General features: G+C 34.5%; 1 protein-coding gene across 4 annotated transcripts; it reads right to left on the reverse strand.

The window, feature by feature from the left end:
* Positions 1 to 23526: 23526 nt before the first annotated feature.
* Positions 23527 to 89768, reverse strand: LOC149558415 (cytochrome P450 family protein). 4 transcript variants are annotated; one of them, XM_089832655.1, is made up of 3 exons: positions 89665 to 89768; positions 89218 to 89292; positions 23527 to 25193 (listed from the first exon to the last, which is right to left on the reverse strand). In XM_089832655.1, the coding sequence occupies exons 2-3, from the start codon at positions 89229 to 89231 to the stop codon at positions 24149 to 24151; spliced, it is 1059 nt and encodes a 352-aa protein (XP_089688781.1). In that variant the 5' UTR covers positions 89232 to 89292; positions 89665 to 89768; the 3' UTR covers positions 23527 to 24148. The 4 variants fall into 4 exon arrangements, with proteins under 4 accessions (XP_089688781.1, XP_089688780.1, XP_089688782.1 ...); XM_089832654.1 differs by having other exon boundaries at positions 23527 to 25347; XM_089832656.1 differs by having other exon boundaries at positions 89490 to 89768.
* Positions 89769 to 144179: the final 54411 nt, after the last annotated feature.

Genomic DNA, 144179 nt, shown 5'->3' on the forward strand with positions numbered 1-144179 from the left:
GCAGTTCAACTCCCAAAAACATCTAGAGAAGGTCAAGCTTCCATTTTTAGAGCTTCTAGAGACTTCTAGATCATCTTACACTTGCATTCTTCTTATCTTATCATTCTTTCATTCTTTTGTGTCATGGAAAGGTTCATGCACCCATTAATAGATATAAACAAGGGTGGAGACCTACTTAGCACCATTTAGAGAGTTAGTTTATTTATAATTAGATTTGTTTTATTAGATTTTAGCATGAGTTTGCATTTTAAGGGCTCTCACTCCTAACACAAAGGGAGGAGATGATTTCTTATAAATACATAGATGTAATATGTACTCCAAGATATTATTTTGATGCAATAATATATGTTATTGGGAGCTCATTCTAAGTGTAGTTATTCTTGTTAGAGTGTGTTATTTTTGTGAATACATGTTCCTAAATAATAATGGAGCTAATGGTTTTATTATGTTGCTATGATTATGCAAACTTTTAGTTCTAGTGTTTGCCTCGTGTTAAAAAATCCTGCTAACATAATGAAATGGAGAAAGGATCATCTTTGTTCTTGCATATCATCTTGTCTCGGATGAGCACACTTTTTGTAGCCTTGCAATTTGATGAAATAAGAAACATCTTTCAGATTACATTTGAGTTCCCATTGACGATTGCATATGTTTGGAAAACTTAGTGAAACTTTAGGTTAATTTATTTTGGGTACCCTAGTGGGGTATTACAAGGGGCTTCAAGTTCATCAATCTCATCACCAGAACTATCACTGTCACTCTTTACGTGTTCACCTTTTCTTTTGCTAAGAACTAATTGTGACTTGAATGTAGATTCAATAGTAGAAGGTGTGTAGTTATCAAAGTTAGACATATCAAAAGTAGTAAGTCTGCCAATTACACCTTCTAAGGTCAAAATGTTACATGGTGTAAATCTCAGTTCTTAGATTACAGAGACTCTAATGGCATAAATAGGGAGTAAAGTCCTCAATACCTTACATATCACTATTTCAATTTTACTTTCTCTATTTGCACCATGAATAGCATTGACAAGCTCTTTGACCGTTGTGTAGTATTGTACTATATTCTCACTTTCCATCATTCTCATGTCATAAAATTTACCTTTTAGTCTTTCTCATTTGGCTCTCAAGACATTGTCATCACCTTCATATATGGTTTTCAATTTCTCCCACATTTTCTTTGCACTATCATAATCTTAAGTCATCAAACTCAGCATAGCTTAGGGTTGAGGCAATCTCCAACATTTCTTAGTTGTATTCTTGCTTCTATTTTAGTTGATCAGTTGTCAGAGGAGAAGTTGTCACCTTCACATACACATTGTCCACAAAGTTGATAGTAGCATCACTGATACTAGATATGCACAACCTCATCAAGATCTACCATGCAGGAAAATTCTCCTTGTTCAGCTTGGGTACACCTCTCTTATGAGTCATGATCTTTAGCTTTAAGTATCTTCAAAATTTTCTCTGTAAGCACTGAGCTCTGATACTAATTATTAGAAATGTTTAGAATAACTAAGAGGGGGGTGAATCAATTACTCAAGGTCCTTATGTACCATCTGAACAATTAAACATAAACACTCACGGTTCAATCTAACTTGTTGTTGATAGGTTTCTACTATAAAAATATTATCTTAAACATAACTTTCTTTTCTTAATGAAAACATCATCAAATGTAAAACATTCAACATAGGTTTGACACTAGGATTTTTACATGGAAACCCAATTTGAGAAAAACCACTAGCAACATGTAACTATTTTTCACTCTTTCGAAGTGAGCTCTATTAGGAGCCAAACCTATTAAAGGTTTACAAACACACTATTAAATGTGATCTTGTTAAACAATTTAATCACCCTGTTTGGAGTGACCTTGTCAGAGGACAATGATCATTCCATTTAGAATGTCACCTAGTTAAAGGATTTACACATACTTCTAAGTCTTTCAAATGACTGTTACGTCAACCTCTATTAAAAGGATTTTAGTACAAACTATTTACAATAATTACAACTCACTTTACAAGTTTAGATCATTGTTCGATCCATGTGATGACTCACTGATAAGTTCTCCATTCTCATTTAGATGTCCTTGATTTTCTTGGAAACCCTTCAAGCAATCAACCTTCTCTTCTCAACAACACTTAAGCCTTTTTCTTAGATTCATTTATCAAAATTAGCATCTTCATAAGCAATCTCCTTTAGCTTCGCATTCACTCTCACACTTGTGTGTTTCTGATCAACCTACTTATATATGTGTCTCTTACATACACTTGCACGCACACTCTACTTTTTATTGTTCAACTGTGTACCTCTTTATACAATAAATTCTTGCTTTACCATTTTCCATCATCACCATAGATCTTTAGGGTTTACGATCAGGTTCGACACAATTCATTGTATCTATCCATCTTCCCGATCATCCTCTAGAAACTTCTCCAGAATCTGTCTGTTAGGTCTTTACCTAATACTCTCCTTGAATTCAATGATCCAACTCATTAATCTTATCTTCAACATGGTCTACATCTCCCAAGAAATCAATTAAATTGGCTAGATCTCATGATTTCCTCAAATTCATTCTCATATTGTTACTCAACAATCTGTAAATTCTAACAATTGGTCATCACTGAATTACTCATTCGCTATAAAACTTCTGGTTTGGCATAAACTATCTTGCTCAATCAATACTAACATTCGGTCAACACTAGATTTTCTCAACACTAACTGTGGCTCGGTTGACACTAGCACCACTCGACATTCCTTTTACTCTATTGCTTGGCTTGGCTTGACTTTCTTGACATAAACAATCACTTTGCTTTATCAAAGTCTATCTAATCAAATGTCCATTTAACTTCCTTTTCATAACTCAACATTTCCCCTCGGTGTTATTGTTATGAGCAATTTCTCAAATCCTCTTCATCAATCAAATAGGTATGACATTTAGATTAGGCAACAATATGTCTTATCAATAGATTTGACATCGATGAGAAAACAACAATTATTCCAATTGTAAGTTTCCAATAGTTAGGTCCACTCAATTAAGAGAATTTGTCTGCTACAATGGTAAGAAAGTAGTAGTAAAATGCTCTACTATGTTTAGTACTACCTACCTTGTTCAAATCTTTGATATGCTCAATTTTTACCTTCTAGTCTCTTTCTAGTTGATTCACACTCTCTCTTTCACCTTGCACTTCTACTTGATCTTTATTCCTTTGTTCTTCTCAGTTCACCTTGTTCTTCTTTCTCCTTTTTCTCCTTTAATAGTTCACACTTTATCAGAAATATTAACAAACAATCATAAACTAAAAATGGTCTCAATCATCTCCTTAAATAGTTGACTTCTACCTTCCAAATTTTGTCACTTAATTATAATCGTAGATCTCAGATTCATTGCATCCAGTCATTCAGCCAATACTAATTCAGCTCAAAGTTTATGCTCAATTTAAAAATAGAAAATCTTCTCCATATAGTCATATTTGAATTATTCCAATCATTCATCTCATAACAATATTCATCCTTATCTTGTATGCTTCTTGAACATTCTCAATTTTCATCATTTGTTGGCCTCAAATTAATATTTTCTTTTGTTCTTCACTCGATGAACATTACAACTTCACTCAAGAAATCCATCACTCGGTTAACACTAGAATTTCTTGGTTAACATTAAACTTTAACTTTGCTTTGCCAGATGCTCGATAGGAACTATAATCACTTAGTTAATATTGTAGTCCTCCTTTCACTGAATCATCAATTATGAACTTAATCACAACATACTATGATTGCAAAATAATCAAACCAACATTATATTGTCATAGTCCAATTCATTCAAGTACACAGTGAATACGAATACTTGTCAACATTGTCATCATTATAGTTTCTTCAAATCCTCTTCATCAATCAAACGATACGGTACTCTACTGGATTGGCATAATGTCTAACGAACTAAGGCTTGTCATGAATGACATATAACAACATATATGACTTTTTTACCTATAATAAAATCATTCTCAATTACAACACTAGTTGGGGTTAACAATTTTCCCCTTTGGCATTGATGGCAACATATAAAAATAAGATTTTACATTACACATAAAGTAATCAAATGTATGCATCGACAACAATACAATTGTTCAACTAACTTTATCATGGTTATCTCCAACATATTTCAATCATCAAGTTCACTTGGTCTATATCTTCTATAACTTCATCTTCTCATTTCCATAGTTTGTCAATTTCTCCCCCTTAGGGTATACTTCATTCTTTAGTAGCATCTTGATGCAGGAGCATCCAGAGGTATAAGCGCAATCATGTGTCACCCAAAAAAATGTACTTAGACTTAGTTTTTGTTTCATGTGTTTTCATTTCTAGATATCCATTTGGGTGAAATAAAGGTTCCAACTCTCACAGTTCCACTATCAGTGTTCTAGGATAGAGTATTTGAACACCTTGGGATACGTGTAAATGTCAAAAAAATAGGAGTATGTAATTGAGCCATCATTTTGGTGAACTAGGAGGTGTAAATTGGCCAAATGAATGTAATTGTAATTTAGAGCATTTCGAAATAAGAATCAGGTCAAAAGGCCCCACGCTTTGAAAGTTATCGCAGTTTTTCGAGTTTTGGAGACCACCTAAGAATGCTTCAAAGTCAAGTTAGGGGCATTAAATGACCTCAAAAAGGGCCAAAAAATGGGGGACAAGAAAATTTGGTCCATAGGGCTCTAGAGCACTTCGAGAGCTTTTCGAAAATGTAAACGGTTCGTCAATCGGAGCTACGGTTCAAAAGTTATGCCTCCCGAAAGTTCGGTTACCATTTTTGGATTCTTCTAGATTTGCACCAACTTCTAACGTGGCTTCTGGAGCCTTCTACTTGGTTGGTGGATTCCTACTAGCAATTTCTAGAATGTATTCCTAGTCCTTAACCCTCCGAGGTCTATTTAAGGACATTTCTGGCATTGTAAAAGGCAGTTCGGAGAGGAAATTGAGAGGAGGTACCAAAGGGAGAAATTATCTCCAGTTTTGTGCTATTGTAAGCCCTTAGGGCATGTTTTCAAGTCAATTTTCTCTGTACTGAATGTACTAGCTTATTTTCACAGTTAATATAATTTCCCTTTTCCTGTTGTGTCCATTTTGTGTGTGGGTTGTGTTCCCATCAAGTGGTATCTGAGTTGGTTTTCCTGAGTGTGTAGATAGAGCGCCGACTGTAAGGCAGTTTGCACCAAGACTGTGTGGTTGTGGGTTTGAGTTAAGAAGATGCCTCCATGAAGAGAGCGTGGTGGAAGGGCTGGAGCTGTTAATCCTGAGGAGGTTAGAGCCCTCCAAAGGAAGGTACAAGCATTGTAGGAGGAGCTCCGTAGAGGAACAAATGTTGCTGCAGGTGACGACAATGAGGATGACAATGAAGAAGAAGAAATTGGACCAGAAGGAGAATTTGATGGGGAAGTTCTGAATCAGGCAGAGGAAAGGCTTTTTAGGGCCATTACTAAATTTGGGAAAAGACCTACAATTGATGTGGGTGTATTTTCAGGAAATCTGAAACTAGATGAGTTGATCGACTGGATCAATGAACTAGAAGAATAGTTTGAGTATGAGGATATCAGGGACCTAGATAGGGTTAAGTTTGCAAAAGCCAAACTGAAAGGCCATGCCAAAATCTGGTGGCAAGAGGTTCAATTGGAAAGAAACAGAAGAGGAAAGGAGAAGATCACAAGGTGGGATCGCATGGTGGACAAATTAAAGAAGCAATTCATTCCTGTGGACTATGAGCTTGATTTGTTTAAGAAGATGCATGGGCTAAAGCAAGCAGGAAGATCAGTCAAAGAATATACAGAGGAGTTTTATCGACTTATGACTAGAGCAAGGCATGCAGAAGCAAATAAGGAGAAGGTTGCTCGTTATATCAGTGGGTTGCGACCTAGCATCCAGGAGGAATTAAGTCTTGTAAGAATGACCAGCGTTGAAGAGGCACACCAGTTTTCCCTACGAGTTGAAGAGAAGCTGAATAAGAGATTTGAAGGGAGACAAAGAGGGCATGGTCAAGGAGGAAGGGGAAGCGGTAGGTCATCTAGAGGTCAAAATGAAACCCAACAGAAAAATGAAGATGTGGGTACTAGCAAGAACCAGAGGAATGAGGGTTTCAACCACTCCCGTGATCAAGACTTTAGAAATCAGAGAGGAAGAGGTAGAGGATGTGGACAAGGAAGAGGAGGCTTCTGTGGTACCTATTTCCATTGCAATGAAGAACGTCATCGTGCCTTCGAATGCCCTTAATGACAAGGAAGGATAGATAGGAGAGCTTGTTGAGATAATGGGTGTTGCACACATTGCATAATATTGTTATATTTTATTATTTTATTTTATTATGTAATGTTGTGCCTAGATGGACGTGCAACATGTAAAGATTCCCATGGAATATTCTTGATGAGTTGTATTGTAACATTGTGAAAATATTTTATGTAATTATTTAATATTGGAAAAAAAGAATTAAATGCCCAATATTAAATGTGGGGTCAGTGGGTTAGGTAGCACATGGTTTTAGCACATGGTTTATGTAATACAACTTGGTGGTTTTGTGGGACTTGCTACTATATAAGCAGCCACAAGGGTAGTTTTTGTAGTGTGAGTGAGAGTGACAAGGAGAAGACAAAGGGCAAGAGTCGAGCGGGACAAGGCTTGACAGGTTAGCCAAGGGAGCATTTGTGAAGGTTGAAAGCATGGCATGGGATGTGTGGATTCATGCTTGTTCACATAGTTTGCTCGGTTCTGGCTATGGCCATGAAGGCTTCCATGGTTGTATGGCAATGGTATTTTTTTTTTAATAATACATGGTGATGGATGCTTTTGGAGGCTAGGTTTTTCCCTCAATGAGGGTTTCCCAGGGTATATCTTGTGTCACAATTTTGTGGGTATGTTGTCTATTCTCTTGCATGTGGATTTTAATTTCATATTTATTTCAGATTTATTATAGGTTATGTGGAAACGGTTATATTCTTTATTGCCAAGTTTCCTTACAAAGCTAAGGGTCAAGCTAGGGTTGCTCATGTGGATGAGGATGCATAGTCATCACATTCAGAGGATTAGAAAGAGGAGAGACCTTGGTAAATGAAAGGGTCCTATTAAGTGGTGAGATTGAACCAGGACAAAGGAGGAGTTTGTTTCATACCAGGTGCAAATGTGAGGAAAAATGTTGTGATGTGATCATTGATGGTGGTAGCACTAACAACTTGGTGTCAGAGGAGATGGTCTCTAAGTTGAAGCTCAAGAGGGAGAAACATCCCCAGCCCTATGGGATTGTTTGGGTGAAAGATGATCATAAGGTCATGGTAAGTGAACAATGTCTCGTGAAATTCAAAATTGGGAGTTACCATGATGAAGTTCTCTATGATGTTATTCCAATGGATGTTTGCCATCTATTGTTGGGTAGACCATGGCAATTTGATAGACATGCAATACATGATGGTCATGCAAACACATATTCTCTAACAAAGGATGGAGTTCGCCACAAACTGAAGCCCACGAAAAAGGAAGGTGAAAAGGTATGTAGGAGTGCTAGGATTTGTCTTGTTGATGGAAGAAAGTTTTTAGATGGAATGAAACATCAGCATATGTGTTATGCTTTGATTCCTAGGAAAGAAAAAGAAGGTAGTAGTGAAATACCACTTGAAGTCTCAGATTTACTAGGTGAGTTTGGAGATATTATCTATGATAATCTTCCAGAAGGATTGCCACCAGTAAGGCAAATCAGTCATCAGATAGATCTAATTCCACGAGCTAGTTTTCCTAACAAGGCTACTCACACAATGATTCCTACTGAAACAGAGGAGCTAAATAGACAAGTTCAGGAGCTATTGAGGAAGGGCTTGATTTGGGAGAGCCTGAGTCCATGTGCAGTACCTGCAGTATTGGCACCAAAGAAGGATGGAGAGTGGAGGATGTGTATAGACTCTCGAGCTATAAATAGGATAACCATCAAATATCGATTTCCTTTGCCAAGAATGGATGATCTTATGGACTATTTGAGTGGAGCTCGGTACTTCACAAAGATAGATCTCAAGAGTGGTTATCACCAGATATGGATTCGAGAAGGAGATGAGTGGAAAACGGCCTTCAAGACCAAGGAGGGTCTTTATGAGTGGTTAGTCATGCCCTTTGGATTGACAAACGCCCCAAGCACCTTCATGTGGCTTATGAATGAGGTACTTAAGAAGTTCTTGGAAAAATTTGTTATTGTCTATTTGGATGATATTTTAATTTTCAACAAGACTTTGGAAGAACATTTATTGCATATTCGCAGTGTCCTTGAAAGGTTAAGGGAAGAGAAACTGTTAATTAATTTGAAGAAGTGTATCTTTGCAAAAAGGGAGTTAGTCTATTTGGGGTTTGTTATATCACCTAAAGATCTCAAAATGGATCCACAGAAGGTAAAAGCCATCTTGGAATGGCCTACTCCAAGGTCTGCTACTGAGGTAAGATCATTTCATGGTCTGGTCAGTTTTTACAGGAAGTTTATTAAGAATTTTAGTGGCATATGTGCACCCCTAACTGACACAATAAGAGGGGATAGAAAAGAGTTCAAATGGACTGCAGCAGCTACGAGAAGTTTTGAATTGCTAAAAAAGAAGGTGACAGAACAACCTGTGTTGGCACTTCCAAATTTTAGAAAGGTGTTCCAGGTGGATTGTGATGCTAGTGGCAGCCCTATTGGGGTTGTATTGAGCCAAGAAGGTAAGCCTATTGCATATTTTAGTGAAAAATTGAATGATGCAAAGAAGAAGTATTATGTTTATGATCAAGAGTTCTATGCAATAGTTCAAGCCTTAAAGAAATGGAGGCATTATTTATTGCCAAAGTAATTTGTTTTGTATACTGATCACCATGCATTACAATACCTAAATAGCCAAGGTAAATTGAATCAGAGGCATATGAAGTGGGTAGAGTTATTGCAGAGGTATACATTTGTGTTGAAACATAGAAGTGGAAAATCTATCAAGGTTGCAGATGCACTAAGCAGGAGACAGTTGTTCCTTACAGTAATGCAGGTTGAAGTAGTTGGGTTTGATGAACTCAAGAATCTGTACCCTGAAGATCCTGATTTTGCCGAAGCGTGGAAAGCTTGTAAAGAGCCTCTTGTTGTAGATAGAACTAGGTGGTTAGACTATCTTATTCAAGATGGTATGTTATTCAAGGGTAGCCAATTGTGCATTCCAAGGAGTTCCATGAGGGAAAATCTGATTAAAGAGAAACACAGTGGAGGGATGGCAGGACATTTTGGTCGAGATAAGACCATTGCCATTCTTAGAGAACGTTATTTTTGGCCTCAAATTTCACAAGATGTGAAGAAGTTTGTACAGAGTTGCTAGGTTTGTCAAGTTGCCAAGGGATTTAGCCACAATACTGGACTATATCAGCCATTGCCCGTTCCATCAAAGTCATGGGAGGACATAAGTATGGATTTTGTTCTTGGATTGCCGAGGACACCAAGGGGTAATGACTCAGTATTTGTGGTGGTGATAGGTTCTCCAAAATGGCACATTTCATTCCATGCCACAAAACTCATGATGTTGTCCATATTGTAGACTTGTTTTTCAGAGAAGTGATAAGACTACATGGTCTTCCAAGAAGTATAGTTTCTAACAGAGACAGTAAATTTGTGGGGTATTTCTGGAGAACATTGTAGAAAAAGTTGAGAACAGACTTGAAATTCAATTCCACACATCACCCATAGATTGACAGCCAAATAGAAGTGGCAAACAGAAGTTTGGGCAATTTGTTGAGATGTATAGTTGGGGATAAGCCCAAGGGGTGGGATTTGATTCTACCACAAGCTGAGTTTGCTTACAATAACTCTATAAATAGGAGTACTGGTAGATCACCATTCCACATTGTATATGGAAGAAGCCCAAGGACTACGCCAGAATTGAGGAAGATAGAGCAAGGGGAAAGGACAAGTGTTGAAGCTAAAGAATTTGCTGAACATATCAAGCGTCTACATGAGGAGGTTCAAGCACATATTACCAAGATGAATCAAGAGTATAAAGCTAGGGCTGATCAAAGGAGAAGACATAAGGAATTCCAAGTAGGGGATCTAGTCATGGTACACTTACGAAAAGAAAGATCTCCAGCCAGTACTTACAACAAGCTGAAAATGAAGAAATTTGGCCCCTGCAAAATTTTGAAGAAACATGACTCAGGAAATGCATATGAGGTGGAGTTGCCAGATGGTATTCATATTTCTCCTATTTTCAACATTGTAGACTTAATAGAGTATCATGATGATGGTGCAAATGAGGAACTGATGTTAGAGCCATGTCCAATTCCTGCTTCTAAGAAGGAGGAGATAGAAGACATTCTAGATCATCATGTGGGTAGGAGCACCAGAAATAGGTAGTATGAAGAGTATTTGGTCAAGTGGAAAGGACGGTCGATAGGGGACTCAACCTGGATTTCAGCAGCTGAGGTTTCCCATTTTGGATTTCCTCTACCATTCATAAAATGACAGGGTCACTTTTCAATCTACCCTGGGTGTCTGATGCAGAAGCATCCAGAGGTATAAGGGCAATCCTGTGTCACCCAAAAAAATGTACTTAGACTTAGTTTCTGTTTCATGTGTTTTCAATTTTGGATACCCATTTGGGTCAAATAAAGGTTCCAACTCTCACAGTTCCACTATCTGTGTTCTAGGATAGAGTATTTGAACACCTTGTGATACGTGTAAATGCCAAAAAATAGGAGTATGTAATTAAGCCATCATTTTGGTGAACTGAGAGGTGTAAATTGGCCAGATGAATGTAATTGTAATTTAGAGCATTTCGGAAAAAGAATCAGGTCAAAAGGCCCCACGCTTTGAAAGTTATCGTAGTTTTTCGATTTTTGGAGACCACCTAAGAATGCTTCAAAGTCAAGTTAGGGGCATTAAATGACCTCAAAAAGGGCAAAAAGAGGGGGACGAGTGAAGCTGGTCCATAGGGCTATAGAGCACTTCGAGAGCTTTTTGAAAATGTAAATGGTTCGTCAATCGGAGCTATGGTTCAAAAGTTATGCCTCCCGGAAGTTCGGTTACCATTTTTGGATTCTTCTAGATTTGCACCAACTTCTAACGCGGCTTTTGCAGCCTTCTACTTGGTCGATGGATGCCTACTAACACTTTATAGAATGTATTCCTAGTCCTTAACCCTCCGAGGTCTATTTAAGGACATTTTTGGCATTGTAAAAGGCAGTTCGGAGTGGAAATTGAGAGGAGGTACCAAAGGGAGAAATTATCTCCAATTTTGTGCTATTGTAAGCCCTTAGGGCATGTTTTGAAGTCTATTTTCTATGTATTGAATATACTAGCTTATTTTCATAGTTAATACAATTTCCCTTTTCTTGTTGTGTCCATTCTGTGTGTGGGTTGTGTTCCCATCACATCCTTACATCTTCTGTTAGGATTAACCATAGATAGAAATAATAGTTACATACAAATATAACCAATATCATAAAATAATAAATCGTATAGAAGCGAACACAAGACACAAAGATTTAACACAGTCCACCTAATCCCTAGGCTACATCCACTAATAGCAAGTCTAATAATATTATTATCTAGTGATTACAATATGCAATACAATATAGCTTAATACTGTCACAAGAAGCTACAATATCACCATACATTATGAAATCCCTAACCCTAAGCTTTTTTATACAAGCTTTTGTCACTTACAAAATTAGGGCTAGAATAAGTTGTCCAATAGGTTCTCTCATTCACTCATCTTTTCCTTTAGTCATCTTGACCCCCTTTGACAACAATGCCAAAGGTAAATATAAGTTTCAATGTGAAAGTTATAAAACCTTGTAATAATACCTTGTACCTTGCATGTACTAATTACATCAGTTTCATTAAAATCACTTACACATCTTCATAAAATATCCCTAAAAAGTGAAATCATGCATCAACTCCATAAAGATATATTTGATCATCCATGAATTGATGTAACATGCATCTTCACTTAGTGAATCTTGGATAGGGGAAGCACCCCTACTTTACCTCTTAAATACTCAAAAGCATCCTTAAGCAATGGCTTTTGTAAATATATATGCAATATGTTCTTAAGATTTCACATATTCAAGCCTCACTTTCTTCTCTAGTGCTTGCTCTCAAGTAGTGATACTTGATAGATATATGCTTAGTGTTTTCATGCATCACTGAATTCTTTGTTATATTTATTGCACTAGTATTATCATAATAAATAGTAACAGCCTTAGTTATCCCATCTTGCATTCCTTCCAACAGTTTCTTAATCCACACAATATTAGAACAATTGATTGTACCAGTGACATACTTAGCCTCAGCATTAGATTGTGAAATGCAACTTTATTTCTTGCCTAACCATGTTATCAATCTTTCTTTTAAGAAGAAAGCTCCATCGCTTGTGTTCTTTTTGTTATCCACATTACTAGCCCAATTTGCATCAATGTAGATTTTAAGTGTAAAGTCACCATCTTGTTTGCACCACAATCCAAAATCTTTGGTTCCTTTCAGATATCTAAATATCATTTTCACAATAGTCATATGAGTTTCCTTGGGATTAGAAGAAAACCTTGTAGCAATTTCAACTACATGAACAATATTAGGTCTACTATGTACAACATATTGTAATTTACCAATCATTTATCTATATTGTGTCCCATTTACCTCAGCAATAGTTTCTTCCTTTGATAATTTGCATCTAGTCACCATAGGTGTATCAACTAGCCTTGACTCACCCATACCAAATATTTTTGAGATTTCTTTCACATACTTAGGTTGGGTCACATATATACCATCTTTTATTTGATGAACTTGTAAACCAGTGAAAACTTTAATCTGACCAAACGTAGACATTTCAAATGCCTTACTCATTTCATTAGCAAATGATTTACATAGAAAATCATTACCACCAAATATAATATCATCCAAAAAAAATTTAGCAATCAACACAATGTTTTCAACTTCACTTTTCAAATATAGATTGTTGTTTTCACTTATTCTAACAAATCCAATCTTAATCAAATATGAACATAACATTTCATATCATGATCTTGGTGCTCGCTTCAGTCTATACAAAGCTCTGTTCAATTTGCAAACCATGTATCTCTAATCAGGTTCAACAAATCCTTCATGTTGTTCTATGTAGACTTCATCTTCAAGTATTACATTCAAAAATGTTGACTCAACATCTATTTGATACACTTTGAATTTCTTTTAAGTAGCATAAGTCAATAGAGTCATTACTCCTTCCAATATTGTAGTGAGGGAAAAAGTCTCATCACAGTCAATTCCTTCTTCTTGGGCATAACCTTTGCAAACTAATCTTGCCTTATTCCTCACAAACTCACCATTTTCATTTAGTTTGTTTCTAAATATCCATTTTGTTCCAATCATGTTCTTATCAATTGTTCTTGGTACTAGTGTCCATGTATTGTTCTTCTCAGTCTTTTCATTCATAGCATTAATCTAGTCCTCATTGCCAAGTACAGATTTCACAATTCTTGGTTCAAATTCAGCAATTAAACATGTACTATCCTTCAACTTACTTCTTGTCATGACTCCAATGATTTATTCAGGTGAATGGTTCTTTCTCACATATTTTTCTAGCACGGGTTTAGTTCTTTGATTACCAACACTCTCCACTCAGTTGGGGCTCTCCATCTTGCTCGAGTTGTATTATTTGTAACTCGGGTACTACAAGCTTATGCTCACTGGCTCCTTGTTGTTTCTCGGGAAATATGTCAAGAATATCTTCATATACATATAAAATTGTATTCTACTCATTTGGCTCCCTTTTGTTTTCCTCATCGTTCTTGTCTGGAAACTCGTCAATTCTTACATTTGCACTTTTAATCATTGTATTACTAGTCTTGTTTAAACATTTGTATGTCTTTCTCTTAAAAGAATATCCAAGAAAAATACATTCATCACCTTTTGAATCAAATTTACCATTCCTTTCATCTTTATGAATGTAGCATCTACTTCCAAATATCTTGAAATAACTTACATTAGGTGTATGACCATACAAGAGTTCATAGGGTGTCTTGTTTGTTCATTTCTTCAATTGAACTTGGTTGAGAGTGTAAACTGCAATGTTGATGGCTTCTCTCCAAAACATTTGAGCAATTTTTTTTCTAATTAGAAGTGTTCTTGCACAATCAACAATTGATCTATTCCTTCTTTTAGCAATCTCATTTTGTTGTGTTGTACTTGGTCTAGATAATTGTCTCTTTATAACATGCTCGTCACAAAAGTTAGTAAATTCAATAGACATAAACTCACCACTTCTATCAAACCTTAAACAATTGAATTGTTTACTAGTCTCTTTTTCAACTCTTGCTTTATACCATTTGAACAAATCAAAATCATATGACTTCAACTTTGTCAACATGAATGTCATTTTCCTAGAATAGTCATCAACAATCAATATGAAATATTTGTCACCATAATAACTTTCTACTCTCATTGGTCCACATAGATCAGTATGCACTTATTCCATAATGTCATTAGAAGTATGAATCTAACTTTAAAATTTTGACTTTATCATCTTTTGAGTTGACATTGTTTGCACATAACATTCTCAGGTTTTTGCAAATTTTGTAAACCTCTAACTCTTTTCTTTCTTCCAAACTTAACCATATTCTCAAAGTTTACATGACATAAGCTTTTGTGTTACAACCATGCATCTTCAAATTTTGCAAACAAGCATTTATCCACTATAGGATCAAGATGAAATAGATCACATTTAATTTGTTCACTAGTACCAATTAGATTTCCACTATCATCATAGATCTTGACTCTTATGTTCTGAAATTCTAGCCTATGACTTGTATTATTCAACTGAGCAACACTCAACAAATTATATTTTAGTCCTTGCACCAAATATGCATCATCAAATTTGATCTTTTCATTCAACATCAATGAACCTTTTTAAATTAGGAAATGACATGGAAATGATTGGGAAATTAGGAATGTCATTTCCTAAATTAGCAGTTACACCATCACATTCTTTGAATTTATCAAACTTGCAAAGATCTCTCTCTAGTCATATGATGTGAGCATCTACTATCACAAATCCATTTATCATTCTTACTAATATGTGAAATAAGATCTTTATCATCCTCATACCTTTCCGCAGTAGGATCTTCTTTAACAACAACATACACCACTTCTACTCTATCTTTCTCAACTTTAGTATCTAACTCGATGTGCACTTCCTTAGTGTAGCATTACTTCTTCCATGTGTCCTTTTAGTTTTTTTTCTTCCTATACTTATGATCCTTCTTATCATTTCTATCTTTCTTTTTTTCCTTGTACTTGTTAGGATATCCTGCAACAAAGTGAGCAACTTCATTACATTTGAAACATATCAGAGGTAATTTACCTTTGAAATTACATTTACCTCTTGGTAACCTCCTTGCTAGCAATGCTTCAATATCATCTACGTCATATTTTGATTTAGAATCACTTTCATCTTTACTACTCTACTCTTTCTGTGAACTACCAATGGTTAGTGAAGTCTTGAAAGCATCCCCAATTGTAGGTACACTATGATCATAATTACTCAACTCAAATGTAGTCAACTAAACAACAATACCATCAAGTGTAAGATTATTACCAAACATAGCTCTAACTTTTTGAATTGTAGAAACTTTGATAGCATAGACAAGAGAGTTCTAAGAACTTTACTTACAACTTCATAATCACTAATAACTCATCCACCAAATTTGATTGCACCCACAACTTCCTTGAACCGGTTTACATATTGTACAACATTTTCACCTTCCTTCATTCTTGTGTCATCATATTTTCCTCTCAGACTTTCTACTCTTGCTCTCAACACATTCTCATCACCACCATATAAAGAGTCAACTTGTCCCACATCTCTTTAGCATTAGTACAGTTCTTGAAATCATCAAACTCAGCATCAATTAGGGGAGATGCAATCTCAATTATCCAACTATTATGCTCTTTCTTCAATGTCATCTCTTCCATAGTCATAGAAGGGGTGAGAGCAACACATGCATTTTCCTGCTAATGTAGAGTATTGTCTCCAATACCAGATACATGTAGCCTCATTCCTTTTTTCCATGAAACTTGTTCAACTTTGGTACCTTTCTCTTATACATCTTTGGATCTTTAGGTCAAGTTCCTTCAAACTTTTTATTCGAGCACTCAAATCTGATACTAATTGTTAGATAACTAAGAGGGGGTGAATTGATTATATCCAATTATCCTACAGGCTTTTCAAATAATTCGGTACCAAATTAAACTTCATACCCTTTCAGAGCAATAACTCAGTAACCACATTCAACATCTCATATCAAACTTATGATCTTTTTACTTCAAATTGCTATCTCATTGTTCTTTACGTTACTAAGTATTAGAATAATAACTTAGGTTATATAGAGTTGCAAGAATATGTAAGTAACATGAAAATCAACTTGCACCACATAAGCAATCACACATTTTAACACAGATATTTAACATGGAAACCCTATAAAGGAAAAATCACCTGGGAATCGGTAACCCACAAATTTCTCTCTTCTGAAGTGAGCTCTACTGGGAGCCAACCTTGTTAAATGTCTACATACACATTTTTAGTGTGACCTAGTTAGAGGATTTTAAAGAAAGATTATCTAGACCTTATCACTCCTTGTCATTACTAAATAGTGGCCTGCTCTAAAAGATTTGCAAACATCACTAATCAATGTTACCATATAAGATTTCACAAACTTGTTAGGTCCACTTGGTTAAGAGATTTGATCTACTACAATGGTAAGAAAGTAGCAATAAAATGATCTACTAGGTTTATCACACCTTGCTTGTTCAGATCTTTGTTATGCTTTGTTTCTACCTTCTGATCTCTTTTTGGTTGATTCACACTATTTCTCTTTCACCTTGCACTTCTTTTGCTTAATCTTTGTTCCTTGGTTCTACTTGGTTCACCTTGTTCTTATTTCTCCTTATTTTTATGCTTCAATAGTTCGCACTTTATCAACAAACAATCAACAACCAAAAATGGTCTCAATCATCTCCTTAAATAGTTAACTTCTTCCTTCTAGATTTTGTCACTTAATTATAATCGTAGATCTCAAATTCATTGCATTAAGTCATTCGGTCAGTACTAGTTCACCTCAAAGTTTGTGCCCAATCTATAAATAACAAATCTTCTCCATATGGTCATCTTTGAATTATTTTAGTTGTTGATCTCATAACAAACTTCATATTTATCTTGTAGGCTTCTCAAACATTCTCAATTTTCATCATTTGTCAGCCTCAAATTATTATTATTTTTTTCTTCACTCAGTGAAAGTTGCAACTTCACTCAGGCAGCACATCACTCGGTTAACACTAGAATTATTCAATTAACATTGAACTTTAACTTTGCTTTGCCAAACATTTAGTGACAACTGCAATATACTTTAGTCCTTCCACCAACTCACTAGTTATGAATTTAATCACAACCTACTATGATTACAAAACAATCAAACCAACATTATACTGTCATAGTCCAATTCATTCAAGTACCTAGTGAATGCAAATGCTTATCAACTTTGTCATAATCATACTTTCTTCAAATCATCTTCATCAATCAAATGATATGGTACTCTGTAAAATTAGCATAATGTCTAACCAAGGCTTGACATTAATGACAACATAACAACTAATATGACTCTTTTACATACAATAATAGCATTCTTAGTTACAACATCGCTTGGGCTAACATACAACTCCATTCCCTCTTCGCACTAGTACCAATGGGAAATCTACACATAGCAGTGGTGCAATATACCAAAGCAACATATAATTACACAATATTTCATTTATTTAATCATTTCTAGTCCTTTGAGCATATATATATTAATAGAAATCAAAGGACATATATCTACAACATAGAGGCACAATAATCTATAATCCAAAAGAACATCTTCCACATGCAAATAATATCCATAATCCCCAAACCTAAGTATAGATGAATCATTTCCCAATTATTCTAAGAATATAATATTTGGACTGCGCAACATATATGGCCTAATACTTAGCAAAACCCAAACAATCATCCTAAAGCAACACCAATAACCTCAAATGTAAAATACACTAGATAACATCATAAAGCACCGTCATACAAATATGGTCAAAATATCACTAACAACATGATCAAACACATGAGTCAACACTACTCTAGGAACCAAAATTAGGTGCAACAATCCAAAGCATCACATACTGCAACCATTGTTCATATCCCAAGGGTACTCACAGAACAACATCATGATACCATATTAATCTAGGTAACCACTGGCACATACCTTAGTGAAACCATCAAATACGTCATAAGTCGGGCATACGGAAAAATCAGTCTACTAATACAACAACATAAATCAAATCTCCCCAAGGGTGTAGACCACTTGTCAATCCCAACATGATCATTTAGATAGCAAGAACATCTGGGTCACATCCATCAGGATGGCATATAGAAACTAAATGGGAGAGGCACTACATACAAGGCCAACATCGATTGGATTTGATAGAGATCATTAGATTTATATGAGGCATTCCATACGGGTCCACTCACTTAGGATATAGCTAGGGGTAATTAAATTATTCCCTAAGGGGGAGACAAAATTTTGATCAAGAATTGGAGGTATTACAATGTTAAACCTCTTATAAAATCTTAGCCAAGTCCCCTACTAAGAGGATCTCAAGGGTTCTAGGGAAGATTATCTCTGCCACTTAAATAAGCTTCATCGTTGGTACATACATTTTAAAGAATCTGATAACCAATTTGGATACTATGCTCTGGGCAAAAGAAGATGGACAAAGGGGTACTAGGGAAGATTATCTATGTCACTTAAATAAGCTTCATCAGAGGTAGATACATTTTAAAGAATCTGATAACCAGTTTGGATGCTATGCTCTGAGCAAGAGAAGATGGACAAAATGCAACTATGATTCTACTTGATTTTGAAAAAGCATACGATAAGATTGAGTTACCATTTGTGATCGGGATGTTAAAAGCCTTTGGCTTCCTTGCAAGTTTTTGTAGATGAGTTGAAACACTTTTTAAGGATTCTTCTATAGTTATTGAGTCAATGGGTGCTCGTTTGAGCCTATTGAATAGCAAATATCCATTCGACAAGGATGTTTCATTGTCCTTGCTCTATTTGTTATTATTGTTGGTGCTTTATTTTATGTGAATAGTCTTTTGTCTTTAATAGATTTTGGCATTATCCCAGTTGAACTAAACAACATTTTCTTCTATGAGAGGTCTTACTCAAGAAGGTTGTTGTGGGGGATGTGTTGTCCATTGTTGGTCTTGCACCTATTGTTTGTTCTATTTATTTTGCCTTTAAATCCATTTCCCACCTTTTGTTTGAGTTATCCTATGTTGTCAAAGTATTGTCTCTTTTTCTTAGGTCCCCCATTATGTGGAACACTCAACCTAGTCTTTCATGGTTTGAAATTGTTGTTAGTTTCATTGATTGATTTGAGGATAAACATAATACTTTCTTGTTTGTACTTTTTTGTGAAATTATTTGGTTTTTGTGGACCAAGAGAAACGAGGATGCCTTTCAAAGCACAAGGAGGATCCTTACTAAGTTTAATCATAGACTCACATTCTACTATACTATGTTGTAAGTATCTACAGTATTGTAGATCCCTAAAAGCCCCTTTATGATACTAGTTCGAGAAGGGATGGTGCTCATATATAAATCTGAAATCAAATTTGCACATTTCATTTATAAAGACATGTCAGATTGGGAAGAACTCTATGCTATAGAACAATTCATGAAAGACAAGAGCATCACAAAAGATGACGTTGACATTAACAAGAAGCCTAAGCTCACAAATGCACCTCGGTAGGATACACCTTATGTTGTTTTTTCCATTGATCCCCCACTATGGAGGTTTGAGGTTGATACAACTGAAGTTAGTAACAATATAATTGGGTCGATGCACTATGACTTATTTTATGATGTAGTTTTCTTTGGTAGTCATAACTGTCGACCTTCATATTTTGTATTGCATGATATAAATTGGTTAGTAGCATAACTTATAGATGATCTTTTGATCTAATTTTTAATAATTACAGTTATAACCATTCGTGGATATCAAGTTCGTATAGAGATGTAGAACTTTTTGTATACTATCTTTAATATACAAAAACTAACGTAAGATATAAATACACAATTCAAATTAGATGTATACTAATTGATTGTGATATATGCTTTTACCAAACACAAATGAAATAATACTACTGTTAAAGCTTTATTTTACAAGTCATTCTTCATGTAAAAGCTTCATTTTAAATGTTGAGATCCATTTATCAAAGCATAACGATATAAATTATCAACAACTCCTATGTTAAAAAGTGTATTCATAGATAACTATATGTACAGAGGATATTTATATCTTAGTAATTCCTCAACATATATGATTTTATGTAATCTCAAAAAAAAAAACATAATAATATCAAACATTTATTTTCAATGTATGCAACATTTTTTCGCTCAATCCATATTAATAATTTATCTAACTATGCTTCACATTATAAAAAATAAATATATAATTTTAATTAGATATATGCTAATTATTTTGAGAAAGTAACCTTCGACAAATTAATGACTCTAAAATTACAATTTAGATCAATACACACAAAAATGCATTGCCAAGACATAGTATCAGTAATATTAGCAATCTAAATAGTTCTCTAGAACAACTTCTTTTATACACTCTATCATTATATTCCTTTAACAAATAAACTTTCCATAAACAATTAATCAAATATTAAAAAATCATGTTTTGAAAAGAGAATCATTTTATAATAATAATAATAATAATAATGCGCCTATCACATCTATGCATCCTAATAATAATACTAATGCGCCTATCACATATATGCATCCTTCTTGCACATTCCTCCTTATCCACAAGTGCTAGTTATAGAGGCCAGACAAATATTTTTATAAAATGGAGTCTTGTTGATTAGGAAAAAATGCATCCACTTCTAGGGTCGGTGTTTTATGAAATAGAGATTATTTACATAGGAAAAGCATCATTTGATTACAACATCATGCATTAAAGCAACCAAAACAAAGAGACTGACCCTTAAAAATAAAACAATGGGAAATCCATTAACAGAAGAAAAAATCATGCACTATGTTATCCGACAAGAGAGGAGTGTGATTCGCTAGCATCCCAAAAAAACAAATAATCAGAAATGAGTGTGTAGACATGTGAATGCATTGCGAAATCTGATTTGCACGCATAACACTAGTTCATGGCCAACTTGGTGCTTCAAGCATCACAATTATAAACATGTTTTCAAAACACGTCTACTGTAACAAAAGTAGAAACATTTTTAGATCATTTATTTTTAAGCCGATAGGCTTATATGTGGGAGCTTTGCTCCTGGATTTTATAAATATTTGCTTGAAAATTGTCAGCCTCTTGCTGTAAAAAATAATTCAAATTTCTTTGAACTATTTTTTGATTATTTTAATTTCCTTTCATTTCTCTTTTATTTCATTTAAATAAATTTATATTCTTATAAATTATAAACTTAAGAGATTTGAAGTTTCTAACCGTATGACCACTTTCTAATTTAATTTTAAAATTGGCATGTTTCTAATTGTAGCAGCAAAATCATGCTTATGTTTTTTAAATGTATAATAATTAATTGAAAAAAAAATTAATAGTATCACAGTCTTTATGGCTATCTTTAAAATAGAAACCAAAAAGAAATGGATGTTAGAAATTTATAATTTTCTCACCTTTCTCGATGTTTGCATTGGATATTGAAGTCTCCTATTTTGAAAAAAATCATTTAAAGATGGAGTGTCTAAATGTATTAATTAATTTGTTTATATCTTTCAATCCTAGCTTCTTTGAAAATGTTGTAGGATAGAGCGCAGGGCCAAGACAAAGACTATATGTCAACTCCATGAATTGCTTGCAATAATTCGCTCTCCATTTCTCATGATATAGTAGCTTGAAGATGTTCTTCATAAAAATAATATTTTATGCATAACTTCACATTTGTATCTATTATGTGACTTTATTTGCTAAACACATTTTGAATTGTAATAGTGAAGATCTAACAAACTTTGTTTTATGTTCAAACTTTGTTTATGTTCTTAACAGTTATCACTCTGAGTGAGAGTAGCTAGTGATTTGTCAACTAACCTATTGATAATGAATTTGTTATATATTTTCATAGTCCTCTACAATCTCACAGAAACTAGGACTCTGTATTGCTTCATATGCTGGAGAAATGCAGTTTATGGTTGTTAATTTTACCAAGATGAATTGACTACATACTAATGCTTTTTTAAAATTACAAATCAATATAATTGGGTACCATTATAGTTCTTAAGGTAATTTTTCCTTCTTAATTTTATTATTTTCATGGGATTCTTAATGTAATCCTTTTTTTTGTAAGAAAGAAATATAACATCTTTTACTTGTCTAAATCTACATGCACTACATCTGTGTAAAAATGTATTTAAATTTACATGCAATACATTTGTAAAAATGTATGTAGCTAAATCCTACAACCCTATTTTGTCCTCTCATTCGAAATCTAATTTTTTGAAATTTGTTGTAATCCTATAAAAGATGTGTTAAATCTTTACTCCCTTTCAATTTTTCGTATAGATGTTATTAGATCATAAAATCTTAGTCATGTGTCTACTGCATAATTATATGAGCTTCACTAAGGCTTCTTAGTTGAATGTCCTTGTCAATACTAATTAGCAACATAATCATCTCATAAGAAATTTCAAAATCCTATCAACTACCTAGCAATCTTTGGATGCTATCACAGAATCCTCATGGTTAATGTTATCATGCACTATGATCCATAATAATCAGGGCCCAAAGATGTGATGGACACAAAAATGTGTACAATACTATGTATACAACTATACAGATTTCTCTAAGGAATACACAAACCATGGCTTGCAAAACTTGTCATATTCAAGAATAAAGTTGCTTGAGAAATTGTTCTTCTATGAAACAATATTTGGTAAGGTCTGACATGAGACAATAGGAAAATTCATATACCCCAATTGAATTTTCCTATATACAAAATCTGATTCAACAATGTGCCCTATACAACTCTCAAAATATTACATTAACAAGCAGAATACAACCCATGGATCCAAATCTGATTCTAGCAACAGAAAATAAAATTCACAAATTTGTGCTTCTTTAATATAGGAAGCCAATATTGGAGGTTAAGCTAACAATAATCCAGACAGACAAATAAGGCAACCAAACAGGATAGGATATTAGTTTAATGGGAAGATACCAAACATAATGATACAAAATCAGGTCTTCCACCTATTGAGTATTCCAAACTTTGTCAAATCTAATCCAATTTATCATAAGATTAAATTAAATTTGATGATGCTCTATACACAATGCACTACTGTCCTACAAAAATAACTTTATATATTTTACTATTTTGTTACTCTACACTTGAATATTGATACACATTTTTATTTTTTTAAATTACAAACATTCCAATTTCTTTTTATCACATTGCTTTTCAATTTCAAAATGGAGTATTACTTACAAATTATCATTATCCTATCATTTCTATCGGCTTCTTGTTGCACGTACAAAAACACACAACTGCTAGTTACTTTTATCACTTTGTACGCATCTTACAATATACAATATAAGACCAAACTCTTGTAAAGAATCCCACGCTCACCCTGGTGACTCTACAATTTAATGTACTTTTAACTTTACAATAGAAATCTTGCCGTTTCCATTAGAAATCTTGGAATGAAATGTCATAATATGACCCAAACAAATTATACTTAAAACGGCAATATCATTGGGAGACCACTATAGAATAAACGATTAACAACAAATTACAAAATCCAGTTCCAACGAGGGTAACTTGTTCACACTCGCCTCCGAATTAGACCAGAAGATCGCCAATTTACAAAATACAGCACAACTTATGACCAGCTTGAAGGCGATTTTTTTTTTTTTTTTCTTAGGCCGTACGAACAGTTCAGGCAAAGATTGTGTAATCAAATATTATGATGTCGTGTTTCTTACCATTTCTTTGTTTCAACAAGGAGTATCGGTTCGAGCTTATACGATTGTTCACTCCGTGAATATAAATTATCAGGCCTCAGGCTGCTTCCGCGGTCTTTCCTTGACCAACAAACCATGCAATTTTCATGAGCTGCATTCCAAGCACTAGCACCCACCATGCCACTAAACCTTTCATTCCTTCCATTAACCAGGAAGGTGCATTTAGATCTATCCCCAACTCCAGGCCTCTACTCAATTGCAGCAGACGGTATGCTTCATACACAATAGGAACAATCAAACAAACTGGTGATTTCCAATTCCATGTCAAGATCTCTGCTAGCATTTGCACCATCAGCAGCATCAGATAAGGTCCCAACATTGTAGCGAATGAAATCAGACAAATTTTAGGCTGGATTATAGCTCTGTACGAAGCAGCCATTGCCAAGGAGGGCACAACAAAACCCACCAGATTCAAAAGAAAATTCCAAAAGATGTAGCTGAAAGGAATTTTGATATGAGAAACCTGGCCCTTCTTACGACGGGCACAGTGATCTGCCACAAGAAGAAAAATTGTTGCTCCCAGATTGAAGGTGCCATCTAATCCTGTCAAAGAAAGGAGACTGGCCATGTTGGATGCTGGAGATATTGTAGAGAAGGGTAGCCATAGGATAGGAATGGCCCCTGTTGCAAGGAGCATAGAGGGTCCAAGTAACCATAAAGGCCATTTCAGTGGCTGCAAGCCATTTTCTTCTGCTCGCTCTGCATTTTCATTTCCTTTATCTGAGATAGTCCCTGCCGCTTCTCTAGCATGCACAATATTAAAGAAACCATCAGCAATATCCCTCTCCCCTCCAACCTCAGCTTCATTCTCAAATTCATCACAGACGTTTTCCCCTAATGCTGCTGATACTCCCTTAAAGTGTTTGCTCTTCCCCGTGAATGTCTGGGTTAACTTGCTGTTATTAACCGGAGATTTGCAGCATAATGATGAACCACTTAATCTGTAATTGTAATGTGAACTGGGTAGAACTAGCCTTCTCTTCCTAACATAGAGTTGAAAAGAGGAGTGAAGCCGTGAGGGAGAAAGTAAGGAAGTTTGATCAAATTTTCTGCAACAAGTCTGCTCCATGAAGCTTTTTAGGCTGTATGAATGAAATGCCATAATGAATCAGATCCAAAAATTCATATAATTCAGATTTGTTTAGGCTTCAAACCCGAGGAAAAATTAGGTCTCAGAATTCAGAGTGGTTAAGGCCATTTCACACGTTCAAAGAAAATAAATTCTCCGAAAATAAACTGCACCATTGAAAGGTTCCAAGTTCCAATTAATGATCAAACTAACACATTATATCTCCTATGTCCGAATTTATTCCTGACTCAGTCCCAAGCTAAAGGACTGTGGAGAAGTAAAACAACAACACAGCCATTTAAATGCTTGCAGTTTCGTATCTCAAGGAAGATCATAAATTATCTTAAATATGTTTCGTAGAAAAGTAAAGTAAAAACGAAAATAATACTGTCATAGATCAACATTTCACCTGCAGATGAATTTTTTCTGAATCATAGAACATGCTTCGACAGTTGTAGCTAGTAATCGTTTGAGAAGCTTGATAGGACAACCTTTGCTGTGGGTATTTTATAGCAGATTGTATTATAATCAAATTTGAAAATTAAGAGCATCTAAACTCAAGGTCAAAAAAGTAGGTAATGTTGACGCCAAGTTTATTAAGTTTTACATCATATGCAAGATCTAATATGATTAGAGGATCGGAATGCATTCTGATTGTTGTCGAATTCGTTCCTCTAGGGTTTCTCCAACCAAAGTTTTAGACAAAATTATAATAGCGCCTCTTTGGACGTGGATCCATGTTTGGGAATTTTTCGGCACTGACAGGGTAATTAGCATGGTTTGTAAACAGACGGACAACTTAAGTAGGATTTAATATCTTACTGCATGAAATGCTTCCAAGATCTAGAAGGAACCTAGGAATTTCACTCAAGACTTCAACCTGGTAGCTAAATTCTGAAATTTCAACACTGACATTGATTCATAGCTTTCATAATTATATCTAGGATTGGCGTACAAACAACCTATGGACTGTAAGTAATGTTTTACTTTCAGACTGCTGCCAAAGGTAATATTGCTGTGAAACTATCAATGTGGCTTTACTCTGAAAATGTCTGTTACAATCTAGACCAATAACTTGAGGTTCATAAATACTCTTAAAAACCTTGTGTCCAAAAGTTTTCATGTGCATAATACTTGATTATGAGGTTGGAATATGTCGTGGTGAACAGCATTTTAATGAAACATGTATGTATATGTGAGAGTTTAGTAGGTGAGTAACAACTAAGAGGTTCTTATTCAAATTCAATGATTAAGGAATTAAAATAAAACCAGGATCCGCACCTTAGTAAAAAGATTCTCAACAGACTTGGCAGCCAAAAACAAATATTAATCTTTTAATCTAGTTCTACCAGATATGAAATTTCCAGGAAGCAAGTCGATGTGTGGTGGGGAGTATTATTGTACATGCCGCTCATACACAAAATTTGAGCTGTTTGTGGCCAAATGGTTAAATGGAAAACAAGATTTTATTCATTAGGATCCAAATTTTTGTAGGTTTTTGAAGACAAATATTTTGGAAAATTTCACCATATGAGTGGGTTGCCAATTGGCAATAATGCTCCAAAAAATGTTCCAAGGACGACACAAACTTCTAGCTCCCTGATACCTTGCCCCACTATCCCTCCCCCTATTGAATAGCCATTGAATGTTTCCTGCTATAAAATGAGTTTTCACACTTTTAGGGGATGATTATGTTTATTGATATTTTCACTTTTAAAACTTTGCAGGGGACCACAGACCATATAGAGGAGCTGTAGTACCCTCCATGTGGACTAGAACTGCTTTATTAGCTGTCTACTATAGTTAAAATAAGGCTGTTGCTTTTTAAAGACAGACTCAATCATGCATTAGAACACAATGTTTCTAATATTTATATATGCATGATTATGATATCTTGATGCTCAACTTCCAGCACAGGGAATATTTGCTTCCTAATTGATTGTGTCAACTTAGAACTGAACATATGGGCATTTACTATTTTATTTCCATTCATTTTATTTGCTTGCAGAGAAAATAATGATCCTTGGAAAATCTCAATGCAATGACAATGCAGATCTAGAGACCATGATGATGCTAGATGTCCCAAGTAGAAAGAAAGCATCAATATAACTGACATAGAGAGATAATAAAGTATCAGCTATTACCTAATCCCATGAAAGAAGGTTATTTACTTCAATTCACATATTGAAAAAGAGAGACCGTGTGAAGCCAAAAACAAGGTAGAGCAATGCATGGACAACAAAAATTGCTAGCCAGATGCAAATGAAGGCACAGTAGCATATCAATTGTACTCATAAAATGATTCCAATCAGGTACTTAAACCAATATACCAATTAACAAAGTGGACTCATTGCAAAGAAGTCGCAAACATAGAAATGCTATAAATAATACAATACTTGAGAGAGGTGAGGTGGTGCATGCCAATGCATTTTAGAATATGAATGAATGACCCAATAATTGAAGCTACTTTTTCAGGAGTTCTATTGTTGATCCATGCTTCTTATAATGAATTTGGAAAGGGCAGAAATAGTGGTACACATGGGGATTGCTAGGAAAAACCTAACAAACACAATTATTGATAGTAGGTTTGTGAATATACTTCTAGAGGATAATTGGTGAGGTTTACATAAGCCACCTAATTGGCCTCCAACTTTCTAGTCAGTAGTAGTATATCAACTAAATATAGAAATGTTTGTATTCCTCAAGGGGCGGACAGTTTGGTACTTGGAAAAAGGTGGGGATGCCTTGTTGGATCAACGTTGGTTGGTGGGAATCAAAGCCAGCCACAAAGAAGGAAAAAAATAGCCTCCATTGACAACAATAGCTCAAAATATGTAATGTATTTGAAATTTTGAAGAATCAAGTAGTCAATGAGGAAGGAACTTCCTCAAATTCATCAAAATTAGACACTAAAGAAAGTGGATGAAAAAGCATGACAAAGTCCCATATAGCCAAACACAAAAGGAATTTTGGAATTGTAGTCATGTCCAGAAGATGAGACAAGATCCCTTTATGGTTTGTTTCACCAACAAATGGAGGTTTGTGAAGCGCTTCCATCAAATTTTTATTTTATCGAGGCCATGGATATTATTGAAGATTAACATAGACTATGGGATGACAAGAAGCAAATTATAGTTGAAGAAACCCAAGAGAATGATTCGTAAAAGTTGAATGATTCATGTGTGTTAGACAACATACATGGTTCCAAGTTGAGAAGATATTCTCAAAGTTTGGAAGCTACTGATTGAATGGGTTGGGGGAATTATTTGAAATAAACTCAGTGGGCAACAATATGAGTAAAAATTTCATAGTTACTGTTGCAATAAATTGCATAGCCTTGTAATTTTGCATATATTTTCTATCAATTTCAGTGTTCATTCCCTTAATATTTGTTTAGGTGGACAACAAAAATTGCTACTCAAATGCAAATGCAAGCACAGTAACATATCAATTGTATCCAAATAAAATGACTCCAAGGAAGTACTTCAAACCAATCTACCAATTAAAGAAGTGGATTCATTGCAAAGAAGCCAAAAACAAAAAAATGCTATGAATAATACTATACTTGAGAGGGGTGAGATAGTGCGTGCCACTGCATTTTAGAATGACAATAACGAAAGACCTAATAATTAAACCTCCTTTTGTAGGAGATTCCATGCTTCAATTTGGAAAGGGTAGAAAAAGAGGTACACATGGAGATCCTTAGGAAAACCTAACAAAAACAATTATTGATAAGAGGTTTGATGTGGATTTATCTATAGAGAATAATTGGCGAAGTTTGCATAAGACATCTAATTGGTCTCCAAATCTCAAGTTGGTAGCAGTAGATGAACAAAAAAATAGCACTTGTATTCCTCAAGAGGTAGATGGTTTGGTACTCATGAAAAGGCAAATGATGCATTGTTGGGTCAATATTGCTTGGTAGGAGCCAAAGCCAACCACAATTAGGAAAAACATAACCTCCATTGAAAACAAAGGTTTAAAATATGTAATTGATTTGAAGATTTACGTAGTCAATCAGGGAGCAACTTCCTCAGATTCATGAAAATCAAACCCTAAAGAAAGGTGGATGAAAAAGCATGATAGGGTCCCATATAGACAAACACCAAAGGAATCTTCGAATGTAGTCATGTTTAGAAGATGAAACAAGACCCCTTTATACTTTCTTCCACTTACAAATGGAGGTTTGAGAAGCACTTCCATCAAATTATTATTTTAATAAGGCCATGGATACAATTGAAGATGAACATAGACTATGGGATGACAAGAAGTAAATTATAGTTGAAGAAACCCAAGAGAATGATTCTTATAAGTTGAATGATTCATGTGTGTTAGACAACATACATGGTTCAAAGCTAAGAAGATGTTCTCAAAGTTTGCAAGTTATTGATTGAATGGGTTGGGAGAATCATTCTAAATGAACTCAATAGGTAACAATATGAGTAAAAAATTTATAGATACTGTTGTGCATTAAATTGCACATCCTTGCAATTTCACCTATATTTTCTATCAGCGTCAGTGTCCATTCCCTTAATATTTGTGTAGGTTTATTTCATACCCTGCATTAGCCTTTTTATCTCTCAAGGTGCTCAAGCTACCCTTTTCACAACCACCCTTTTATGGTATCCCTATGCTTTTCCCATCTCATCTATTTTTTGTGGATAAATTGTCTAAAAAAACCTACATAGTGTTTCCATCGTATGATATTTATTGTTCAAAGATCATTTTTAGTGTTTTGCCACTTGTCACTTTGTCAAGTTAGTGAAACAATTTTAAATGGCTCCTAACTACTTGTCAAACCCCTTCTTTCCCTCATCTTCTCAATTTTAAATCTTTCTTTCATTTGACACAATCGTTGTTAGCTCTCTCTCTCTCTCTCTCTCTCTCTCTCTCTCTCTCTCTCTCACACACACACACACACACACATGCGTGTGTGGCTCTATTGCACTCTCAAGTTTGCACAAAACTTGTTACAGCCATCTACAATGTTCTCATGACATTCTTTCATAAGATATCTCTCTCTCTTGGCTTTCTCAAGCATATCAAGTAATAGATTCTATTTTCTTGCGGCCCTAAGCACATAAGGTATTATCAAATCCTTTATCAAACCATTTCATTTTATCATTGTTCTCATCTACGTTACTGGATTCGTACCTTGGACCCTCAAACCAGGTTTAGGTGCAAATCAAATCCGGTTCATGATCTGATCCGTGTGTAGATCCAACACAGATCAATGATCAAGTATTTAAAGTTTTAATGTTTATCTTTGACATTTGGCATTGATCAATGATCAAGCATCATAGATTCATACTATGAAATGATTTAGTTTTACAATTATGTATATTTCTCTTGCTTTTTGTATATAATATGCATATAAATACACACACACACACGAACCCATACAAACCATAATGAAAAAAAATATTCACGAACCCACAAACCAAGTTCTCATTCCCATACTTTTCCTCGAACCCGAACTGGTAACTTAGGTTCTCATCTCTTAGATGCACTCATTTATCTTTTTATCTATTTATCTTGGTTGTTCTGGAAGTGGAAACACCAAAGTAGTGATTTGACTAAAACAAATCTCCAAACAATATCAAACATTTTTCATTTTCTTTCACAAGTGGGTAGTTGAATGTACTCAACTACACAAAAGTTTTCATGCATTTGTTCAATGTATATCTCTCTCATTTGAATCAATTATATTTTACTATCAAGCTATTTCTCTATTTTTTTATGTCTAAAATATGTTGCCATTGTCTTCTTTTTGGGTTTTCTATATTAGATAAATCATTAAGTTGAGAATTCACTATTCCTGGGTATGTTTCTATTATTGTTTTGTACTAAACTATAGTGCTACATGCTAGCATTTGTGTGATGAACCGATGTTGTTTCTCAAGAGCTCCAGATTTTAACCATAGATTCTTGGTTATCTATGTATTTTTTGTAATGTGTTGAAAGCAACTAGCATATTAACACGAGACATGTCCCCCTCCTTTTTGCTCCACGTCTCAAAGATGGGGACGTACTGGGAACTTGGGGAATCCATCCCCTCATCCCAAGTGACACCACCAAATTCCACCACCTCTGCCAAGGATGAGGAGATGCCTCAGTGTTGACTATTTTCTTATTTGACTATTTATGTTCAATGTTCGATATTCCAATTCAATGGAATGTTCAAGTGTTTACTCTTTTACATCTTTATATCTTATATTGCAATACATTTTTTCATAACTAGCATTTTAAGTACCATATGTATAGTATATGCAACTCCCTATCCCCTGCCACCATCCCTGCCACTGTCCCCCTGTCATCCCCAAATAAAGCCCCTCTGCCCCTCTGCCCCCCCCCGGTCCCAAAAACTTGTCCCCTGTCTCGTCGTCTCAAGGCACATAAACACTCTGCATGACATTGTTTAATATAGGCAAACTATATATGTTTAAAACCACTACTATGCAAACTATATATGTTTAATATATGCAAACTTCATGCCATTCAAAAAGCCCAAATGTAGGATCACATATCATCGCTCTATAAGACAAATCAACAATTATGAAATAATCCTTGGAGAATGTATACGACAAACAAACATATATTATCAACATTGATAGTAGCTACAAATTTGAGATTGATACTCTTTGATTATATCTGTATGACAAAATTTGTTTTTGGAAGAAGGCTTCACAAATTTGGAGCTCTATTTAAAATATCAACATAATATTTTCCAATTCCAGACTAGCTGCCCACCAACCACTGAAACTACGAATATAGAATAGGGAGGGTCTTTCACTTTTGAATCTACAAGTAACCAAACCACCTTTCTTGTCCCAAAAACTTGCCCCCTATCTCATCGTTTCACCATCCCCTAGGGAGGTGTAACCATCGTAATTAGGCACATAAATACTCCTACATGACATTGTTTCCCATATAGAACCCCCTCATTGACACTTACTATTCACCTATGTAAGGCTTTTCATCTCCTCACCATTCCCTTGGTTGCTCCATCTATATGGCTCAATTATTCATACAGCCCTATACTCCCGACTCCGTACAACCAATGTTTACCATACGAATCCTTGGCACCTTTCAGAGGACACTTGATCTCAATCTCCTTGTATGACACTACCTTCATCATACAACTTCACATATATGGTGAGTATGAAGTCACCCCCTTGATAGCACAAGCAATCCTCTTCCATGGTATGACAATTTCATGTATAGTCGAACGACAATCTCACTCTTGCCACCCATATGGCTAAGTCACTTTGTATGGCACTACTCCTGCATGCAAAACAGCAACCATGCTAACTATATATGTTTAATATATGCAAACTTCATGCCAAGCAAAAAGCCCAAATGTAGGATCACATATCATCGCTCTATAAGACATCAACAATTGTGAAATAATCCTTAGAGAAATTATACGCTAAACAAACATATATTATCAACACCGATAGTAGCTACCAATTTGAGATTGATACTCTTGGATTATATATCTATATGACAAAATTTGTGTTTGGAAGAAGGCTTCACAAATTTGGAGCTCGATTTAACATATCAAAATAATATCTCCAATTCCAGACTAGGTGCCCACCAACAAACAAAACTATGAATATAGAATAGGGAGGGTCATTCACTTCTGAATCTGCAAGTAACCAAACCAACTTTAGCCTCTAGCTTCAGGCAATAAAAAGAAGAGTTCAAATAAGTTTTGTGATGGTTTACAATACCAAGTCATCTCCTTATAGAGGCCCCCAAAAAGCACCTAAATGTTAAAATGTGTCATAGCCCAACATTATTTTATTATTTTGGCCACTTTAATTATTAAATTAATTAAATAAGTCCTTGCGACATTATTTAAATTTCAAAACCACCTAATTAATTAACTTAATTAAAACACTTTATAAAAATTGGGGACATTACAATCCTATTGGCCCAAAGATTGTTTGCCCTCAAGCAATCAACAAACTGTTCATTGTCTAACAAGCTCCTGAATCCCAAACCATGAGTGGATGTGAAAAGCCATACCCAATGAGATCTCCATGCTCATCATAATCATGGGTGCACCCTCCTTAAACCTTTGGGATCCAACACTATACAAATCTCCAATAAGCCTTTACTACTCCACTCTGATATAACCAATGCCCAACCCATTGTTGTCAAGCAAATGATCCCTTGAAGTGTCTTTGTCATCTTTAACAAGTATTGGTTTTTGATGTTGAGACTCATATGATGCACACAATTCGTGATTTGCATCCCCAATGTGTTCTTTGCTTCTACAAATGGTAGACCTTTCTCATCAAAGGGTCATAAGTAGAATTGTCGTCTCTATGACATTGATCAACCAATGTTAGCATGGAAAATTCTATATAAGAATCTTCTTCATCCTTGTGATTGTTTTGAAGATTTCAATGTTCTCCCTTTGAAGGGACAAATGTTGATTCATGCTTGTCCATATCTTCTTCTGACTAATGTGAAGTTGTGAGCATGCCTTCAACTTCCTTAAGGAGCATTACGTTAAGGACCTCATTGTTAATCCTCTATCCAAGATTGTTGTTGTAGGTTCTATTACCTTTGAAGAATGGAAACCTCGTCCTCAAATCTATATAGTTCATCAGCCATTCACCAATATAGTTCATCAGCCATTCACCAATAACCCCATCTTGCTTGAATTACTTCAACAACATAGCCAAAATGGGTGTATGTATCTCCAAGTGCTCAATCCTTGGAGGAGGGTTGGCATCGTTGTTACATCCCAATTTTTGACCCAATTTAAAATGTTCATATAGCCATTGAGGTTTCACGTGAAGTCACTTGACAATTAAAATTTGTTATAATCATGTGAAATAGTAAGATGGTTAATCATTATAATTTCATATGAAGATGACATGCTAGCTAACCGTTATGATGATATTTTAAAGCTATTTTGGAGAAGTTAGTTATTTATCATGAATTCATGGGAATTGAAAGGGCGATTAGCCGTTATGATCATTTATGATTAATAACTCGTTGTGGTAATAGGATTTAATTGTGGAGAATTTTTATGTAGGGAGCACGTTAAAGTGGTGGAAGCATTGTCAGAAAATAATGGGGCACAGGGGCACCACCATCACTAGGCAAATAGGTATGAATCTTGAATCACCATGGCTAAAGGTAAGTGACTAGGCAAACAAGAGTGTACGTTGGACAATACCATGAGCTACTTAGTCAAACATATAAAATACACAACTATCAATATCAAAATTCATGTCCATTACCATTACCTTTGTTGAATTATGCACGTATATAGATATGCCTATTTTAATAGGTATGAACTTGGACATAATAATAGTATGATGATATCATTTTGGAAATTTTATATATATATATATATATATATTTCTTCTTTTTAATAACTCTTCTAAGGAGCCCTTTGATATTTGTTTTTAAATTATAAGTCTCTATGAGAGACGTTGAGTACACTTGGCACTATTTCTTTCTTTTTGAATCGGTGAACCAAAAAGCCGATGATCTTGTTTATAACTGCCAACTTGAGCCACGACTTCAGTTTAAGCTTACTCTCTTGCCTAGACATATATTCGACTGCATTCCTTTCTTTTCAGCTTAACATCGATGCTGCTCTCTTTCTCTCATTTTCTTTTGGTTTTCTTACTCCTTCCATTCGGCTCCCGATATTGAATGTGAAACTGAGCTTGCTGTTTTTTTTTATCAAGGACTTCGTGTCGAGCATCCACCTTGGCTATCCAAATCATTGAGATTCATCCAGTTGAGACTATCCGAATTCATTCCATCATTGATCAAGTTATGTGGATACTTCTATTTTCTTATCTGGTATATATGCATCCGAAATCTAGATGCAAGTTGGTTTTGAGTTTGCCAATGTTATTTCCTCAATGCATGACTATGAAATAAAAAGATAAATAATGAATAGTTCATTAGATCAAGCTTACCATGCAATCAGACCCGTTGGAATCTGAAACAAAACAAATATGCAATGTATATGTTCTCATTCTTGAATCAGCTTGTCCTTTATTTCTGAAATATAATCTTCTGAATTTTATGTGAGAGGTCCTCGAGTCACAAGGACGACTTCATGCCAGTAATAAATTATCATCTTTACATCAGCTGAGTTTCAGCAAATGAACTATTAATGGAAGAATTTCATTAATGAATAGACACCAAGGACTCACCCTGGCTGGATGGCCAAGAAAGAAGGTGAAGAGGTAAAAAGGAAGTTCTGCAAAAACAAGGAACAAGAATCTGATTTGATATGATAACTTAAACTTTAAGAACTATCCAATAAGCTCAGGCATGTCCAATTTACTTACCCTATTGTCAAGTTGAGTGGTGGAATTAAGTACCAAGATGCTTAATGGATGGACAAGGTGTTCCATGTCTATTCTGGGTAGGAAGGGTCATTCTTGAATGAGATTATGTGAGCATATTTCAAGGGTCCGCAGTTGGGAGCTTAAGCCCTTGACAATGTTTCCCCTCTCTACAAGATGCCAAGACATGCACCAGACAAAGATGAGTTATGCATTCAAAAATTTGTTGGTTATAGGTATCTTATTTTTATGATGTTTTTGCAAGTAGAAGATATGATGGATTAATTTATATCATTGAATCAGTTAATTCCTTTGATGAAAGCAATTTTTCTCATAGATGTAATGGGTAACCTATTAAATTGGTTGATCTTTCAACTGAACATGAAGTATATCTATATGCAGTAGAGAAAGGTTTATCTGATGGATTGTTATTTCTGTCTTTCATTTATATGAATTACGAAAATGAATGTATCTTCTAATTGTATGTTATTGCCATAGTTAGCAATAGAAAGAAAGGGAATGATACAATAGTATTTGATGCCCTAAATGATATAATGGTATTTGATGCCCTAAATAATACAGTAGTATTTGACACCCTAAATGATACGATAGTATTTGATGCCTAAATGATACTGTGGTATTTGATGCCCTAAACGATACTGTGGTATTTGATGCCCTAAACAATACAGTGGTATTGTGATGTGAATATCAGGATTTAACTGTGTTAAATCCTAGATCCAATGAGTGCTAAGTGTTCCATTTATTCTCATGAGAGATGGATTCATGTTGAATCACTACTCATGAAACATGGGTCATCGAGTTTGACTCAAAATCACATAGTTAAATCCTGATATTCACATCACAATTTGACTAGCTGTGGAAATCATCTCCTACTTATCAATACAATGGTATTTGACCCCCTAAATGATATAATGGTATTTGGTGCCCTAAATGATACAATGGTATTTGTTATTACGATAAAGTGGTATAGTTATTTGTCCCCAAGTGGTATGTATAAACTAACTTGGGTTTTGTAGAAGCATCCCTAGACGGATTTCGGTTTAAATTCTATGGTGTGAAGATTTTATATTCCTTATTAAATTTATTGATGATATCTTCAATTGTTAGTTATGAAATTTCCATTTAACTGATTGCAACCATTAATCTCATTCACACGAACATAACTAATACAAGTGTCTTCTTATGAATATGAAGTAATAACTGTATTTCTTTGATATGCTAGTTGTTAGTTAAGACCCGAAAAAAAGGGATGTTACAATCGTTCATCTTGTATTGTACTATTGTAAAGCTCCCTTTGTCCTAGCTTCTATTAAGCGACTAAGCGTGTCCTCCATCTATTGCCCTCTTGCTAGGGTTTACTAAGTTGTTTTTTACTTCTTGTTAACTCCCTCAACTATATTGTTTTAACCAAATGTGCATTTCCCATTTTATCACTAGGTTCTGTAACAAATGATTTTTCATATCAAAAACAAAGACAATTTATATAAAGATTTTCCAACATTCATTGAGTAGATAACTAAAATCCTTTTCATATGACATTAATTGTTTTAACAATTAACTGAAATAACCATAACCATATCAATGATCATCTGAAAATAACTAGTTTAACGATTAACTAAAAATAATTGTATCCATGATCATCTGAAATAACTCGATTAATGATTAACTGAACATAATTGTATTTATGATCAATTGAAATAACTAGATTAATAATTAATTGAAAATAACTGTATTAATGATCAACTGAAAATAATTGTATCTATGATTAACTGAAATAACTAAGTTATTAATTAACTATCTTTTCTACATACAAGTAAATGTTTATCAAGAAAGGAAGAAAAGAAACATACAAGTATCATCCAGAGGGTCTTTAGCTGGTTGTGCAAGCCTCCACTTTTGGTAAGCGGAGTATTGACATAGGCTTAACCTTCCAACCTTGGACCATACTCATCCCCACACAATCTATTGAATTAGAAAGGCCCTCCCTACCTCGAGATGTTCTTAGTCCAACCACCTGAGCATCCTGGTGTTTAGAATGTCCACACAATTATGAAACAGACATGTCTACATAACTAGCACCACTAACATCAAGTGGTCATTAGATGGCAAACATGTCTTTAAACTACCTTGGCCAAGGATTTCTGATGGGTTCAACAACCCGATCACCACCACTCGACTTGACAACAAGAAACATTTATAGGGACGAGCATGAGCTATTAAGTATGGTTAATTAATTTATTTAATCATATCTGATTCCACTTTTGCGTTCTTGCAGATTCATTCCACCTCTTCACCTTTTCATGGCTATACAGATAGTGAATCCCAGGTGTTTGAAAATTCAAAGCAATATGCTCTATGCATAAATTCTAAAAGGATTTATAAATATTATAAACTTTCAACATTTCACAATCTAGAATTACATGATTATATTTTAAAGAAAAGAAATTTGCAGAAACAATTATCATTCGATTTCAAGGTCTATTGGCAAGAATAATTTATGATTCCATACTATCGACACTTCACTATGACTATTGGTAAGCAACTCCTTAGTTATGAATGAGGATAAACTATAGCTGCAGCTATGACAATCGATTTGTAAAAATATTGGAATAACAATATGTAATGACCCTGCTCAAATCTGATCCCAAAATGTTGATAAAGGTTCAAGAAAACACTTTGCATACAAAGGTCATATGACTGATATAAAATTTCAGTTTGCTTTAATGGCTCTTTCCTTCACTTAGCATAAATAAGAATGCTTGCAAAAAGACTCTAAATTGACTAAACAATGACCTAACATGAATGTGCAACTTATTTTGACAATATTCAATGCATATATGTGACTGACACTACTTGCAATATGCAGCTACAGCAACTAGTAATTTTGACAAAAACTTGGGATGCAACCTGTGATAGCGTTAATGCACTTATAGCCAAGTGGCATTAATACAAACACTTGGTATGCAGAATTATAACATTATTTATGCCAAAAAAAAAACCTACAGCCAATTGACATTTTGTCAAACAATTGGCATGCAAACTAATACGTTGATCATGAATGATGAATACATATTCAATTACACTATATCAGACAAGCAAATTATGTCTCATTTATTGCACATAAAATGTTAACTACAATGCTAGTATGAAATGGCCAAGACTCTTGGCTTACATTCGCAAGAATAATGATTAAATCTGTTACAACTTTCACCTACAACCTTACCTTCTAATATGTATCTAAATGATAAGAATAATGCATGTAATATCGAAAAGAACCTGATTGTAGATGGCTGTAATAATTTTCTCCAATGCTACCTTTCTACCTTGCTTTTTTCGGATCTGCTTTTTCGCTTTGCTTTTTCAAATTGCTTTTTCAAATCTGCTTTTTCGGACTGCTTTTTCAGATCTGCTTTTTCGGACTACTTCCAAAAAATCAAACCCTCAAGTAGTCTGAGTATACAAATTAAGCTCAACTTGAAATGGTTGAATACCACTTCCAAAGTGCAACTCTTTAGAAGGTCTTTCACTTCTTCAATTATGCAATCTCTTGAGAGGTATCGTTCTCAAGGATTATGCTGAATATTTGCAGACCTGGATGGCGCCACAAATGCTCAAAGAGAATGGTAGTATAATCATCAAATCAAGTGTGTTCAAATGAAAGGCCAAGCCCTCTATTTATTCACTTTTCTAAAAAGTTACTAAGAACTTCTAAAAGCATCCATTATAAAATCTCATTATAATGCACTTTTATAATTAAATAACTTTATAAAATAAAAAGTGCAACTCAACTTAGAATTATAACATGTAGGCCCAATATAAAAAGTAATGATAAAATATAAATAATATCTCCAAGAGCATAATAAACCATCCAATCCTCAAATAAATGTCAGAATGAGTCTCTCATCACAACCACCTGTCTATGAGAGTTCGTGATAGACTGATTCGGCACGCAAAACGATGTCAACCAAAACGAGGACGTTACAATCCGCCCTTCCTAAAATTGCTTGTCCCCAAGAAATGGCCGAACAACAAACCAGTCAATCCACCTGGGTCCCAAATGTAGTCATGAACCATACTGCTGTCAGTCAACGTAGGCTCCAACGACAACCTCTGAAATATAACCAAGAGGAATCCATGAATGGATCGTGAACCACTACGCAACTAAACTCCAAATCCACTATTGCCACAGTCAAAAACTCACGAGACACAAACTCTCAAAACATCAAAACCCAAGTAGAGTGAGCAACCCAAACTGCCAACACCATCCACACAACCCATCGTGTTATGCGGAATGCACACTCCAACTCTACTACAATGGTGACCACTCCCGCATGAAATTGCACCAAATACAGAGAATCCACACACTGTACACCTACTGCAATCAGCACAACTCTACAAATCACCAGCCACTGTCTCATAACCATAACTCCCATGCATCAGTGATGGCGAATAGTCATCACATGATAGATAGCAAGAACTAAAACCCAAACCAAATCTGACGGCCATCAAGTCCTCAACACCTAGATCCTATGCAAACTGATGAATATACCTTGCAGTATAATGCTAATTAAAAGAACCAACCTCAGTCGACAGCTCGCCATACATAGGTGATGCAACCCACTGCAACTGATCACTAACCAAGTCGGAACTAACTTCTACTTCTGAAGATATTGCCAAGGGAGTAGTGTCACTAGCAGGAACCAAGCCAATTGTCGGCTCACCAACATCACACATGATCTCTGATACATCACTAGTCTCCTTACCATCTGTAGTAGAGACCACCACCAAGTCAAACATACCACCATGCTCAACAGCAGCACCCAACTCAACTGAACCTGCCTCTAGTGGAAACGAACCAAACATGCCAATACTAGTATCAAGGACAGATATATCCTCATCTCCACTACCTCTATCAACCTTGACCATGGACATCCTCGGATCACCAGACACCAAAGTCTGTGACTATACAGAATCTGGTAAAGACTGAAGTTGCTCTAACTCCATGGTCACCTCAGCCAAATGAAAATGTGACTCCTCAAAAGCCAACTGTGTACTCTCAAGGAACTCAGAAGTCACCTCCAGCTGTTGAGTAAGCTCACTCACCTCATTTTCCTTGACCAATAATGCGTCATATGTTGTACTGCCCCACTCCATAAGATAATCTCTATCGGCTACCAACTACATATAATTCTGTCTCAAAATCGGGATAGCCTCCCATAAAGAGTGGATCTCTATCAAGGAAAGATAACTGCCTCCCCACTCATCACTAGTAGGAGAACCCCATCCATAAACTGCTAACAACTGACCAGTAGCATCAAAACGCTCGCAAACAATAGCAATGTCTTGCTCACTAACTCTCAATTGACTAGACACATGATTGTGCTGGCTGGTCAAACTCCTATACTCTACACCTGGTACACTGTCCAAAGGAGTAACCCCAAAATAGCTATCGTCTGTAATACTGCCATCCAAATTCTGCAGTCCAACTGTTGAACTCGTATCATCAAACGGAGTGACTGAAGCATCAACATAAACCTCCGTATCAAAGGAACCCGCTGAAGAGACTAAGTCCTCCACACTGTCCACAACATCCCCCTGGGTGTCATCTGTAATAATCAAATCCTGGGACTCTTCTGTAAATTCTGTCATATCTGAGAGATCATCAACCCATTCCAACAAGAATGGTCGACTGGACACATGAACAATGCATAACACAAGTGTATAAAAACTAATTCCAGCATCAGACAAGCAGTTGGCATGGATGGGAACTACACCTGGTAAACTACTAATCAAGTCCATGATGGTGCAATAGATACTATTACCAAAAAATGATAGACATCTTCGATCAAAACATTCCCAAGTACTAAGATAAGGATCCCAACAACTAATCCATGAACGGAAATCAACTAGCAACTCAAGTAAACTCCTCACTTGAGTAATGTGAGCAATACCAATTGACGTCACGCACCTGTCTACTATACCCACTACAATCTCTGAATCTGGAGTGTGAATGCTAGACATACTCATATCATCATCAACATGTGACCCGACTGTAAAAGAAAACTGAGTCCCTGCCATATACGCGAACTCCTGAACTGAACTCACCAAGAGACGAAGCTCGTCCACATGTCTCTCAGAATCCTAGAGAGCCGAGTATACATCAATGGATTCCAAGTATCCTCCAACTCATGAGAAAATCAGTCGACCTCCTCTTCCTTCTTCAATGCATCTGAATAGATCCCCACAAGATTAAGGAGATGATCACGATCTGAAAGTAGGTGTATGTAACTTACCTTCATTGCTTCCATGCCTTCCTTGATCTACTGTAAGTCGTCACAAGAAGAACCTGCCGTGACTCCTTTTTGTCTCTCCTGCAGTTGAATCATCTAAATGTGATTCTCGACCAATCCATGCATCCTGTCATAATGAGATAAAGCCGCAACAATATCCTTTTTCTTCATCTTCAGCTGGCTTGCCAAAACACGTGAAGAACTACTAGCCTCTATCTCATGCGAAGAAGTATCCAACTGTGCTTGATACTCATTTTCTGCAAAGTCCTAAATGCTCACTTTCTGATCCACCATACTATCCTCAAACATGACAATATCCTCAACTGTCGTAACTTCATCCAGCCCAAATGTACTGGAATCATTATCTGTGTCAATCACGCAGTCCAGTCTGCCTGTAATATCACCTTCTGATGCAACAGGCTCAACCTGCACAACATCTGTAACCACTTCTGCCTATGAAGATGATGCAAATAAACCTGAAGATGCGCTAATGTCTCCCTGTATCGAATCAGCATGTCTATTAAACTCCTCATACAAGTTTTTGCCTATCATAGGAAAGGTACTTCGATCCTTAGGCCTATCAATCAAGCTCTTTAACCATGTACATGCCATAGGTGACACATTCCTCTTTTTTGTCCAAACCCACCATAAATCTTCTGCCAAAAGTTTAGAAATTTCATCCTCCTCAAACAAGATTGTGAACATGATGGAGTGCATCGATGCTAATACGCTGCTAGGATGAAACTCATCCATAATATTCCAAAATGTGTTAAACATCCTATGAATGTCACCGATACAACCTATTGCCAGCATAATGTTTTCAAATCTACACCTTGTAAATACTTCAAATAATCTTGCCCTTTTTGTGAAATAAGGGTCCCGGATGTTGTCCAACTTTTCGAAGCTTTTTACCATGGCGTGAAGTATCTCTCTCATAATCTGATCGTCATAAGAATTAAGGCCAGCTATTATCCTCATGATTTCACTAATGCAAGAGAGAGCTGCAAGTCTTATCACCTCATCATGATGTCTCAATAAATGGGGCTTAACCTGATGCAGGAGCATCCAGAGGTATAAGGGCAATTCTGTGTCACCCAAAAAAATGTACTTAGACTTAGTTTCTGTTTCATGTGTTTTCATTTCTGGATACCCATTCGGGTCAAATAAAGGTTCCAACTCTCACAGTTCCACTATCAATGTTCTAGGATAGAGTATTTGAGCACCTTGGGATATGTGTAACTATCGAAAAAATAGGAGTATGTAATTGAACCATAATTTTGGTGAATTAGAGGGCGTAAATTGGTCGAATGAATGTAATTGTAATTTAGAGCATTCCAGAAAAAGAACCAAGTTAAAAGGCCCCACGGTTTGAAAGTTATTGCAATTTTTGGATTTTTGGAGACCTAAGAATGCTTCAAAGTCAAGTTAGGGGCATTAAATGACCTAGAACAAGGCCGAAAAATGGAGGACAAGCAAAGTTGTCCATAGGGCTATAGAGCGCTTCGAGAGCTTTTCGAAAATGTAAACGGTTCATCAATCGGAGCTACAATTCAAAAGTTATGCCTCCTGGAAGTTCAGTTACCATTTCTGGATTCTTCTAATTTTGCGCCGACTTCTAACGCGGCTTCTGGAGCCTTCTATTTGGTCGGTGGATGCCAAATAGCACTTTCTAGAATGTATTCCTAATCCTTAACCCTTTGGGGTCTATTTAAGAACATTTCTAGCATTGTAAAAGGCAGTTCGGAGTGGAGTTTGAGAGTAGGTACTGGGAAAAGAATTTATCTCCAGATTTATGCTATTGTAAGCCCATAGGGCATGTTTTGGAGTCTGTTTCTCTGCACTAAGTGTACTGTACTAGCATATTTTCATAGTTAATAAAATTGTCCCTTTTCTGTTGTGTCCATTCTGTGCTTGGGTTTTGTCCCCATCAAGTGGTATCAGAGTTGGTTTTCCCGAGTGTGTAGGCAGAGCGCCGACTGTGAGGCAGTTTGCACCAAGACTGTGTGGTTGTGGGTTTGAGTTAAGAAGATTCCTCCACGAAAAGAGCGTGGTGGAAGGGCCGGAGCTATTAATCTTGAGGAGGTTAGAGCCCTCCAAAGGCAAGTACAAGCATTGCAGGAGGAGCTCCGTAGAGGAACAAATGTTACTGCAGGTGACAAAAGTGAGGACAACAATGAAGAAGAAGAAATTGGACCAGAAGGGGAAGTTTTCTGAATCAGGCAAAGGAGAGGCTTTTTAGGGCCATTACTAAGTTTGGGAAAAGACCTACAATTGATGTGGGTGTATTTTCAAGAAATCTGAAACTAGATGAGTTGATCGACTGGATCAATGAACTGGAAGAGTACTTTGAGTATGAGGATATCAGGGATCCAGATAGGGTTAAGTTTGCAAAGGCCAAACTAAAAGGACATGCCAAAATCTGGTGGCAAGAGGTTCAATTGGAAAGAAATAGAAGAGGAAAGGAGAAGATCACAAGGTGGGATCGCATGGTGGACAAACTAAAGAAGCAGTTCATTCCTGTTGACTACGAGCTTGATTTGTTTAAGAAGATGCATGGGTTAAAGCAAGCAAGAAAATCAATCCATGAATATACAAATTAGTTTTATCGACTTCTGATTAGAGCGGGGCATGTAGAAGCAAATAAGGAGAAGGTTGCTTGTTATTTAGTGGGTTGCAACCTAGCATCCAGGAGGAATTAAGTCTGGTAAGAATGACCAGCTTTGAGGAGGCATACCATTTTGCCCTACGAGCTGAAGAGAAGCTAAATAAAAGGTCAAGGAGGAAGGGGTAGTGGTAGGTCATCTGGAGGCCGAAATGAAACCCAAAAGAAAAATGAAGATGTGGGTACTAGCAGGAACCAAAGGAACGAGGGTTTCAACTGCTCCCGTGATCAAGACTTTGGAAATCCGAGAGGAAGAGGTAGAGGACATGGACAAGGAAGAGGAGGCTTCCGTGGTACCTGTTTCCATTGCAATGAAGAAGGTCATCGTGCCTTTGAATGCCCTCAACGAAAAGGAAGAACAAATAGGAGAGCTGAGGGTCAAGCTAGGGTTGCTCATGTGGATGAGGATGCACAATCATCACATTCAGAGGATGCAAAACGAGGAGAGACTTTAGTAAATAAAAGGGTCCTACTAAGTGGTGAGATTGAACCACGACAAAGCAGGAGTTTATTTCGTACCAGGTGCAAGTGTGAGGATAAATGTTGTGATGTGATCATTGATGGTGGTAGCACTGAGAACTTCGTATCAGAGGAGATGGTCTCTAAGCTGAAGCTCAGGAGGGAGAAACACCCCCAGCCCTATCGGATCGCTTGGGTGAAAGATGATCATAAGGTCCTGGTAAGTGAACAATGTTTAGTGAAGTTCAAAATTGGGAGTTACCATGATGAAGTTCTCTGTGATATTATTCCAATGGATGTCTGTCATCTATTGTTGGGAAGACCATGGCAATTTGATAGGCATGCAGTACATGATGCTCATGCAAACACATACTCTCTAACAAAGGATGGAGTTCGCCACAAACTGAAGCCCATGAAAAAGGAAGGCGAAAAGGTATGTAGCAATGCTAGGATTTGTCTTGTTGATGGAAGGAAGTTTTTAGATGGCATGAAGCATCAGCATATGTGTTATGCTTTCATTCCTAGGAAAGATAAGGACGGTAGTAGTGAAATACCACTTGAAGTTTCAAATTTATTAGGTGAATTTGGAGATATCATCTCTAATAATGTTCCAGAAGGATTGCCACTAGTAAGGCAGATCAACCATCAGATAGATTTAATCCCAGGAGCTAGTTTGCCTAACAAGGTTGTTCACAGGATGACTCCTACTGAAACTGAGGAGCTAAATAGACAGGTTCAGGAGCTATTGAGGAAGGGCTTGATTTGGGAGAGCTTGAGTCCATGTGCAGTACTTGCAGTACTGGCACCAAAGAAGGATGGAGAGTGGAGGATGTGTACAGACTCTCGAGCTATAAATAGGATAACCATCAAGTATCGGTTTCCTTTGCCAAGAATGGATGATCTTATGGACTGCTTGAATGGAGCTCAGTACTTCACAAAGATAGATCTCAAGAGTGGCTATCATCAGATACGGATACGAGAAGGAGATGAGTGGAAAATAGCCTTCAAGACCAAGGAGGGTCTTCATGAGTGGTTAGTCATGCCCTTTGGATTGACAAACGCCCCAAGCACCTTCATGCGGCTTATGAATGAGGTACTTAAGAAGTTCTTCGAAGAATTTGTTATTGTCTATTTGGATGATATTTTAATTTTCAGCAAGACTTTGGAAAAACATTTATTGCATATTCGTAGTGTTCTTGAGAGGTTGAGGGAAGAGAAATTGTTAATTAATCTGAAGAAGTGTATCTTTGCAAAAAGGGAATTAGTCTACTTGGGGTTTGTTATATCACCTGAAGGTCTCAAAATGGATCCAGAGAAGGTAAAAGCCATCTTGGAATGGCCTACTCCAAAGTCTGCTACTGAGGTAAGATCATTTCATGGTCTGGTTAGTTTTTACAAGAAGTTCATTAAGAATTTCAGTGGCTTATGTGCACCCCTAACTGACACAATAAGAAGGGATAGAAAAGAGTTTAAATGGACTGCAGCAGCTGCAAGAAGTTTTGAAATGCTGAAGAAGAAGGTGACAGAACAATCTGTGTTGGCACTTCCAGCTTTTAGAAAGGTGTTCCAGGTGGATTGTGATGCTAGTGGCAGCGCTATTGGGGCTGTATTAAGCCCAGAGGGTAAGCCTATTGCATATTTTAGTGAAAAATTGAATGATGCGAAAAAGAAGTATTCTATTTATGATCAAGAGTTCTATGCAATAGTTCAGGCCTTAAAGAAATGGAGGCATTATTTATTGCCAAAGGAATTTGTTTTATATACTGATCACCAGGCATTACAGTACCTAAATAGCCAAGGTAAATTGAATCAGAGGCATATGAAGTGGGTAGAGTTCTTGCACAGCTATACATTTGTGTTGAAGCATAGAAGTGGAAAATCTAACAGGGTTGCAGATGCACTAAGTAGGAGACAGTTGTTGCTTACAGTAATACAGGTTGAAGTAGTTGGGTTTGATGAACTCAAGAATTTGTACCTTGAGGATCCTGATTTTGCTAAAGCGTGGAAAGCTTGTAAAGAGCCTATTGCTGTAGATAGAACCAAGTGGCTAGACTATTTAATTCAGGATGGTATGTTGTTCAAGGGCAGTCAATTGTGCATTCCAAGGAGTTCCATGAGGGAAAATCTGATTAAGGAGAAACACAGTGGAGGGATGGCAGGAAATTTTGGTCAAGATAAGAACACTGCCATTCTCAAAGAACATTATTGTTGGCCTCAAAAGTCACAAGATGTGAAGAAGTTTGTACAGAATTGTCAGGTTTGTCAAGTGGCCAAGGGATTTAGTCACAATACTCGACTATATCAGCCATTGCCTGTTCCATCAAAGCCATGGGAGGACATAAGTATGGATTTTGTTCTTGGATTGCCGAGAACACAAAGGGGTAATGACTCAGTATTTGTGGTGGTTGATAGATTCTCCAAAATGGCACATTTCATTCCATGCCACAAAACTCATGATGTTGTCCATATTGTAGACTTGTTTTTCAAAGAGGTGGTAAGACTACACGGTTTCCCAAGGAGTATATAGTTTCTGACAGAAATACTAAATTTGTGGGGTATTTCTGGAGAACATTGTGGAAGAAGTTGAGAACAGACTTAAAGTTCAATTCCACACATCACCCGCAGACTGACGGCCAAACAGAAGTGGTAAATAGAAGTCTAGGCAATTTACTGAGATGTTTAGTTGGGGATAAGCCCAAGGCGTGGGATTTGATTCTACCACAAGCAGAGTTTGCTTACAATAACTCTATAAACAGGAGTACTGGTAGATCACCATTCCAAATTGTATATGGAAGTAGCCCAAGGACTGCACCGGAATTGAGGAAGATAGAGAAAAGGGAGAGGACAAGTGTTGAAGCTGAAGAATTTGTTGAACATATCAAGCGTCTACATGAGGAGGTCCAGGAACACATTATCAAGATGAACCAACAGTATAAAGCTAGGGCTGATCAAAGGAGAAGACATAAGGAGTTCCAAGTAGGGGATCTAGTCATGGTACACTTAAGAAAAGAAAGATTTCCAGCTGGTACCTACAAGCTGAAGATGAAAAAATTTGGCCCCTGCAAAATTTTGAAGAAACATGACTCAGGAAATGCATATGAAGTAGAGTTGCCAGATGGAATTCACATTTCTCCTATTTTCAACATTGCAGACTTAATAGAGTATCATGATGATGGTGGAGATGACGAGTTGATGTTAGAGCCATGTCCAATTCCTACTTCTAAGAAGGAGGAGATAGAGGAGATTCTGGATAGTCGTGTGGGTAGGAGTACCAGAAATAAGCAGTATGAAGAGTCTGGTCAAGTGGAAAGGACGGCCGATAGAGGACTCAACTTGGATATCAGCAGCTGAGGTTTTCCATTTGGGATTTCCTCTACCATTCATAAAGTGACAAGGTCACTTTTCAATCTACCCTGGGTGTCTGATGCAAGAGCATTCAGAGGTATAAGGGCAATCCTATGTCACCCAAAAAAATGTACTTAGACTTAGTTTTTGTTTCATGTGTTTTCATTTTTTGATACCCATTTGGGTCAAATAAAGGTTCCAACTCTCACAGTTCCACTATCAGTGTTCTAGGATAGAGTATTTGAGCACCTTGGGATACATGTAAATGCCGAAAAAATAGGAGTGTAATTGAGCCATAATTTTGGTGAATTAGAGGGTGTAAATTGGCCGGATGAATGTAATTGTAATTTAGAGCATTCCGGAAAAAGAACCAGGTCAAAAGGCCCCATGGTTTGAAAGTTATTGCAGTTTTCCGATTTTGGAGACCTCCTAAGAATGCTTCAAAGTCAGGTTAGGGGCATTAAATGACCTCGAACAGGGCTGAAAAATGGGGGACAAGCGAAGCTGTCTATAAGGCTATAGAGCGCTTCGAGAGCTTTCCGCAAATGTAAACGGTTCGTCAATCGGAGCTACAGTTCAAAAGTTATGCCTCCTGGAAGTTCGGTTACCATTTCTGGATTCTTCTAATTTTGCGCCGACTTCTAACGCGGCTTCTGGAGCCTTCTATTTGGTCGGTGGATGCCAAATAGCACTTTCTAGAATGTATTCCTAATCCTTAACCCTTTGGGGTCTATTTAAGAACATTTCTGGCATTGTAAAAAGCAGTTCGGAGTGGAGTTTGAGAGTAGGTGCTGGGAGAAGAATTTATCTCCAGATTTATGCTATTGTAAGCCCATAGGGCATGTTTTGGAGTCTGTTTCTCTGCACTAAGTGTACTAGCATATTTTCACAGTTAATAAAAATTTCTCTTTTCTGTTGTGTCCATTCTGTGCTTGGGTTGTGTCCCCATCATAACCAACGAACCAAATGCTGAAGATAAAGTTGTTTGCATAGCATTGGATTTTGACTGATCAATCTTGCCTAAATAATTTTCCAACTCCTCCAAAGTTTTTAGAAGGTCCTATGTTCGCTGAAATTGGCAATCTAATTTCTTCTTTGCATTGTGCATTCTTTCTTCCAAATCTCTGTCTCCTGTTAACGCCATACTGATAATTGAATTCATTCTAAAATAACCCAATCAGGTTGGTAGAAAACCGCTCTGATACCACTGTAATGACCCTGCTCAAATCTGATCCCAAAATGTTGATAAAGGTTCAAGAAAACACTTTGCATACAAGGGTCATATGACGGATATAAAATTTCAGTTTTCTTTAATGGCTCTTTCCTTCACTTAGCATCAATAAGAATGCTTGCAATCTAAATTGACTAAACAATGACCTAACATGAATGTGCAACTTATTTTGACAATATTCAATGCATATATGTGACTGACACTACTTGCAATATGCAGCTACAGCAACTAGTAATTTTGACAAAAACTTGGGATGCAACCTGTGATGGCGTTAATGCACTTATAGCCAAGCGGCATTAATACAAACACTTGGTATGCAGAATTATAACATTATTTATGCCAAAAAAATAGAACCTACAACCAATTGACATTTTGTCAAACAATTGGCATGCAAACTAATAAACTGATCATGAATGATGAATACATATTCAATTACACTATTATCAGACCAACAAATTATGTCTCATTTATTGCACATAAAATGTTAACTACAATGCTAGTATGAAATGGCCAAGACTCTTGGCTTACATCCGCAAGAATAATGCTTAAATCTGTTACAACTTTCACCTACAGCCTTACCTTCTAATATGTATCTAAATGATAAGAACAATGCAAGTAATATCCAAAGGAACCTGATTGTAGATGGCTGTAATAATTTTCTCCAATGCTGCCTTTCTACCTTGCTTTTTTCGGATCTGCTTTTTCGCTTTGCTTTTTTGAATTGCTTTTTCAAATCTGCTTTTTCGAACTGCTTTTTTGGATCTGCTTTTTCGAACTGCTTTTTCGGATCTGCTTTTTTGGATTGCTTCCAAAAACTCAAACCCTTAGGTAGTCTGAGTATACAAATTAAGCTCAACTTGAAATGGTTGAATACCATTTCCAAAGTGCAACCCTTCAGAAGGTCTTTCACTTCCTCAATTATGCAATCTCTTGAGAGGTATTGTTCTCAAGGATTATGCTGAATATTTGCAGACCTGGATGGTGCCACAAATGCTCAAAGAGAATGGTAGTAGAATCATCAAATCAAGTCTGTTCAAATGAGAGGCCAAGCCCTCTATTTATTCACTTTTCTAAGAAGTCACTAAGAACTTCTAGAAGCATCCGTTATAAAATCCCATTATAATGCACTTCTATAATTAAATAACTTTATAAAATAAAAAGTGCAACTCAACTTAGAATTATAACATGTAGGCCCAATATAAAAAGTAATGATAAAATATAAATAATATCTCCAAGAGCATAATAAACCATCCAATCCTCAAATAAATGCCAGAATGACTCTCTCATCACAACCACCTGTCTACGAGAGTCCGTAATAGAGTGATTCGGCACGCAAAACGATGTCAGCCAAAACGGGGACATTACACTAACTAGAATGATTATCACATGACCTGATATAAATTTGCAATAGTTTGAAGTTTTGCAAATCGAATGGTAATCTGCTCTTCTTCAGTTGTTGTAGATGTAACCAAAGTGCATAAAAACTTAAATCCTCAGCATGAACAGAAGGCAGAGTATTGGAATGGTGCTGCTAAGAAATGGGAAAAGGGTTTTGATGATCTTGTGGATATTCGGCAGATGTGTAGCAGAGTATCGATTAGGAATGGAGCCGTAATAAGAAAGGAAGGATTGCGATTAGAAAGGAATTTGGGAATGAGAGTTCTTGCGTCTTTTGTCTCACCTGACTCAAGATATAAAAAGGTCTTAAAAAGACTCTTTGGCTTCCGTAACTTAAAGATTATTTATCAATTAAAAACACCAAGTGTTCAATCGGTTTCAACAAGAAGAAAAATAAAAAGGATGGAAGAAGAGTTGGAAGGTTATAATTCGAATATTGTTATAATTTATATTTATATACGTACATGTATATATATTAGTGAGGTGACATCATTTTAATATATTATTATAATATAATGGTGCCACTTCATTTTTATATCTATATGTATGTACATATATATTATAATAATATGGTGAAAGATCATTTAAAATCCTTTGAGGTACATATTATATTTTAATTTCATTATTTTATTTTTTTTAATTATTTATTTAATAGCTCATACAGGTCTCACAAATGTATCATGTGTTCAAGTTGTTAGGTCCTTATCAAAGAAGTTTAAGGTCATACCTGTAAATCCTATTGACTGGACTAAGCAAGTATCCCATTCCAATGATCCTGTTTAGCAATGCTTCCCCCCTTCATCTTCTCCTACAATCACCAGTGAAACACTTCCACCATAATAATAGTTCCATAATAATTTTCATATGGACATTTAAAAGACTTTAAATTATTAACCATAATTCTGAAATCAAGCAACTGCTAAACATCATATAGAAAATAATGGTTAACAACCATCTTCATTAACAGTTAATACAACGGATATAAATAACTACCTACTTCACATGATCATGAAAGAAAAATCCATTAACTCTAACGGCTATGAGAAATTTTAAAACTAGGTCAAAATTTGGGATGTAACAAGTTCCATGATTCTCTGAATAGGTTGGCAAGATAATTTGTCTTTCATACCGTTGTAATACACCAACAGTATACGACACCTTTGTAATGTATTGGCTTTGTACCATCACTAAGCACTATAATGTACAAATGATGTACAACACTATAATGCACCGATAGTGTATGACCAAGCACTGTTATGTGTCGACAATGTACAACACCTCTATAATGCACCAGCAGTGCACAACCACTACCTCCCCACCTAGGGAATTGTCAACCCTCCCCATACAAGACTTCTCTCCACGTAAGGACAAAGTTACCCGTATAGCTTGTTCTCTCTCTACCAGCACGATTGTAGGACCAAGTCAATCTCCATATTGTGCATAAGCTACTCCTTATCCATGTGATGACTTCAACTAATGGCTCCCCAGACATATCAGATTTCGATAAATAGATAAGAATTAATAAATATATTATAGCTAATCAATAAAGCTTTAACATAGAGCAAATACTATCAACTAGAATGAATCGTTGAAAAGAGAACTTGTGTTTTCAAATTATAAAGATATATCTCAAGTTACATCAAATTTGTCTTCAACTATAGATTCAACATATTTGGACCAACTAGCAGAACAAGGTGAGGAGTGACTCCCACCAAAATTGCAATCACCAGACTCAAGCAAATCTTCCACCTCTAAAACAACACACAATTCCAACTAGAATCGCAATACACAAGAAATATAGAACTCCACAATGCTTTCCTACAATGCCAACCACAGCCTTATAAAGATCTCCAAGCATTTTCCGGAAAGTTACAAATAGGCTAACATATTTTGATATTTTGCCCCCTTTACTTAATAATTAAATTAAGTAATTAAATAAGTCCTTATATTATATTTTAGGACCACTTAATTCATTGACTTAATGCAATGCTTTATAAAAATTGGGGACATTATAGTTTCATTTTTTCTCCATTTTTAGTTATTTTCATCAATTCAAGCATTTTAGCTGGTTAATTTTATCTAATGCAATTAGTGAAGTTCACTCTCAAAGGAACCTAGAAATCCCTTTGACCAAGTCATATATCCTTCATTGCAGTTGGTAAATTTTCTTTGTAAGGTCCCCTCTTTGTGCTTGATCAGATGGTTAATCCATTAGCCTATTTCTAAGTCCTGATAGGCTAAGTGATCTGGCAGGGACTTTGTGTACTAGTTAAGTTTGTACAAGAGTTTCCAGAGCTTTCCTGCAAGGATTCTATTTTTAACAGGGAGTTATTTTAAGTGCTTACTGTTTATAGTAAGTCAGTGGGCCACCAGTTCTCCAGTAGTGCAAAGCTTCTATCTATATCTTTGGTGAGAGGTTTCAGAGAAATATTTGATATAATGGCCTTACTAGTCTTTTAAATGTTGTCTTTAAGCCTCTCCAAAACGTACCACATGTCCTAGTCAGACAACGTTGTTTTTAAAGGGGACCAATGTATTTCCTTGATGCGAGGCTAACATTTTACCTTTGAAAAGTAGACACCTAAGTTAAAAGGCAAAAATGTTTTTAAAAAATGCAATTTAAAAACAATAAAATCAATAGAAACCTAAAATAAAAGGAAGGTGGATGCCTAGGGAGGGAGATATAAGGAGATTTAAATAAAATCAATAGAAACCTAGAAGGGGTGTTGAGTTTTGGAGGTTAAAATGGTTTCAAACTTGTGTTGCTAGAGTGTTTCTAGGAAGGACAATATGCTGGTTTGAGGACAAATACCCTTAGCTGGGACACCAGTTTTGGTGGTAAAAGACCTACTCAAACTGCTTATCGTTAGTAGATCAGAGTTTTGAAATTTTTGGTGTGAGTTTGGCATGTGAAGATGAAGACTTCAGTATGTATTGATGTGGATTTCAGTCTGCAGTTTGGTGTTCATGGTTTTTAGTGTGTTGGCGATCATCCTTCATTTTGGAGTGAGTTAGGGTGTGTTCAGATTCAATTTCTGCATGCTGGGGTTTACTAACAGATTTCTAGGAATGATTATTTTCAAGGTGGCTGAAGTACATTTTTTATCATAACTTTAGAGAGATTTAAATCCACTTCTGGGTATTGTAGATATGGATTGGTTGCTACTAGGCGATGAGGATTGATATATTGCATGAAGGTTTTGTGAAGCATTGATTTTTGTAGCTCAAAATTGGACCAAGTAGGTAGCACACAGCTTGGTACTGCTGAATCAGCGTTTCTGAGTGTTGGAAAAGGATTGGCATTGGAGTTTGATATTGCTGATTGCAAACAGAGATTTATGTAGTAGAATTGGAGCTGTTGGACACATAAAATCACATCAAAGAAATCACCGTTGTTGTACTTGAACATCTAAGTGGTGCTGGGTCAACTTTCTGAATGTTATCTTTCACACTTCGAAGTCTATAGCAGATCTGCAATATGCTTTAATCTGATTTGTAGCATCTTTGACTGAGTTTACTGATGATTGAATGAAGACTACTTGTTATAAGCTCATTGCTTATGTATTATGTGGCAAACTTATCATGTTTGTGTATGTTCATCATTATGAACAAAATCTAATTGTGTCAAACAGCAAATTACTTTCATTGGTTCCATTAACTTGCAAACATATTTAAAATAAAAAACAGGGGTGGACATTACATTATCTCAAACCAATTCAACATCTGCTAATAAATTTATAGAGGAGCCTACTCATATTGCATAAATCAACAATTATAGAAAATTGGTTAAGTCAAAAATACCAGAATGGTAATAGAAAGCATGTTAACAAAGTCGGAAATGAAATAAAAGATTAACTAATGAAGATGGAAAATAAAGTACAATTTAGTCCCATAATAGGAAAATGAAAGAAATGGTAGACAGAAAACAACTAGGCAATGTGTAGAAAACAACAAGTTGACTCAAATCCACCATACCTTTTTCATTTAGTAGACACAAGCCAACCATATGATCATTTTTTAAATTCACAAGAAACAAGTCAATTGTAAGATTACGTGGTTTTTCCATTTACCTAAAACAAGTACATTGAGTGGTCATTATTTCCAATTACCAAAAAACATGCCCACAATGTGGTCATTTTCCCACATATACTAAACACGTCCACCCTACAGTCAGTTTTTCCACTTACCAAAATCAAGCCCATCGTATGCCCATCCATAAATGTTTGTTCCACTATAGTATATACTATCAAAAAATAATTCTAGGCACCCTAAGCCTACTATGACCTTGCTCTCAAAATATCTCTTCTATCATACACTCTCCTGCACAATTTGGTTTTACATCTTCAGCTGTCTAGTTTTTGTCTGAATAGTGAGGATGTTGGGTATAAGTTTGATTTAGGAATTAGGCCACCTGTCTGCATGGTCCTCCAACCCAAATTATTTAGTTTCATAGTCAATCGTGAGTACATTCTCCATATGGTGCAACATTATTCTAGATTAAGATGATTGTACACTTCAAAGTTTTCTTTTTCAGTTCCAACTAAAGAACCCTTAGACAATTTCAAGCTTATGAAGCCAAATTTTTAGCATTCCAAGGATCTCAGTGAGTTCTTGGCAGTGGAGCGTTGAAGTTTTGATCAAGCTGTCTTGGCTGAACCAGACATCAGCTCAAGGGTCCATCGATGCCACCAAAATTTTGGAAAATTGTCCCAGATATCACATGACTAGTATCCTTGTTTTCCACTTGTCATCTACAAATCCAACTTTTATTTTTTGGGGGGATTATCTGAGATTCTGAATCATAAAAAATAAAATTATGATTTTGTTAAACTGTTCATATTGAATTATCTATTATTTACTTGTCGGCTTATCGGTAGTTGTAAAGAATTAATTGTTAATGGTTGTGTTCTGTTTGGCAGCAATGAAGTACTTTAAAATAGAGAGGCTTCTTGTAGTTAAAGCTGTCTAATTTGGGATCTTATCGCCCCTAGTATAGATTTTAATTTGTACAAGCACTACCCTGAATGAAAGTATTTATTGGTTTTCACCTACAATTACTTTCTATGTACTATCATAGTTTTCTTTACATTGCAATAGGTAGTGTTATTACTTGACAATAAACATATTTGTTAAGCTAAACTGACCAATCATCCTCAATTCCAGTCTAAGTTACAATTTCAAAGGACTACAAAAATTAATTGCCATTTGTTCTGTAACTTCAGTTGAATGCTTGCAAAATACACAGAAAATTGTACCTTTAATGAGGAAATTTTTGGGTTCAAACTATGAATTTAAGTTAAAACAGCACATTTTTATTTGGAAAGTGGTCTTTAAGTTTATTCTGGAACACAGGAAGTTTTTCTCTAGTTCTATAATCTATTTGTTTGATTTGGTCTCTATGGACTAAAGACATTTTTCTCACTACATTGGGGACCATGCAATATTCCTTATGTACTCCATGTGAAAAGAAAAAGAATACAGGTGAAACAGCAAACAAATATGCCTAGTTACCAGATTCACGCATCCGGGCCCCAAACCAGATCCAGGTCTGTACCGGAACCAAATTTGTGAACTGGTTTGTGCCAGATTCGTAAAGGGCCCAGATTTCACCCTGTGGATTGTCCGGACTGCAAATCCAGGCAAATGCACAGTATCAAATCCAGACCCTGCACAAATCCACGCACTGCAAATCTGGACGAATCCACAAGGTCAAATGAAGACCCACACCAATTCAACACTAATCCACACAAATCCGTCACAAATCCCGAAGGACCCATGGGCCAAACTTGGATAAATATATATAATGCATATATATATTTTTATATATAATTCATATATGTGTGTGTGTACTCACGAATCATAATGGGAAGAAAAAATCACAAATCAGATTCTTGAACCCAAATCGGCAACTAAGCAGTTATGTGCAGTTCTAGGGTGTTACACAGTTAATCGGCAAGAAAATCCTCCATGTCATGGAAGATATTCCTCAAGATATCATGATAATGCCAGTCCTTATATAAAAATTAGAAATCCAGTATCTTAATGCATGATTGATATTTTTGGGGGAAAAGCAACTCTATTTTGAGTATTGTGGAGAAAGATAAACTTCCTATCCCCATTGAGAGTCGTAGGACTATAGCTCCCTCTACGCATATTTTGGGAGCTCTATTTGTTGGTCTAATATTATAGTTTATATTATATTAGAAACACAGTATCAAAATGTATGACTGAATTTGTTTAAGAAAAGCAATATATTTATTTTCAGTATGGTGAAAAGCTGAAAGAGCTCCAATCTCCATGGAAACATTGAACTACAGCTCCCTTATATCCTTAGTGGATAGCCTCATGCAAAGTTCTAAAATAAACAGAACCTTCTCCTAAGCAAGAGCAGCCACTTTTTTGGAGGGTAACTTTAAGTGGCTACTCAAGAGAGGGGGCTAGAAGTTTAGATAACCTCTAAGCATTTTTTGGGAGGTTTATTTCTTAGTGTAACATTATACTGCACCTAACATTTTATTAAGTGGATTTGTCTAGTAGGTAACCAATAATGATGCATCATCATTGATAGCAGGTAATCAAGTGCCACCTTTGCCTCATCAATTCTTGGTTGATTAGGATTAGGTGCCACCACAACCTAACCAAATGCCACCATAACTTAACCAATGGAACCATTGTCTCTTCTTGATTGAGTTAACTCCTGTATTGACTGTATTTACTTCATCTTCTCTTGAACATGTATCACCGTGACACATCCATTTAAGAGGCTCTATATAAGTATATTTTAGTTTGAATTGTTAATTAAGTTAAATCAATTGATATAGAATAATTTTGACTATTCAATTGAATCTTTCCTCAGTGTGTTTAATATAACTAATTTCCGTTTTTAGTAAATTTGTTTTACAAATCTAACAGTGCTGTTCTAGAATTAGTTTTTTCTGTAATGAGAGAACTAGGATCTTAATTGCATATATTTATTTTGAACTCGCCATTGTATCTGAAAGCATCAGATTAGCTAGATGAACCTTCATTTTGTTTGAAACTATAGAGGCTTGCTAATGGATCAGTAGGGTTTGAATTGTTTTTTGGAGAAAGCTGCATGGTGAAAAGCAATCAATAGTGCTGTTTCTAGAAGGCATCAATTTGGCGGGATCTATGACATGCACGCCTAAGTTGCACATAGTAATCTGGAGCCCAGAAATTCTTCCTTGCTTCTAGATTGTATGAAGCATTGCACAGATTTAGAGATCAATTACAGGTTTAACGACATGTTTCTAAAAAATGTACAAAGTATTTTTTTCTCAAAACTAAGGTTTCAATACATTTTTAAAGATATGTCCTCCATTCTGAAGAAAAAGTGGGTCTGTAAAAACCCCTAAACTATCACTAAAATATGATGAACTCTTCCACATACACATTATGTAAAACACTTTATATGCTTCCTTAGATTAAGAGTCTTTTTTTGGCAAGTTTGGTATAAATGACATAAATTCATTAATTTAAGACAAGGAACAATCACATAATTTAAACCACAAAAGCAATAATTTGCAATAAATCGCAATCAGACCCAATTAATCATGAATCATGGAGTCAGCCAATTTTTCCCCCAAACAAATTCTCAATTCATGAAAATTTGTTGGCCAATTGACACAGTTTTCAGTGATTATGTGTTTAAATCGTGTCCAAATACCTTAATGGCAAAAAATGCCAAAAAGCATTGCCATTCCCGTAAAACCCTAGAAAAACTCATGAAATTACCAAATGACATAGAAAGAAGGCTGATTCCAAGACCGAATCAAAGTCAGTGCATATCAGTGTGGAAATAGTTTGTTATTATATCTTAATTTTCTTTCAAGCCTCTAGAAAACCCTAAATGAAGTAGTGGAAAGAGCAATGGCAGTTATCAACCAAGTTTGAAAAGGCCTCAATCATCTTAAATTGTGGAGGGTATGTGCGAAGTGCCGAGGCAGCTGATGAATCTGCTCGTGATCGTGGCTTTAATGTGACGCTGCTCTCTACCCACGCAGCCCATGGATTCTGATGTGAACAAGTATATAGTTAATATTATACAATATTTTTTAAATTATAACTATTAAGCATTATATGGATGGTGCTTTGAAAGGGAAGGAGCAAACCCTGTAGCTATTAATTAATATTATGTAGTAGTTTTAAAAATTAAATAAGTATTGACTTATAATATATACTATATAGTGATAATTATATAATAAATTGAACATTAAAAATAATGTAAAATTTATATGCATAATTTAATTTTCAACATATATGAATTTTTAATTAACAACTAATATATTTAATTTTATTATTAACATTTTCCTCCAACTAAAACTAGTTGCAAACTAGGCACTGCCAAACCCAGTGGCTTACTAATCTTTTCCTTCAACTAAACAAATGCCTTTTGTTGACTTCTACTCCATATTGATATAAAGGACCAACTGCCATTATGGAATCATCATAATTGTTGAATATGATTTCATAAAACTTTTCAAATATTTAACTAGCCCTATAAAGCTCATTTGCATCAATCGTAATTAAAGTCTTGGATCATTTCAAAATGGCCTCCACTTTAACCAGATTCCTAATAGCAGCTAGATCACTTTCTGATAAATGTTGATCTCAGTTACTTCGTAGACTAAGCTAATATTTGATCTCAGAATTTGACAACTAATTGGTGACTGCCCTCTTAAAGAGTGTGATAAATGTTCATCTCAGGTACTACATAGACAGCTAATATTGAATCTCAGATATTGACAACTATTTGCAAATACCCTCTTAAAAGATCTGATAAATTTTGATCCCAGTTACTTCATAGACTTAGCTAATATTTGATCTCAGACTTGGAAAAACTATTTGGTGACTGCCCTCTCAAAAAGTTCAACGGAATATATGTCCACATAATCAGCAATATGATTATAAATGACAGAAAGCTCTTTTCTACAATTCATGGGTTAGATTCTATATTATTTTCCCTCTATATCTCTATGCTCTGGAAATGCACTTATGTTTAAAAATAATTGTCCCCTTTTCTATAATTTTTAACCTTTTTTTTTTCAAATCCAGAATTTTGCCAAACCTTTCCCCTGTTTTCCATAAAAACTTATACTTTTGGTCTGCCAATTTTTTCCCCAAATATTTTTTCTGCTATTTTTTAAACAAGGACAGGCTGCCATACAGTATAGAAGGCTGAGAATGATTTTGAAGATAAATCTGATTATAGATGTCTGAATCTGCAGGTCTGTCATGAGTTACAGCGCTTCAAAAATTGCATCATTTACACACAGGGAATTACTGATAAACATAGACTTTGCATATAATTGCAAACCAAATAGAATTCCTGGCACTTAACTAGGACAATTCTAACCTCTTACAAACTAGGGCAAAGCTGAAAGAAAACATCCCCTGATTTTTGCACCTTTGATTATTGCACCTTTAAATTAAATTCTGAACACAAACAGTGACCTCTAAATCTGCACTTCTTCATACATCTAAACCTCCAGCTGACCACTTTAAACTCATGCAATTCCCTGTAATAATTCTGAATCGGAATATTCAATATTATGAAATCTGGAACTGATATACCCATTTGTACCATCAACTAGAAATTCTCTTATTAGCAGTACTATATGTGTTGCACCTAGCAGCGAAATGCCCAGTAACCCATATAATGGAGTAGCTAGGGTTTGGCCTATGACTCGTTTGATAAATAACTGCAACTTGCCTGTAAACATCCAGATGCTTTCACTTCAGGTTTGCAGTTGCACTCCTATCTCAATGTCTGCAATAAGATAACAATGGTGGCAGGCCTGTAGTACTGTGGTGAATACTGTAGCCATACTGTAGCTTGCAAACCCTGTGTATTGTCCCCCAATATGCACATTAAATATTTATTTCTTATATCTACCTGAAACTCACTATTTGCCCTTTTGGAAATATTTCCAAATTTTCTAAAATTATCGCAATCTGACCATTGAAGTGAAACTGTGAATCGTGTTATGAATTCAGCAAGAGTTGAGCTGGGTTTTTATCCAACCAACCAAAATACTTAAGGGGTTTTGTATCAGGGCACCCTGAAGCCAGGGAACAAACTCTCCAAAATTCTTTGAAAGAAATATCAAATCCAAGGTGTCCAAACGACTTGCTCTCATCTCTTTGTAAAGGTTCAGGTGGATCTTCTAGAAAGAGAATTTATCATAGTAACACGGGGACGCGTCCCCCCCCTTTTTGCCCGACGTCTCGGAGACTTCAACGCACCGGAGACTTGGGGACTCCGTCTCCCCGTCCCCAGCGGTGCCACTAGATTCCACCACCTCCACCGAGGATGGGGGACATCCTGCTATTCACTATTTGCAAATTCGACTATTTATGTTTAATGTTCGATGTTCCAATTCAATGCAATGTTTCAAGTATTCACTCTTTTACATCTTTACATCCTATATTGCAATACATATTTTCATAACTAACATTTTTAAATACCATATGCATAGATATATACACCGCTCTTGTCCCCTACCGCCGTCCCCCCGCCGTCCCCAAATTAAGGCCCCTCTGTCCCCCCGTCCCGGAAACTTGTCCCCTCGTTTTGCCGTCCCCCCGTCCCCCAGGGTGGTGTAACTATGGAATTTATATTATAAAATGATTTAATAATATTTAATTCACTTTTCACTAAGTCATTTTAATTTAATTAATTGCAATTAAAGTTATCCTTGGGATTGGATTAATTTTATTAGGACAACTTTAAGTTTTAAATAATTAGCTTAATTATTTCTTCACTTATAATTGCCCAACCTAGCCTATGGGAGTAAAATAGGCTAGAAATCTCCACTGAACTTACTTGGGAAACGGGGACATTGCAGCTTTGAAAACCCTTAAATAGTAAACTATCACCAAAGGATCATGCACTCTTCCTTAAAGCTGACACTTTAGTTAACAAACTAACTTTATAATATTCATTTTATTCATCCACTTAAGTCACTTATATATATATATAAGTGTCTTTATAATATTTAATTTTTTTCTCACTTAAATCACTTGAATTAACATTAATTGAAATAAAGTAAGGATTTATTTTCATTGGAACAACTCTAAATTAATTAACTTATTTAATTTATTCTCTCATCACTGCCCACCCTAGCCTGTGGGCATAAAATTGGCTAGAAATCTCCAATGGATGCTCACTTGGAAAGAGGGGACATTACAATCCTGCCTTTCCTAAAATTGCTTGCCCCCAAGCAATCCATATCTGCGAATAACACCTCCAAATCTCTCCTAGATAGAAGTATGATAATCCTCATCGTGGCATTAGCAAACTCACCATGACATGCTTTTGTACTACCAAATATCCGTTGTATCACAGAGTACCAAAATTGACAATTCTATCTTGTTGCATTACCCTATGAAGTATTCTAGCAATCCTTGGATCCCACACCATAGAATCATCATATATCCTAAAGGTGAAAGGATAACTCGTCAAGTCATTGACACAAATTAACCATCACCAAATAAATGTTGGGAAACAAAATTTGCATTGCACTTCCAAGGAAGAATACAAATCAGCTTGTGCAAGATGAATATCACTATGGGCAGCCATTAATTAGTTGGTTTTGAAACCTGATGTAGCAATATTAGCTGAAATGTGTGCTCTTCAGCTATAACCTTTTGTCAATATTCTCCAAAGACTCCAAGTCTCCAAAAATATAACCTATGTACTGCTAAAATGTGAAACTTACATTTGATATTCTGATTTCAATAACCGAAAATGGTACAGATACAGACACTCTCAAACCTGTTTTAAATAGAAAACGTTATAGGAGTTATAATAACAGGAAATACATTTTTCATGGCTTCAAATTCTTCCACAGAAGTGATCAATGGAAATATTGCTCCAAACTCGAGTATAATTTCCTTCCAATCTTCTCGTGTATGCAATAGGAATCATATGATGGCTGGTAGAAACTAGAGCAGCAACATTAAGATTGAAATTTGGTTTCATAATCCTCTTGGATTCTTCCCATCAAAATCCCCCACCCATCCCTGTTGGTGATCACTTGCATAGTTAATAAAAAATAGCCCTGTCATGCTTATATAGATCTCAGATTTCTGCCACAATCACTTTCATCAATCTATCATACACTCACATGTCGACTAAATGATTCTAAAAACCAAATTTATCTGTTATTGGAAGCACATGTTGAGATGCTATTTTCAAGTGCTTGATTGTTAAAAGAAACTTCTCAATCTGACAAACTCTAAAACAGCAGTTCATCGACACATTATAAGAGAGTTGCATTTGTAATGAATCTTGAGTCCGCAAATACAGTCATCAGCAATATAAAATGGATACAGTGGTCATTAATCAGAACTATGCATGATTTAAAAGCTCAAATATATAATCAAGAGCACAAAGAACTGCATACTCAAAGAACTTTTCAAACTCGGCAACCTTGTGACAAAATACGCTTGTTCATATGCAGCTATAGGAAGTGGATTTTCTTCACGATGCAATGTAGATCTCTTTGTGCCTATCTTTTGTAGTCTCTAAAGCTCTTTTGGTGTACCCCTTTCCCTCGCCATCCTCTTCCCCCCTACACCCTGAATCATAGCTCTCTGGTCTCCCACACCTTCACTCTCTATGAGATCCCCGGCCTGCCCCCGCTTCACCTCATCCCCCCCCCTACCCCACCTTGTTGCCACCTCTTCAACTTCTCCGACATCAATGGGGCAATTAGATACATGAACAATAGCAGGACAGCAGACAAGGAAGGGTTCCAAACAGAACTCTTCAAGCTTGGTTTCACTGATTTGGGCCAGTGCTCTTTAATAGAATTGTTTGTATTGGATTTCTTGACTCCTGCTTGTGACACATTATCCATCTGATACATAAGATCAGCTTCGTTTCAGACCCTAGCAACTATAAGACTATCTTATTTGGCTACAATACCAATGCATCTGGTTTTTGGGTAAATGTAGGTGCCAATGCACTATGATGCGCAGAAGTGTTTGGAGCTTGGACGAATGCAGGCCAAAAGCATATTCCCTGCCTGCCAATGGTTGCAAGATGCTTGGGAAAGCATCTAGAGAGAATTAGGAGAGCATCTAGGCGAATCCTGAGAGCATCCGACTTTTTTATTTTTTCTCCTATTTACTTTAAAACCCTAAAATGGCCCTAAAAGAGGCCATTGATTGCTCGTTCTTCTAATTTTGTTTGCAGTTGGGCTCTCTTCTCATTTGGTCTCCATTGTGGCATTTTGAAAGCAAGGTCATCATTTTTGAAGAGGATCATTCCTAGGGTGTCTATTGAGCTTCCACAAAGGACGATTAAGCATCTAAGGTAAGCATTTGATCCATTTCTTGAGCTTTTTTAGTGATTTTTTTTAGATGTTGACAAATTTTTCAAGTTTTTTCATTTTTTTTAAAGAAATAAAGGAACAAGTTTAGCTATCTTTTTCTATTATTTTTGTATCATATATTTGCACTTGTATGTTTCATGTTCATAGTTTATTTGAACATTTCTAAGTTAACTTTTTTATTTTCTTATTAGATTCATTCATAGTTTCTATTGTGCAAGAATGGTTGCTCCTGGTAGTCCAAGTTCAGCTACATGGCAAAGTGAACGAAGTGATAACTTCAATATTGATGTGGCATCTTCATTATGGAGACACACCACAAGATTATCGCAGGTTTCAGGAGGTGGGACATACATTTGGAAATGCAATGTATGTCGTAATAATAAACCATTCAACAGCTCATATTCTCGGGTCAAAGCTCATTTTATGGGCCCTACTGGTAAAGGAATAGCATTATGCAAGGAAGGCAAAGATGGAAAAAGGACGAGCAATGCACAATTAGCCGAATTTATAAAAGAGCAAGAAGCTGCTGATCATTTAGTGAGCAAACCAAAAACAAGTTTGTATAAACCTTCATCCAAAGAGAGAAGTGAACGTGCCCACCAATCATGTTGCATCCTCCAAACATCCATTCTTAGAAGTGGGAGAGGAAGATGAAGTAGAAGTTATTACCCGCAAAAGACGTATGTTGGATCAAGCATTGAAAATGGAAGCAAAAGAGCTTGTTGATGAAGCAATTGCACGTTGCCTTTATGCCAATGGTCTTGCTTTCAATTTGATAAGATTGCCATATTGGAAGGAAATGGTTGCAACCATCCTTAGAGTGCCAGCTGATTACATTAGCCTTGGGTTTGAAAAGGTGCATACTACTCTTTTGCAAAAATAAAAGATCTAGTTTCAACAACCTAAGCAAGTTGACAATAAGACAGCAAATATAAGGCAATGTTATAAACAAGAAATGCTTTGATAATTGAACATGAATATAAAACTTATTCAAAATAAATAAATAAATTAGACTAAGTAATTACAATTTTAAATTTACCTTCAACAACTCCAACTTGGAGAATGATCTGAATATGGATTGTGGCATTTGGTGGTTTGTCACAAACATTTGTATCTCCTCTCCCTCTTGTATATTTGCTTCACCCAATCTATTTGGGCACCAATTTGTTGCATGACCAAGTTGAGAGAGTGCATGGTGCATGGTGTCCAAAAAATATGGTCATATCGAGACTCAACCAAAGCACCTACACCTCTACAATTCTTGGCATTATATGTGACCACTTGTAGGACATTCTCACTCCCCACCATTTCTATTGCCTCAATGAGAATTCTAGAAATGAATTGTGAATCCTTAACTTGTCCTTCACAATCAATTGGCCTCAAAAACATTGCCCCTTTGGGGGACATTGCAATCACATTAATCAATGGTCGGTTTCTTGCGTCTTTCCATCCATCAGACACAGTAGTTATACCGGAAGTTTCCGAGAACTCCTAATTGGTTGAAGAGCTTTGTCTATACTGTTGCTATGAGATGACTCCTCAAGGTGCGATCAGTTTTGAGCCAAATGGTTATTTGTAACCAATGGTGTGTATGGAAGGCTTCAAATTCAAAGAGAGCCTCGAAGGTCAGCAATATGGTCTTGGATGAGCATTGGTGGGCTCGTGTGCAATTTGTATTGGATTTCACCGAGCCTATCATGAGTATGCTACGCTTTTCTGATACAAATGCACCTTGCCTGAGGGATGTGTATGGTGGCATGGACACCATGGTAGAAAAGGTAAAGCTTTACATACAAGCACATGATACTAACCCCACAAAATGTGAAGCCCTATGCAATATGGTGGAGGTAATCATTCATCATCGTTGGGAGAAGATGACTACACCATTGCATCTCCTTGCATATGCCTTATCTCCAAGGTACTATAGCCAAGAGATACTTGCTATGTTGGATAGAGTTGCACCATATGCAGATGAAGAAATTGCTACTGGGTGCTACACTGCATTTGCAAGACTATTCCTAGATGAAAAAATTCACAAAAAGGTGGGGCTAGAATTTGGCTTATTTGCTTTAGGATCATAACTTACTCCATATGCAATAAAGGACCAAAATGACATGGGAGCTATCACATGGGGGTACATGTATGGTCAACCATTCAAGAATCTACAACCTCTTGCAATCAAGATCCTCTCACAAGTAAGTTTTCATTTATTTTTTATTTAACATTTGTATTTTACAATTTCGTGTTTAACATTCTTTAATTTTCTTTCCATTTGTATGTTTATTTTTATGAACACTATTCAGGTTGCAAGTTCTTGTGCTGCTGAACGGAATTGGAGTACATACTCTTATATCCATTCAATGAAGTGCAACCAATTGGGCTCAAAGAAAGCCGAGGACTTGGTTTATAAACATACCAACTTGCGTCTTCTGTCATGTAAGGAGGATGGATACAAGGAAAGGTCAACCAAGCTTTGGGATGTAGCCCCTAAATGTGCAAACTTGGATGCAACACTTCAGGATCTTATTGTGATGACAAATGATGATGTTGATATCATGGCAAGTGCATCTAGCACAATTGGAACCATGTGTGGTTCAAATGAACTTGCAAGTGTTGCAGCAGAAGGAGATGATGAGAATGTGGATTTTTTTTGAGAATCCTTATGATTGTAATTAACTGAGTTTGATATGTGAATATTGAGCCTAGACTCTTGATTGATCAACATTGAACCATGAACTATGTTTTGATTTTGTAATTCGAATTGCATTGGAATCTTGAACTTGAGTAATTTACTAATTAGACATTATAGTTATTTCAATTTGAATATGCTAATTGCTATGGAATGGTTTATTTTTGTATATTTCTTGTATTTCTTTGCATACATAAATTATAGTATACATTTTTTTTTGGAGATATGTATTTATATATGGATGCACCCAAATGCATCCAAAATCAAAAAAAAAAAAAAAACCGCGCATCAGCACCCTACACCCACATCAGCACAAAATCAGCATCGCTAAATTAGATATTTAGGCATATGTTTGGCAAACTTTATGCCTTAGTGTTGAATACTATTTTATCCAAGGAGCTTGATCGTCTACATTGTCGGGCTAGAGAGCAAGTTGGTTTCCGTACAGATTTTCAGACCATGGACCATATTCTAACTTTGCAAACTATCATCAAGGAGGTTCAACATTGCTTGGTGAGAGTATACTACTACTTTGTTGACTTTGGCAAAGCTTTCAATTATGTTCCTGGAGCAGCTCTCTTCTAGAGACTTAGGGATATTGGGATTTTGGAGACTCTACTACTTGCAATCATGAGGCTTTATGAGAGTGTGGTGGGCAAGTTTAGGACTATCGTATTCAGAGCACCATTGGAGTGAAGGAAGGTCGCCCTCTCTCCCTCGCTCTCTTCGGTATTTACATTGATGAGCTCGAGACTTTCCTCCAGGACTTCTCACTTCTCAAGGACGGTTAATACTTACACCAGGTTTTGATATCCATTTTGCTATTTGCCAATGACGTTCTTTTGGCTTCTTCCCTAGAGGGGCTACAACGAACTCTTGATGGTTTGGCCTCCTTTTGTGATGCGAGGCAGTCAATTGTGAACCTGGGTAAGACGTAGGTGATGGTCTTCAACTACTTGAAGACCTCACATCTCCACTTATATTTGCAGGCTTGTGAGATTTAGATCACCTCCTATACTTACTTGGGAATTAAGTTCTTCAAACCCTGTTTCAATTTGAGACTTGCCATCAATCCTCGAGTCAATAAGGGACTTGGCTCCCTAACTATGCTTAAGAGACAACGCTTCAAACATCACTTCCAAGATACCAGGAGCAAGATGTCCCTCTTGGATTCCTTGGTCGCAGTGACTCTCCTCTACAGTTCTATCGTTCAATGGGGCTCTCTCCTGGAGTCTGATTGGGCTTCGGTTAAGAGAGTCTAAACCATTCTACTTCATTAGTCCATCCCCCATAGTATCATCTTGGCCGAGTTTGGTGCTCGTCCCTTCAAGCTAGGGACCATCTTTGATCTGGTTTGGTTTATCCATCGGCTTTGGGGCTTCGCTAACTCCTCTAAGGGTCTCTACAGATATTTTTACCTAGCCTATTGATCTTTTGAGGCAGTCATGGGGTCCGATCCTACTGGCAAGGCTCGATCTAGTTCGCCTAGGCCTTTACTTGGGATTGTGATTGACCACTTTCACCCTTTTCAATTCTCCCTAGATGCCCCTACTCACCTCATTCCCTCTAGGTAGGAGTTGAATGTGCACGTCAAGGCCGACATTTTTAGACAATACCTTATCATTGGGATTTTATGTTGAGCCAATGATGGCCTTTTATGCTAACACTACATGGATATTCAGGACAAGATTATTGTTCACCCTTGATACCTCACTCATCATTGGACTCCTACCCTCTGCATCACTTTGGATCTTTCAGGGTGGAACTCCCACTGACTACATATTCAAAGATACCATCAAATAGACAGAGGATAAGATTTACTGCCTCTTCTCTCATGGGGAAGTGGAGTCAGAGACACGTTTTGTTTTTCATTGCCCCATTTACTATGTGATCAAGGGGAGATTCTATTGCTTGTTCAAAGGGTGTAAGAGCTAGTCCTCTCTCTTTAGAAACACCAATCAGCAATGTCTTTTAATTTATCTACGAGAGGCCATGCGGCTCCACGATCACACTCTTGAGCCTTGATTTTTGCCGAGATAGACTTCAGACCAGCTCATCACCTCCTTCACTCCTAGACACCCTGCCCGGGGATGAAGGGGTCGCTTAGCTTTTCCTTTGCTTCTTCGAGCCACACTAGATTCGTGAGACCTCATAGAAGGTACCATCGGCAACACCACCCTACTCACAGTACCTCAAGATAGCCCAGGACCATTACACACCTTTGACTCGAATCTTATCCTTTGGTTCTGGAATACTTCTCGCCTATGAGAAGTACTAGGTTTTCCTTGCTCTGTCTCTTTTCTTTTTACTTTCCTATTTTGTTCTCTCCACAAGCACTGTTTAGTGTTCCCATTGCTGCCTGCAACCTTTTTGTAATAATTTTAGTCCCTTAGATCCGTTTGTTGTCTCTTGTTGGACATTAATAAGTTCATCTTATATTATCTTATCTTTATGGTAACTATAGATTAAAATATCTCCAAGAAGTGGCCAATATCTCTACTTGTCGTGAGAACTTTTGCAAGACTAAAGGTTTTCTCGCAAGAAATTCTTGTCGGGAAGACCTTAAATTCTCACCAATAAGTTGGCCACTTCTTTGTGATAAAACTCAGAGTTTCTATGATAACTTAACTAGTCTCGAGCAGCACTGATAAAACCGGGACGCAGAATGACTTGTCCATTCATTTGCCCATTTTTGCCGAGACAGACTTCAAACTAGCTCATCACCTCCTTCTTCACTCTTGGATACCTTTCTTGGGGACAAAGGGGTCGCTTAGCCTTTCCTCTACTTCTTCAAGCCACACCAGATCCATGAGCCCTTGTAGAAGGTACACTCGGCAACACCACCCTACCTCTAGCAGTACCTCTAGACGGCCCAGGACCATTACACACCTTCGCCTCGAATTGTATCCTTCAGTTCTGGAATACTTCTCACCTATGAGAAATACTCATGTTTTCCTTGCTCTATCTCTTTGCTTTTTGCTTTCCTATTTTGTTCTTTCCGCAGACACCGTTTCATGTTCCCATTGCTTCCTGCGGCTTTGTTGTAATATTTTTAGTCCCTTAGATCCGTTTGTTTTCTCTTGTTGGACATTAATAAGTTTATCTTATCATATCTTATCTTTATGCTAACCATAGATTAAAATATCTCCGAGAAGTAGTAGAAATCTCTGCTTCTCGCGAGAACTTTTGCAAGACAAGAAAACTTAAGGTTTTCTTGCACAAAATTCGGGAAGACCTTAAATTCTCACCAATAAGTTGGCCACTTCTTTGTGATATATTGCAAAATTTTCGCGATAACTTAACTACTCTCGGGCGGCACCATTAAAACTAGGATGCCCAGTGACTTGTCCATTCATTGTTTATTTTGCAATTTTGAGTGTTTGGAGGAGAGTAAAGCCTTGTAGATTGATTACAAGTGGATTTGAAATGGATATGAATGTTACATCCCAAATTTTGACCTAATTTTAAATTTATTTATAGCCGTTAGATTAAATGGATTTTTTTTCATTATCATGTGAAGGTGGTTAAATATATCTGTTGTATTCATTATGTTAACTGTTTAATGAAGATGGTCATAATCCATTATTTGTCATGTAATGTTTAGCAATTGCTTGATTTTGGAATTATGGTTAATAATTAAATTCTTTATCTATATTAAATGTTATTATGAAATTATTATGGAACTTGTTATTATCATGGAAAGATTGCACGAGTGATTGCAGGAGAAGATGAAGGAGGGAAGCATTGCTAAATGGGATCAACAGAATGAGACACTAACTTAATCCAATTATCAGGTTGACAGATTGTTGTGAGGTTCTCACACCATCGTCCCAAATTCTTTGGGGACCCCCTTTTTATTGATCGCCTTGGCGAATTTTTGGATGGTCCAACATTTTTTGAGATTTTTGAGCCTTGGACACGTTCACGCCAAATGTGGGAGAGACTTAGCTTATTTTCACCCAGTTTCACTTCATTTTCCAGAACGACCAATTTCATCCTTAGGCCAGACAAAATTCCACAAGCAACATTTGGCAAGATAAATTTGTAAATTTGTACTCATACGTTTCTTTTGAAAATCCAGATATAACTATGTAAATTTGAATAATCTTTCAAAAAGGAAATTTTGTTAGACTTGAGTTTTGGAAAATCTTAAATTTTTCTTTGATGAAAATTTTAATTTTGTAGAAATGAGGCTAAATTGCAAAAATCGATTTTGGCTCTAGAGGCAATTTTATTTTTTTTCAAAAAAAATTCTAAATAGCATAGCAAAATCGATTTGGACAGGAATTGCAAGAAATTGTTTTAATAGATTTCAATTGCCTTGAAAACCTTTTGCCTTTAATGAAATTGGTAATTTAATATTGAAAAATGGCTTTTTGGTTAGCCAAAATCCAATTTTAATGACGTATTAATTACTAAATCCTCATTAAATGGAAATATTTAACCCCCCCCCCCCCAAAGGCATTATTTAATTTCTCTTTGCAATTTAGAGCTAACTGGCAAATTTTAAAGGGCAATTTTCATTTGGCAAAGTTAATTCTCAGCTAAGTATTTAATTGTGGGCCATAATTTTGAATCAATTTTTGTTTTTTTCTCCCCTCTAGGTCCAAGTCGGCCAGTTGGGAAGACATGTCGAGTTGGCTATAAGAGGAAGCCCCTTCCTCTTCATTCCTCACTTCTCATCTCCTCCTCCTTGCTTGTGGGCGATTTTTTTAAGAGCAGATTTCTCCTAAGTTGGGCAAATTTTCTTCTTGGAGCAGGGTTTGGTGTTGGGCAATTTTCCTTGCATGGCAGATTATCCTCCATTTTGAGCGATTTTGTCTTGAGGGCAGATTTCTCTTCCATTAGCGATTTCTTCATTGGGCAAAGTTGGCCCTTCCTTGCTTGGCGATTTTTATTGGAGGGTAGATTTTTCATGATGTTGGCAATTTTAAGCAAATTGTGATTTTTGCAAGGAGCTGCGATTTTGCCCTAGGTTGGGCAATTTTGTTTGGAGGTGAGTTACATAGTAAAATTTTGATTTGCAAAGGATTTGAAGTTCTTGAGGTCTGATCCTAAATTTCGAAAAGTCACTGTCCGGTTATTGGTTAAGGTGAATTTTAATCATTTAGAGTTGAAACGGGTCCTTAAGCTGACATCCTTCTTTCGTTCTAATCTAAGGATTGCTTCCCCTGGTTCTGCTTGCCTTCTGGTCCACCATTCTACCATCCCGTAATAGGGCGACGAGTATGGAGGATGTTAGTGCAAGTAAGAATCCCAAGCGGACAAACACTAAAAAAAGCAAAGAGGATATGATGCCCAAAACACCTTTCTTCTAGAAAATGAAGCGAATAACCGACACCAATCGGTACAGTGGACATGATACGAAACAGACTAAAGGAAGGACAATCCCCTTTGGCAAAGAAGATTTACAAAAGCGGGATTGTAAACGCAGCAGCTTTTCCTCCTACATTGCCGTGTCCAGAATTGATTATGGAATGTGCATCTAGATTTGATCTAAACAGTAAATCCATCATTTTTTATGAAGGGAAGAGAGTGTTGGCCAATATAGGCGAACAAGCAGTCCAAGAAACATTCAACATTCCTCGGTACAAAAGCATGACAGTTGTAATCATGGATCAGGCAACCAAATCATTTCAAGATAACCAAGAGCCCTATTTTACGCACCTAAAGCAAAATTGGATTCATGAGGAAAAGAAGGGAGTTAACCGATCATCAAGGTTCACAATGGCAAATTTCAAACTGGAATATGGTGATCTCGTTCTTCTCAACCGGATCATGTTCCTAGCTCAAGGTATGCAATTCGAAAACTGGATGTACTTCTTCATTGATGAAATTGAAACGGGAAAAGGAAGATTTGATTGGGCTAGGATAATAAGTGAGAACTTGGAATTGCAACTTAGAACCGTACAAAACCAAAGGCAATTCTACATGGGATCTTATCTATTTTACTTGATTGCTAGATTGTATAAAAATCCGGGACTTAAGGCTTTAGGAGAAATTGGTAGTGGGTCAAGGCAATATTTGGTACATGAATGCTATCCGCAACTCCATTTGCACAACAATAAGGATTACAAGCTATTCTGTGATGCCTTCACCATGAAGACAGTAAGGGTATTACAAGGGACACCTGCTAAGAGACTTTCACCGAAAGCAGAAGCAAGAATTAAGAAGTATGGGAGTTGGTTGAGCCAATTTCCACAATTTACATACATTAGAGTAGTAGGGAGTACTGTTTGTCCTAAGAGGCTTCCAAGGTACCCTCCCGACAAGGTAGTTTTAATGGAATTGGCTATGCAACTTGAGCAGTATGATAGAATAATGAGAAACGAAAGAAAAACAAGTGTTACATTCTCAATCATAATTGGCAATGATAGTTGCCCAAATCAGGCCTACTTTGAAGCTGCAAAGAAGAAATTGGAATGGTATCATCTAGGATGATACAGAGCAAGGCAAGGATTTGATCCCAATGGTCTTATCAAGGTATCTCATGGAAATGAATTCAAGCATGTTCCCACTATAGAAGATTTTTGGGCCAATGCCAGGGATGACTTTCATGTGAGAAAGCTAGCTTTCTCAAGGTTGTCTGTGAACATGATGAGAGCTATCAAGTGGAGAAGCCTCAATATTTCAAATCAACTGGAGGATGATGGAAATGTGCTGAGAGAGGATTATGGTACAGTAGAAGGAACAGAATTGAATCCAATGGATTGGGATGACCATTAGGATCCTTCCTTGGAGGCAGTTATAAGGGCAGTAGATTTACATACTGAGTCGTGGTATAATGAAAAACTAGGGAAGCTGCAAAGGCAAAGGATTCCGCTTACCTATGAGATGATGAAGCCAAAGGAGAGACGAACGGAATTGGTTAGACAGAGGAATGAAGTAGCCGGCAACAAGAAATGGTTAGAAACGGCAAGAAGAAAGTTTTGGAGGTAGAGAAGGGCAAAGAACATCTGGAACCTCTGGCCAAGAGACAGCACGCAATGTCGTCAAGAGAGAGTATAATTGAGGCTAGAAGCCAAAAGGTCAATTCAAGTGATAAAGGGGCCGCGGCAGAGGTGAGCTCTAATTCGGAATCAAGTGGCTACAGTGAGAGTACCGAGTACTCCCCTCTCTCGGAGAACCAACAGGGAAATGATATGGCAGAAACTAGTAGAGAAGATGAGCCAATTGACATTGAGGCAACAAGTCAGGCACCCAAAGCCGTTGGCGATGCTTTGTTAGTCGAATCGAATCCAGATTTGGGGAGATGCACTGCACCACTATGGTTAAGGCAAATGCTTATGCCAAGAGGCGACGTGGTAACCGCCCATACAATTGAAGACATCTAGGGATTAATAGAAAAAGGTGATAGTGAGAACCAAAAACAAATGGCAAAGACAGTGGCAAAGGTAATTAGAAACGACAGTGATGGTCACCAAAAGGTTCAGATTGCTATACCAATAGTCAATAAGGTAGTGGGTGAGATTGCGGCCCAGGAATACGGAATAGTAGAACACAACTTGGGAAGAAATAAGGATGATATGGAATGTGAGGAGATCCAGGAAGGTATAGCATCCATCAAAGAAAGGTTGAGGAAGGCAAATGAAAGAATAGTAAAATTGGAGGCTGAAAACAAATATTGGAGAGATTGCCAACTCAACCAACAACTACACCAGGCAGCCCTTCCTCGAGACAGCAGGAGCAATTCAAAAGAGCTATCAACTCAGCTACATGAAGTCAAGGATTGGATCCATGATACAATCCAAGATGGGCGAAATTTCTTGCCTTCCTTCGTCTCAATATTCCATTCATTAGTGACTGTCAGAGACAAGTTCAGATTGGTCGAAGAGGAGTGGAAAGGTTTCCTTCCCATCAAATATTTGGCTATTCCTAGGCTACAAGCATTCATTGGGCTACCAGAAGCATATTTAGAGAGGGCCAAGTTGGTGGATGAGAGAGGATTGAGTACAGCTGAATCTTGGTTTGTTGCATTGACTACCAAATTTAGAACACTTGAAAAAATACATAATGAGATTGCACGGCACAGCCCAAGCGTCAACACTTCCATCTCAACCATGATGAGCGACGTTGGGGTAGCACTTGATTTTGAGGATATCAGAGAAGAGGATATCAACGAGACAAATTTTGGATCGAGGTTGTATGAGTTAGGAAAGGTTGTCATCAAGAAAAAGCATTTTGGGCACCCTTTCCTCTCTCAATGCTTTTATTGGATTTGCGAAAGAATATGAGGACCATGAAAAGATACTACAAGCAGCAAGCAGTGTGGTGAAGTCAGCGAAACTCAAGGCAAAGCACACACCTTGTCCTCCTATAGAAGAAGTTAACAAAAGGCTAGCTAAGTTCATTGCCTTAGCTAAAAGAATGAAAGAAAAAAGGAGATTTATATTAGAAGATCATTTGATGTAAGCCCAAGTGACAATTTCTCTTTCTTCTAGGATAGGACAAGTGTCTATTTCTAATTGGCCATCATTTTGGTGTCTTCTCATTGGTTGCCACTTTTAGACTTTTTTCATTGGTCCATTGACGAGGTGGCAACTTCTCATTGGCCGATGGGGTGGCAACCATAATTAGGGTTTTCAGGATCCAATTTGGATCATTGATCTTGTTTTGATCTCCACCGTCCGTTGTATTTTTGGCCCCTATATAAGGCCATTTGCTCTCATTTGTAAAGTGTTGGAGAAATTGTTGCTAAGATAATACCAAAATCGCTTTCTTTTTCATTGTTGTGACTTGCATGGTGATTAAGAACATTGGGTGTTATTGCATGTTTTCTACTTCCACATAGTTAGATTTCTTTTTAAGTTGTTGAAGCATATTTCATTTCAAGTTGTTTAAGCAAGAGTAAAGTAGATGGATAGTTGCATGGTAGCATTAGTAGATGTTTGATAGGGATCAATTGTAGACCACTAGCATCCTAGCGGCTGGTTGGGAAGCCTTGTGTGGTAAACTAGTTCACTTTCCTTTGAATCCTTGCATCTATGGAGTTGGGGCCACTGGTTAACCTTCATTAGATTCGATCCCCATCCATTTGCTAACCTTCCATTCCTAGGAGTAGGAGTAGAATAGTGAGTAGTTGGGTAGTCGAAGTTTAGAGAAGGGAGTTAGAGAACTAAGTCAAGTATCAGAACACATCCATTCACCTTCAATCACCACCGCTTTCCCACCAACATCATCATTGGCAGACACATCCTACATCATCACCACCATCAACATTATTTGCCACTTGCATATTTCACAAACCGAACCACCATCTCCATCATCCCACCAAAGTCCAAGTCATCCTCAACAATTTGAATAAGGCCTGCTATGTAATTACCAGTGAATCACATCGATAAAACTAAGCGAGTATCCACAAGTGTAAGGAGCATTGGAGTTATTCTCACATTCCATGAGCAATAACTTTTCAAGGGAGGAGTTGTATGTTTGATATCCCATACTGAATATTCAAATCTTAATATGTTATGTAGTGATACAAAACTCGCATCAACACAGGTATGACCTTAAATTGCCTTGGTAAGGACCTAGCGACTTGAACTTCAAGATACAATTGATGGACCCGCATGAGCTATTGAATAAACATTTTAAAACATAAATTAATTTAATTAAAAATAACACGTACCTCAAAAGGCTTTTTGATTGATTTTTCCACCACATCATTATAATGTATACCTATGTACATACACATAGATATAAGAATAAAATGACATCATAATATTATTTTTATAAATAGTATGATGCCACCTCATAAGTATATCTATGTGCAAGTAGATAGATATAAACTATAATTATTCTCGATTTATAACCTTCAAATCATTTTCCATTTTTATTCATTTTCTTGCTAAAACCAAATAAACACTTGGCATATTTATTTGACGTCCAAGAGCCAAGTCTCATCTTTAGGAGTTACGGCTTCTTAGAAGCCAAAGAGACGTATAACCACCTTATATTATGATGTCAAGAGAGGCAGAAGACATGACTTTTATCACCCAACTTCCTTGTTTATCATTCTGACTTCTTTCATAATACCCAACCACACTCTTCATAATATTCGATATCTCTGCAGTATACCACTTAGTAAGGATTGCATTATTTTCCTTGCACGATTTCCCTGTTATACTAATGTTCTGCTCAAATCATGAACAATGATCATACTAAGAAATGCATTCAAGATCTCTTCTGTAAAGAGTGAGGCAAATTGTTAGCATCTAGCAAGACTCCATTCTTTTTCCAAATTATACCAGGTTATGTAGTTATCCAAACCCAAGCATTGCAATATGTTTTCTTTATCAGTTGTTACTGCTTTCCGATTTATACAGCAATAAGCTGCAGTTTATATCATGATGCAAATCATCTTGCTTAATATCATAAGTTAGACCTTCTCTAAGTTAGAGTTGTTTATGGCAAATAAAAGCCAAGTATCCATGATATAAAATCATAATTTATTTATGCCACTGAAAGTCAGAATCAAATGATATTTTTCTGCAAGTCTTTAAGAACACATTCTTCAAATCACAGATGATAAGCTAGAAACATATAATATTCATGAATCAGTTGAGGATCAATGGACAGAGCTGATTGCTCTGAGATTCAAGCACCGAGGACTCACTGGCTCTATAGCCATGGAAAAGGTGAAGAGGTGAGATGGAATTTGCAATGACATGGAAATAAAAGTCAGACATGATACAATAAATCTAAATTAATTGCATTTAATAGCTCATGCTCGTCCATATTATTGTTCCCCTCTTGTCAAGTCAAGCGATGGTGATCGGATCATTGAACCCATCAGAAAACTTTGGCCAAGGTTGTTTTAAGGCATGTTTACCGTCTATGATCACTTGATATCAGTAGAGTCAGTTATTCAGACATGTACGTCCATAATTGTGCAGACATTCTAAACACTGGAATGCTCAAGTGGTTGGACTAAAAGTATCCCAAGCCTAATTCCGGAGTAGGGAGGGTCTTTCTATTCAACAAATTGTGTGGGGATAAATATGGTTCAAGGTTGGGAGGTTAAGCCTAAGTTAATGCTTCTCCTCTTACTGAAAGCCGAGGCTTGCACAACCAATTAAAGACTCGCTAGATACTTCTCATATATTCTTCTTCTTTTTCATGTTATGCATTTACTTTAATTAAATGCATGAAAGGATAGTAAATTGTTATTTCAGTTGAACATTGTTATAGTCATTTCAGTTAATCGTTATTATAGTTATTAGTGACATTACAGATGATCATCATTACAGTTATTTCAGTTGATCATTCTTACAGTTATTTCAATTGATCATTGTTATAGTTATTTCAATTATTTCAGTTGAGCCTTGTATCTCAGATAATCATTGGTAGTTAAAAGCAGTTAATGTCTCATCAAAAGGAATTCAATATATTTGTTCAATAATTAGTTGAGGAAAACTCTTTCTAGTTCGCCTTTATTTTGTTATGAAAATCCATTTGTTACAATGAAGCAGATTCAAAGAGATTTCTCAAGCAAATCCGGATTCACGAGTAAGTTTTCTAAATTATTTTTCTTTTTAATTGGAAGGGATTAGTTTCGTATTGCACTTGACATTTGTATTTGCTTATCTTTTTACAAAGACAATTTGCTAGTTCTTGTTTTCTTTAGAGTTCAAAGTCTCTAAATATGGCTGCTAGTCATCGACATTACACATGAGGATGCAATTTTGTTACATATTGCATTTATATATATCTAAATCAGCTTGTTTGGTTTGTTTTCTCATTTACTAACTCATTAGATGCATATCCATATTGAATTTTGCAAAAAAATGCATTTCTAATTAATTCAAGTCATTTATTAAAATTCCCAAGAAGTTACCAATTCATCTCTGATATTTGCTGAACTTTTTTTGGGCCTCGCTGATAAGTGGCAGAGAACGAGATTTTGAACTATGATGCTAACAATGAACTGTAATAGCCATATAGAAATCATCGAATATATCTGAAGCCATTTCCATAATAGATGCATCTTGCAGCCCACACTTATCCCCAACATTTAGTTGGTGACCATCAAGAAATTCGCATATTCCAAATATCTCATTTGGTGGCCACCTTGGGAGAGTGATATTGAGTATTCTCAAGACAAATCCAACATTATCAAATAAAGAAATATCATAATGAAGCAACTTTCCCAAGGATAACCTCTTCATTTTCAGCATTAACATCCCTTGGTCGCCATAAGTAACTCCTCAATGGGATGTATCCATTGCAAACCCAAAATTCTTATGATTTTCTCTAAATTAGTGATCTAAAAACCTTTACATGTCTTGTATCTCTTCAATATGAGAGTAGGAGGTTGTGTCTTCATGATGCAAGGAGTAGTGAGACTCTTGTGGAATGTTACAATATCAGATTTTTTCTTACTTGGCTCGTATGAGCAATTTATAGATTGTGGACACCTATCTTTCACAATATCATCAGAATGCACAAGGCACCTTAAGCAACTCCTCACAAACTTTATTTCACTCTGATTACTGGAGATGGAAAAATCAAAAGTAACATTACTGCCTCTATCCCCTTCGACCCACGAGAGATTTTTTTATATAAAAATTATCTGGAACCTGAAGAAAATAGTCCACATGCCTTGTACTACACTCTGTGCCTCTTACTCTATCACCATATTTCGCATGCTTTTGAATCTCTCTTGTCAAAGATAAATGATCTCTTCGATCACAATCCAGAATGTATTGGCAGTTTTGGACCAAGGAATTTTATACCCTTCCACATGCGAGATATGATTATGCTTTTCATGATGGTAAAACTGAAAAAGATCTATATCATTGGTCTCATATCTTTAGCAGAAATGATGAGTGTACTTACTTCCTTTAGACTCAGATGCTTTTGAGAGATTCATTCCAAGACACACATCCTTGTGGTTTATAATATCAGCATTAGAATCTACAAAGACATCCTCCTTAAACATGGTAACTTTGCAAATTAATGTCCTGCAATGGCTCACCTTCTAAAAGATTAGGGGATAGTTCATGAATTGGGACATCTGTTTCTGTCTGTTCCAGCAAGACCTTATCACTGTTTGGTCTATGTTTTGACTGTTCTTACTCAATCTCTTGAGTAGTAGATTGAGATGCAGTCTCCTGCAATGGAACACAGTATTCTTCTATTGTCCCCATCAAATTTGCAAAAAGAGGAAAGGATATTTTCTCTTGTATATCTTTAATCCTTTCAATAAGATCGTCGCTTACCAGATTTTTCTGGAAGTATACAGGTGCTGGTCCAATCTGGCCCATATATGGGCCTGTATGCACCCTGTGTTCCGACACCCTGTGGATTCAGTGGGGAGAATTGGTAAGAATTAATGAAGAATTTGCGGATTTAGTGAATAACTAGTGAAGGATTTGAAGAGTTTTGATGATATTTGATCAGTGATGGTTGATTGTTAAAGCTGGCTTGATTAGTTTTGAACTGAAACATTAATATGGTGCTCTATGTTGACATTTTTGCAATTTTTTTGGAATAGAACGTTAATATATGGCAGTCTATTTGGTTATGTAACTTTACTATTAGCATAGTGGTGCATTATGAACATGATTACTGCTGCATATGTGGACATATTTTAAATTTTTTTGTTTTTTGTTTTTTATATGTTATATGGATGAAACCAAATCGAACCCGAATCCCCACTGAAATTTTTGATTGAACCTGCAAACCCAAATACAAACTGAACCAGGACTGACAACTTAGACTCATCATATAGTCATGATGAGAAATCACATAATCTTTTATGATAAAAACTTTCTGACTCTTGCTTTGCCATTTCTTTTATGAAATCTTTCTTGCCTGTTCTTCAATCTTGGAAAGGAAAGAGTAAGTTTCAACTTTTCCAACTGATGCATATATTTCTCATGCCTTTCAGCAGTTTCCCCAACCTGAGATTTATAGTAAACTACCATTACAGTCTCTTTTCCGCCTTTGCCATAAAGATCCACTTCAAGATGTCTGTCAATGGATGTCGTGATTCATATGCTAGCACTATTCCAGCACTAATACCACTGTTAAAACCCTAACCTATTACACAAGGATCATGCACACTTCCTCATACTCATTTTGTCAAACATTTTGCATGCATCCTGAGGTTAACAGGTTTCCTTTTGCAACTTGGGTATAAATGAGATGCATTCATTAATGAAAGGTAAAGTAAAATTGATGAAATCTGCAACTATAAGTCTAAAAACGAAGTTATTTAGTTTTTAAACAATCGAAATCTGACCTTGCTTACTGTGATGAAAGGCTTCCATACAGTATAGAAGTATAAGAATGATTTTGAACATAAATCTGATATAGATGTCTCTGAATCTGCAGATCTGTCATCAGCCAGAGTGCTTCAGAAATTTCATAACTCATACACGGTATTATTGTTGAACTCAGATTTCATAAATATCTTAAAAACCAACTAGAAATCCCGCCATTTAACTGGGACAATGAGTCAAGTAACTAGGGCATAACTAGAGGTAAATCTGCCCTGATTTTTGCACCTTTAAATAGATTTCTAACATAAACAGTGATTGTTCTAAATCTGCACTTCTTCACACATCAATAACTTGTAATAATAATAAGAAATTAGGAAGACCTGAATGTACCTCTTTGCACTATCATCTGTAAATTCTGTTATTAGCAATACCATACATGTTGTGGGGAAACTTGGGGGTGCTTGAGCAATTTTACCAAGGCTGACGCTTGACTTTATCTAAGTGTTGAAAACTTCACTTGTTAGAATTTGAGGTCATCATTGTTTTGCTTGTACTTTCACCAACACCCAATCCACTTTGAATGCTCACTCAAGTCTTCTTTCCTCTCTAAAACTTGAAAATGCTGCCAAAATATAACCACAACTTGCCAACTGCTAACTACTAAAACAAAAAGAGGGTGTCCGCATTTGCAACTGGGCAATGATGTGAAAAGATTACAAAAATTCTTTTGAAAAAGTTAATAATTTTTATGAGTGCCCCTTTGTCCATGGGTACTTAACATGGCCTTGTTGTTGGGGATCATTTATTTTCCTTCCTAAGTTACAACAAAGAGCAGGTGTTGGTGTACAAAGAACATTCTGTTGCACTTTTTATTTTATTCAGTTAGATTAAGTGTATACATTTCTCGCCTGAATAGATAATTAACATTAACATGTCATTCTTGAGTGCCACCTTTGACTAATCAGGTGGGATCATTGTCTCTACCTGGTTTACTCCTCTCATAATTGGAATTAACTCATATCCACTTACATGTGTCACTATGATTCATCCATACAAGAGGATATACGTGTATGTGTCTGTGCGTTCATTTATTTTTTAAACTGTCAATGAAGATAAATCGATCAATATAATTGCTTTTGACTGTTCAATTGAGTCTTCCATCAGAGTTCTTAATATACCTAATTCCTAGATATTTCTGGTTTTAGTTCAAAAAAATCCAAAACTAACATAAATGGCAATTGGCAATGGTCAATTGTGAGAATTTTCTTCAAAATTAGCCTTCAAAAACATCCAAAAATGAATCCTACAGAATAAAATCTTGTATTCCATGGAAGCATTTGGCTGCAAAAGCTCCACATTTTGCTCAGTGGAAGCATGTATACAAGTAATTGTATCACAAAAATATCTAGCTATAAGCTAGTTTGATAAATAATGACAGGCAGGATTATGAGTACTTCTTCTAGGCCATAGCATCAATAAAAGAAAACGTTTAGGCATATAATGCAGACTGTGCTATTTTCAGGCTATAACTCCAAGGTAAAGGAGAACTGTCTGTTACAATGCGATCTCCAGTGACTATATAACAGAAAATATAGACAACTTTCAAGGATGTCAACTGCCATCGCACAGGGCCATGATACTGATAATGTATTTTGCAAAGCATTGTAATCCATAGGGACCTTATTTGTATCAAGCTAATAAGTACTCCTAGGGCTCTGTTGCTTTTTTGGATCTGCTGCAAATGTATTAAGCACTGCTTTATTAGGCATGTGTGTTCCAAATGCAACATCCTCTTTGATTTATATATAGAGAGAATAAGACATGAATAGACATGTCCCGGACATATCTATTCATTAATCAAATAATTAATAATAATAATAAATTTAATCTCATATATATATAACAATGACCTTATATCTCAATATAAAGAACACACACACACACACACACACATTATATCTCATATATAAATATGTATAGCTTTATCCGACTAAAGCTATCAAACATCAACACTCCCTCTTAGCTTAGAAGGATAAACACATAAGAATAAATATTACTTCAACATAATATTACAAAAAAAGAAATCTAAAGATACATCGTTTGATATATCAGAAGATTTACACCATTTGATATCGCATTTGATATTATGAGTATTGGTCTTCCAAAATATCAACATATGATATTCACCAAGTACCCTAATAAGGTTTGATATCACATCTGATATCAAGAGTATTGGCCTCCCAGAATATCAATGATATTCACCAAATACCCAAATAAGGTTTGATATAACATCTGATATCAAGAGTATTGGCCTCCTAGAATATCAATGATATTCACCAAGTACCCAAATAAGATTTGATATCACATATGATATCAAGAGTATTGGCCTACCAGAATATCAGTGACATTCACCAAGTACCCAAATAAGGTTTGATATAACATTTGATATCAAGAGTAATGGCCTCCCAGAATATCAATGATATTCACCAAGTACTCAAAAGGTTTTGATATCACATCTGATATCAAGAGTGTTGCCCTCCCAGAATATCAATGATATTCACCAAGTACTCTTTAAGTAATGGCCTTCCTGTAGTCCCTGACCCTAGTTTACATTTTGTTATTATTGTCGAACTCTTTTAGGCTAGTTTATGCTTGATGATTAGTAGCATTATCTTTCAAATTATCAAATATTGTTTCACACTTAGTTGATTTTAATGAGACTACTTGGTACTATTTACTTCATGTATGTATGATTATACCTTGATGATGATTATTATAGTGAGTTCAGTTATTTGATGATGATTAGTTATATGGATTATTATACGTGTTTTCTTATGGATACTTACCCCATATTGCATGTGTATGGTGTGTGTGTATATTTTCTTTATATATGACGTTTCTGATGTGGTTAAGGAAGGAAGTCATAGCCTACTAGTCGGGATCTACACGATGCACCACTTCCTGCCATTGCCTGTTTAGTTTAGTATATATGTGTTCGTACATGCGTAAATTCTATGTAGTTTGCAGGTACTGGGTATTGACTTCACTAAATTGCCAAGATGAGCGTACCCTATCGCAATATCTCAATGGTAAGGAGGGGAGATAAATTCTTGAGTCCAAATCTTAACCTTTAAACCAATTGTCCTAGAAAATTAAGACAAGTATCTGAGATGATTGCCCTTCCGAATGTGTCGTATCACGTAAATTAACCCTAGAGTTTGATCTTGAATGTGGTATTTTATGATGGGTTTTTGTATTTCGTCTTATAGGTCTTTGGTGATTTTTCTATTAATTAAGTCAAATTAAAAGATTAATTAACAATTTAATTTAATGGAGAATTATTATGATATTTTCAATATTTAATTAATTGAAAATTAATTAAATAAAAAAATTAAATTTAAAGAAAAAATTATAGTCTACTTTGAGAGCGTAATAATATTTATTTAATTTAATAATAATATATTTAAGAGATCATTTTTAAATAAATGCTAAATATTATTATTACTTAAGTTAATAAATATTAATGCTTTGAAAATAAATTAAAGAGTGAAAAAAAATTAATTTATTAAAAATATTTAAAATTGCATAAAGTATGCATGAAGTTTCGAAAAAGATAATAAAGAGTTTGAAAGTTGTGATCAAGGAGTTCCCTCGGGTGACCGCACAATCAGTGCCTCGAATTTAGGAGAGAACTCCTTATCAGCAATTGAGGGTCCATTTTCTAAGGACCCAAAATTTTGGAGAAGAGGAATTTTCAGAGAGAAGGTTTTGAGAGAAGAGATTTCTCTCACAATCTTTGGGTGTCTGTGAATTTAGCATCGGAACTAAGTAGATTCTTGTGTTTTGATCACCCAGTTAATTATTTTATTTAATATTCCTGTCTTCTTTGTGATTGTGAATTGCTTATCCGAATTTCATTGTGATGAATCTTCCAATATTTCATTTTGAAATTACTGGTATGCATGTTGATTTCTTCTGTATACGTGAGGATTTAAAGTATCAGCTATAGATTTAAAAATGGTCAATTGAACTGGGAAGGGTTTTGAAAGAAATGGAAATTTTAGAGTGATAATTTGACTGGTTTGTCATATTTTCCCTATCAGGGTATTACTAAAACTTTTTAATAAAATATATATTTATATATAAAAAAATTGAATGGAGGGGGTTTTGTTTTTAAAAAAAAAGATTGTATTTAAAAAAAAAAAATTAAATTATATATAAAATTTAATGGGGGTGGGGCCACCACACCCCCACCCCCATTCACCCTCTGCCGCGGTGGCCAAAGTGTTGCCAGCGTGCCTTATTACAAGCCGCACGGCAGGCTTGCTACCGTGACACAAAGGACTACTACAACAGTACTCTGCTATCACGAAAGCTGTCTTGGCAGCCTAAAAGCCCACGGGCTTTCTAATAAAGCGGGGTAAGCTATGTATTTATTTTATTTTATTTTTTACATTTAATTTTATTTAAATTTTTATTATTATTTATTAATAATTTTAAATTATTATTTATTAATAAAATTTATTAATAGTTTTCATTAATATTTATTAAATTAATTAATAATTAATAAATACTAAATATTAAATATTAAAGAATTTTAATTAATAATTATTAATTTCGTAATTTAGATTATTATTGAAGTTAATTCGAATTAATGATAAATATCAAATAATAATGTTTGATTATATTTATTGTTATTATTATTTAATAAATTGATTATTAATGGGATTACAAGTATTTGTATTTAATAATCAATAATCCTTATTTTAATAATTTAATAAATAATTACCTTTAAATTATTTTCGAATAAGGGTAATTGTGTTTTTTATTCAAATACAAGAAATGGGTTAAGTAGTAAGGGTTAAAGTGTAAATCTTACGTACTCGAAAAATTTACTTAAAACGAAAATTTGACCTTACTGTTAAACTCAACTATGTGTTTTCAAAATCAAACCAAACTATAAAACTACACTGTTACCTATATGTTGTCTATGTTTTGGGTGTGGGTTGACTAGAGTGTTGACCAATTTTAAGACGTCTACCAAAGGCTTGGGAGTTCTGTGTTTGTGGCATTATGATGATTGCTCTTGATCTTTTAAACTCAACCATGGTAATGTGTTTAGTATGCTCTATGATGAGTTTGGTTATATTGTACGTTATTGCTTTCAGTGACCTTGTGTGATTACGGGATGAATGTTATGGCATAATTGTCTTGACCTTTGAGCCTTCGATCAGTTATTTTTGGGATGCTTTCTAGTTGCTTGTAAAGAACTGACGAGTTATTGTGAATTATCTTTTGATGCTTTCCAGTCACTTGTTTAGGATTGAGGTGAAATACTATGATTCTTTGATTTGTGATTTTATAAGCTTAGGGTAGGTTATCTATATGTAATGTCGGGAAGTGGCTTGCAATGGAAGCTAGGGCCCAAAGTGGTTGCCAGGGTAACCCATTGTAAGTTGTTTAATAAGTGAAAACACTACACTAAATGAGAGTAAAATGAACCTAATAAGAGTCTTTGTATGTTCTCGCCCATGCCTCAAGTGCTAGTACAGACTAGGATGGGAGTAGAGAGAACGCTTGGTTGCGACCATGGATCATTAGTATGCCTTGACAATACAAAAGGATACTAGTGCCATAGAGTCACTAGTGCCTTGTTAGTACGAAAGGATACTAGTGCCACATAGAGTCACTAAAGGGCCAAGGTCAAGTTAGACTGCCAAGGTAACTCTAGCATTGATTCATGTGATGACACTTGCCCGCTTACATAGTAGATTCCCTACATGTCTTTGTTTGCCCCTAGGCCTAGATGTCAATTTATCTTGGAACCTTAACTTTTAGAGTTTCCTTGACATAGATATTACTTTTGATTTTGGGATTGATATCCCGTTTGGGACTTGAGACTATCTCCTCAGCGCGGTGAGAGTGGACCTTATTGGGTTACCACAAGGTCGGGTGGTAGTGCTTTTTACTCTTACCATTGAGATCCGACCGTTGATGCCATGGTTGGAGTTTCTTGTCTGCATTTCCTTTCATATTATCTTTGTGTATTATGATGGATGGTTATATCTTTATGATAGATGATTTCACTCATTGTATTGTACTTTGTTTCATGCATCCGAAAGGGATGAGGTAATCTATTTTTATAAATGTATATTCTTTCAGCCTTGCATACCATGTGACATGTATAGTGGATGATTGCCCATTCTGAATTTTATTGCCAAATGGCATTCGAAACAAATGTATATTATTTAAGTGGAATGGACTTCTAGTTGTACTTTCATATGGATGTGTTATTTATTTTACTTAGTATTATTTAAATTTAAATGTGATTCAACGTCTTGGGATCCTTAGGGAATGTAATCTATTATGTTGCTTATGTATGATTGTATGTTATTGCTTCCGCTACTTTATGATTGATGTGTATGTAATTCTTTTTTTTTTTTTTAATGTTTGGTAAACTTAGTAAAACTTTAGGTTAATTCTTTTGGATCCCTTGGTGGGGCATTACACTTCCAAAATGTTGAGATGTAAGACATTCACCATATACTCAATGTGTTTGATCTCATAACACAAGTTATTGTAAGATTGTCACCTTGCAATAACTTTTGCAAATACAAGTGACATCATTTGGAAGTCGTCACTACCTCATGTTGTACACAGGAGGCAGGCCCATTAAAATCACATAGCCACAAGAAAGTCACAGTCATTAAATAATTGTTCCACATGTGGCAAACCTTGTTGAATTGCAAGCAACACGAGTTTAGTTTAGGTGTGAGTCAAAGAGTTTTAGTTTGAATCAAATTGTTATTGAAGAATTTGTTTGATTTTGAAGAGATCAATGCTTTGAAAATAGGTCATAGAGGAGTAAGCCTTTCTCATAGTTATGCAGCAATCATCCAACTTCGAAACACCATTGGACACACCATCTCCACATGTTTGAGGTGCTAATGGATTGGAGAAACTATACCTTTACAAGGGTTATGAGACACACATGTGACAAACTTTGTTAAGTTGCTTGCAACACAAGTTTAGTTTAGGTGTGAGTCAAAGAGTTTTAGTTTGAATCAAGTTTGTATTGTAGATGTGTTTGAGTTTGATTCATAAGTTTCAATTAGCTGTCAAGTTTATGTGTGTGTTGTCAATTATGAAGTAGTTTGTTGTCAATCTATTTAGCAGTCATTTAGGAATGTCATTGGGTCAAGCTATTGTATAAATTTGTATCTATTTTTCAATAAAATCGTGCTAGAAGTTCCTTCTTTCTCTGTTTTAAACATTGCTGTTCTATTTTTCCAATATAACCAACTATGCATTTATGTTTTTAACTTTTTAAGTAGTGTGTTGTAAAAACCTTTGAGCATATTGGTGCTTAATCGAGGACCCGACTTCCCTTGCCCGTACTCATAAAACATAGAACTCAAATCCGTCGACTTGTTTGTATTACATTGCTCACACAAATAATTAATTTTTGAAATAAATGTAGTGGTTACTTTATATTTGAAAAGAATCAATAATTATCATCTACCTAATGGTGTAAATAAGGCGTGATTGAGAAATATGTTGAACAGATAAACTACACGACACACTGTAACAAAAAGAATGAAGAACAGATTTTCACTCCTACTCTGGAATAGATCTTAGATGTTTCTATTGGTTGTGAGTTAAAGGTGAACAAGATGATGATAAAGATTGCGAGAGAGTGCTTATCATCGGGCATTTATAGGCAATTTTGGCAGATGTAAATAAATAAAAAATCTCCTTGAGCTTAATTGAATATACCATTTTTTATTTCTCATATATAAATAGTAGAGCGTCACCTATTACTACTTAGGACTCGTTCTTGGTTACATAGAAATCAGACATTGCAATATAGTGGAAATTATTATAAGGAATAAATCATATACAGAAGCCCTCCTATCCCCTTATCGAAATATCCACATGATAAGCCCTAATAACTATGGTACCCAAAGGACAATTCAGCCGTTTATAAATCAACAAAACGTGATAATACAAACGACAAAAATATACTCTTACCAGTGAAATCCCATCCGTAATGAACGTCCACTCCTTTAAAACAAGAAAGGGTTTGAATAAGAACAAATCCACAACCTGCAAATAGAAATTAAAATTTTAACGAAAGTTCAAAAAGCCGCAGTCATTACTACTCAACTTGCAACAGTAGTTCACAAAGCACTCAAAAGCTCGTCTGTGACCTTTAAAATTAAGTATAAATTAATTTAGCCATCAAAAAGTTTTATTTTCGTGTCGAATTATGTGTAATAAGATTTTAACCATAAGCTTACAACCTGAAAAGAGTGAATGAAATTCCAGAGCCGAGTACAGTTGAAGAATTTGGCGTAAACTAATATTTAATGCATCAATTTCAGCTTATTTAAATTAATTCTGCGTGAAACAACCAAGCAATATCCAGCAAAGAAGTTTGTAAAATAAAATGATGCAGCTAACATCTAGGACACATACAAATTTTAGCTCCTCCTGCGACGACTTGAAGTTGTGTTCGGACTAGCATACAGTCGGTGGATGACGCGTGAATTTATGGATCGGGTTCGGACACGGGAGTCCCTAAGACTACCATCCGAAAGTCAGGGCGTATATCTAAGGGCCTCGTTTTGTGTTTCACTATATTTGGGTAAAATATTTGGTGAGATCTTATGATTTCTAATTATTATTATTGATGCTGAATAACTATTTAATGAAGTATATTTTAAAAATATTGCATTATGTGTATAATTTTTATTATTAGTTCTGTCAAGGAGGAATACTTATGCATTCATGTCAATCCAAATATGACATTAACACTATTCAATCAAATTCAAAATTTAAAAGATTATATGAGATTTCTAATGTTTATATTTTTTTTAATTTTTGATTATTTTATAAATCACATTTTTCATCCATTCTATAGGTCCATACTACTTTTTGTGGGGGAGAAAATTAATTTTCTTCAACAAAAAATACAAATATTTTCTTGCATTAATGAATGTATTAATTATAACTTTATCTTTTATACATTATAACTTTATCTTTTATACATTTGTGACAAGTTGATAAGATTTTATTTTTTCAAACATTTTATCTTCCACCTCACACAACATGTCTAATCAATATTAATTATCACAATCTATTAAATATTTTTAATTTCTTATTTTAAATATATTTATTATTAGTTTTACATGGATGTTTATTTTTCAATATTTGATATAACTTTTTCCTAAAACTTCATATAATACATAAGTTCAAATTATACTTCTACATATATATAACTAATAAATATGTCTTTTTAATATAATTTCAATATGTTTTTTTTTTTATTTGAATTTCTAATTTTTTTAAAACTTTGCTTTTTTAATAAAAGTAGTTAAATTATTACTATTATTTTACTTTTATAAAAATAAATTAAACAATATTATATTTTATAATAGTGTTTGTAATGTGTATAATTGATAAGTGTTACAATTTTTAAATTACATTATTTATTATTATTAATATTTTTTATTTAAACAATTTATCATTTAGTTTAAATACATTGAAAACTTAAATATATATTTTAATATTAAATTAATAATTATATTTTATATCAAAAAACATATTAAAGAAATAACCACAAAATAGAAATAATTCAATTCTAAAATATATATAAATTATTATTAGGTTTTTATAAATTATATATTAAAATTAAATAGTTATACTTTATTTCTTATTTATTACATCATATTTATTCATCAATATCAAATTTATATGTATTACATCTATTTATTATTTACAAATATACATACTAAATTATATAGATATTATTTCATAATTAAAAATTACTTAATTTTATGAAAAATTGGAAATACAAAACATTAAATTGTAAACCTTCTCTAATTGTGTAAAATTAAACAATTAGTTTTACTTATAAAATATTTTTATATTTCAATACATTTCTTTTTTTCTTATAGAAATGTGAGTTTTAATATAAAAATTAAATTCTTGGTTTCATTAATTAAAATATAATATATTTTAATTTTTTACTATAACAATGATTTTTTTTGACTACTTGTTTTATTAAGAAAAATAATTATATTTAATTCTCTCTTTGTCACACACAAAACTTATGTTGGTATCACTCTATCTTACTGTTTTATCTTTCTTCCTCTTCCTCCTCTATATTATCTATCCTTTTTTCCTCTACATATATGTTTATGTTGTTATTGTTGTATACTACTATTTATCTCTATCAATATCTCTATCCTACAAGTGCATTTCTAGGCAAAAATTAATGCATTCATAATGTTAATTTAGATTCTCACTCATCTACACCTCTACAACCATTATGCGTTAGGCAAGAACTATGACCCATTGCGTTTTTTGTTGTTGTTCTATTTTTTTAATTTGATTAATATAATATAATATTTACTATGTTGTATAATATTAATGAATATTATTAGTAATGTAATACAAATAATATTTCTATAGTATAAATAAGAATTATTATTTAATATTTTAAAGAGAAATTTATTTTTCATATTATTTTTATTCTTATTTTTTATTTATTTTTAATATTGCAATGATAAGAGCAACATTTTCTATTTGATTTTGTGTTCATTTTATGATATTTTCTTAATGTAATTATATTGTAATAAATGTATGTGTTATATTTTAAATTATTGTTAGCACTTGTTTCAAAAGTGGGTGTGGAGGGCACATATCAATAGTTGTCATAGTTAACTTTATCGGCATTCATAGAGTTTAAAATGCACTAGATTTCAATGATTTTTTTGTCTCGACTTACCTACTATAAAATTATTTTATGAATTTTGGATATTAACGAAGCTAAGGGTAAACAAGTGCCCATTTCAAAGTGTCAACCAGTACCTACTTAAAGATGCCCCAATAATTAGGCACTCAAAATGGTGGGTACTTATGTACAAATGTCCTATTAGTTGGTTGTTAGTGCATGTGAAACTTATTAACATCCTTTTAGTTATCATTTATGGGCTCCTTTAAAATTAGTAATTGTTGACATAAATTAATTACTTCACCTAAATTGTAGTCGGCACAGACCAAACTTCTAGAAAGCCATTAAAAACATGTGGAGCCACTCATAGTCATCATAGCCATTTTTTGATGTTGTCCTGCCTCTTTTTCCAACCGTATCTCATTAATATTGTAGCTACTCCATATTGTACATTTATTACATTTTCCATTATAAATAGAATGTTGTTGAGTCTAGGATATCAGTGCTCATTTTTTGAGAAGTGTTCTCTGTTGAGTTATATCTGTTTTGACATATGTTTTTATGCTATCAGAGCCATGAGCAATCAGTAGTCATTTCCATTGCAAACTGAGTAGAGGAAAAAACAATATATTGTTGTCCAGCCCAGTGTGGATAAAATAATCTACTTGTGTTTTATTTATATGTTGAACAGACAAGAGCTAGTATTTGGATTTCTTAACTTGGTGTCAGAATTACAATCAAGAAAGATCATATCAAAACCAAACAACTGATCAAGGGAATCAATATAATCAAAGAAAATGGACTCGAAAAAGAGGTCACCAAAATAGGCAAAGTTATCAAAGACCAAAAAATGAATGAAGAAATAATAATAATAATTTTAAAGGAGAAAGTACAATCAAATGTTTTAAGTGTGGACAAGAAGGGCATAAGAGTGATCAATGTTTTAAGAAATGGCAAAAGAGATTTAATCAAATAAAGTAATCAAATTTTGTTCAAGAAGAGGGTGATCATCATATAATGATAGCTTCTCTAGCTATGCAAGGTGATTCAAGTAATGCATGGTATATTGATTCAGGAGCTAGCAAACATGTGACTTGCATTAAAAACATCTTTAACTCTTCAATAGAAACAAAAGGTGCAAAAATATTTCTTGATGATGATAGTTCACATGGCATAGAAGGAATAGTTATAATTTCAATGAAAGGTAATGATAGTAAAAATTTGGAAATAACTAATGTGAATTGTGTACCTAGGTTGGCCAAAAATCTTCTATCAGTGAGTCAAATGACTCAACATGGTTATAAGTTGGAGTTTTATTCAAATAAGCGTTTAATCAAGAATATTAATGATGGATACAAAATAGTGGCTAAAGGAATTGAAAATGATAGAAAATATAAATTTCTACCAAGTGTTGATAAGAAGGCTTATATCACTACAAGAACATCTTTAAGTGAGTTATGGCATCAAAGATATGGTCATTTAAATTATCAAAGTTTATCTATGCTTTCAAAGATGAATATGGTTGATGGATTGCCTTCGATAAAATTAAACAAAAATGTGTGTGAAGGATGCATGGTTGGTAAACAATATAGAGATACTTTTGAGATGTCTACATGGAGGGAAAGAAAGACTCTAGAACTTGTCCATAGTGATTTGTGTGGTCCTATGAATCCAACATCAAAGGGTCCTATGAGCTAGATATATCTTGACATTTATTGATGATTTTTCAGGGAAATTTTGGGTTTACTTCTTGAAACTAAAGGATGAAGTGTTTAATAAATTTGAAATGTTTAAAGCTCATGTGGAAAATGAAAGTGCAAATAAGATCAAGTAAATTAGATCTGATAATGGAGGAGAATGTGTAAACAATAAATTAAAATCATTTTGTGAGTATAATGGGATAAAGAAAGATATGTCTATTAGATATACTCCTCAAGAAAATGGCATTGTTGAAAGGAAGAATAGGATTTTAGTAGAAATGGCACATTGTATGATACAATCTAAGAATCTTCCTTTTTTCTGTGCTTGAAGCTATTATACTACATGTCATGTTTTGAATAGATCTCCCACAAGTGTTTTGCAAAACATTACTCCTGAAGAAGCTTGGAATATGAAAAAAAAAAAACCCAATGATAAGTATTTTAGGGTGTTTGGATGTGAAGCATATGCTCATGTCCCAGATGAGATTAGAGAAAAGAAATTTCATAAGAAAAGTATCAATTACATCTTTGTGGGGTATGATGACCAAAGGAAAGGATATAGGTTGTATGATCCTAGTGTGGGAGATGTGTTTACAAGTAGGGATGTCAAGTTTAATGAAGGGTTTGATGATGTGTCAAAATCCTCTCCTATTCTACAAGTGGCTATAGAGAATCATGAATCTTACAATGATTTCAAAATTAGTGAAAGTTCTAAGGAATCTTTTGATATGGTTGAAGAATCTACTCATCCTCCAAAGACCAAAATTATTCAAGATATTTATCAAAGGACTTATCAAATTAATTATGCTTTAATGACCACCATAATGAAGACCAATGATTCTCAAACATATGAAGAGGCTAAAGGAAAACATGAATGGGAACAAGCTATGCAAAATGAGTATGACTCTTGATAAAGAATAAAACTTGGGAATTGGTAGAGTTTCCAAAGGGTAAGAGTGTGGTTAATAATAAGTGGGTCTATAAGACTAAGTTTAAGTCAGATGGGAGCATTGAAAAACATAAGGTAAGATTGTTGGTCAAAGGGTATTCACAAAAAGAGGGAATTGATTACACAAAAACCTTTGCACTAGTAGCAAAGGCTAGTACTTTCAAGACTATTTTTGCATTGGCGGCTCATTTCAAGTGATCTCTTCACCAAATGGATGTTAAGAATGAATTTTTGAATGGTGAATTGATAAAGAAATCTCTATGATTCAACCACAAGGATTTGAAATTACAGGACAAGAACATTTGGTTTGTAAATTGAGGAAGTCTCTATATGGTCTAAAACAAGCTCCACAAGCTTGGTATGCTAAAATTCATACATACTTTCAAAATCAAGGCTTCCATAATAGTCCTCGTGATCCAAATTTGTATGTGAAGGAATTTGATGATGGTGGTATCATTATTATTGTGCTTTATGTTCATGATCTTATCATTAGAGGACATAAAATGGATTAAATCAATAACATAAAGTTAAAGGGTAAAAGCACAAACCTGTGTCAGCTTTTATAAAGAAACATGATATCAGAATGTGACAGTTCAACATTAATGACAAAAAAAATGGTATTTGTGTTTAAAATATGAAGATGATGTAAACTGATGAAATGTGTAGAATTGAATGAATTTTATGCCTATAATTTTTATAATTTTTATGACTAAGAATTTATTCATTTTATTTAATTTTGAAGTCCCTTTTTTAACTATAAAAAATATAGGATGTAGTTCTCGTCAAACAAGTATGTGCAAATCATCTTTTTTTGTTTTGATTTGAAAATATTTTATAGATGACATGTATAGCTAGTGAACAAAAAAAGAAATAATTATTTTTGATGTGTATTTTCTTTGTTATAAGTACTCAAGTTCGACCTTGTCAGAATCCAACAATTTTTTCCTCCCGTCAAAACTTCCCTATCAAATCTATACCTTCTTGAAAAAAAATTACATATTCATGAAGAGGATTCTCTCCTCTAGTGATAAATATAATTTTTTTATTTTTTTGATATGATTTACTATTTTTTTTCATTTTTTGAGAGAGCATTTTCTGAAATGTTGAAATATCAACTTATAATATTTTGAGATTATAACATATTATAACTAATCAAAACACTCAAAAATTTATAGAATGATGATATTGAATCTGAGATCTATAAAAGGGTATTTTTAGTTTTTGAAAAAAATTGAGTTTTGATAGAGAAATGAGATTTGACCAAAATAGATTTTTGTATCACAAACAGTGACATAGATTTGTGCTTTTACCCTAAACCTACAAGATATATTTGAGATGATAGATCTTGTTTTCTACACTATTTTCTTGGCATACAAGTATGGAAAACAGATGACGGTATTTACCTTTCTCAAATAAAGTATGCTCAAGATTTGTTAAGAAAGTTTAGAATGGAAGATTGTAAGAGTGTGTCTACTCCAATTTCTTTAGGATTAAAGTTAAGCAAGGACATGGAGGTGAATATGTTGATCCTACCCTATATAGGCACTTGGTTGGTAGTCTTGTGTATTTGACACACACTTGCCCAATTATTTCTTTTGTAGTTAGTGTGGTTTCTAGATTTTTGAGTTCCCCTAAGATCCCACATTGGATAGTAGCTAAGAGAATATTAAGATATGTGCAAGGGACTTTAACAATGGGCATATATTATTCATCTCATCGATATATTTCTCTTACTGGTTATTCAGATTCTGATTGGGTAGGATGTGCAGATGATCGTAAGTCCACTATAGGTTACATTGTCTATCATTGTGTAGTAAAAAGCAGTCTACCATTGCATTATCCACTACATAAGCTAAATATATTGTGGCAAATGAAGCAATGAAATAAATCATTTGGCTATGAGACATCCTATCAGTCCTCAAGCAACATTATGTAGGACCTACTTTACTTCATTGTGACAATCAAAGTGTCATCTCATTGTCTAAGAATCTAATATTTCTTGCTCGTATCAAACATATCGAGGTTTATATATCATCATTATATTTGACATCTCATCAAACAATAGGTGATACATCTACACTATTGCAAAATAGAGGACCAAATTGTTGATCTCTTCAAGAAAGCACTATGTGAAACTAAGTTTGTACATCTTAGATATCTTTTGGGCTTATGAGAAGTGACATGATTGTCTTGTGGTTGTCATTCAGAGGGGATTCTTGTGAATTCCAACCATTTTGTATTTAGGAGATAAATTATTATAAATGGGTACCTAACAAGGCTTTAGGTTAGGACCCATCATATTTAGCTTATGGGGGGGTATTTATATAGATATTTAGCATATTCATCATAATTAACTTAGGGGGGATGTTAACATAAATTAATTACTTCACCTACCCCATGGTGGGCAAAGACTAAAATTCTAGAAAGCCATTAAAAACATGTTCAACCACTCATAGTTGTCCATAGCCAAAAAAAAATGTCGTCCAACCTCTTTTTCCAGCCATATCTCATTAATATTGTATCTACTCCATATTGATATTTTCCATTATAAATAGAATGTTGCTGAGCTTGGGATATCAATGCTCATTTTTTGAGAAGTTTTCTCTATTGATTTATATCTATTTTTGAAATATGTTTTTAGTAACTAGGGGTAGAACATGTCCCAAAGAACAAATTGTAATGTAGGTATGGCTCTGATAAACTTTGCCCAACCAAGGTCCTGGTACAAACTGCCTCACACTTCGGTGATCTGCTTATACACTCAGGATCTCCTGCTCTGATACCACTTGATAGAGGGCCACACCACCCTTACCCACTCACAATCACGAAAGCAACAATATAGAGACCAAGAGAAATAAAAAAAAATGCTTCACAAGAAATTTTATTATACTTGAAGATCCTTACAACACCCACAAGATGATATCAAGCTTCTCCTTGAGCTTCTCCTTCCACAACTTCTACTTCTCAAGCTTCTACTCCTCAAGCTTCTACTCCTCAAGCTTCTACTCCTCAAGCTTCCCCTTGAGCTTGATTTAGAAATGCTCATATGCGTTTCTTAAATAGGCACTTACCACCCCATGCATGACTTATCCACAACCCTCTAGAATTCCTCCACAACCTTCTACAACTTCCACAACCTTCTACAACTTCCAAAACTTTGTACAATATTCATAACTTTCTAGAATTCTACCCACACACCTCGATAAATGGAATGACAACCATTTATTTTTTTAATTTTGTTTTATTATGCTACCTATGCACCTCGAAAATAGAAATCACCTTTTCCTTTCTTTTCTCCTTTTTCCCTTTTTTTTATTTTTTTATTATTTCTCCTCTAATTTTCGTCACTTTCTCTCTCCTCCACAAATTTTTTTTTTCTTTTTTTTTCTTTTTTTTTTTTCCAATTTTTTTTTTCACATTTTTTTTTTTCCATGCAAGATGCTCCTGCATCAAATTGTCTTCACAAATGATAAAGAGATCTCCTGCAACTATTGTATATAAGGGTCCACAATCACATCAACCTGTAAAGATTGATCATGGACAGGAGGGTCAGAGTGAGCCCTCATGACAACTGAAGAAGATTTTGCTTCATCAAAGAGAATATATATATCATCAATGTTGTCTCCCAAATCTACTATGTGTGACTCCACAAACAAACCTGAAATGTTTGTCGAGAAGTCATCCACTGATGCTAGAGCTGGAAGACAAGGTGTACCCTATTATGCTAGATCTATCACTATGGCAATGGATGAAGGTTTTGCCTCAACAAAGAGAAGATGAACATCATCAATGATGTCTCCCACATCTTCAATGTGAGACTCCACAAACAGACCTGCAATATATCGAAGGAAGTGATCCCATGAAGTTGAAGTAGGAAGACATGGTTTTTCCTGCTACACTAAATCTGAAGCATTTGTGGCTGGAACTAGATCAAGAATAGCAATAGGAGCATCTGGAGGTGTGATCTCATCTGGAGAGGATGCAACTGCAACTAGAGGTAAAAGATCTTTTGGGAATGGAGGAATGTATGGATCTCCATAAAGCTCCCAAAGATAGATCCAATAATCATATAAATCAGATGACTTCATGTCATCAATTGAATCCATAACCTCCATATTCATGTAGAGAAAGAGTGTACGAAAAATGAGGGAACTAGTGTCATTATCATATGAAAGTCCTTTCACATATGGCAATGCATTATGCTAACTAAGATAAGTGATAACCAATTGACTCCATTGTTGATAGTTTTGTGGTGTCAAGGTAATTAAATCTTCCTCTTCCATGATGAACTAATCAATGTACCCCCCAAAATGCAAAAAAATAATCAAACCCCCCCTAATGGATGATTCAGGCACTTTATAGCCACTTGTTAATTTAGGACCTATTTCTGAAAGTAGTATTTCTATCCATAGAAGCTTATAATCTAATTGTAGATCTAGAAAGTAGAAAAAAAAAAATATGCACTTTCAAAAAAAATAGAGTTTAAATATGTGTCCAAATGAGTCTGTACTAAGCATTTGAAGAGGCAAAAATTGGGATTTGCAAGTTGCAGAAAAATCCAAGAACAAAGATCTCAAACCACCTACACCAATATGTAGCTCATGAAATTCTACCCCAAAACAAAAAAAAATGCTCGCAAAAAGGAGTCTGTATGAGGGAGATATCATTGTTTGAAAATCAAAACTGTAATTATTTTTCCTGAATTGTCATCATCGCGCCTCCAAAAATCAAATGGCTCTAGAATTTGCCTCAAATGTCAGATTTGGGGGTTTTTTGACCTTCTAAATGTGATGCAAATATCTAATTTGCACCAACAAGCTTCAATATTCACCTACAAAAATCTCTCCTACTGGCTTTATGGCCAATTTTTTTTGGAAAAATAATGCAGATCCAAAAAAAAATTGTGGAGATGCAGATGGAAAAAAAAAAGATTTGAAAATTAAATGTATAGATCTAAAATGATCATACCAATTCCACAAATTGGGCCTTCAGGTGCCAATTTGCAAAAAGATTTTGCCTCAAATTCGACTATTGCCACACATAGGAAAATTTATAGTCAAAATTCATTGTATCGATCCTCAGGACATAATGGTGAGGTTCACTTTGGCTCTAGACACTCCCAATATCTGCAAATACCCTAGATCTGGGTTGAGGTGTTGAAGCAAGAATGGTCTCGAACGGTTATGTGAAGAGAATCTCCCTTAGCTCTAATACCATGTAAGAATTTGGTATAGCTATGATACCAAATAAGAATTTGCCTTGGGGCAAAATCACCCAAGATCAAGGAACTCAAGCACAAGCACAATAGTTGACCAACAAGGTATGATTAGAACAACAATATCCAAAATTAATTTATTTTCATTCAATGTTCTATGTAATGCGTAAAAGTACAGTAGGAGTGCCTATATCTAAAGGCCTCTAGAATGCTTCTAGAATGCATAGGAATCAACATCATGATAAGTCATACAACCAGGCACATGTCCACCAGGTGTGGGTTATCCTCCATTAAACATAGGATTAAATGCGATGATGAGAGGATAAGCCTATAAAGGTGTAGTACACAAATTTATGTTGTAGATACCATGTGCTAAAATAGGAGTGCAAATAATTATGTTGTCTGCATGACAACTTAGTTAATTATGCAAACTCCAGTGTTGTAGACACCATGTTCTGAATTAGAGTTGCTTACTCCAGTGTTGTCAACATGACAACTCATAAAAGTACACAAACTCCTAGGTGTCAAACTAATAAATAATAAAATAATGCATTGACCTAAGTAAACTTAAGTAAAGTGTACATAGTGAATACTTATTTACACCAACACTTGGGAAGCCCAATAGAACAAGTACCCATTTAGGATGGTGCCTAACCCAAAACTTAAGATTTGAGTACCCAAGCCAAAATAGGTACTTGTTTTGCAAAAGTATTTAATTTTAATAAAAACTTGTCAAGATCATTTTCAATTGATATCAATAGGTTGAGATGTACAAAGTGGTGTGTTGCAAGAATATGTACATGTTCATGTTCTTCCCACCCCCTCCAACAACACAAATCTTCATGATAGGTTAGCACAATTCTTTACTAATTACTTTTGTCTATTTTAACAAAAATAAAAGTAGTATAGATTAGGGTTTTGAGAATTTAAAATTTTGAAGGAAAAATAACATTTTTTCGTTGTTAAAAAATAAGTTGTTTTGTTTTCAATTTTTATTTTTATTAAATATTCATAATTTCAAACTATAGATTATAGAACCCTAAAATAGTTGTATAACATTAAACCTTGTAATAGCATAAACCCTTAAAAAACATTGTATTATTACAGAAAATCCTAAAATAGAAACTAGTTTATTATGGTATTATTTTTGGTAATACTTAATTTCATTGTGAACTTGTTTTTAATGGTAAAATTATTGTCTTTAGTTTTTGTTACTTGATTATAAGGTAATATGTATTATAGATTCGTTATTTATTAATTAAAAATATTTATGTTTCTATATATATGTTGATTTTATATATGTATATCTATTATGCACGAGTTTGAAATAACTAAAATTTTAAGTCACACTTTCACATTAAAACTCTAAGCTAGCTCCACCTCCACCTTAAAATCTCCCACCTCCACAACATGTTCATCACGAGGCTTGCTTGCAAGCTTATATTTTTGGAAATGTGAACACAATCTTAGACAATATGAATACCATCCATAATTAACCCTTAATCCCCCATCTTTTTCATTTTACAAATTATATATAGTCCATTGTAAATGAGCTATTAGATCCATCGAAGTTGATCTTGTTAGGTTCAAATAGAGGAGGGATAAGATGCATGTGTACTATGTAGATTACCTCTCTTATACAAAGGTCAATGACACACAAATTACAAAAGTTTGATTATCCCTTACTTTGTTGACCCAAACATTTTAAACAAAAAATTCCTCCAAACATTAAATGAATTTCCATTCTCAGTAGTGTCAAAATCCATATCTAGTTTTGTACTTTTGGGGGAAATGGAAGATGTATTTGACCTTGTTTGCATTGACATGAGATTTAAGGAGATTGTTAGTCTTGTGATGCATTATGAGGTGAATTTAGAAGTAGTGGAGTATTTGGTTGTCATTAATGGAATTACACTTATTTTGTAAGCATGGATTGATCAGTAAGGCAAGGTAGTGATCAATGATTTGGAAAAATGCAAGTGTTATAACTAGTATGCGAGAGAAGCAACTACAAGTGAGATATTTTGGCAATGATTACAATGCATTGTGAATCAATTAGAGTGTTTGTATGTGAAGATTATATATGATTCATACAGACTATATATGTGATTGTGATATATAATGATGAAAGATGCACATGGTTTTCACTATTAGAAGGTGTTGAGGGAGATATAGCTCATGTTCCTAAATTACCAATGATATATCATTGGTTGGTGATTGGTATGATCAATATGGTGATACTAGAAGGCATGATGACATGTCTTAATTTGTTGATAATGTGGTGAGGTGGAAATTGTATGATCAAAGCAAGTGTGAAGAGAAGATTTTAGAAGTTAATAGAGGTCAAACACATTTTGATTACTCTTGGAAATATTGCATGAAAACCCTAATATTTAATGAAGTGGTGATAATAAATGTGTTAGGTACATTGTGATATGCGAATTGTATATGGTATGTGGACAAAAAGTTTGGAATTTGAATGGATGGTGTAGGTTAAGTGGCATTAGGATTGTGTATTTATACGATATTATTTTAAGAGAAAGTGTGTCAAGGATGAGGTGATTGTGACAAATGAATGTCATGAAATTATAGAGCTTTTGATCAAGGTGTAAAATAGAGATTGAGCAGTGAACAATATCAAAGTGGATAGAGAATATTGGATCTGATAGGTAAGTAGTGCTACTTATAGATCATTAAACTTGTTGTTCCATAACAGTTACAACAAGAAAAATCCCTTAATTAGGTGGACTCTAACAAGTCTCTTTTTCTAATCCTCTAATAGGGTGCACTCTCAGAATGGGTTTTGAATCCTCTAGTGAGGTATATCCTAATAGATCTCTATTGTATTGCTAATAGTGTATAAATCACTTCTAACAAAATGAACCCCCAAAAAGGATATTTGTATCTCCTAATAGGGAAAACCTTTTTACTGTAGTAAAGGTCTTGTGAGTGTCATCCATGTTCATTTATGATTTAACAGATTTGCAATTAATATCAAAGAAACAACAAATAACATATTACCTAGGGTTTAGCTACTTCCCATGTTTGGCATATCTTATTTGGTCTTGGACTAACTCAACAAAGCACTTATGCTTTCTACACTTTAGGCTCTGCTAAACCAAGGTGTGTCAACCTAAGGGCTTGGGCTAGAATGGTGCTTGTGCTTCTACTAGCCTTTATGGAAGGTTACCATAAAACTTTAACTTACATCTGAATCTTTGACAAGCATCACATTTATTCACAAGTTCATGTGCATCCTTGAATAAAGTTGGCCACCAAAATCTTTCCCTAATCACCTTATGAGCTATTTTTTTAGCCATAAAATGGCCTCCACACACCCCACTATGCATTTCACTTAGAATCTTGACTAACTATTCTTCATCATCACATTTTAATAATATACCTTCCATATTTCTGCACCACAAATCTCCTCTGGCAATGACTTGTAACTTCAATGCCCTTTTATGATTATCACTTATCTCTAGTGGACTCTTCATGTGTTGCAAATAATAGATTACACCCTTGTATCATTCACAAGTATCCATATCACACAAGTTACTTATGTAATTATCATCAAGTTGACTTATCTAATTTTCTTCCAAATTAGGATCTACGATTAACTTTGCAAGTCCTTGTCATTTGACTAACTTGGTGATTTGAATGTTTATATTAAATTATTGGATACTATTAATCCATCTGCATCTTCTCCTTGACACCTCCTGTTGAGAGAAAATATCTTTTACTATAGCATTTGGGACAAAAGCGATTATAGTAGCCCCCACGAGATAACACCTAAATGCCTTCACAACCTTGACTAATGCATAAGCTTGTTTTTTAATTATCTCATATTTTAGTTCTGCAGCTTGTAGGGATTTGCTAAAGAATCCAATGGGTTGCTCAAATCCTTCTTCATTTTTTTGTAACTAGACTGTTGCAATGGTATGAAATGAAGCAAGTAAAAGTATGTGCATGGGTTTTGAATTATCAGGGGCTCTAAGGATAGGGTCATCTTTGATTGCTTGCTTTATTTTTTGAAAAGAAATAGTGGGTTCATGATCCCTACTTGATTTCAACACCTTTCTTTATCATTTTTGAGATAGGTCTACTTTTTTCTGCAAAGTTTGTGACAAATCTCCTAAAGAATTTTATTTTCCCAAAGAAAGATTGAATACCTTTCATAGTCTTAGGTCTTTGAATCTTTTCAATAGCCTCCAGTATTTTAGGGTCTATTCTTACTCTCGCTTTTCCAACTATACACCCCAAAAAAATTCCTTCAGTGACCCAAAATGCACATTTCTTTGGGTTCAAGGAAATGCCATAATTTAGAGCTCTGGTAACTAATTTCTCAAGAGGCATGCAATGATCACCTTCATTTTTTCAGTATGTTGTTAAACCATCTTGGTATACCACTAAGAATTTTTCTATGATGTGTACAAAAGCTACATCCATGGCCCTCTAAAGAGTAGCCCCAACATTTGTCAAACTAAAAGCCATCCTGCTATACACATATGTTCCCCAAGGTGTTGTGAATGCAATCTTATATTGTTATGATTCCTTGAACATCACCTAGTTATATCCAAAAAAACCATCCATCATGGACATTAATTCAGACCCAGTAACCCTTTGCAACATGGCCTCCATATTAGGTAAACCATAGTTATATTTTAATGAAGATATGTTCAAGTTTCTAAAACCAACACAGAACCTTATATCTCCATTTTTCTTCCTAAAAGGAAAAATATTTGATACCCAAGAAGAATGTCTTATTGTCTTGATAATTCCAACATCCCTTAGCTTTATCAACTCTTCCTACATTTTTTGTGCTAGAATTGGATTAATAGGCCTTTGTTTCTATCTAAAAGGTTTGACTCCCTCTTTTAATGGGATCTCATGTTGAAATAGATCCTCCCTTAAGCCTTTAAGTCATCATAAGACTAAGAAAAGACATGCCTATGTTTTGTTAACAAATCAATCAAAAACTTTCTCAATATGGGAGATAGCTTTTTTCTAATATACACCTTCTTTGGAGTTTCTTCAATTCCAAGATTCATCTCCTCTAAATCCTTAACACCTTGTTATCTTTCACTCACCATAGATATGTCATAATCAAAGATAGTCTCCAAAATCACTAACCCTTTGTGGATCTTATTTGTTTTTAGTTATACTACTTCATTTCCAAAGATAGTTTCCTTGCCACCTATGGTTTCTACCAATTCAACACAATCAATTTCTTGTCCCCAAAATTGATCTTCACAATTTAAGAACCTCAAAATGTCTCTATCATCTTCAAAAACCTGACATTTCTTAATATTATCAGGGATACATGGTCTCATTTGCATTTCTATCTTTGATATGCTAGTAAATGTGACATCATCAAGTTTTAGAGCAATGTTTGCCAGTAAATCATCCATTTTGTTACTATTTCTTTCCACCCAAGTTATTCCAAATCCATCAAAGTTCTCTATCAGGTTCCACACAACATTTCTATTCTGCTTTAACCTTTTATTCTTGGAAATATAGACTGAATTCACTTGGGAAACAATTAATTTACAATCACCAATTACATGTATACATTTAATCCCATGTTTATAGGCTAATCTTATACCTAGTAACAAAGTTTCATATTCTACAATATTATTGGTACATGGTAAATTTGAGGTAACAGAGAACTTGTAAGTAATCCTAGCAAGGGAAATCAAGAGAATACCTACTCCAGACCCCTTTTTACAACATGCTCCATCAAAATACATGGTCTAAAAATCCCCTTTACTTGATTTCAAATCAACTTCTGTTGCAATAGATGATTTAACAGGCTCCTTTTTCTAGAATCAACACTTCATCCTTGAGTACATTTATGTCAATATCTACAAAGCACACGTTGACATGTGTAATTTCATCATCATCATTTTTTTCAATCATATAAGTACTCTTTGGTTCTCTATCAACCCTAACCAATTTTCTATCAATATGAAAGGTTGCATGTGATAAATCATATTGAAGGCTCCCACCCATTGTTGCACTCCATTTTCTAGACATCAACATGCCATATTAAGGTGGAATGTCCACAACTAATACACTCATTATCAATTCTTTGCCAGGGGAAGCAGACAATGTATAAGGCAATGCACTTATTATACCTATAACAATAACCTCTCTCTGATCCATAACACAATATCTACCCTAGGTTATGTCCACTTTTAGCCCTAGCTTTTTCATGACCTTAAAGGGCATTATTGTATTTGATGCACCAAAATCTATCATATAGTTTTTGAATATTTTTCCATTTATAATGATGCTTATGAAAAATGGATCGATATTTCCCAAGCATTGATTTACTAAATCATCTAAGTACATAGGTAAGGTTTGAGATACAACACCCTCTACTTCTACTGACTCCTTTTCTTTAAAAGATACCCCTGAATTATAATTGAGATCAATATTTTCCTTAACATTCCCCACCCATGCTATGGCTTTATCCTTATGTTCTAGGATTTTGAACAACTCTAAGAGTGGGACTTTTACTATGATTTGTAATAACATAGACAACATATCAACATACCAAAACTAAGGAACTACAAAAAGATCTGAAGATACATTCAAGCAATACTAATAAGAAACCTAATAGACATATATGTTCCAATTGTGGTCATGTCGCAAGTATCTATAGGAGAAGATCAATTATCACCAAGTCTTAAACATTCAATGGACATTTCTACAATTGTGGAAAAGTTGGTCATACTATATATGATTATAGATCCAATATTAGCAGTAGATCTAGTAGTAGTATATTTGATGGATATTGTTATGCATGTAACAAATACAGTCATAAAGTTGAAGGATGCGAGTCTAAGTTGAATGCTCCTAGGTCTCTGGTTAAATCAGTGAATAATTATAGAAGGGAACAATAGTTCAAGGTTACCTATTTAGTATGTGGAAACTATGGACATTTGGATATAAACTACAAGTTGAGAAATCAAAGAGGAAATGCTAGATCTTGGAGGTCAATTGGTATGGCATGTTTTGTCTACCATAAGATTGGCCATCTTGCAAGAAGTTACAAGTTCAATAATCGATCTCCCAAGAGGTCACATGATAAGAAATGAAAAAAAGTTTCTGATGTTGAGGAAATTAGAATTTAGATGAATAAGGAATGGGTAGAGAAAGAAGACAACAATGAAGACGTTAATACATTTGAAGGAAATTCACCATCCTCTAGTGTAGAGGTTTCATCATCCAACTAAGTCTATGTTTGAAGTAGGGGGCACTTAAAAGAAAGAAAAAAAAAATTGGTCTTCTAAATGAAAATTGGTATTCTAGATACATATGACAAATTTTTGAGATCAAATATGCATAGGACTTAATGACTATGAGATTTTGTTACATTCCATAAATAGGTCAAGGACATGATAAAGTGAAATGATTAAATAGCGTGAATTGATAGAAAGTATTGTTTACCATTAAGAAAGGTACAATGACTATTTTCAATGATAAATATGAGTAAATAAAGTTCATTTGTCACTTTTCTTTTGTAAATGCATGTGTGAAGCTATTAAAACATGAAAAAGGTGATCAATTCTGCATAAATTGTAAATTGTGAAAGTGGAATCATTTTTAAAGACTTTAACTGACAAAGCTTGAGGTATCTCTCTCAATTGTGATATAAAAATTATAGCATTTTTTTTATTGAATCATGGAATATGCTTCAGATACACCTATCTTGATTGATGTTTTTGAAAAGCATCAACCTATATTCAAATTACATCTAATGAAGGTGAGTGAGAACAACATGATGAGAGCCTTATCGTCAATGTTCCCTAGATTACCATTGATTAATACATTTAGTCATATATCCATTGTAAAATTGATGAATTGGGGAACTAGGTGTAGATGACATTAAAAAAGAATTTAAAGGATTGTGTGTGAAAAAATTATTGAAGGACAAGCATAAACATCTAAGGATGAAGGGTTTGGAATATGTAGTTGATATACCAAACAATGTTCAACAAGAGTGGATTCAATATATTTTGAGTAGAGTACATGATAAATTTTTTGGTTCAACAAACCATACAAGATCATAAAGGAGATCATTCATGTAGTTACATGATTATGTGTTATCAATAAGAAACCTACCCTAGGGACAATTGCTACAAACTTGGTTACATGATCAACCAAATCTAAACATGATTACTGAGCCATGACAATTAGTGACATAGAAGATAAAGAACTAAGATATGCAAATTATGGTGATTGGTTACAATTTTATCAATAAAATCAATTAAACAACATTCCCAATGGAGTTGTTCATGTGGATTACCAAATTGTGAAAGAAGATGGAACATATGACATGTGAGATGTTGATGAGTTAATTATGGTAAATAGATATAAGGTAAAGAGAGATAAGAAACAATCATTCATACTAGGACTTTCAATCTAGAATGCACCAAAGAGAAAGGATCCTAGCTAGTATGGTTAATAAACATATAGATGAAATATGTTTTCTTATTGACATGAAAATTTGTATTTTGAAAGTTGTTCAACCAAGAAAATTCTAGTTACCTTCTATGGGATATGAGATAGATGAGGATGAAGTAATATTGTATACAAATATATTATTGACTAAATCTGCAGATGTTACAACACCTAAGTTTGGTATATACGATGAAGCCTTTTCAAAGTTCAATTGGAACTAAAGCAATCAATGATACAAAGGAAGTCAGAGAGAATGATAAGAAAACTAACTAAGAATTTTGATAGTGAGGAAACTAGTGCTTCCATTTCTAGAATTTAAGAACCTAAACAAGCAATATTGATTAAATTCGCAAGCGCAGGAGGAGAAAAACAAGTATGGCCAGTAGAAAGAATTTATTAGAGGAGGAAAAAAGGTAAATCACATGGACCACCTAAAGATAAACTAGCCAAATAAAGTTAAAGAGAAAAAATAAAGTGAAAATAAGAGAAGGAAGAACAAGTAGAAGAAAATAGATAAAGAAGATAAAGAAAAAATAATAAAGCAAGGATGGAAATGTTAACGGAGAGTGGTAAATCCCCCACTTCATACTTCATTGTCAAAGATATAATGGAGAATGGCATATTGGATGACATAGCAAGATTTTTTGATGTATACAATGATGAAGACAAGAAGAAAATAGAAGAAGCAGTTATATGGTGTATGCACAATTTATGTAGGATTCTACGTGAACTCTACATTACATTTCCTAAAGCCCTTTATCAATTGATTGATGCAGTATGGAGAATAGCATTGAAGTTAGAAATAAAGGTTATGGAGAGAGAACTTATGGAAGTAGGTTTTGAGTTGGATCTTGAAGACATCAAATAATTGTTAAAGTCCATAAATAAGATTTCAAAATAAGAAATAGAGTTCCGAGAATCCTAGTTGGTCACACTTAGAGTGCATAATGAAACTATGAAAGCATGAAAAAAGATGAAAGTAACACATGAGGAATTTGAATAGGAGATAAAGGAGAAAGACATTACTTATGAGCCAAGCAACATGGATAAACTAGCTTTTTCTCAAACTTACATTCCATGAAAAATTATTGGTCAAGTGATACATGACAAACCCTAAATAGGTTCATGACATGAAACAACATGGAGTAAATCAAACTAGTGGAGATATAATAATAATTGAAGGCATTCCCTATGAAGAGTTTGATCACACTCCAAAGGTATAACTATTAGAAATAAAAGCCAACCAATTCAACTGAGACGTTTGGGGGTGAATCAGTTATGCACTTAAAAAAATTTCAATAAACTTTATCAAATCTAAAACATATAACCAATAGATGCAACAAGATAAAGATAATAACCATACATAATAACACGATATTTGTTAACTAGGTAAATCCTTGTTTGGAGGGAAAACCTTTGTGGGAATGATGCCCACAAGATGATGTACTAATATAAAAGTTCCTTGTGAAAAGATAAGACTCTATTAGGAGCCAATTACATATAATCAATACATGTAGTCTTTATTAAGAGAATTTGAATCACTATTAGAATATTCCAACCCTATTAGGAGTTTCTTCAACCCTATTAAGAGCTTCTTCAACCCTATTAGGAGATGATAGAAAATCAACTAAGTCTAGTGTTGAAATTGCTTCTAAATAATCTTTGCATAATCAAGATAACATATCCAAGGGTGAATTGGCAGATACAACTTTCTTTGCCAATACAATTCCTTTGAAGTTCTGAACACATCATCAACATCATTTGTTGCTTTGATCTCATGAAATTCACTTCCAAAGATCTCATAATACAATGATCATACATTACAATACATATGACATCTACAACCAAAAAGCATATTTCCTTTGCACAATTAACCAGATCTAGACCTTATTATCAAGCCATGATTATCACTAACATAGAAGATAATGAAGTAAGATATGCAAAAAATTTGATTGGTTATAAATTTTATCAATCAAGTCAATCAAACAACATTCCCCGTGGAGCTATTCATGTGGCTTACCAAATCATGATAGAAGATACAACACATGACTTATGAGAGATGTTAATGAGTCAATTACGATAAATAGATATAAGATAAAGAGAGATGAGAAACAACATTCATACTAGGACGTTTAGTCTATAATGCACAAAAGAGAAAGGATCCTAGCTAGTATGGTTAAAGAACACAAAGATGAAATATATTTTCTCATTGATATTAAAATTTGTATTTTGAAATTTGTTCAACCAAGAATATTTTGGTTATATTCTATGTGATATGAGATAGATGAGGATGACGTAATATTGTATACAAATGTATTACTGACTAAACCTATAGATGTTACAACAACTAGTGCTTCTATTATTGTAATTGAAGAACCTAAAGAAGAAATATCAATTGAATCAATAATTGTAGGAGGAAAAAAAGAAGTTTCCATAGTAGAGAGAATCGAATAGAGGAAAAAAGAAGAAGGTAAATTACATGGACCACTTAAAACTAAACTAGCCAAATAAGTTAAAGGGAAAAAGAAAGAGAGAATTAGAGAGGGAAGAAGAAGTAGAAGGAAATAGATGAAGAATATACAGAGAAAATATAAACAAACAAGGATGAAAAAGTGCTAATGGAGAGTGGTAAAGCCACAACTAAAAACTTCATTATCAAATATATAATGCAGAATAACATATTTGATGACACTGCAAGAAGTTATGATCTATACAATATGAAGATAAAAAGAAATTAGAAGAGCTAGTTATATGGTGTATGTACAAGTTATCTAGGACTCCATGTGAACTCTCCAATACATTTCCTAAAGTCCTTTATCATTTGATTGATATAATATGGAGAGTAGAATTGAAGTTGGATAAAAAGGTTATGGAGAGAGAACTTATGGATGTAGCTTTTGAGTTAGATCTTGAAGAAATCAAATAATGGTTAAAGCCCATAGATATCTTTATTTTAGAATCATAAATAGAGATTCAAGAATCCTAGTTGGTCAAACTCAAAGTGTGCGTAATGAAATTGTCAAATCATGGAAAAAGATTAAAGTAACATAGGAGGAAGTTGAATAGGAGATAAAGGAGAAAGACATTACTGATGAACTAGACAACATAGATAAACTAGTTCTTTCTCAAACATACATTCCATTAGAGATTATTGGTCAAGCTATGCCTAACACTCCTAAACAAATTCATGACATGGAACAACATGAAATAAATCAAACCAGTGGAGGTACAATAATAATTGAAGCCATTACCTATGAAGAGGTTGATCGCACTCCAAAGATAGAATTATTCAAAAGCATAATCAACTAATACAATTGAGAGGGTTTGAGGGAGGAGGTGAAATATTAGTTGTGCACTTTAAACAACTTAAATATACTTTATCAGATTTGAAAAATATAACCAATAGATGTAAAAACCACAAGATAATAATCATGCACAATGACACAATATTTTTTTACCTAGGGAAACCCTTGATCAAAGGGAAAACTCTAGTGGTAACAATGCCCACAAGATGATCTACTAGTATAAAAGTTCCTTGTGAAAGGATAAGACTCTATTAGGAGCCAATTACATGCAACCAATACATGTAGTCCCTATTATGAGACTTTGAATCCCTGTTAGAAGCTAATAGAGACTCAACTCAACCTAATGTCCAAATTATTTCTAAATTGTATTCACGTAACAATTTGGTGGATAACATTGTTAGAAAGTAAAGTCCACCAAGATAACTGGGGGGGTGAATCAATTATCTGATCAATGCAACTCTTATCAACCTTATTAAATCTTGAACATATGATCAATATCAACAACAACAATAAGAAGATACACATACACAACAACATTAGATATGTTAACTAGGGAAACCCTTAATCAGAGGGAAAACCTCGGTGGGGATGGTACCCACAAAATTATGTACTAATATATAAGCTCCTTGTAAGAGGATGGACTCTGTTAGGAGCTAATGAAATACATTAAGTATCAGTACCTGTCATGAGACTTTGAATCCTTGTGAGGATATTCCAACCTTGTTAGGAGTTGTAGAAGGAAAATGGACCCACTATTGTCTAAATATCTTCAGGAGAAAGTCCACTGAACTCATTGTCCAACTGATCTCTATATTATTCCTTTTAGAATAATAGAAATGCAACTAATCTCAACAACTCAAACTCTTGCTCTGTCCTATTATCGTGCCTCTTCCGCACCAAAACACTTCTCAAATCTCAATATTAGATCTACAAACTTACATCACAATGATCCCTATGATCACTTACTCACATTTACCAATACACTTCACTTATCATATACACTTCATCTATCATATACACTTCATCATTCCATGCTTCATCACAAGGAAAATAACTTTCCCTTATACCAAGTCCTCAAAATAATTCATTAAGTCAGCCTCAAAGATTTTCTAATTACAATTACAATAGGAATTCATTAAGATAATACAATACATTACATCTTTTCATAATTACAAAATATTATTGGCTCACAGTCTTTACAACTTCTCACACGTGTGACCTCAAACTTCATGCACTCAATGACATCATCATCAGGTTGTCTTTTATCATTGTCTAGCTGTGATTAACTAGATTCTATACCTATTAGGATATTTAATCCAATTTCCAAAAACTACTTCTTAGGAACTTTGTTTAAAAATTATCTATTATAAATCACAAATAATTGCTACCAGTCTTTGACTTTTTGCACACACACTTGACCACTAAAACAGGACACACTATAGAACATGTCCCCAACTGTGCTTGATGTTATCTTCAATCCTCAATCCATACAACCTTATTCTATGTTTGTTACTCTGACAATCTTCTCTATATGTGGACATTAATGGAAAACATAGTCATGAATGCAACACACAATCATGTTGTCAATTACTCCAATGTTCCAGTAATACTAGGATACTTCCCCATAGGAATATCATCAAAATTCATGCTAACAATCCCCACCTTTGGTACTAGTGGCAACATGGATGAAAAACATCTAAGTTCTAAGAATACCAAATCCAACTTTGTTATTGTCAATGTTGCTCTCATCTTTTCAAATCCTCTTCATCGACTACTACTACTCCCCCATTGACATACACTTTCCCTTATTGACATTAATATTTTCTTCACAACACTCCCCCAATCACAAGATATATTTTTTACATGCACTCACTTATCTCCTAATCAAAAGAGATGTTTTTCATGTGCTCATTCTCCCTCGTTTACATCAATGACAAAGACATCATTATGTTAATCTTTTACTCAATATCTTCACCTAGATCAAGTGTCCAAAGACATTATTAAATACTAGCTAGCAAAAGTCCTTCATAACTCAGCTCAAATACAAATACTCACCCATAAAGGAAGCATTAGAATTCAATCCAGATAAATAGTAGTGCTCTATACCACTAGACTGACGCAATCTTTGCATCATCTACTTTGAAGTAGATAGGGGCATAACCCCAAGCATGCCTTGAAAATATTCAAATGTATTTTGGAAAAAGGATTTATAAATATATCTACAATCTACCCCTTTGTATTAACATACTCCAGTCTTCTCTATTTCTTTGTAACTTTCTCTCTCAAAACATGATACTTAATAGATATATACTTTTTCTTAAAATATAACACAAGATTATTAGACATACTCATTGTACTTATATTATCACAATGTATGATAACAAGTTATAAAAACTCTATCCCAATATCCTTCAGCATTTGTTTCATCCACATGATTTGATTGTAATTGTTTAGTGCTACTACATACTCTACTTCTATTGTTCTCTATAAAATACAGTTTTGTTTCTTTCTTAGCCAAGAAACCAATCTTCCCCCAAGGAAAAATGCTCCACCACTTGTACTCTTTCTATCATCCATACTGCTTGCCTAGTCGACATCAGTATATGTACATAGAATAAATTCATTTGATTTTTCATACCACAACTCAAATCAAGTGTACTGTTCAAATATCTAAATATCATCTTTACTACTACATACTGTGATTTCTTAGAATCAACTTGAAATCTTGCGATAATGTTGAATAAGGTGAAAAAGAGTTCATATGTTCACCTTATTGGATAGAGCAAAATATGGATGACAGAAAGAAATGTGTGTGGAGGGGAATATAGGGCCTATCCTTAACCCAAACTCCCAAAGGAATGATCCAAATTAATTAACCACAACTGATCAATGCGCAAATGAATCAAACGATAGAGAATATGAAGAAAGGAGGAAATTGTATAATCTACTATAGAAAATAAGTACTCGAAATCTTGAATAAATAAAAGACAAATACTAACCTCAATGTAGGATGAATTTGGAAAATGCTCATTTATGATGTTTATGTATAGTTTTGTGAAATTTTGCAACTTGTTCCAAAGTGGAAATTTCAAGATAGAGAAAACCTAGAAAACTTTTGTCCTTTTGAAGGTAGGTCGACCTTGACCTAGGTAACTGGGCACAATCTTACCTCAGGGCACAATTGTGTGCCAAAATGTAAACCTTGACCTGCACTGCTTCAACAAAATTTATATTTATGGATCTCACAAGTTCAACAAAAAGGTATCCAAATCTACACTTTAATTCATTGTTCCACACCTGTATCTACAAAAAAAATGGTTTTGTTGTTTGGATGGGGGGTTTGCCTTGGTCAAACCCTAGTTTGGAATCAACCTTGAAATGTAATTGAAATTGCAATATAAATAAACAAAGTAAATGCAACTATTCACCTTGCTTATATTGAAATCCTTGTGGAGGATTCGAATCCTTGAATTCACAAGTACGAATGCTCCAATTGAATGTAGGAATGTATGTAGGATGTCTCCAATCAATGGAATTAGATCAACACCAATCTTGAATGGATCTTTGCATAGAAAAAGTCTTGGATGAATGTGGATGTGTAAATCTTCAACAAGAGGGCTCCATAGAGATTGAATCTTTCAATGGCTAACAATGGACTTGCTTGAAATGCTTCTTGAATGTTTGAATTCTCGAATGCTCTCATCAGTAGTACAAAAACAACAATATATTACTAAATAAACTACTAAAAATTGTAGATGTGTGACTAATTTTGATCATGTGACCAATGGTAGTTTATTGCCAGACATTTATCTCCCAACCAAATTTATCAGTAAAACTATTTTAATCATTGATTGTTGTTACTTAGTAGTTAATATGGTAGTTTATTTGTTAATTTTGGTAATTTATTTGGTAGTTTTTTGGGTAGTATATATGGTAGTTGATTTGGTAGTATATTTGGTAGTTTTTTGGGTAGTAAATATGGTAGTTAATTGGTAGTATATTTGGTATTTTTTTGGGTAGTATATATGGCATTATATTTGGTTGTTTATTTAATCATTAATTTAGTCATATTAGGGCATGATGGAATTGAACCACCATCCTCCTACTTTTAAAGCAGGTGCTCTTCCATTGAGCTAGTACCCTTTAAAGAATAATGCAAAAAATTGACAAAGTTGTCTTCCCAACATTAGATCTATCATGATGGTGGTCACTGTAACATGATATAATCTTCTCAAAAAACACAAATTATTTTAATTATTATGAAAAACAATAATCTAAATCTTTATCAATAATAATTCAACAATTTTAAATTCTTTTCTTCAAGCATTTTAAAATTATATTTCATGTCAATTACACTTCTCTAAATTATTAAAGTGATAGACTTACAAAATATAATTTGGAAAACTTTGGCCACATGCGAGTATTATTTCTTGTGCTAACTTCTTAAAAAAAGATAAAAAAGATAATGCAATTTATGTCAAGAAAATAGACTTTTGCAATAAATAAAAATATCAAACCCCATTAAAAAATCACATCTATTAAAAACTATGAAACACAATAAATTGAAATACTCACTTTTTAACATATGGACGTGCCAAAGGATCAAATATTCCTAGCATATATCTTGTTTGAGGTAGTCCTAGAGCATCCAAAACCCTTCATAAATTCTAAATATGGATAGAGAAAAGAAACATTCCAAATTCTAGGAATAAATTCCCTAACAAACTCATAAAAAGAAAAAAGAAAAAGAGAAGTATGAAAATGGCTACTTTGGAAGCTTACCAATAAGATGTCAGAGGGAAGAATCATTCATGGCCTTACAATCTACCAAGTTTACAACACATAAATGATGATAGTAAAACTAACATCTGATAACTATTACAACAATGCAATATAAATTATTACCATATACATTTGAAATTAGTATCTAGATGACTTATGTATGCACTTGTTTCTTTCACTAAAATATGAAAGTACACCAAATAAATTCATTCAACATGTACTCTACATAATAATGAGGCACCTGAATGTTAAGTCTTCTAAGATTCTCTAGATATGAATGTTCTCTTCCTAGCCCCAAAGAGTTTCCTCTTTTTTCATTTTAATCAATATTGTCGCTTGTAAAATAGTAGTAACTAAAAAATTCCTAAATATTAATAGGTAATTTCCTCCTTCCAATATTACTAGACCTCACATTGATACTTGTAGATATCTATTTGTGCTCATCCTTGTCACAAAGCTACTATGGTGGCCTTGCCAGTGACCTACTTGCAAGAATGGTTTCTTGCAAAACCTGTCTATCTTGAGATTTGCCACAAAACTCTTGTGCTAGACTTGTTCTCATCCATCTACACTACTGGAAGACCATGCCACAGAATAGGGTGCTTTCTTCCAGTTACCACTTTGGCAAGAAAATATATAAAGGAAGTGTAGGGAATTTTTTTCACTATGATCGCATTTATAGTGGCACACACTTACAATTATTTAGAGGGTAGAAATTCTATTGAAGTGTTCACTTTTTTGCAACTTGTCATGTTTGGCTTTGGCTATCTTTGTGCTTGTAGAAAACAACAAATAGGTTTCCAGATGTGTAATCACTTCAAAAAACTTGTAATCACATACAAGTTAACATATGTTTTTCATTCTTCAATATATCCACCATGACTCTGCAATCAATATAATCACAACACAATCATGAAAATCAAAATGGGCTTGGAGATTATAGCTAGAAATAGTGTTATATATTCACAAAATTGATTTTGGAATACTGATTGAGAAAATTTAACATACAAGATGTGTTGAGGAGTCCATAGTACACCATAGGAGTGGAAGTCAATGGTGGGATCAAACCAGAGATAAATTCTTTGCTCTCTGTCAACTTTACCACTTGCAAATACATTTGTCTGAAGAACATAAGGTTCTCCTGATTTGTTTCTAAGAAACTCAAAATCTAGCTCATCATGGTTGGTTCCCTCTAATGACGACTACAATAAGCTTATTTGAAGTAAAAATATGACCCCCTTCAAAATCTTAGCATGTGCTCTATTACACTTCTTTTAAGAAAAAAATGTTATACTAGCATTATTTTCCCTTTTTCTTTCTCTCTTTCATTCTGATGATCAATCACAGAGGGTGAATCAAAATGTTGATGAGTAGATGTTTACATAGTCAATTCTAAAAGCACAACTAAAAAATACTTCTAAAAAGGTAAACATTATAGAAGAGACACTATACTAGCATTATTTTCCCTTTTTCTTTCTCTCTTTCATTCTGATGATCAATCACAGAGGGTGATCCGAAATGTTGATGAGTAGATGTTTACATAGTCAATTCTAAAAGCACAACTAAAAAATACTTCTAAAAAGGTAAGCATTATAGAAGAGACACTATGCGTACATAATAAGTAGTTATAGTGCTTGCTGAGTCTCTTGGAACTAGTTTGATTTGCATGGAGATGTTCCCAAATAGGTACTTCTTCTTGGAAGTAAATCCTGAGCCTGCAAACATTGAATTTGAAGACAAACATCACTAAATAATACATATTTCATAGCTAGAATTCATCAATAAAATGGTCAAAGTTGTACTAGTGTTTTGATCAAGCTTAAGTCGCAGCTCATGACCACCTCTGAGGAAATTGACATGATCAGCAACCCATGATACTTAGCAACAGTAATTCATCTACAATAGGCTTATGTAACCTGCATAATCATGATATGAAAGAGCGTATACATTTGAAGAAATATAGCTTATAAGAACATTAAGCTACATTGCCAATTTAAAATAAAAATATTGTTAAGATAGAAATTAGGCCACCAAAATAAGAGAGGGTATTACCATATGTTTCATTCCCAACATCCAGTCCTCTTGTATTTATGGGCTCCTACAAATGAACTGTCTCCCCTTTGAGGCCTGTCTCTGAGAGTCTTACACATGTTTTCCCTTCTAGGACCCATTCTCTTCATATCTTTCATCTCGATGGGGCTGAAATCAAGGGCAATTTCAGTATGTCCAATATCTTCTTTCACAACTTTTAGTATGTCCAATATCTTCATTCTCAACTGTAGCCTCCAAAAAAATCATCCATGAGAAACCTTCGTATTGGGGTTTTGTATAATTATTTTCCCCTTTTATCTAATTTTTATAGATTATAGATTTATTATTATTTAGTATTAAAAAGGGAAGAACATCTATTTTTATGAATTCTAAAAATTCTAAAAAAATTCTATAAACACTATAGAACAAAGCCACTTTGGATTTCAAGGGGAGTTTGAGCCGAAGTTGGGATGGTGCAGGAGGCTTTGGATATGTTTGAACAAAGGGTGAACGGTGAAGGTTGAAGGGAACCCCATAATGTTTAAGTGAACTATTTGAAATATGTACCCTGCCCAAAAGAAGCCAAGTGGGCTCAAGCTGGAAGAATGCTAGCAATCATGAAATGATTGGGTTGCAAACCTGATTATTGTATTTCACAAAATAGACTCGTGGCTTTCTGGGTAAGACCATGCTTGGAGTAAGAAGAGACCGTAGCATTCCATGAATGTATCAAGCACTTAGTGTGAAAACTCCATACTCCCATATTTAGCATACATATCTACGAGCCCACTTTTCTCAAAGGAATCATCCTGAAAACCACATTTGATTACATATCCATGTATTTTCATACCCTAGTTTAGATCTTCAGAGGCATCGCATGCTAGGATAGTGCTTGCCAAGATAAAATCATTGTGTTAGATACCTGCTATTTGCATTTGGAAGAACATTTGAAATGTCTCCTACATATGCCCATGTTTGGAATAAGTTGTGACCATTATAGTCCATGAGTAGACATCTCTTTCGAGCACTTTGTCGAAAACTTGGGGAGCATTGTCCAAACTCTCACACTTTCTATACATATTGACTATAGTATTTCTTAAAAACATGTTAGGTTTAAATCTCATCCAATCCATATGATTATGGACTAATTTCTCCCGTTCCAAGGATTTTTTTCAATGTAGAGGTGTGACAGGTATGCATATGTTGAAGGGTTTAAGTAATTATGGGTGACATGAAAAATTTGCAAACCCTCCATCAATCTGCCATGTTTGAATAACATACCCATATCCATTGGAAAGTTGTTGCGATTGTTGTTTCCACCAATGAAATTTTATGCAACTCTTCCTCCCATGATTTTGTGTCCAATCCTTATACAAATACATATAGAAACAATATGTAACCCAAATTGCATTATCCCATAGCCCAAGAAGAAGTGGATATTATTGTTGCCCAAAAACTATAGAAGTTTCATTTCCTTCCTACCATGGAGATAAACGTCCATCCCTTCCCTACAATTCCTCACACAGTCCAACATTATAACAGTTTTATATTTCCTGGGGCAAGTTGAGATTTTGAAAAAGAACTGCTAATGGCAATTTAACATGGATTCTGCCTGTGCTTTTGTTAAACAAGATTTGAGGTCTCTAAATAGGGGTTTCTTTTTGCAGATTTGAGATCTATAGATGAGAGGAGTCATTATATCTTTTATTTTAATTTTGCATTGTAAATTTCAATGTTTTTGGTTGGGACGCTTCAAAGATTCTTATTTAGATTGATTATGTACCTTTGTTGTATAAGTTTTTATTCTTTTTTCCCTTATGTGTGTGTGTGTGTGTGTGTGTGTGTGTGTGTGTGTGTGTGTGTGTGTATTTAAATTTAATAAGAGGGAGGAAAAATAGTTCACAATATCTATATATTGTATTATTGGAATAAATAAAGGTACAGTGAGAGATGGACTCAAATAAAAAACTAAAAGAGATCAAAATATAGGAAGATATATATATTGAGAGAGAGAGGAAAGAAGAGAGATATATGTCATTTAAATCTTGTAAATATATGAGTATATCCATATAGAGATGTGGAGTAATTTATAATTGACATAATAATAACTAAATGTTTACATAGATTGACACTATTATGGTGGTTATACTATTCATTAATTTTCCTAGCAATATGAAAGTTTTAAAATATCAATTAAGTTAATTTTAATTGAAATGCACAACCTCATTTTATTTTTTTGTTGTGTATTATTTTAATCCTCTCGTCCCCTAATACATGTCAAGATAGAAAATAATGTGTAATAACTTTTTATGTTATAATTAAGTTTGAATCAATTAATATTAGTTGTATTTTTCTATCAAAAATCGTATAAAGTATAATTTAATCAAAATTGTTCAATTATTATTGTGCTATATATAAAATTAGTTATTAATTAAAATAAATATTTTTATTTGATTTAATTTTTAAAATATTATTCTATAATTTAATATAATACTCAATTAAAATAAAAAATTAAATAATTTAATTTAATTTTTGTCATGTAATATTGAGTAAAAATTAACTGCCACATAACTATATAAAGATTTATTTTATAGTTATTAATTAATGTTAATTTATAATTTAATAACATATTATATAAGATTAAATAAAAATAACCATTTACACTTAGTATAATAATATATAATTATAATATTTTTAAGTTAATGATGGATATGCCTCAAAAGATGGAACATCTTCTGAGAATTCAAACAATTGAAAGATTCACAAGTTAAGTTAAAAAAATGAATTGAATGTGATTATATTTTAGAGGTCAATAAATGACTTAAAATTTTATAAATTGAATTTCTTGAATGAAAAGAATAGACACTCTTTAACTGTTGACATATGAATAGAGTCTGATTTTAGTAATAGAGTTACTATGTTTTATTTCAATGTGATATACTTTTAACTTGCCTCAAGGTTTAGAAAACTATGAAGAAAGTTGTATGTAAATCATCATATCACATATTGAAATGGGTTGAGAAATGATAACTATTTTTTATTAAATATGTTATGTTATTCATTATCTTTCTCTTTCTCTCTCTCTAAACCTTCTTTCTATCTTTGTGCCTCTTCATCTCTTTCTTGCTTTCCCCTCCACATTTCCTTATTTGTCAAACTAATTATTTAGTTAATATTTTACTTTAGTATCAAATTAATCATTTACTTATTTATACTTATTATTTGGTTGTTTAGCAACATATACATCATATATCCTATAATTATAAAAAAAATAGTGTAAAAAAAAATCATTCACTTAGTATTCTTTATTTGGGTGACTAGTTATTTAGTCATTTATTTGCTCATGTATTTAATCATTTCAATTTATCTAAGAATGTGATTTTATTCAATGACTAGATTAGTCATTTATTTAGTTGTTTATACTTATTAATTGCAAAAAAATAATAGAATTTCATCATTTTTAGTCATGTGACTAAAATTTTTAGTGACTTGACTAAATTTTTTAGTCATGTAGTCATTTATTTACCTAAATTCTACTAGTGCATGAAAAGTAGATAATAGATAGATCGTAGATGTCAAAATGAGAGAAGAAGGCTTCCTTTTATAGAAACCTAGGGCACAAAATCCTAGAGAAGGCTGACATGGGAGCATTAAATCCCAATTAACCTTAACCCCTAGAAATGGTTTGCTATTTTAAAACTCGAAATAGCCGACTTGAAAGTGGGTAAATGAAACTTTCTGAAGCCTGATATCTTGAAACCTCCAAAAATTGAAAATTGGACCTAGGGTCAGGGACAAGGTCGACCCTACCCTAGGTCAGGGTCAAGGTCGATCTCGACCTTGACCCTTCAATTCATCCTTGACCCAGAAAGTCAAAGTCCTTAGTTTCATAGAGAAAGTTGTCTAGAATAGGTTGGAAATAGAGAGAGAAGCAAAACAGGGGGAAAATAGCTAGATCCATGCAAAGACCTATTCAAGGCGCTTAACATGATCCCAAACTACTTACTTGGAGGGCTAAATGCTCTTAACATGGAAGTGCTTCCATTTTAAGATGATACAAATGACAACTGCATTTTCTATATCGAGTCTTGTGTGAGTTAGCTATTGCAAACCTCTAATCACGGATTTGTACTTCTTATGCTCAATAGTAGGTGTCTCATATTTGATGGATAACTTGTGACTAGTATAATAGGAGTACCAATAGGTTTATAATTTTCAAAGACAAATCTCTTCAATAAGTCTTTCAAATACTTAGTATGTGATAGGAAAATACCATCACTATTCTGCACAATCTACAAACACAAAAAATATTTCATCTCACCAATCATGATCACCTCAAATTCCTTCTTCATTTCATTGGATTTTTTTTCACTTTCTTCATCATCACCTCCAAAGATTATATCATCCACAAATATCACAATAATCAACAAGTCATTCTCAATTTCTTTTAAATATAAGTTACTATCTGCAATACCTTTAGCAAATCCCAATTTTGCCAAATACTTGTCCAACCTCACATACCAAGCTCTAGGTGCTTTATTTAGTCCATACAAATATTTATTCAACTTGCATACCATATCTCCTTCTTATGTCAAAGGAAATCCTTCAAGCTACTCAATGTAAACTTCTTTTTCAAGTTCTCAATTTAGAAATGATGACTACACATCCATCTGATACACTTTGAACTTCTTGTTTGTTGCATAAGCCAAGAACATTCTGAATGCTTCAATTCCGGAAATAGGTGAAAATGTCTCTTCATAGTTGATTCCTTCTTTCTTTGAATATCCTTTGCATCCCAATATTGCTTTGTTTCTCACAACCTCACCTTGTTCATTCATCTTGTTTCTAAAAACCCACTTAGTTCTTATAACATTTTTGTCCTTTGGTCTAGGAACCAATTCTCATGTATTATTCTTCCTAATCCGATGTAGTTCTTCCTTCATTACTTAAACCCATTAATCATCTTTGCATGCTTCATCTACACTCCTTGGTTAAACTTGAGAAATTGTATACAACTCTTCATGTATTATGCTTCTTGTCAAAACACCTTTGTCTTTGCTTCCAATAATCTGATCAGCAAGGTGATTCTTTGCCAAATTTTTATTTGGTGTTGGTGTCATTGTCTCAACTCATACTTCTAGTCTAGGTTCAAATCTTGGTTCTTCTCTCTATTCTATAGCTTGGATGTCCTTTTGAAAATCATTGTTAGTTTCATAAAGCAACTCAACATTCTTTTGATTAGTCTTAGGATTAACTTCTTCATCAGAAATGTAATCAATTATTGTCTCTTGAATTAAACTTACTAAATGCATTAAACTAATTAATGTTATCATCTCTCTTGATATAAAATTTAATTCAAAAAATAATGAAATACTTTACTAATGGTGCATGTCCAAACCATGATTCATAAGGAGTCATGTTCGTACCTTTTCTGATCTATACTTTATTCATTGTATACATTGTTGTATTAACTACTTCTCTCCATAATGTCTTTGATACATCATTTTCAAACATCATAGCTCTTTTTTCTTTTTCTATAGAGTTGTTTCTATTTTAAACATCTATACCATTATGCTCAGGTGTTTTAGGGTTGAAAGTTATCTCTTAATACTATTTGCTTCACAAAAAGTACTAAAATCATTTGAAGTAAATTCTCCACCTTTATTAGATTTTGGACATTTAATCTTCAATCCATATTCATTCTCAAATTTATTCTTGAACAAATTAAACTTCTCAAATGCTTCAGACTTTTCTCTAAGGAATGCTATGCACATCATCCTAGTAAAGTCATCAGTAATAATCATAAAGTACCTTTCACCATAGAATCCTCTTGTCTTTATAAGACCACTAAAATATGTGTGAACAATATCTAACTTTTCTATTGTAGTAAACTTCTTACTAGGAAAATAAATTTTCTTCTACTTAGCCATAACACATTCCTTGCATACAACATTAGTAGGATTCATAATTTTACGTAAATCTCTCACTGCAAATGTACTAGTTGCTTTTACAACATTATCAAAGTTAATGTGACAAAACCTTTTATGTCATAACCAACTCTTGTCCACCTTAGCAACAAAAAATGTCATATCTATAGGATTCAACTTAAAAACATTACCTCTAGATCTTATGTCAGTACCAATCATCTTACCATTCTTATCCTTGATAATGCATGTCTTCTCTATGAATTACAACTGATATCCCTTATCAACTAGTTGTCCAACACTCAAATGATTATGTTTCAATCCATCAATAAAGCAAACATCATTAATGGTAGTTTTACTATCAAGAGTAATAGATCCTATTCCCTTAATGTGACAAACCACATTGTTACCAATTCTAGCAATTCCTCCATCACAATTGTTGAACTCAAAAAATATATTCATATCACTAGTCGTATGATGTGGATCCAATCAACCTTCTTCTCAAACTGTGACACTAAGGCTTTTTATTCTTTGACTTCTTTTTTTCCAGGATTTTCTTCTTTTATAGTAACAAATCCTAACTCATTATCACTTTCACTCTTTTCATCTAATTCATCATCATCATTTGCAAACAAATATTCTCTAGGCTTTCTAGACTTGAAATTCATTTTGTACTTCTTCACTCTTTTAATACATTTATAAGAATAATGCCCAAATTCATTACAAGTCCAACATTTAAAGATTTTCTTACCATCTAGTTCTCTTTTCACAAGAAAAGCATTTCCTTCTTCAATATTTGTGTCTTCTTCACATCTTGATCTATTACTGCTAGCATAATTTCTACTAGTACTTGCACTCCTTTATAAGGAAGGGCAAAGACTTGATGCGCTAAAGGTAGTCTCCACTCTAGGAAAATCTCCAAGAGTTTCAAACTTATTTATGCTACTCCTAATCTTCCAAAAAGAGTCTCTCTAGAAAACTTTTATGTACAAGGTATCAATTTCTCAATCATATGCATTGTCTGCTTGAATATTGGTAGTGTCAAATTATTCAATATCTTCTATATGATCTCATCCTTATCCTTAGTTCCTTCAGAAGCCTTGATTATTACAATAATTTATAATATTCTACCAATATAACTTATTACAAATTCATATTCCATAATTTTAGCTTCTTGAAATATACATATCTAATTTTTTAATCTGATTCTATTGGCATGCTCATCACCTTCAAAAGTAGATTCCAGAGCTTTCCCTATTTCATGAGATAATCCCAAAGATTTTACCTAGCTATACTCATTTTAAGGAAGAGCTGACAAAAGTGCTTCTCTGGCAAGCACATTGCACATGAACAGGTTTCTTTCAGGTTTAGTGCATTCTTCAAACTTTCTTTCTTTCACTATAATCTTATAATTCTTTGTAATAAACCAATATCCTAGACCCATGCATAGTAGATATGTCTTCATATTCTCTTCCAAGTTGTCATAGTTCACTCCATCAAACTTAGGACTTTCTTTTCTAAAGTGACTTGTTAAGCTTTTCATTCAAGGACCTAATGCTCTGCTACCAATTGTTAGAAATTAAAGTCTAGCAAGATAATTTGGGGGGGGGGGGGGTTTGCGAATCAATTATTTGATCAATACAACTCTTATCAACCTTATTAAATCTTAAACATTTGATCAATATCAACAACCATAAGAAGATACATATACACAATAACATCATATATGGTAACTAGGGAAACCCCCAGTGGGGAGGATACCCACAAAATGATGTACTAATATATAATTTCCTTGTAAGAGGATGGACTATGTTAGGAGTCAATGAAATAGATTTAGTATATATCAATCCCTATCATGACACTTCAAATCCCTATGAGGAGATTCCAACTCTGTGAGGAGTTGTAAAAGGCATATGGACCCACTATCCAAAAAAATTCAAAGGACACTCCACCAAACTCACTATCCAACTAGTCTATGTATTATTCCTTTCAGAATAATAGAAATGCAATTGATCTCAGCAACTCAAACTCTTGCTATGTCATGTTACCATGCCTCTTTCATACCAAAACACTTCTTAGATCTCAATACTAGATCCACAAACTCACATCACAATGATCCCTTTGATAACTTACTGGCATTTATCAATACACTTCACTTATTGCATAAACTTGATCAGTCCATACTTCATCACAAGGAAAATAACTTTCCTTTATGTTAAGTCCTCAAAATAATTCATTGAGTCAACCTTGAAGCTTTTCCAATTGCAATTACAATAGTACCTCATTAAGATAATACTATACATTACATCTTTTCATAATTATAAAAAAAATTCAGCTCAAAGTCTTTACAATTTCTCACATGTACAACCCCAAAGTTTGTGTACTCACTAACATCATCATCAAGTTGTCTACAATCACTATCTAACTATGCTTAACCAGATTCTATCCATGTCAGGAGATATAATCCAATTACAAGAAACCATTTCTGAGAAACTACTCTAAAGAAGGTTGGGGCATAACCACGAGAATACCTCTAAGATACTGAAAAGTGTCCTTAGTCAAAGGCTTAGTGAATATGCCTTCTATCTATTATATTCTTCTTTGCTAATGTACTCCAATATGATTTCCTTCTCTACTACCTTCTCTCTTAAAAAGTGATATTTTATTGTAATGTTCTTAGTCTTTGAATATAGAATTGTATTCTTTGACATATTGATTGTACTTTTATTATCACAATGAAGGATATTAGGTTATGGAAACATAATACCAATGTCTTTCAACATTTGTTTCTATTGGAATTACAAATGGGAAATGTATACTTCTTGGGGGGGGGGGGGGGGGGGTGTGAATCAGAAGTACTAAACTCTAACCAATAAAACTTTTAACTTTAAAACATTGCATGCATAAATATATTGAAATAACATGTAAAATAAATGTATTCACATAAACACTTGACACTAGATATGATTACCTAGAAACCCTCCAATGAGAAAGTAAAATTGGGGTGGGAATGACACCCACAATTCTTCACTACTACAACAATAAAGTTCACCTGTTAAGGTTACATTTTTTGACCATTCTCATGATCTGCCCTATTAAAGGCTTACAAAGGATTGTTAGATCCTACCCTGTAAAATGATTTTAACACCCTGTTAGAAGTGTGCCTGGCTAAAGGACTTTAGAACAATCACTTGGAATGTCACCCTATTAAATGATTTCTCTATGGCTATTAAATCAGCCTTGATACAAGGATTTCATCCTGCTAATATAGTTTATAGAAAGTATAGTAGAATGTTTGATCTGATACACTTACAATATGATATTGTTAATTTTAGATCCCAATTTAGTTCATCTCGACCCTCTCTGATCTGATATGAAAATGTTCTAACCTTGATCCTCTGTTCTGCTAACTAATTTTGCAATGTCGTCCTTCTTCTAAGTCACCTTGAACGTATGCTGACCAATTCACCCCTTTCACTACTATCATCACCTTCTCACATGCATTCTCTAATGCTCTCTCTCATATATACTCTAAATTATGGGGCTTCATTTCCCTTTAAAAGAATTTGGTGGCTTAGGGTTAGGTATGAATCTACGATTGAGATTCATCCAACTTTCTTGCTCAATTCCCTCCATTTTTCTCATTGGCTGCATGTTGATTGCATAAGGAATCCAAATAGATTTGATCTTATCTTCAAAGCTTCAAGATCTATCCACATGTCAGCTCAAAAATAGTTTACATAGTTGTTTGTGCCATCACAAACAACTAGGCCATTTCTATGTTACCCGACACTTGTTGATACTAATGCTCGGCACATACTATAATTTTTTTTGGCTTAGTACTTGAACTTGCTTAGCATTTTCTGTTCACTTGGCACTTGAACTTGCTTGGCATCGTCTATTTTCTTAGCACTTGATTTACTTGGCACATAATTGACTCAACGTTCATTGCAACTCGACATCTATATTATATTCGGTATGATCTTAGAAAATTTCTTAAGTGTGTTGGCACTTAATTATCAAAACCAATCTAAGATCAACGATCTCCCCCTTTGACATGAGTGGAAAAAACACTTAACTACACATGATGAATCTAATTTCCTTGAGTATAATGTACATCCTATTCAGCATATATACAAAACTTCAAAATTTGTTCAATTTTTTTGTAAAGGACTATATACCTCAAAATTTTCTAAGTAGATTTGCCTCTATTATCACTCTTTGTTTGTCTTCATTTGACACTCTTTATCTGATGTGTTCTGATATGCCTTGTTTCCTATTGTTTGCTCCCCCCTTCTTCTCTTTGTTTATTATGTAACTCCCCCTTGCATAGATATTTCTCCCCCTTTAACTATTTCTCCCCCTTTTTAATACTGATGTCAAAGGGTTTATACACTACGTGTGTATTAAATATCCAAAAAGTTCTTGTTTACTTCAATTAGAATCTTGAGAGAAACATCCCAGTTGTCTATTGCAACATCTAGGGACTTGATTTGGATGGTTGTCTCAGCTACAAGGTGAACTAAGCCATCAAGTGTTGAAAGATTAGAATCTTTCTTAAGTACTGTCTCAGCATAGGCTAGTTCTTTCTGTAGGATTTCCATGTGTGGGGTCAGGGAGGCTTGAATTTGAACTAATTTGGCTCTTTTATTAGCCTCTTCTACTGTCAATATAGCTAGTTCCTTTTGTGTGTGAAGTGTGGAATGAAAATGCTTCTCACTTTGGGCTGGTTCTGTGGTAACTACATACTAGCTACTTTCAGGTTTCTCTCCAAACTCAAAATTCTCTGGCTTGTTTCTTGTGTGAAGAGTGTGGGGTCACACAATTTAGTATACATTGAAAATATATTCTCAAGTACCTTCTTCACCTTTTCTATTTTTGTAGCTAATTCTACCTATGATAGTGCTATTCCACTTGATATATTCTCATTTACCTTTCCTTGAAATTTCTTCTCAAACCAGTCCATGAGTTTTACATTAGTCTCTTGGTCTTCATTGGTCACCTGTTCAACAATTTCTAACAATTGTTCCAATGTTGGCCTGGTTGCATTAGGTGTTTGCAAGCATAATGCATCTAGAAAGATGTATTTTATTTCATGTAGTGCTTGCCTTTGTTTATACTCTTTTCTGAGTATCTCTTGGTTCTTTTTCCTTTCTAATGCCTACATTTCATTTATCTGTTCAATGTTCATGGTTGCATAATTATACTTTGGTATGATAATTTCTTCATCTAATTTTGGGTCTCCATAGTGAATTACCCTTGCAACCTTTGTGGAGCTCAAGCCTAGTGCTGAAATTTGGAGATGCATTGCTTTAGTGCTTGGCTTTTGAAGGACTTTTGTAGGAGTTCCAGTAGTTGGTAGATTAACCAACATTTGAATTGCTTCCTGCTCCTTTTCCTTTGGAATGTCCTTCTCCTCTTGTGATCCTCCTTGATCAATCACTATTATCTGTGGTGCACCTTGTGTTTGTGTAGTAGGGACATATACTTTTGCCTGTCCTGTTTGTTCCTTTAGTGGCTCCTCCGCAGTTATAGAAAATTTAACTGTGGTATCAACCTTAGGTAATGTATCTTTTGGTGCTTGCTCTTGAGGTTGTCCACTAGTAGTTGCAGGGATGGTAGAGGATGTTTCTTGTGTAGCCACCTTGTCCCTAGTTAGGTCAACTACTGCTTTCTACAACTCATCTACACTGACCAATACTGGATTGTCACACAACTTTTCCTATAAAGTTTTTTGGTCAAGGATCTTCTTTAGATCCTCTACACTGAGTGGGTTGATGTTCTGAACTATGCTATCAGGAAAATCCTTCACTTTGATTGTCTCTATAGGTGTGTTGATGTCATGTGGAGGGCTTGGTGGTGGCAATTATGTGTCTTGCACACTCTGATCTATTTTTTGCTCCTCAGCAATTGCCATTTCATCTTCTTTTTGTGGTGCCTCCTCCACTGTGTTGCCTTCCTTTTCTTTCTCAAATTCTTCTTCTTTGTCATTCTCTTCCTCTTCTTCATTATTTCTTCCCTTAAAGGGATCTTCTTCTCCTTCCTTAATAGTGATTAGGCCATATATTAGCTTCATTTGAGTTCACTTCTTTACAACATCTTCAATCTTATTTTGAAGAATGTTTAAGGCCTTATATTTAGGTACAAATTTGCTACCATGTTTCTTATTTGCTTTTATTATTTTTCCTTTTGATAAATTTGGCATCACTTGTGCCAATGCAAACTCCCTTGTTTCCTTCTCCATGTGTAGGCAATAATGCTATTTATTCTCAACAATGGAGTATAAATCCTTAGGCATAGTGATATCAAATTCAAGTGGACTATTCTTGAATTTTGCTATCATGGCATACACTGACTCCTCAATCTTATTCTGATCTTCTCTATTTAATTTATTAAATTAAAAAAATTTCAAACCAGTCAAGTCTGCTTTATCCCTAATATTTTAACAAATGTTATCAACATTGGACTTGGGTGCACGACTTACCACTCTGAACTAGATTTTGTCATATGACTTGGTCCTTTCTTCATCAGATTTAGGTTGTGCAACATATTTCCTTCTTATCTTCTTCTGCATTGGACCTGGTTGTTCATTAGCCTTCTTCTTTTCTTTTGTTTTCTCTTTTTCCTTTTGGGTGGTGGCCCTTGTAGTTGTTCTTGTGGTTGGAGTAGTAGTCTTGGTAGGACTAGGTTTTGTAATCTTTTTGCCCTTGAGCTGAGCTGTAAGCTGTTTCTGAGCTTTTCTCTTCTTAGGCTTTGGTTTAGCTGGTGCTTTCTCAGCTTGTTCCTCCTCAACACCTCCTTCTTCATCTTCTCCCAATCCTTATGTTAGGGCAAGAGGTTCTTGGCCCTATTCTTGTTTTTCTTCTTCTTCATCATCATTATCTTCATTATGACCTTCTATTCCTTCACCAAACTTTGCTTTCAGCTTTTTGACCAATTTATGTTTCTTTTTGAGAGTTGAGGAAATTTTCAACTCCATTTCTACCTTGGATTTGACAACATCATAATTGCCAAAAATCTTTGTTGTCTTATCAATATCCTCGGATGATAGCTATTGATGCTTCATCCATATTAATCTCATACCCCAATGGCCTAAGCCATCTTACTTTGGGTACTACAACCTGGATAAATGTATAGTCAATATCTACTAAGAAGAAAATGTCATTGTAGTACTTCTCCACTTGGGAAACTAGGATTCTCAATCTTTGTTCCATGTTTTTCTTGAAATCCTCAAAATAACTAGTCATTATAGACTCAAAATTGTCTCCCATTTTCTCTATGTACTCATTTATTTGTACTGCCATAGACCCATTGGTCTTCCAACCTACCTTACCAAAATAAGGAAACTCATTCTATACATAAAAAATATACATATCAAAATTGAGCCAAATTTGCATTGAGCACCTTTTGATCTCCTTATTGCTCCTAAATTCTCCATTATTTGTTGCAAATATAGCTTGGCCAGATCATAAGTGTGATCTTTCTTTACAATCTTTTACCTTACATCAACTACAATGCATGGCACACTGTTTAGTTAACTTGACTAATAAAATTTGTGAGATATGACCCTCACAAAAAATTCTAGGAGTGGATCTTTGATGGTGTCAATAGTCATTCCCCTCTTATTCCATTTTGCCCCTGTATTCTTTTCTATTGCTTCTTTAGAATCGCTTCTTAGGGTTTTTGACCATTCTAGGGTTGGAAATCTTTTAACCCTATGCACAATACTTTTTGACAACTTGATGGGTCCTCCCTCTAGCCATAAACATCCATCATGGATTCTACTCAAAATTATTCTTATCCATTCAATCTTAAAGACGGTGGGGAAATGTAGGGCACGTGTTAATCCCTTGCTTTCAACGATTTGGAATTCTTCCTTCAATACTCCATTCTCACACAGTTTTTCATATGCCTATCAAATTTCCATATCTCCTACCCCTCCAACCTTGCAATTGTAACATTTTCTTACATCTTGAACCATAACGACCTTGGGTGGAAAGATTGACAATGCCCCTACTGGGTCATTCTTGTATGCAACTTCAGGAATTAGCCTAAAATTTGGTTGCTTGACTTCATTGCTAACTAACTAAACTTCAAAGGGTTCCTTGTCCTTAGGATTCCTAGATCTTGAGGCTATTTTTCAAAACTAGGGTTTCAAAAGATATTAAACTGCTAAACTGTGTAACTCAGCATGTGAGGAATACCTTTCAAATCGATGAAACAATGCTTGATCTTTGTTGAAATCCATGCAAATGCTTCAAACTCTAGTCAGCAATTGCTTCTATTCTCTTCTCACTCTTGCTATGTGTTTGTAATGATGAAAAATGGGTGAAAACTTGCCTTATACCTTTTCAAGACATCACATTTAATGCATGGTGCATGCACAGCTGTAAACTTGACTTCTATGCAATTCTTTTTTACTCGGTTTCCACTGATTTTTCATCACTTGGCATGCACTAGAGTTACCCTTACTCCACTTCAATAAGAAATTTCTTTTACTCAGTAGTTACTACTGACTCAGCTTCAACTAGCTCTAGTTGATGACTAGACACACACTAGAATTCTACTTGGCAGTTGAAGTGAACTTCTCACACTTGGAAAAAAACTTAAAGTTTTTGCTTGGCCTTTCCTTGTTAACTTGCATCCTTATTCATGCTAATTTACTCTTTTCAATACTAACTTATCTTGGAACTGAAGTATGATGAAATATTTATATATCAATCCCTCATACCTCTTTTTGCTTAGTTTGATGAAATGTGATCACTTGACCTTTCAAGTGAAGTGGTCCCTTCATTTGATGTGATGCATCCACCTTTCTTCTTCCATGTATTATTCATCTCTCCTCTAATGTGCTCAACATCTACCTTGTCTTTTCCCTTGTTGAACTCTGAGTTAGGTGCCTTTGTCCTTGTTGGGTAGTGCTCGCTGATATGACCAGTCTTCAAACAACTAAAGCATGTAGTTTGACTCAACCATCTATTATAACTACCACTAAAATGTGTTCTTATGTAATTCTTAGGGATGTGTCCTTACCCTTGATAGTAATGACAACTATGCCTTATAGTGTACTCCCAATTGTAGAAATTTTCATGGTTTCTTCCCTTGTTTGATGACCATGTGGACTTTGATCTATATTCAAAGGCTTTGTGTCTAAAATTCTAACAATTGTAGTAGCATCCTTCAAATCTTGGTGCATGCATGGTCCTTGTTCTACATTCATGTGCCTGATGACCTTGTTTGTTGTACTTGTAACAATGTGTCATGTTCTTTGGCTTAGCATTCTAACTAGAATTCTTGCTCCTATAAACATTAGTTGAATGCCATTTCTTTCCACAATGATGACAAGTAGGTTGAGAGTTCTTACTTTTATTGTCTCTTTCTTCAATAGTTTTGGATGATTCTTCTTCTTCAGTGCTTATGTAGCCCAATCTTGATGTGTCTTTACTAGATCTAGGGGATTTCAGTAGTTTCTCAAAGTACTTGATGGCTTCATTTGGCTTGTTGAAACTTTCTGCAAAATCCTTCTCTCTTTTTAGGTCATTTTGTAGCTATTCATTCTACAATTTCAATGTAGTTATCTCAATATCCTTGACATTCAACTCATGATGGGCATTCATCATTTGGCTTAAGGTATCTAATTGCATGTTTGAGATCCTAGATAGTTCTGCTGATTTTTCTTCCAATCTTTTTGCCGAGATTCTTTTGTCTTCTTTAATCATGGCCTTGTCTTCTATAGCTTTCTTCTTTTGTTTGGTCACCTCACATACCAGTTTAGCTTGTGATTCTTGCTCCAACTTGAGATTTCTGATCTCCTCAGCTTGTGCTCTATTCTTGTCCATCAGATCTGCAATTGCTACATCAAATTCATAAGAGTTAGTATCTACAAATAACTTTGTGGTGTCAATATCCTTGTATTGTGTGTCATTTTCAACTATGGCAATCTCTTTCCTTCTCTTTAGCGAGCTTCTCAAGGCATCTCTGGCTTCATTCACTCATTGCAATAAGAGATGTATCTCAATCTCTTGATTTTCAATGGTCTTTCCCAACTTGTAAACCTCCATCTCAAGATCTTTTCTCCAAGCTGTAAGGCTTCTCCTGATGAGAACTAGGCTCTGATACCAATTCTTAGAATTACAAATGGGAAATGTATACTTCTGAGAGGGGGGGTGAATCAAAAGTACTAAACTCTAACCAATAAAACTTTTAACTTTAAAACATTGCATGCATAAACATATTGAAATAACATGTAAAGTAAATACATTCACATAAACACTTAACACTAGATATGATTACCCAGAAACCCTCCAATGAGAAGGTAAAACTAGGGTGGGGATGACACCCACAATTCTTCACTACTACAACAATAAAGTTCACCTGTTAAGGTTACATTTTTTGACCATTCTCATGATCTACCCTATGAAAGGCCTGCCCTGTTAAAGGCTTACAAAGGATTGTTAGATCCTACCCTATAAAAGGATTTTAACACTTTATTAGAAGTGTGCCTAGCCAAAGGACTTTAGAACACTCACTTGGAATGCTACCTTGTTAAATGATTTCTCTATGACTGTTAAGTCAACCTTTATACAAGGATTTCATCCTGCTGATACAGTTGTTAGGAAGCATAGTAGAATGTTTGATCTGATACATTTACAATCTAATATTGTTGATTTTAGATCCTAATTTAGTTCATCTTGATCCTCTCTGATCTGATATGAAAATGTTGTAACCTTGATCCTCTATTCTGCTAACTGATTCTGCAATGTTGTCCTTCTTCTAAGTCACCTTCAATGTATGCTGATCAATTCACCCCTTTCACTACTATCATCACCTTCTCACATGCATTCTCTAATGCTCTCTCTCTTACATACTCTAAATTATGGGGCTTCATCTCCCTTTAAAATATTTTGGTGGCTTAGGGTTAGGTATGAATCTATGATTGAGATTCATCCAAATTTCCTGCTCAATTCCCTCCATTTTTCTCATTGGTTGCATGTGTATTGCATAGGGAATCCAAAGAGATTAGATCTTATCTTCAAAGCTTTGAGATCTATCCACATGTTGGCTCAAAAATGGTTTATGTAATTGTTTGTGCCATCACAAACAACTAGGTCATTTCTGTATTACTTGACACTTGTTGATACTGATGCTCGACACATACTATAATTATGTCTGGCTCAGTACTTGAACTTGCTTAGCATTGTTTGTTCACTCGACACTTGAACTTACTCGGCATCGTGTATTTTCTAGGCACTTCATTTACTCGACACATGAGTGACTTGGTACTCATTGCAACTCAGCATCTATATTATACTCAGCATGATCTTAGAAAATTTCTTAAGTGTGTTGACACTCAATTGTCAAAATCAATCTGAGATCAAAGTTTCATCCAAATAATTTGATTATAGCTATTTTCTACTGCAACAAAATCTCCTTCTATTGTATATTGTGATATGCAATCTTGTTTTTTGCTAAGCCATGAAACTAACATTCCTCCCAAGAAGAATGATCCATTAATTGTACTATTTATGTCACACATATTTCCTACCCAATCTACATCAGTGTATAGACATGAGGTAAAGTCACGTGATCTATCATATCATAATTCATAATCTAATGTTTCCTTCAAATATTTGAATATTCTCTTTATTGCTACTTAGTGTGTCTCTTTAAGATCCAGTTGGAATCTTACCACAATTCCAACTACAATATGAGTCAAACTTTGCAATCATCATATCATAGATTTGTATCTTATTTGTATTATAGTAAGAGATTCATCCTTACTTGATAAGTTATATCTTATAACCATAGGTGTTCCTGTTGGCTTATAGTTCTTCAAACTAAATCTTGTTAACAATATTTCAAATATTTAGTTTGTGACATGAAATGTTATCCTTATTTCGAGTTATTTGCAATCCCAAGAAATATTTCATCTCACCAATCATACCATTTTCAAATCCATTCTTCATATCCTCTCAAAATTTCTCACTAGTTTCATCATTAACTCCAAAGATAATACTATCAAGAAATACTACAATAATCAGTACTCCTACATTTGTCCTTGATTACATGTTATTGTCTATATTACCTTTCTTAAATCCTAAATCTTGTAGATGTTTTTCCAGTCTTGCATCCCAAGCTCTGGGTGCTTTCTTCAATCCATACAAAGGTTTCCTCATACTACAAACCATATCTTTATCTTAGTTAGTGGAAAACAATCAAGTTTCTCAATGTAAACTTATTCTTCAAGTTCTTCTTTAGAAAAAGTTGACTTAACATCCATCTAATATACCTTGAATTTCTTGTTAAATGTACAAGCCAAAAATATTTTTTCTACTTCAAGTCTAGCAATAGGGGAAAAAGTTTCCCAAAATCAATTCATTCTTTTTGTGATTAACCTTTGCTAACTAACCTTTCTTTGTTTCTTACTACTTCTCCTTGTTCATTCATCTTATTTCTAAATACCCACTTAGTACCAATGATGTTATTGTCTCTAGGTATAGGGACTAATTCCCATGTCTTGTTATCTTTTATTTTCTCAAGTTCCTCTTTCATAACCTTTATCCAAAATTCATCTTTACATGCTTCATTTGCAATCTTAGGTTCAACTTGTAATATCAAACATAATTCTTCACTTATCTTGTTCATTGTCATCACTCCCTTTTTTGTGTTTCCAATGATCTAATTCATAGAGTGATTCCTTGCAACATACTTTGGTGTTCCTTGTTCTAATCTAACCCATGTTTCTCTTGGTTATCTTCTTGGTTCTTCTCTAGATTCTTATGTTTACAAATCATTATCGGTTTCATAAAATAGTTCTTGCACTGCACTTTGATTAGTAGGCCTCTGATTAATATTTGTATTATCATAAGAATCATAATCAATTATCTTTTCCTAAATTTTGAACCTTTCATCAACCTTCACATTATTGATTTCAACAATAGTTCTCAACCTTTGTTAAAATGTTTGTTTGCCTTATTTTTCAATGAATATCCAAGAAATATACCTTCATCACTTTTGAGATCAAACTGTCAATATCATTTTCTCTTTTGATATAAGATTTACTTCCAAAGATTCTAAAGTATTTCATAGTAGGTGTATGTCCAAACTAAAGTTCATAGGGTGTCTTATCGGTAACTTGTCTAATTTGTACTCTGTCCATAGTATATACTGTGGTTTTCACTACTTCTCTCCAATAAATATGTGATACATTACCTTCAAACATCATATCTCTAGTTGTCTTATTGATTGATTTTTTTCTCTTTTCTACTATTCCATTTTGTTGTGGTGTCTTAGGAGTCGAAAGTTATTTTTTAATTCCATTACCCTCACAAAAGATTTTGAATTCATTTGAAATGGATTCTCTTACTCTATATGATCTTACACACTTTATCAAAATTGATTCATTCTCTACTCTACTTTTGAAAAAATTGAATTTCTTAAAGGTTTCATATTTCTCTCTAAGAAATAATACCCACATCATCCTTGTAAAATTATCAATAAAAATAATAGAATATCTTTCACCATAGAATGCTCAAGTTCTTGTAGGACCACATAAGTCAGGGTGCACAATCTCAAACTTAACTATTATAGTAAATACCTTGCTTGGAAAAGAAATTCTCTTCTATTTTTCCATCATACATTCCTTGCAAATCCTGTTAGATGGTTTCATAATCTTAGGCAGATCTCTTACTACATTTTTGTACTAATCTTCATAGTGTTATCAAAGCTAATGTGAGAAAACCATCTTATGCCATAACCAATTGTCATCCACTCTAGTAATGAAACATATCATCTCAGTGGGATTTACTTAAAAATTATTACCATTAATCCTTGTAAATGTTCCAATTAGTTTGTCATCTTTGTCTTTGATTATACAAGTATTCCTTGTGAATTACAACTGGTATCCCTTGTTAACAAGTTATCAAACACTCAAAAGATTGTGTTTCAATCCATCAACAAAATATACATAATTGGTGCTAGTTTTCCCATTAATGGTAATGGATCATTTTCCTTTAATAGGAAAAGGTGCGTTGTTTCCAACTTTAACTATTGTTCCATCATAACTGTTCAACTCAAAAAAATTGTTGACATCCATTGTTATATAATGAGAGCATCCACTATCTATAATCCAACTTGACTTTTTATTTTTTGCATGTGATACTAAAGCTTTCTCTTATTTTACATATTTTTTCAAAACTTTCTTCTTTTATAGAAAAAATTCCAATCTCATCATCTGTATCATCATATCCTAGGAAATCTAGCATCTTATAATGAAATTCATCATCTTCACCAACAAAGAAATAATCTTTTGTGATTCTTGACTTATAAGGTTTCTTAGGTTTTGTTTTCCTTTCTCTGTTAGAAGATTGAGATGAAAAATGACCAAGTTCTTTGCAAGTCCAACAAACAAAAGCTTTCCTACCTTTAGGTTCCCTTTTTTCAAGTAATGTGAGTCCTTCATCAATCTTCATGTCTTTTTCTTTCCTTGTTGCCCATTTTCTAGCATAATCTCCACTTGTGTTCACACTCTTGGTAAATGTAGGTACACATTTATGTACAATAAAAGTAGTCTATGTATTGGTTACTCATTATTTATGTTTGAACGTTTGTTCAAATGCTTACAACTTCCTAAGTAGTGTCTCTTTGATAAAGTTAGGTGTGATAGGAATGATCTCTTGAATAGTCTATACTTTGTTCTCATAAGAAGGTGGAGAAGATTTAAAAATATTCCACACAACATCATATTCACTGTTAATTTTATCACAACTCTTAATTCCTACAACAATCTTAGATATCCTAGCAAAATATCCCCTTACCGATTCATCTTCTAGCATCTTAGCACTATACAACATATCTTTTAAATTAAGAAGTTTACATTTCTTTGTAAATTTATCACCTTCAAAAATAAATTTTAATTTAATCCAAATTTCATGTGCAAGTTGTAAGCTTTTTACCTCAATATATTCTGACTTTATAAGAGCTGGTAGCAATGCTTCTCTAGCATACATGTTGTACATGAATAGATATTTTTCCTCTTGTGTAAATGAATCTAGCTTCATTTCATCTATAACTTCATTTCTTTCCCTTATGATCATCCAATAGTCAACTCCCATACATAGAAATTGAGTCTTCGTTTTCTCCTTCCAACTACCATAGTTCTCTCCATCAAATTTTAGACTTTCTTTCCTGAATGTAGTCACAGATCTCCTTAAGTTATTAAACTTCTAGATTAAGGACTTGATGCTATGATATCAATTGTTATAAAGTAAATCCCACCAATACAATTGGGGTGGGTTATCAATTGTGCACTTTAAACAGCTTAAATAAAATGTATAAAATCTAAAACATATAATCAATAGATGCAACAAACATGTATGGTAAAATTGTGGTTTTAACTAACTCCCTTTTAAGATCAAATTTGTATTCATGTAGATTCCCTTAGTAGGTACCTAAAAATATTAATATGCGGTTGTAGACTAATGAAAGGTATAGTGGCTATCTACTCAAGGGATGAAGATAGAAAGCAAGTGTGGATGAATGGAGCTCTGAAAAGAAACCTACAACAAAGAAAATAATTCCAGAGATAGGATTTGCCACTTCCTAGCTACTAGAACTACACAAGCATCAAATAAAACAAACAATTTATTAGAATAAAACAAACAATTTATTAGAATAAAATAAAACATCTCACCAAATTAGTAACACTAAAATCAAACATTAATCAACTTTTCTAAACCATGCTCAAATCTAAAATATTTTATCAAACTAAACTAATGAAATTTAAATCTCACAACCATTAAAGTAAATTAGATCTACCTCATTAGAATAAAATCAAACAAATTAAAACCAGATAACTTATTAAAATAATTACAACTATCTTATTAAAATAAAATCAAACTAATTAAAACTACACTACTATTGAAATATATTAGAACCATTTTAGTAAAATAAAATTAGACTAATTAAAACCACAACATTATTAAAATAAACTAGAGATATCTTAATAAAATTAAATAAAACTAAAATAAAATGCATAAAATAATATCATTGAGCTTCCCATGGAGTGGTCCCTTGCTCCTAGTTTGCACGGTAGATTAAATGAAAGCTTTTTTATAGAGGCATGGTCATACAAATGGAAATTTATTTATCAAAGAAGTAGCATATACATCCATATCTTCCCTTTATGATATTGCCTTTATATAATGGAAAGGCATATAAAAAATTCTAAACAATATTCTATTCATGGATATTATTTTATTGCATTAGTTCTCCAATACTTTTCTCCACCAATAATATATTTTTGTAGCTCTATTTTGTAGCATTTTCTCCTATTTTTCCAGCCATATTTTGTATCATTTCATTCTATTCTATGGCCTCTTCCATTGGAATTATTTGTGGCTCATGGGTTGAAATAAAGCTAACCGTTAATATAGGAGCTTGTGGTTCTTTACAAATAGCTATATTTTTTGGCATACTCACCAGTTTCAACTTTTTACTCTAAATCACACTTCACACTTATCTATAGGTTTGTGTTGGCTATACCTTAACTAGTTGGGATTAAGAAAAAGAAAATAACATGATGATATCAATACATAACACAATATTTATCTTCACAACATGTGAGTCGATTCTCACAAAGCTTGCACCCTTATGAAGTGCATTCGGTTACGAGCTTATCCCTATTAGAAGATTACAAAGACACTATTAGGTGTCACCCGGTTAAGGGATTTTGATAAGACCTATTAAAGTCTTTCCCTCTTAGGAGAAGCCTAGTTAAAGGACTTTAGAACATAAGTTAATGTGTCACATATTAGGGGATTTGTATAAAGAACCTATTAGGGTCCACCATCAACGAGATTTTACTGTTCCAAAGGTTAATAAACAATAGGGAATGATCTAACAGATACAACACTTATCTTGAATTAGATCCTTCTTAATATCTATTGACCCATCTGGAACTATGATCTGCCTTCTCTTGGCTTTACAATGTCAGACCTTAATCATTTTGTGTGCTTGGTCCTCCATGCTCTTGCACATGATATCCTAGAACTATCTGTAGGGCCCATTTGCCGTTGCACCAAAAGCCATGACTTTTAGTGAACATGGAACACCACATAATTAACCACCTGTGGGTAGGGGAGCGCGTCGCATCACCCAACAATCTCCCCCTCGACGTGCATACCAGGTGCTTACGCGGGTCAGGAAGGCACCGGGGAGATTTGAACCCATGACCAAGCCAAAACCAGGCTCTGATACCAATTGTAGGGCCCATTTTCCGTTGCACCAAAAGCCATGACTTTTAGTGAACATGGAACACCACATAATTAACCACCTGTGGGTAGGGGAGCGCGTCGCATCACCCAACACTATCCTTAGTATGATAAATCTCTAAAGGTGACTTCTCTCTTGTCACTCTCCTTCACTTCTTGAGATTCCACCTATCTTAACTCTTCTAGATCCTTCACTAATTACTCAACAATCTAATCTTTCCTCTTTTAACATTACCTCCTTTTATACTTTCTTCTAGTTTCACTTAGAAACTCTAATCTGCAAATTCAAATTTTGAATTATCATCCCTACTACTAGCTCATCTCCCTATTGCACTAGTGTGTCACTCTTGTCAAATGTACCATGTTTTCACAAGAGTCCTCAATGTCATGTGTCCTCAATGGTTTTCTCTAGTGAGAAAGAATTCAAATTTGAATTCTTTCAATTGTTCCTTGATAAATTCCCCCATCACCTTTAAATGCAACATTGAGTGCACTCCTACCCACTACATGACTAGGAAGTCACAAGTATCTTGCTCCATACACAACTTACTAACTTTGCATGACCAACTTACTAGTCTATCACTTTCCTTTCTTGCTTGGGAACCTTCTACTTGTAGAAAATTTACTTCGCATACTTTGTCTAAGTGGATTACCTCTATCATCACCACTGAAGGGCCCACACCTATTATCTTCTTTGATCACCCTTGTAAACTAGAGTTGCACATCAATGTGCTTTATCAAACATTTCTCTCTACTATTATTGGTTCCTTCATATGTATTAACATCAATGACAACACCTTTGATAACCAAGTCTACTAGTCAATCCTTAAGACACTTATGCCAACAATCTCCCCCTTTGGTGTTGATGGAAAAACTTAGTCATTTTAGTACTCTTTATTTTGGTGCCCTAATTTACTTCTTTCAATATCTCCCCCTGAGATAGTGCATCTACATACTTTGACCATTTTGTGGCTCCTCACATCTCCTTCTCTTCACACACTTGTTCTTTTTAGCTTCAACTTCATCTTTTATTTTGATGCTCCCCCTTTGTTCTTATGCTCCTTGCTTCTCTCAACTTCTCCCCCTTTGACATCGATTCCAAAGGTGACCATCTTTCTTCTCTTTTGGTCTCTTATATACTCCTCCTAATGAGTAGCCCCGTGTTCTCATCAATCCACCTTTAGACTTCTTCATTTCTTGATCATGGATCGATGCCTACTTGTTTGGGCTTCGTTCAGGCTAGATAGGGGTAAGACCCTTAACCTTTCTCTTGAATACTCGAAAATATCCTTCTGAAGAGGCTTTGTAAAGATATCAACCAATTTCTCCTTGGTTGCTACATAGTCTAACCTCACCTATTTTTCTTTCACTTGTTCCCTCAAAAAATGGTACTTGATGAATATGTTTTTTCTCTTTAAGTGCATATTCAAGTTTTTAGATATATTGATTACACTAGTATTATCGCAATTTATAACTACTAGCTCCTACATTTTCTCTTGAATTCCTTCAAGGTGTTGTTTGATTTTAAAAATGTGAGTACAATTCATCACTAGAACAATGTATTCTTCTTTAGTTGTTGACTATGATATGTATTTTTACTTTGCTAGTCTGTGCAACCAATTTTTCTCCAAGAAAAAATGCACCACCAGTTGTGCTCTTTCTATCATCTATGTTCCTCGCTTAATCATCATCAGTGAAGACACTAAGCTCAAAGTTACCTTTTTAAGGATACCATAGGTCATACTCTTTTGTACCCTTTAGATACCTAAATATCCTCTTTACAACTACCATATGTGATTCTTTTTGGTTGGCAAAAAATCTAGCCACTAGTCTGACTGCTTGTGTTATGTCCAATCTGTTGTGCACAACATAGTGAAGTTTATCTATAATGGATTGGTAAAGTGTTTCATTTACTTCAAGGCTTTCATCCTCCTTTGAGAGCTTGCAACTAGTCACCTTTGGAGTTTCTACCATCTCTTCGTCCTCCATACCAAATGTTTTCAGTATTTCCTTCACATATTTTGTCTACCCTATGAAGATCCCTCCTTTTAACTAGGGCACTTGAAGTCCAATTAAGAACTTGATTTCTTCAAGCATGGACATTTCAAACTCCTTCTTAATGAATTCAAAAAAATTAACACTTAGCTCATCATCTCCCCCAAAGATGATATCATCCACAAAATCTTTGTAATCAACAAATTTATTTTTTGTTTCTTGGTTTATGTACACATTTTAGTTTTCACTAGTTCTTATGAACCCAATCTCTATCAAGTATGAGTGCAGTCTCTCATTCCATGCTCTAGGTGCATGTTTCATTCCATGCAAGGCTTCTCTATACCTACATACTTGGTTCTTTCCTTGTTCATTCTTAAACCTCTATGGTTGCTTGCTATATACTTCCTCTTCCAGAACTCTATTTAGGAATGTAGAGTTCATGTCCATCTGATACACTTTGAAGCGCTTGTGAGCTGAAAATACTATGAATATATTGAATCCTTCCAATTTGGCCACTGGTGCAAATTTTTCTACATAATCTATGCCTTCCTCTTGTGCATAGCCTTTGTAAACAAGTATGCCCTTATTTCTAAGTACCTCTCCAGCTTCATTCAT

This window comes from Cupressus sempervirens, chromosome 5 (assembly GCF_028749045.1).
Source record: "Cupressus sempervirens isolate cs-2001-9-10 chromosome 5, ASM2874904v1, whole genome shotgun sequence".
NCBI classification, from domain to species: domain Eukaryota; kingdom Viridiplantae; phylum Streptophyta; class Pinopsida; order Cupressales; family Cupressaceae; genus Cupressus; species Cupressus sempervirens.

Coding starts and splice junctions, on each gene's coding strand:
- LOC149558415 (XM_089832654.1), bottom strand. CDS start 25,213: ATGGCATTTCATTCATACAGCCTAAAAAGCTTCATGGAGCAGACTTGT.